At 37.4% G+C, this 135,455-nt stretch overlaps 17 protein-coding genes across 30 annotated transcripts; 6 read left to right on the forward strand and 11 right to left on the reverse strand.

Annotated features, from left to right (window-relative positions):
* Positions 1–7,119: 7,119 nt before the first annotated feature.
* Positions 7,120–9,491, reverse strand: LOC103425950 (amino acid transporter AVT6B-like). Its single transcript, XM_008364047.4, has 5 exons — positions 9,058–9,491; positions 8,778–8,930; positions 8,467–8,670; positions 7,761–8,226; positions 7,120–7,352 (listed from the first exon to the last, which is right to left on the reverse strand). Exons 1-5 carry the CDS (start codon positions 9,458–9,460, stop codon positions 7,235–7,237), a joined length of 1,344 nt encoding a protein of 447 aa, XP_008362269.3. The 5' UTR covers positions 9,461–9,491; the 3' UTR covers positions 7,120–7,234.
* A 347-nt stretch (positions 9,492–9,838) lies between these two features.
* LOC103432092 (WPP domain-interacting tail-anchored protein 1-like) lies at positions 9,839–14,435 on the reverse strand. The gene is made up of 5 exons (XM_008370257.4): positions 14,300–14,435; positions 12,428–13,026; positions 11,070–12,208; positions 10,682–10,855; positions 9,839–10,423 (listed from the first exon to the last, which is right to left on the reverse strand). The coding sequence occupies exons 2-5, from the start codon at positions 12,990–12,992 to the stop codon at positions 10,223–10,225; spliced, it is 2,079 nt and encodes a 692-aa protein (XP_008368479.3). The 5' UTR covers positions 12,993–13,026; positions 14,300–14,435; the 3' UTR covers positions 9,839–10,222.
* A 5,161-nt stretch (positions 14,436–19,596) lies between these two features.
* Positions 19,597–23,328, forward strand: LOC103404664 (amino acid transporter AVT6A-like). Its single transcript, XM_008343599.4, has 6 exons — positions 19,597–19,938; positions 20,110–20,688; positions 20,854–21,006; positions 21,458–21,661; positions 22,131–22,596; positions 22,921–23,328. Exons 2-6 carry the CDS (start codon positions 20,262–20,264, stop codon positions 23,054–23,056), a joined length of 1,386 nt encoding a protein of 461 aa, XP_008341821.3. The 5' UTR covers positions 19,597–19,938; positions 20,110–20,261; the 3' UTR covers positions 23,057–23,328.
* A 1,873-nt stretch (positions 23,329–25,201) lies between these two features.
* On the reverse strand, positions 25,202–37,619 carry LOC103404870 (uncharacterized). Its single transcript, XM_029097438.2, has 17 exons — positions 37,261–37,619; positions 36,578–36,696; positions 36,363–36,408; positions 36,150–36,222; positions 36,002–36,059; positions 35,227–35,322; positions 34,651–34,768; positions 34,314–34,580; positions 33,560–33,661; positions 33,021–33,378; positions 32,827–32,940; positions 31,738–32,366; positions 31,413–31,609; positions 31,055–31,277; positions 30,594–30,713; positions 29,232–30,005; positions 25,202–28,644 (listed from the first exon to the last, which is right to left on the reverse strand). Exons 1-17 carry the CDS (start codon positions 37,354–37,356, stop codon positions 25,576–25,578), a joined length of 6,459 nt encoding a protein of 2,152 aa, XP_028953271.2. The 5' UTR covers positions 37,357–37,619; the 3' UTR covers positions 25,202–25,575.
* A 1,467-nt stretch (positions 37,620–39,086) lies between these two features.
* On the reverse strand, positions 39,087–41,986 carry LOC103404871 (pentatricopeptide repeat-containing protein At3g02330, mitochondrial). The gene has a single exon (XM_008343837.4). It carries the CDS (start codon positions 41,886–41,888, stop codon positions 39,210–39,212), a length of 2,679 nt encoding a protein of 892 aa, XP_008342059.3. The 5' UTR covers positions 41,889–41,986; the 3' UTR covers positions 39,087–39,209.
* Positions 41,987–46,331: 4,345 nt separating this feature from the next.
* On the reverse strand, positions 46,332–50,158 carry LOC114822639 (protein MICRORCHIDIA 4-like). The gene has a single exon (XM_070817090.1). It carries the CDS (start codon positions 50,052–50,054, stop codon positions 47,868–47,870), a length of 2,187 nt encoding a protein of 728 aa, XP_070673191.1. The 5' UTR covers positions 50,055–50,158; the 3' UTR covers positions 46,332–47,867.
* Positions 46,368–47,644, forward strand: LOC103404665 (E3 ubiquitin-protein ligase RING1-like). The gene has a single exon (XM_008343600.4). It carries the CDS (start codon positions 46,368–46,370, stop codon positions 47,466–47,468), a length of 1,101 nt encoding a protein of 366 aa, XP_008341822.3. The 3' UTR covers positions 47,469–47,644.
* An 8,678-nt stretch (positions 50,159–58,836) lies between the features above and the next one.
* Positions 58,837–59,984, forward strand: LOC103404666 (basic leucine zipper 43-like). Its single transcript, XM_017324302.3, has one exon. It carries the CDS (start codon positions 59,215–59,217, stop codon positions 59,821–59,823), a length of 609 nt encoding a protein of 202 aa, XP_017179791.3. The 5' UTR covers positions 58,837–59,214; the 3' UTR covers positions 59,824–59,984.
* A 1,340-nt stretch (positions 59,985–61,324) lies between these two features.
* Positions 61,325–64,034, reverse strand: LOC103404668 (pentatricopeptide repeat-containing protein At3g49170, chloroplastic). The gene has a single exon (XM_008343602.4). It carries the CDS (start codon positions 63,962–63,964, stop codon positions 61,427–61,429), a length of 2,538 nt encoding a protein of 845 aa, XP_008341824.3. The 5' UTR covers positions 63,965–64,034; the 3' UTR covers positions 61,325–61,426.
* An 835-nt stretch (positions 64,035–64,869) lies between these two features.
* On the forward strand, positions 64,870–67,762 carry LOC103404669 (probable galacturonosyltransferase 9). The gene is made up of 3 exons (XM_008343603.4): positions 64,870–65,341; positions 65,661–66,899; positions 67,130–67,762. Exons 1-3 carry the CDS (start codon positions 65,168–65,170, stop codon positions 67,403–67,405), a joined length of 1,689 nt encoding a protein of 562 aa, XP_008341825.3. The 5' UTR covers positions 64,870–65,167; the 3' UTR covers positions 67,406–67,762.
* Positions 67,763–69,570: 1,808 nt separating this feature from the next.
* LOC103404670 (6-phosphogluconate dehydrogenase, decarboxylating 2) lies at positions 69,571–72,878 on the forward strand. Of its 2 annotated transcripts, XM_070817219.1 has the most exons (3): positions 69,571–69,602; positions 69,842–70,128; positions 71,105–72,878. In XM_070817219.1, the coding sequence occupies exon 3, from the start codon at positions 71,113–71,115 to the stop codon at positions 72,577–72,579; it is 1,467 nt and encodes a 488-aa protein (XP_070673320.1). In that variant the 5' UTR covers positions 69,571–69,602; positions 69,842–70,128; positions 71,105–71,112; the 3' UTR covers positions 72,580–72,878. The 2 variants fall into 2 exon arrangements, with proteins under 2 accessions (XP_070673320.1, XP_008341826.1); XM_008343604.4 differs by lacking the exon at positions 69,571–69,602 and having other exon boundaries at positions 69,648–70,128.
* A 1,847-nt stretch (positions 72,879–74,725) lies between these two features.
* Positions 74,726–75,100, reverse strand: LOC103404874 (protein SOB FIVE-LIKE 3-like). Its single transcript, XM_008343840.2, has one exon. It carries the CDS (start codon positions 75,098–75,100, stop codon positions 74,726–74,728), a length of 375 nt encoding a protein of 124 aa, XP_008342062.1.
* A 20,862-nt stretch (positions 75,101–95,962) lies between these two features.
* Positions 95,963–96,295, reverse strand: LOC103417087 (protein GLUTAMINE DUMPER 2-like). Its single transcript, XM_008355292.4, has one exon. It carries the CDS (start codon positions 96,293–96,295, stop codon positions 95,963–95,965), a length of 333 nt encoding a protein of 110 aa, XP_008353514.1.
* Positions 96,296–103,127: 6,832 nt separating this feature from the next.
* Positions 103,128–107,771, reverse strand: LOC103424634 (nardilysin-like). 10 transcript variants are annotated; one of them, XM_070817164.1, is made up of 8 exons: positions 107,727–107,771; positions 107,259–107,583; positions 106,789–106,953; positions 106,492–106,674; positions 106,050–106,141; positions 105,757–105,860; positions 105,586–105,628; positions 104,901–105,198 (listed from the first exon to the last, which is right to left on the reverse strand). In XM_070817164.1, exons 3-6 carry the CDS (start codon positions 106,810–106,812, stop codon positions 105,812–105,814), a joined length of 348 nt encoding a protein of 115 aa, XP_070673265.1. In that variant the 5' UTR covers positions 106,813–106,953; positions 107,259–107,583; positions 107,727–107,771; the 3' UTR covers positions 104,901–105,198; positions 105,586–105,628; positions 105,757–105,811. The 10 variants fall into 10 exon arrangements, 8 of the variants coding, with proteins under 8 accessions (XP_070673262.1, XP_070673265.1, XP_070673263.1 ...); XM_070817161.1 differs by lacking the exon at positions 107,727–107,771 and having other exon boundaries at positions 103,128–105,198; positions 106,889–106,953; XR_011578045.1 differs by lacking the exon at positions 107,727–107,771 and having other exon boundaries at positions 106,492–106,565; positions 106,889–106,953; positions 107,259–107,495.
* Positions 107,772–116,218: 8,447 nt separating this feature from the next.
* LOC103404672 (zinc finger protein CONSTANS-LIKE 2) lies at positions 116,219–118,595 on the reverse strand. Its single transcript, XM_008343606.4, has 2 exons — positions 117,680–118,595; positions 116,219–116,777 (listed from the first exon to the last, which is right to left on the reverse strand). Exons 1-2 carry the CDS (start codon positions 118,499–118,501, stop codon positions 116,418–116,420), a joined length of 1,182 nt encoding a protein of 393 aa, XP_008341828.3. The 5' UTR covers positions 118,502–118,595; the 3' UTR covers positions 116,219–116,417.
* Positions 118,596–123,614: 5,019 nt separating this feature from the next.
* On the forward strand, positions 123,615–126,343 carry LOC103404674 (F-box/FBD/LRR-repeat protein At1g13570-like). 4 transcript variants are annotated; one of them, XM_070817221.1, is made up of 5 exons: positions 123,660–123,797; positions 124,366–124,505; positions 124,578–125,499; positions 125,613–125,771; positions 125,891–126,343. In XM_070817221.1, exons 3-5 carry the CDS (start codon positions 124,615–124,617, stop codon positions 126,161–126,163), a joined length of 1,317 nt encoding a protein of 438 aa, XP_070673322.1. In that variant the 5' UTR covers positions 123,660–123,797; positions 124,366–124,505; positions 124,578–124,614; the 3' UTR covers positions 126,164–126,343. The 4 variants fall into 4 exon arrangements, with proteins under 4 accessions (XP_008341831.3, XP_070673322.1, XP_070673321.1 ...); XM_070817222.1 differs by having other exon boundaries at positions 123,674–123,797; positions 124,492–124,505; XM_008343609.4 differs by lacking the exon at positions 124,366–124,505 and having other exon boundaries at positions 123,615–123,797.
* A 128-nt stretch (positions 126,344–126,471) lies between these two features.
* On the reverse strand, positions 126,472–130,029 carry LOC103404673 (protein NSP-INTERACTING KINASE 1-like). Its single transcript, XM_008343607.4, has 11 exons — positions 129,628–130,029; positions 129,390–129,522; positions 129,199–129,270; positions 128,949–129,092; positions 128,789–128,860; positions 128,581–128,640; positions 128,358–128,455; positions 128,079–128,225; positions 127,650–127,991; positions 127,186–127,565; positions 126,472–126,977 (listed from the first exon to the last, which is right to left on the reverse strand). Exons 1-11 carry the CDS (start codon positions 129,767–129,769, stop codon positions 126,657–126,659), a joined length of 1,911 nt encoding a protein of 636 aa, XP_008341829.1. The 5' UTR covers positions 129,770–130,029; the 3' UTR covers positions 126,472–126,656.
* Between the last annotated feature and the right edge of the window lie 5,426 nt (positions 130,030–135,455).

The raw sequence follows: 135,455 nt of genomic DNA on the forward strand, positions 1-135,455 counted from the left end.
ATAAAACAAAACTTGCTAAATGTAAACGAGGTCTCAGCCATGAGTGTTCACAGCTTCCCAGACCAAGTTATTCGGGACTGGATTCTACAACTTCCCTGACCATTTTGAACAACAATAAAAACCTAACAGCAATTTCACAATAAAATAATGAACGATAAATCACTTTGCTTATCACACACAAATCAAACCAAGAAAATCCCTGTGTCCACGGGTCATGCTTTTCTTTGGGAAAAAAACGAACCCACTAGGGATTGGGATAATTTCGATTTGGGTATTTGGATATATTTTCAAACTCTCTTCTTTTCTATCAGTTTTTATTTTACAGGTATATTAGTATTTTCATATGAACGTTTGGTTATAATTATCATAAACTTAAAATAGTGGCTATAATTTTATATAAAATCCAAATTTTATTTTTCCAAATTTCTCGTTATTTTGATACTTTTCCTTTTTCACATGCTTAATTTTGTAGCCATACAATTTCAGCGGTAAGCTTATCGGGGAAATTTAGAAAATAAATTTTATATATATGGTATTTGAGTACCAATGATTAATTAATTTATATGGTATTTCAAGAAGTGTCAATCTGCATTACTTTGGGTTCGACCTCGTCGATGCTTAGGTCATTCGAGGTGCTCGACAAGGATTGACCTTTGAAATGGTGGTCCAGGGTAGATCAAAGGTTGACAAGGACGTGAACATGAGAGTAGGGGAATTTGGTAAGTGTAGACTGGAAGGGCTTCGAGGAGCTCTTGAACTTTTTTCAAGCATCGTATCATCCTCAAGTGCTTTGCATGTACTCGATGGATGTCTGATTGGTGATCGGCGATGAATCGGAATTGATGGCCATCTTTTTATACTAATATTTCTTTTGCTAGCCTTGAGCTTGCAAGCAGTGCTTCACTCTACCTCGTTGTTTGAGGCATTGAAATCCAAGCGAAAGTGACTGTTGAAGCATAGATCTGTCGGGGTGACCAATACAAGTCTTGCGCATGTCCCTTTATGTTAGAAGATCTATCTACATGCAAGCACCACACGTCATGCGGCCACTGCTTGGTTGAGATTGTCATTTTGGGGTCATTCGATTGGGTGTGCTTTGGCCACATGTTGGCCGACCAGTGTTGTATGAACATTTATTCCAGAAGGGGTGAACTCCGTTATGAAATCTTCCAGGGCTAAGCCTTAATGGCGGTTCGTGGCTGGTATGTGTTAAGCATAGTGAAGAACTCAAGAATATAGAAAACAGAGAGAGAAGAAATTAGAGAGAGAAGAGTTAAAGCTTGAGAGAGAAGATAGAAAGAAGATACACAAAAAATCATTGATATATATTCTTCAGTTTTCAATCTTACACATATATGCTTCTATATCTAGTTACAACAACCTTATCCTTCTATTACAACATTATTCATTACAACTAAGCCTAACAAGTGTAATCTATCCTTCCAATTACTGACACGTGGCCTAATCCTCATCATTCATTCTTCATACTCTAACATCCCCCCTCAAGCTCATGGTGGGATGAACCAAGCATGAGATTGGAGTAGTGAGTCTTGAATAAAGGAGAGCTAAGTCCCTTGGTAAGGATATCAGCGAACTGTTCAGAAGAAGGTACAAATTGAACCAAAAGCTTCTTTACTGCAACTCTCTCTCGGACAAAATGGACATCTACTTCGATATGCTTAGTGCGCTGATGTTGAACCGGATTAAAGGATAGAGCAATAGCAGACATATTATCGCAGAACAAGACTGGAGTATCTTGAAGTTTAATCGTCAAGAAGTGAAGTATTTGTTGAATCCAATCCAACTCAGCAGTTGTAGAGGAAAGGGCCATGTATTCGGCCTCAGTAGAGGACCTGGATACGGTCTGCTGTTTCTTGGATGACCAGGATATTGGATTATTACCCAGAAACACAACCAAACCTGTGGTAGAGCGCCTGTCATTTGGGTCCCCTGCCCAGTCAGCATCACTGAAAGACTTTAAGACCATCTCTCCTTTGGTATAAGTAATCCCAGTAGATAAGGACCCCTTAAGATATCGTAAAATACGCTTAACTGCTGTGAAATGAGACCCCATAGGAGCCTGCATAAATTGAGAAACCTGATGAACAGAAAATGCAATATCCGGCCGTGTAAACACAAGATACTGCAGTGCCCCAACGATACTTCTATACAAAGAAGGATTATTATATGGCTGACCATCATCTTTAAGCAGTCTACTATAAGGAAGACAAGGAGTTGCAGCAGCTTTGGAGTCGAACATTTCTGTTTTCTTCAACAAGTCTTGGATATACTTCTCTTGAGATAAGAATAAACCAGCCTTGGTTTTAGTAATCTGAATTCCCAAGAAAAAGTGCAAAGATCCAAGATCTTTAATATCAAACTCCTTTCTCAAAGCAGAAATAACCTGTTGTATAGCATCAGTGGCACTACCAGTTATTATAATATCATCGACATACAAAAGCAATATCACAATTGAGCTGCCAACATGCTTCACAAACAGAGAATTATCTGAATAGGTATTACTGAACCCCAAGTGTGGTAGAAACTGAGTAAATCTGTCATTCCAAGCTCGGGGAGCTTGTTTTAATCCATAGAGCGATTTGTGTAACTTGCAAACCAATGAAGGGTACTTAACATCTTCAAAACCAGGTGGTTGCGACATATACACCTCTTCTTGTAATATGCCATGCAGAAAAACGTTCTTAACATCTAACTGCCTTAATTCCCAATCAAACTGAGAAGCCAGTGCAAGAACCAACCTTACAGTTGTTGGTTTGACAACAGGACTGAACGTCTCTCCATAATCAAGACCTTGTTCTTGACTAAAGCCATTTGCTACTAAACGAGCCTTGTGTCGTGCTATTGTCCCATCAGCATGTCTTTTAATCTTGAACACCCATTTACAACCCAACAAATTTTTCTGAGAAGGAAGATGAACCAAGGTCCAAGTCTTTTGAGAATGCAATGCCTCAATTTCCTCTTTCATAGCACCAAACCACATAGGAACCTTCAAAGCAGTTTTATAAGTTGTAGGTTCTGTTTGTGTAAAATCAACAGTAGGGTCACTGTGAAGGGGGGCAATAAGAGCTTTCTTCTTAAAAATGCCACTTTTAGACCGAGTTTGCATAGGATGAAGATTCAGAGGTGGTATACTCATAACCACTTGCAAACTATCAGTACTAAATTCAGGGACCACTGCTGCAGGAGAATCTTGGGCAATAATGGACTGAGAGGCAGGTATAGGTGACGGTGGAGGAACATTTGTAATTGGTGAGGAAGATGGTTCAATAGTAGATACCAAAATATTCTGAAGGTTATGGACCAAAGAAGGGGAAGTGACTGGAACATGTGATGTTTGTGAAGGTTGTGATGTTGCAGTAAATGAAGCATAAGCAAAATCTAACTCATCAAATATGACATGCCTTGAGATATAGATTTTCTTATGACTTAGCTCATAACATATGTAACCCTTATAACAAGATGCATATCCCAAGAAGACACATTTCAAAGTCTTAGGTTGTAATTTGGTGGTGTTATACGGTTTTAAAAGAGGATAGCATGCACATCCGAATACTCTAAGGTGCTGGATATCAGGTATGGCAGAATGAAGACTTTCAAAAGGTGAATTATGATCAATAACAGAAGATGGCATTCGATTAATGAGGTAAGTAGCTGTTTGACAAGCATAAGACCAGAACTTGGATGGTAATTTGGCATTTTGCAGAAGTGTAATGGCAGTTTCAACAATATGTTTGTGTTTTCTCTCAGCTAAGCCATTTTGTTCTGGGGTATAAGGACAAGATTTTTGGTGAACAATACCATTTGTGGTGAGAAAAGATTGAAATGTGTGTCCTATGTACTCTCCACCCCCATCACTCTGTAATATTTTGATCTTTGCAGAAAATTGAGTATACACAAACTGATGAAATGTAGCAAAGACATAATGAAGATTTGATTTATTGAGTAAGGTAAACATCCAGCAAAATCTGGTACATTCATCAACAAAAATGGCATAATACCTAAACCCATCAATGGATATACATGGTGCAGGTCCCCACAAATCACTATGGATGACTTCAAAAGGAATTACAGATCTAGTTGACACAGATTGAAAGGGAAGTTTAGCAAACTTTCCTTCCATACAACTTTGAAAAACCATAGGAGATGTATCCTTTACAACCGACACTTTGGACTTATGGAGCATAAGAGAAACAATAGGGTTTGAGGGATGACCTAATCGGTTATGCCACAAGGTAGAAGTGACAAGTTTCCCAAGACAGGTAATGGCTTGATTTGCTGAGAACACTGGAGCAGAAGGAAGTGCAGCTAAAGAAGGAATGGGATAAAGTCCATTATTGCAGAGCCCCTTAAACAAGATTCTCCCGTTGGCCTTGTCCTGAATCCAAAAACAGTGAGCATAAAAAATTAGCCAGCAATTGTTGTCCAAACAAATCTTATGAACTGACAACAAATTATGAGACAGTTTAGGCACATAAAGAACTGAGTTTAATTTGATGGATTGAACTGGAGTTCTTAAGAGAGAATCGCCTATATGTGTAACATGCAAACCTTCCCCATTAGCAGTTTGCACAGTATCATGTTGAGGATATGGCGAAGCAAGAGACAAATTATTCAGATCATGTGTCATATGATTGGTGGCACCAGAATCTGTTAACCAAATTTGTTGAAGAACTCCAGTAGATGTAGAGGCAGAAACGGAAGGCATGGCATATGAAGTAGAGGCTGACATTTGATTAGGCATATGACTAGGGACCATATTCACTAGTGAAGAAGGCATCACAGGGTGAGACATCATTGCAGGAACATTATATGTAGGCTGAGAAGCCATCATAGCAGGATGTTGTACTCCAGAAAATGTAGTTTGCATTGCAACCATGGGGGAAAAATTATTCTTAACCTTATTTCTATAGAAGCATGTCTTAGCAGTGTGATTACTCCTATCACATATCTGACAATTTTCAGAGACATCAATACTTCGATAAGCACAATTAGCAGCAGTATGGCCTTGCTGTGAACACAACTGACATATAATGGTAGAAGAAGATCCACCATCATGAAAATGTGAGGGACTACCAAGAATTCCAGGTGAAAAATCATGTATAACTGGTTTAGAGTATCTCTGACCTTGATTGTTATAGTGCCTTTGACCTTGATTGTTGAAAGCCTTGCCTTTGCCTTTAAACTTGGATCGGTTTCCACCATTGTAAAAATTTGGCTGTCCAGAAAAACCATTATAACCAGAAGACTCATGAACTTTAGAATTTCCATGAAAACCAGAAGATGCAACAACATTATGGTCCATATCTGAATTCTTGACTACCATTGCAGAGAGAAATGGAGTGGTTGATGTATTTTCAATAAGGGTTTCCTCAGCAAGTAACTGAGCACGAAATTCCTTTAGAAAAATGACATTTTCTCGACCACGAATCACACATCGGAATATGTTGTATTCTGCAGGTAACCCATTTAAGGCCAAGATTACGATATCTTCGTTAGCAAACATGACTCCAGCAGCGGCAAGATAGTCTCGTGCTTCTTTGATGCGTTGAAGATATTGAGTAACTGAGTCTGCCCATTTCTTGATTGTTTGCAGATCAGACTTCAACTGAAAGATAGAGGTTTTACTGACTGTAGAAAATTGCTCCTGAAGACGAACCCATAAGTCTCTCGCACTGGAACTACCAATAGCACACGAGATTTCCATTGAAGACAAAGTAGCAGTAATGAGTTGCATCAATGCCCGATCATGCATCTTCCAGACCTTGTATGCATCAGACTCAATTCCTGATTCAGACCCACTAAAAGCAACTCCGGAATCACAAGAAGAATGGGACATGAATTGAGAAAGACAGGGATTGGTGCCATCAACAAAGTCCATAATACCATAGCCTTCGAGCATAAGCTTCATCTGAAAATGCCATTGAAGATAATTTGTATCGTCTAATTTGACTGTCACCGACGTCGAAACCGATGAAGAATACCAAGAAGCTGGTAAGAAATGCCCAGAAAAATCAGAAAGAAACCAGCCAAAGAAACTGTAAATCTTGATGAGAAGCGGAAGCAGACAGATCGCAGGATCGAAGAAGCTTAAATCTAAGCTATACGGGCGAGTGATACCATGTTAAGCATAGTGAAGAACTCAAGAATATAGAAAACAGAGAGAGAAGAAATTAGAGAGAGAAGAGTTAAAGCTTGAGAGAGAAGATAGAAAGAAGATACACAGAAAATCATTGATATATATTCTTCAGTTTTCAATCTTACACATATATGCTTCTATATCTAGTTACAACAACCTTATCCTTCTATTACAACATTATTCATTACAACTAAGCCTAACAACCTTTATAACTGCCTAGTGTAATCTATCCTTCCAATTACTGACACGTGACCTAATCCTCATCATTCATTCTTCATACTCTAACAGTATGTTGGTTTTGGGTTAAAAAAATTTGAAATTTCACAATGATTTTGATCCAAAACAATTGATCTTTAAACTAATACACACATGCAAATCGAACTTCCAAACCAATGGATCTTTAAACTCACTCTTTGGACTAAAAGGAAACGGAAGAGTGATAAGAAAAACTACCTCTTATAGCACTAATTTGATTTTGAAAAATCAAAGTTGATCAACCTTTGTGCAGGACCTTCTTTCCTCCGTGATCTTGTCGCGATCTCCCTCGCACCAAAGTGATGGTGCCTCTACTTTCTGACGCCTCCCAGAAATAAGTCTCATGGATGCTGAACAAGACAGAGGCTAGTACTCTCCTGCTATTATAGGGTTGGTAAGGATGATGGATGTTTTAAAAATAAAAATAAAAAACGTTATTATGTATACTAAGGGGTGAGGGAGCGGACTAAGTCTAACGAAGGGCTAGCAATGATATAGTTCGACAAATTCGACTTTGGCGAGAGTCGAACCTAAGACCTCTCACTTACAAGTGAAGAGAAATATTATTAGACCGTAGTACTAAGGGACAAGAATGATGGATGTTGAACATGTATATATGCATAAGGTTGTTTCTAAAGCAACCCTCACTCACCTCTCTCTCCTACATCCGGCCATAAGGCCTTTCAATCCCTTAATTGGGCTCCATCTAACTTTAAGTCACTTAAATGCTTTAATCCTTGATAAACATTGAATCTTCCACAAAGCAGAAATTAAACTTAATGTCTGTTGCATTATGCAAAGAAACCAAGTTCCTAAACCGTGTTATGACAACAAAGAGCTGAGATTGCTGTAAGTGGCCATCAGGTTTGCAAATACTGCAAGAAGGATCATGGAGACTGACACAATCTTGTCCCTTGTAGTTGCTATACAATGAGGATCCCTGAAACACACCAAAATCATCAAAGAAAATAATATTGAAAATATCAGCGTCTTACAATGTTTGTATCATATACACAAAAGAAATTGGTTACAAACTTTTAATTGAAAATAGAACTGGAGAGACACTAAGTTAATAATAAAGGAGCGCTAAACTGCGGTTTATCTATGAAGGAAATGAATTCTACACTCCCATTTCACCTTTTTCAGTCATTGGATGCATAAATTAAAATTTTAAGGAACATAACTGGCGGGAGAAATGCATAAGGTGAAACATGAGTGCAGAATTCACCTTCCTATCTACGGCTTATGGTGGGTTTAGTGTTTCCTCTGGTTCTGTTTTCAATTAAAAGTTTGTAACGCGTTCTAACTAAAGTGAGTTTACTCTAGTTCAAGAAAGAAAAAGACTCACTTGAGAGTGATGGAAGCAGGGAAAACAAATGCAAGTAATCCTCCCATGGTTGCACCTGTGAACTCAAAAGCTATCCAAATATTTGGTACGAATATTGCACCCACAAGGGCAACGAAGACAAGCCCTAAACTTTCCAACACAAATCTCTTCTTGTCTAAAGCCAGAGGCCTTGCCGAGGGGAAAAGGAGGCCGTCCAAGTTGAGCCGGAGCGGTAAGAAAATGGTTGGGAATACTAATATGACGTGCCCTGCGTAGCTGATTCGAATAATGTCGTTGAACAGCCAACTGTAGGGGATGCCAATGTCGGTGTCAAAGTTGGAGAGCAGGTCAGAATATGTTGATTCGCCAAAGAGAAGGAACCCAAAAATGCCTGTCATTACATAGACAACTGCACATAGGGCAAGTGAACCTCGAACAACTGCTTGCATTAGGGAAGGATCTTCAAGCTCGTTCTGAATTGTGTGTACTGCAAGTAATCAAATTTCGTATTTTCAGAAAGGCAAACCATTTCGCCACACAGAGATTCTCTTTGTGTTTTGAGAAAATCTCATCAGTTAACAATTTTACCCAACTACAATGGATGCAAAAGACCTAAACCTTCGCTTCTTTTTCCCTCGAAAGCACGCAATTGCACACGAAAACAAGTTGTTGAATGTAAAGAAGCAGAGAATGCAATTGAATATAAAGAGATGATCATCTTGAATACCATTGTAGTGACAGATGTATGCGAAAACAACGACAGGGACTGCTGTGAAGAGGTTAAAGAATGATGCAGAATCAGTCACATTTGGAAACCATTTTGGAGTCTCGATGCTTCCATCCATTAGTTTGTAAGCTGTGACTCCAATGACAACAAGAAGAAACACAAGCGCCAATCCAACTGATATGATAGAGATATATCTTGCTGAATCTGCAGCCATAAGCACAAAGACATATCCCTAGCCAACTAAGTCTAAGCTGAAATTTCACAGGAAAACAGGAAATGTAATGTAGAAACAAATAGGACCTATTACCAACCAATACGCTCGAAGAACATCAATGGTAAAAATATGACAACAGTTACTGTGACAAGAACAAAGGTGCGGCTAGTCCACCAGTGAGCTCCAAACCACCCTTCCAAAATGCCGGTGTGGTGAGCCTCTTTTGAGTTTGATCCGGAAAGCACATCCTCTAGTTTTTAAAAGGAAACAAACACTATCAGAGCCGTCAAAGAAGAGAAGAGTTATTAGCGCTCCAAAATAGTCAGCGTGCACAGCTCGCTTTTTAATTTTATAGAAGCACAGGATAATACTCATACCAATTATGATCATGTACACAATAAGAGAGCCAGTGTTGTAGATAACAATGCAGATCTGAAGCACAACCTTCCCTATTCTTCCAAAGGCATCGCCCATGACATTTCCATAGGAACATGCAGACCCTGCCTTGCTGAATCTCAACAGCATCTCGATCGACGCCTGGATAACAAACGCAACCGTAACGATCAACACAATCCCGGGAACGAGCCCCAAGAGTTTCAGGGTTGCGGGCAGGCTCATGATGCCCGAGCCGACGATTGTGCATGACAGGTTGAACACCGAGCCATGAAAGGATGCTCCAGAAACCTTCTCGTGATCTTGTGTGCTTGATAACAAAGGAACTCGCTCATCGGCGCTTTCGATGTTGTGTTTTGACATGTTTTCTTGATCTCCATCAGTCATTTTCTAACGCTTCTGAGGCTAAAGAGCTTCAGGAAATATTTTTGTTACAATAAATACATTTAACTGAAATTATATGATATAACACATCACACTAACCAATCTCCGCTATTTCAGTTAAATGTATTTATATCATATAATTTTTCTTCTTCTTTGTTACGATCTGAAGACTCGGCCTTCGACATATTATAACCATAACGCGTTACGCCACTTTCATATATTATAATCCTAACGCATTACGCCGCCCCTCCCTTGCCACTTGAACTAACCCTAACGGCTTGACGATAAAAACTCATACGTGAATGTCAGAAACAAAGACGTAATCTTAGTTAGATTTGCATCTATTGATCCTTTATTTATTTGTTTGTTTTAACAGCTCAGTAAAAAATTATAAGCGTTCAAAATTCATAAGAAGGGTAAAAAGTAAAAACCATCATCGAAGTTGTTTACTGTGTTTTACATTCATTTATATAAGTAATTACCACCTAATTACCCAACAAGCTACAGAAAATGCTCTGGTCAATAGTGGTAACTTCCATCAACCTCTGGAAATCTCAATGATTTTGAGGATATATCTACTTCAGTAGAGCAAAAACTCGTCCCTTTTGAAGAGTACGACGATTAACGCTACCGGAGATTTTACAACTCAACAGCGGATATCAGCAAGTATCTTGCTATGTATGGATATAGCCGAAGGGCAGTCAGCATGTAACTTCGGTTCAGAATATAAGCCTTTTTACCCTTTTTCTTTCTTCTGCAGCAACATCAAAATGGGCAGTCTTGTTGGAGAAAAAAATAAGCTCCGGTCGAAACCAGTAGAATGAACGTTGCTACGAATAAATGCTTAAAGCTTAGAACTCCGGCATCAATTCTCCTCACGGTCTCGAACTCTGCTGTGGAATCAGTATGTTCCACTTCAGTCTCACAACTCCCACCAACAGATGAATTATTCCGAGTCCTATCCGGCTGAAAAGTACAAATACGAAACCCATTTTACAAATGTAAATCTCAGTAGAAGACGCTACATGCAGAAGATGCGAAGAGAAGTAGTCGATAAAAAATGTGAACACTGAATATGAATTAAATTGCTTATCGAAAAATAAAAGCATTCCTGTAGCATGAGAAATATAACATTGGAAAGAAATTAAGATTAAAAACAAAAACGCTGATTTATTAACAAAGCAAGGTAAACATAAGTCAACCAGGGTTCATCATAGTACCGACCTTAGAATTGCTAGCAGACAACTCATCTTCTTTAGTTTCTCTCGTAACTGTAGCCATTTCATGCTTCGAGTCTTCACAATTTTCTCTATCATCATTTCCCACGACCACAGAACGAGAATTGTTTGTTTGCAACTTCAGTTTTAAAGTTTTATTCTCCGTAGTTAATGAAGAAATCTGCACATTCAATCACCAGCAGCTAAGGAGAACATCTAGAGTTGGAAAAACACACTGTTCACATTTTCAACTAAATACTAAATGTTAAATAATCAAAAGGAAAAAGAAATCAGGTGCCATGTCATTTGAAAGATACAAGAAAAAAGAGACATTTCCCACTTCACAGTCAAAAACCAACCGTGAACTTGAAAATAAATCAAATATAGGTGAATACCTGCTTATGAAGGCGCTCTCTCTCAAAAGCAAGTTGCATCAATAAGTTTGTAAGAACTTTGGACTGAATACCAATATCAGTCGCAGTAGCTATTTTTACTTCCTCGGCTTGATGTAAAGATGCCTCCAAGAATTCCAATCGACCCCTCAGAAAGCTTATTTCCTCATTTAAATCTGCATTGGATTCTGATAAAATTATACACTTGTCCTCCGTACTGTCGGCCCGATTTTCCGCTTTTAAAACCTTCTGCTTTAGATTTTCAATCACATTTTCCATGTCAGTGACTGTAGAATTCAACATGTTCTGTTTCTCCTGGCTAGCTTCAGCAGATGCCACTGCATGCTGTAACCGGATATCTGCTTCCCTTAACTTTCTCTCAAGTGAATCCACCGTCTCCAAGGCACTGCCAGCGCTTTTAAGAAGTCCGATCTCTTCATTAAGTTCCGTATTAGTCTCTGTTAACAATTTACTTTTGGCTTCTGCATTCTCGGCTCTGGCTTCAGCTTTATATATGTTCTCTTTAAGATTAGCAATAACATTTTCCAATTCACTGATTTCAACACTATGCTGCTCTTCAAGTGCGCCCACCTTTTCCCTCAAGGTAAAGGCCTCGGAATCAGCGATAATTAACTTATCTTCAGCTTCCTTCAAGCTGTCTTTTAAGCCGGCTGTCTGTTCTAGAAGGAAGCTATTTAGTTTTGCGTTGCTGCTTTCAAGCTTCCGCAAAGTATTTTCTTTGACTTCAGCCTGACAATCGAGTTTCGATCTTAGCTCAGCTTCTCGCTGAGCTGAACCATTTACATTAAACTGGAGAACCTGGAGTCTACCCAATAGCTCTTTTGAAATACCCCTCAGAACCTCAGATGCATTATCTGCCTGTAACCACCTATCCAAAGCATCTGCCGCTTCCTCCTCCATGCAATATGCTTCTTGCTCCGAAGCATGCACCCTCAATTTCAGATCTTCTTCAATCTGTTTTGATTCGGTCAATTTCTTTTCAAGATCCATCTCTCTTGCCAAAGACTTCTCTAGCATCCTCAGTATATGTCTTTGCTGTTCTACGGATTGCATTTTTATCTTTACATTTGTGCTAGAAACTTTGCCATCCCTTAAATCTACCACTCCTTCGTTATTGTTCCCTGTCAATACGCAAAGCAAAGGAATGCAAAAGAAAATAAACAGTTATACTCTAGAATATTTCACAACTTAAAGGACTTGTGCACTTACAAAAGTGGTTACAGATCTGCCTGGTGTATGCAATAAATTTCGGGCAACTCCATCACTCATAAACAAAGTAAGAATGAGAAAAACGTGTCCTGACAAGAAAATCAAGAACAGAATTAAGGCATGTAGCTTACAGTTTTGTTCTCCGTCAAAACATGGAAATGCCCTCTGGAGATGCAAGGATTCCATCCTAATTTCATACACCTGATCTTGCAACTGCTTCAATGATTGTTCAGAGTCGTGCAGCTTTTCTTCTATTACCACGACAGTTTCTCCCAAGTATGCGTATGAAGATAGTATCCCTTGGGCACTGGTGATCTCTGTTTGAAGTATAGCCATGAGTTTATCCAATTCACTCAACTCTGAGTCTAAAATCCCAGATAAGAGAGTGAGTTCCAGAGCCTTCTCAAGATAATAAGCTGATGTCTGCTCTTTTGCGGAAGCAAAGGCTTCAAATTCGCTCTCCTTGGTTGCCACGTGCATCATAAGAACATTTAGATTAACTAACTTCTCAGATGCACATGCTAGATCTAGTTCCACTCGGGTCAAAACCTCGCCAAGATGTCTTAATTCTCCAATAACCACACCATCAGATGAGACACTTCCGAGATTGCTAACTTTATTTGACTCCACTTCCAGGTCATCAATATTAACATCATTGACAGATACGCTTGCTTCATGACCAGCACCGTAATCCATTTTAAGACCGCACTTGTTAAAGTGGTTCTGAAACCTGGATATCAAACAAAGAAAGAAAAAGACAGCTTCGGACGTAAATATGTAGAATTATCACCCAGAGGGAAGTTCAAATGAAAGATTCTTAACTTGCAAATAAATCAATAATGGCGAACATAAGTTCACTCCTAGAATATAATTAAATTAAACTACTGTTATCTAGGAGCCACTTTTCTCCAGTAACAAGACAACCAACACAATGGAACGTAGAGTATCCAGTCCACGAACATGATCCTCTCAGTAGCAAAAATAGTTAATAACATATGAACCTACAAGGAAAGAAAGTCTTGCGAGGAAAAAAATATTTTGAGGAGCTGCGGTTTAAAAAGTCTGAAACTTCAATTAACCTTACATGGTGGATTGAAAAAGGTAAACCTCCATACTTGGCATTGTTACTACCACATTATATAAGGAAGCTGTATCTTTATAGCGTCCATATTCAACTCCGATGTTTGATATTGATTCTCATTTCCATAAATATGTGCCCACCAACATGGAAGTTTGAATTTCAACTACAAAAGCATATAGTGTACAACATAGGGTCGGCTTTCATAAATTAAACTCTTTTCACCTTTTCATTTATTCATTCACTTCATTTGATTAGTTGAGCATATTTAGCTCATCATTCGACAGAGTAGACAAAAGATCATGCATTTATTCTCACTGAATTTTTTTACCAATAAATAAACACGTAAAAGTTAACAACGGATCCGAAATCTACCCCCGATCAGAAAAGGAACTGTTCTTGAGCTATAATGGAATCTTCAAAATCCCAAATCAAGAATTTAAATACCCATTTGGAAACAATCATCAACAATGCTACACAGGCAAAGTTCAGTGATCATATTCAATCCTAACCACACATCAAATTTCAATCACTGTATTAGTAGGAAAAAAAAAAATTAAAAACTCATAAACTTCTTTGATTTATAATCTATTAAAAAAAAGAAAAAACTCTTGACAATTGCAGCTCTTGAGTTCTTGAAGGCAAACATCAAAACATACAAATACATGAGCAAACAGATCCTCTAGTTTCCAAACACACATTCAGAATCACATATTCTAAAAACCCATCTCATATATTCCACAATATATACCAAATCTAGGCAATGGCAGGAAAAAGAAAAGCGCATTATTGTCAAACCAGTTCCTCAGCAAAGCTATAAAACTAACCTTAAAACCCACAATAAGAACAATAGAAAAGCAGAAAACAGCTGCAGCAGAAGAAGATGGTGACAATTTTTGGTATAGGATCAAAAGCAAGTTCGTACCTTTGGAAAAACTGTTCTGAGATTCTGTCGGACGGAGCTCGCGGAGGCACAACACAAACAGAAAACAATGAAAGAAAGAGAGAGAGAGAAAAAAAAAAAAAAAAAAAAAAACTGTTTCTTTGGGAAAACAGGTGGTGTGATGATGGACCTGGGATCTGCCGTCCATGTCTCCCACGTGGCCATTAGCTTAACACCAAAACCAAATACAGTGATAAAGCAGATTACGAGATTTCTTTAAAATTAAAAACGAGAGGTTTGGGGTTCGAAACTCGATACTAGTGTGGAAGCCAAATTTGTGACCAATGGGAGGCTGAAATGCTTTGTGAGTTTACCCAGCCCTTCGAAGGGATAGATAATGTGTTTAGCCACCAATTGTCATCTTTTTTAAAATAAAATAAAAAGATTAATTTAAAAATAAAAACGTATTTAAATTATTATTTAACACATTTTCTTTATCAAGAAGGTTAAAAGACGGTTTAATTTATATAACAAAATAAAATCATTAGAAATAATGTAATTTTGCACAAACTAAATTTTACTATTTTATTGTTCCCTCACCTACGTATCTTTATGATTAGGTTAAAAGACAATTTAATTTATATAACAAAATAAAATCATTAGAAATAAAGTAATTTTGCGAAAACTAAATTTTACTATTTTATTGTTCCCTCACTTACATGTCTTTATATCAATTTTTTTTTTTTTTAACAAATAGTATTATCTACACTAAAAGAGTGGAGGAATCATCTAAGCCTCACACTGAACTTGGACATAATAATGCGGTTTAAATTCCTTTTTGGAGAGAATTCAATTTTAGACTTCTCACTTAAGGGTTATGATCTACTGTCGTTTATATTTCGTTGCAATTTCTCTCTCACATATATTTAAAAACAAAAACAAAAAGGAAAAACTTCACAAACAAAAATATATGAGCTTAGGATAGTTAATTATAATTTCATGTCAGACTCCAAGTCATGTAATCTCTACTAATTAATGAAATCCTCTTTGTCAACCAAAAGAGAGTGAAAAGACAAATTCGTCTTCTATCACACAAAAAAATGATGGGCAATAATATAATTTCACATGTCTAAATTTTACTATTTTTTATTGAAACCTCACATACAGACGATGTTAAAATACCTCTAAAAAATTAAAAAAAAAACCTCCCACTCCCCCTCACATTCTCTCTCTCTCTCTCTCTCTCTCCCTCTCTCCTTCTCATTTTCTAAAAATATGTGTTCATACACACAAAGTATGTAGGCAAATACTAATATTCTTTAAGAAAACCACAAGAAGAGAAAATAACATGTTGTGGTTTTATTTTTTTTTTAGTTTTACTTTATTTATTTGATGCTATTTAACGTTGACAGCGTTAGTCTTGGAGTCAAGCTAAACAACACGTGTAAAAAAAACATAAAAATAGAGGATAAATTTTTTATTGTGACCAGAATACAAGCCGTACATCACGTGTTTTATATAAGTGGTAGAAAATTGTATTTTTAAATTATTAATGTTTTAACACACATTCTACTATTTGCATAATGACAAGTGATGTATGTTCCGGTCACACTGAAAATTCTCTCAAAAGAGATGGGGCAGCAGCTGTGGCGTGATGATGTTTTTGCCAGATACGCGTTGCGTGCTTGTAATTTTGGGCTCAATTGGGAGTCGGTGCATTTGGACATGTTATAAAATGGGCTTCAACTTATGATCTGAGCCCACAAAAGCCCAAATATTCTCAACAAATGTAATCAGCGTCGGCCCAAAACCTTTTTCCCTTTTATTTTTCTGTCAATTTCGGCCATAAAATAATGTTTCACATGCATAGCTTATTTGTAATGTGCTTAGTCGTAATAAATTAAAAATTTAAAAGTCAGGGGCAAAAATTAAATAAATTTTGTGCACCACTCCTTCATAAAGTGGAGGATAATATTGACCTCAGCCGTTGAGCCACCGCGTCCCACTGAACGGACCTCTTCGATAACGACACGGTGCCAAGCTGGTTGCATTTGGTGAAATGTTGGCCTCAAGGGGCCCACTCGCTTAATATGGTCAGAATTTATTTTGAATATTTTTTATTTAAAATTAAACACAAACAGTACTTGATAAAAATTAACCGCACAATTTACGATAAATGGACACGATTCACGAATTCTCAAGATCCTTACCAAAAGGATCCGGAGAGGATCCTATTGTACATTAAAGCACTTCCACCCCATATGGACAATAATTGCCCAAGCAAATGGTGAATAGACACTTATTGTTTTAGCGAATAATAATTGTTCCAATGTATTTTTATTCAATAAATTTAAAAAGAATTACAAAATTAACATAAAGATATTATTATGTTTAATTTCGAATAAGATTTTTAACTAATCTCATCATGTCAAATATTTATAGGAAATATCCAATGTATTTATAGGAAATATTTAAATATTTAAATATTCAATGGCTCAGATTACCATTTTCGTGATCCAATGTATTTATAGAAAATATTTAAATATTTAATTTCGAATAAATTAACATAAATTTATCAGTCAAAATTACCATTTTCGTGAAAGAATGGTGAAGTATTTATAGGAAATATTTAAATATTTAAATATTTAAATATTCAATGGCTCAGATTTTGCCATGTGTTTGACAACCTATAGCATGGGCCCCACGATGCTATTCATGTCTCCGAACTTGCCACCACATGTGCATGTATTGCACGTGCCTGACGCAAAAAAAAAAAAAAAAAAAAATTGCTCATGGATGACATCAACGTGACATCAGATCACACTCGATTGCTGGGTCAAACACAAATTATCTGACTGCTTCGTTCAGCAAGCGTGGGCTCAAGTTTTGCCCGACTTTTTTGAATGGATGTAGCTCTTTTTTGGATCTGAAAATTGCCCAATTGTTCAGCAAAAAGGGATCGAGTGGAAATGTTCTAAGATAATCATCTAGAAATAAATTAGACCAATGTAAAGTCGAATAACACTAAACTACAAAGAGTACAGTTGTTTTATGATATTAATCAAACATCATACGTAATTAGACAGATTGTTATAAATTATCTTCTAAAGTACAACTCATAATGCAAGTTTGGATATACACAGAAAAACATGTGATCAAGATTGGCGTTAAGAGGCCACTCAACATTATTAAATAGGCAATTGGTTTGTAATCTAGTCCCAAACGAATAGATCTGTAATCTAGCTTTGTCCACGTTCAGATTTAGCTTTTAAACTTCTCACTAATCACGTACTAGCTGATGTAAGAAGAAGAGTTAGGAGGATTTGCTTACTTGATGCACCAGCAATTTTTACACTTGTTGCAACCACAGCTCGTGTTTATATTATATATCTTAATCACCTTATTGGTCTTCTTTTTAATGTAATCTTGGTGTGTTACCACCGTAGTTATTACTTATTACGATGATCATGTTAGGTCAAAATTGACTCAAGGTGGGTAATTTGCAATTTTCGGTAAGACTGTTTGATTGAAACAACTTTTACTCTATATACTACTATTGAAATATAATATTTTTTTTTTATAATTTTGAGAGAAATATCTTACGAATACCATAGTCCGACTATCCATATACAAATTTTTTCTATGCCATGAGAATTTCCGAAAATGGAGTGACGTTCTTGTGGGGAACACAACATGGATAGATGCCAAATTTTCGAGCCATGGACGATGGAAAGGAAAAACATTTGAGAATTCTCTCTTCAACGTTACCAATTTTGTTCTAAAATGAAATGATATTTCAATAGGATTGCTGGGATTACTTGTGCGTGCATGCCCCAACTCTAATTATAGTTAACTATGAATGGTCAGAATAAGTTAGGCAGGCGCTTGCGCTATTAATTTTGACATTTACTCTAACATAAATTTTTAATAACATTAATGAATAAAAAGATATTGCTCAATGTAAAATGATGTTACAAATTTACTTAAATTATGGGCACATATATAGAATTTATAAGTTAAAGAGTTAAACATCTATGCATCATGAAGTGCAGTGACACGTTTACCTTCCTTTAAAGAAGAGATTTTTTAGTATGATTGGAACACGGGATAATATACCACGTGCTACTATACAATTGGTATGATATACGTATTAAAAAATTAATAATTAAAAAAATAAAATTTCTCACCATTTATATAAAAACACGTAATGTACTACTCGTATTCCGGTCACAATAAAAAAATTTCTCCCTTTAAAGCAAACATTCCTCTCTCGCAGAAGTGTAGAACGCCACAGATTAAACTAATGCAATCAATTCGACCATTACAACTTTGATGACATCACCTCTAATCTTTTTATAATTTGTGGCACACATTTGCTGCAATATTTACCAACGAACATCAACCATTAGATAATACTATTCATATACTATTTTTTACTTCTAAATTTTTTACTAATTCTGTTCATTGATCTTTTTCAATTCATTTCATCTGATGATCTAAAAATAAGGTATGTGTAAAAACTAAAAATAGGTATATAGATAAACATTATTAGAATAATAACATATTAGTACTATGCTATCTCATAATAAAGTTAACAAATTTGATTTGTATAATAATATCCTAAATTTGTTAGATTTGTTATTGTGATTTTTTCTTTTTGCATGTCATTCAATATCCTACTAGATAAAGTGTTGAGTTTTTAATCATCGTAATAGTTTCGAATTCTCTCACTCTCCTCTAATAATAGTAAAGAAAAATTAAAAAGATATAACCTTATTTTGTCTTAAAAGGGAAAAAAACGTTTACTTTTTTATAGAAAGATTCAAAGTCATGCAACAACAAAAAATCCCTAAAATCTTATCTAAACATTCTAACGATATTTCATTTAGAATGGGATCCCATCCAAATCTACTTTGTGGGGTCCCTAGCCATTCATCATATATAGTGTTGTTAGAAATTATTTTATATTTTTTATTTCAAATTAAACATAAATAATATATGACGAAAACTGACTACAATTAGGATATAAGGATTATTGGGATTTCCAAGTGGATCCGAAAAGAATCTTCTTCCATTTCATTTGTGCAAACTTTAATATTAGCGAAATGGACTAAAACGACATATTCATCTTCTGCATCAAAGTTTAGCGGACACCTTTGCGTTTACTCTATAAAAGTTCGTAAATTTCACTCCAAAATTCCCCAAATTTACAATTTTGTGGAATTTTTGTGGATTAGGGGTTTCATCATCATCTCACCAATCCACAATAATTCCGCAAAAAAATTAAAAAAAATCCCAAAAAACACTATTAAATTGCAGTCTTTGTCCCCGCCTCCATTATTGGTATTCAATATTTCGATATCAAAAACTTTATAATTTGCGTGTGCCTTTCTTTTTCCTTCATTCTCTTTTCAACTGGGCTATAAAAAATCAAAGCTTGACCCGAAGAATTCAGTCACGTTTCTCTGCTCCATTATTGACTTTGAATTCTGGGTTCTCATTGGTTTTTTAGTTAGCTTATCTTTGAAGGGGGAGCTGGGTTCTCTCAATTTTGCCATTTGGGAAATTGGGTTTGGTTTTTCTCCCCTTGTCCATATCAAAATCCAGCTAAAGATTGTCAAAATCTACCTGTGATATATTGAACAATTACTTGAATTTCAATTAAATTTCGATACTTTAAGGTAAATTTGGATACTTTCTCCTGAGATTTGATTTTCCTTTGAAATTGATAGCATTTGAAAAAGATTAGCCTTTTTGCGCTCAGAAAGATTTGGATATTGTTGAAGTGCTGTTTTGGTCATTTCTGTCTGAAATTCTGATTCTTTAGCTTGTGTTTCCTGAAAAAAAAAAAGGTAGTAATTTGGCCATTTGAAGCTGCAAATTTGGCAATTGAGCAAAAGTTTTATTGAAGAAGATACTGGCTGGGTGTTTGAGCTGCTTTCTAGATTTCCCATAAGCTTCAAACCGTTTGTTTTGGAAGATTGTTTTTGAGATATTAAAAAATATGACAATTGGAAGTCTTGCTCCAAATAAGGAGAAGAAGTCAAGAAAGCACAAAGGAGTGATTGATGAGAATGCTCCCTTGTTGCCCAAAGGGCAAGCGGAAGATGCAGGGTTTGATGAGTTCAATGGAGCTTCCTTTACTGGGGCAGTGTTTAATTTATCCACCACCATTGTTGGTGCTGGGATCATGGCTTTGCCTGCCACCATGAAGGTGTTGGGCCTTGTCCTAGGGATCTCCATGATCATTTTCATGGCGTTCTTGACCGAGGCCTCGATCGAATTGATACTTAGGTTCAGCAGGGCAGGGAAGTCTGCTTCTTATGGAGGTCTCATGGGAGATGCCTTTGGAAAATATGGAAAGATTTTGTTGCAGGTGTCGGTTTTAGTCAACAATCTCGGTGTGCTCATTGTCTACATGATTATCATTGGTATGACTATAACTCTCTATACAGTATCGAATTGTTTTTACGAATTGTTGCAAATTTGTCACTTTGGTATCTCTAGTAAGGATTTTGTTTGGTCTAGTTTGTCATACGGAATGCTATGTTAAAGGTCTTGATTTGTCTAACATTCTTTGTGCTGCCTGTGTGAAGGTGATGTGCTTTCTGGAACGTCTTCGAGTGGGGTTCACCACGCTGGTGTACTTGAAGGATGGTTTGGAGTACACTGGTGGACTTCTCGATTCATTGTTCTTCTTGTCACGACACTTGGCATATTTGCTCCATTGGCATGCTTTAAGCGAATCGGTTAGTCTGAATTTTTAGTACTTTTGTTTGGTGCACTGCTATTAGTTTCATTTCCATGTGATTAGTAGAGTTTGTGATTTGAATTGCAGCCTGATGGCCTCATTTGATTTGTTTACTATTATACAAAGTTGGGAGGATCAGCATACAAATTTGATATGTTAATTAATATTACATTATAGTTAATGAGTTTTTCCACTGATTTGGTAAGGTAAACGTTGCTTGGCATATTTTTAACATGCCTTCCCATACATATTTATGATATTCGTTATCTTAAACCTGTTTAAGAATAATTGTGTAACTTTTCTATCAAACTGTTGGTGTAGCGGTGATTTTATTAATAAGTTTTCCAGCTTTTTGTTGAATTTGAGCCTGTTATTTGTTGAAAAGTTATTCATTTTTCTAACTGGAAAGGAATGTCGCGGTGATGTTAATAGCCCTGTCATGGTTGCAGATTCATTGAGCTTCACATCTGCCCTATCAGTTGGACTAGCAGTTGTATTTCTTGTTATTACCGTTGGAATTACGGTTGTCAAGTTGATCAATGGAAGCATTGCAATGCCCAGATTGCTACCTGATGTTATTGATGTCTCATCATTCTTCAGTCTCTTCACCGTAGTCCCCGTTGTTGTCACTGCATACATCTGTCACTACAATGGTATGAAAAATGTTTGCTTATACAGAGTTCATTTTACTGGAACCTGGACCCTGTTCCTTCTATAAGAATAAGGAATTTTAGGTGGATTAGTATAATTGTGTTCTGCAGTTCCTTTCCTTTTTTTTTTTTTTTTTTGGTGAAGGTTCCTTTCCTTTCCTTTATTTCAGTAAACTGAGTTATCATTTACAAAAATAAAAGTGATTCAAACTTGACATTTTGCAGATTTTACACACTAACAAGTTTACTGAAGAGAACTTTTATTAGCACTCTAAAAATCTCAATTTACACTCTTCATAAGTGTATTTTTCTTTCTAAGTATAGGAAGTTTGGAATGCAAAATGAATATTGGAGTGCCAATAACAATTCCCTTACTGAAAATATGCAAGACTTTGGGAAACTGTAGAAAACGGGGACCAATATTTCATATGGGAGATCTGATATTTGATATACTTTTCACCTTTTTCTGCAGTCCACAGCATCCACAACGAGCTTGAAGACTCTACACAGATAAGAGGGGTTGTGCAAACCTCACTTGCTTTATGTTCATCTGTTTACATAATGACAAGCCTTTTTGGGTTCCTCCTATTTGGGGACGGAACTCTTGACGATGTGCTTGCCAACTTCGACACGAACCTTGGCATTCCTTACAGTTCTGTGCTCAACGATGCTGTGCGTGTCAGCTATGCTGCTCACCTTATGCTTGTATTTCCCATTGTCTTCTTTCCATTGCGGCTCAACTTGGACGGCCTTCTCTTTCCCTCTGCAAGGCCAATGGTTTTGGATAACATGAGATTTGCACTAGTCACCATTGGGCTCATAAGTATTATCTTCTTGGGTGCAAACTTCATACCCAGCATCTGGGATGCTTTCCAGTTCACTGGAGCAACTGCTGCCGTTTGCCTCGGGTTCATTTTCCCTGCTGCAATTACTCTCAAGTGAGTTTCCAACTTGATCACAAGAACTATCTATTAGTTCAGGTTTCTATTTTATTTTTTCCAATTGCTATAGTATGTGGAGAATAGTAGTTTGCAGAGAAAGATAACAGTCATCCTACCACTTAAGGTTGCCACATCTCGCGGATTTGATGCGTGTTCTGCCATTTTATCTAAAAAACATGAAAGAATAGGAATATTAATTACCGAGTTCTGTCCGTGTTATTAGCTTTACAGTGGCTATTTCATTTTTGTGAATAAACTTGGAATCAATACTCGTCTCTTTCTCCTTTGAATAACATTCAGTTTTGTCTTTCGATATTTCAGGGATCGACACAACATAGCAACCAAGAAGGACAAGATCTTGAGCGTTTTCATGATTGTCCTTGCTGTGTTCTCAAACGCGGTGGCCATATACAGTGATGCGTATGCCTTGTTCAAGAACACATCAAAACGCGAATGATACTCAGAGCTCCTCATGATTTTAGTGAAGACATCAACAGGCTGAATCCGAAGTGTGGGAAGACCAGGGTTTTCTGAGAGGGTTCAGTTGAAAATAAGGGAAGATTCTGCACATGTTAGTTTGCTTAGTGCAGGAAGTGGGCAATGCAGTTCATTGCCTTCCACACTTGTGTATTACATTGTTCTTGATATTGAACTCTTTCTTTTGTATTAGAACGAAGTGAGCTGTGAGAAATGCAAATTTGTATTTTCAGTTTGAGTACAACTTAAAAAGTGGTCCTTGAAAATACGTGTAGGATACGTGAAAGGTATATGTATTATTTAGAATTGTATAAAAATCATGTGTTAAACATGAAAAGTACATGCATATGTGTATAATAAGTGTGTGGTACGTTAAAGTTTGAAAAAAAAAAAACATACAATTGAAAGAATCAATGAGACGTTTATGGTAACTACAGTGTTTTAAACATATGTATGTGCAGGTATAATATGTGTATCGTACACGAATTTACTAGCTTGCTTAATTGGTTCACCTGGGGGGTTCAAAAAAATTTAAGCAGGTCAAATGTTAGTGAATTTTCTCTAGTGCATATTTAAATTACACATCTAAATAAGAATCGTTAGGTTCTGTGTAAGTTAAATGATTTAACAGCTCTTATTTAAATGTGTAAAAAACTTGAAATATGACTAAGAAGCAATTAGATTATGACAAGTGAATATATATGAGGAGTTTTTCTCCAATTGAGTTTTGAAAAAAAAAAAAATTTATTCTAAAAAAATTATACTTCTCGAGATGCTTTCTCTAACTTACTATTCTAAAAAAGCTAACCTTCGTGTTCTCATATTTGTCTTCCTATTTTGGACTTAGTAGGGCTGTAAATGAGTTGAGCCAAACCGAATATCATCCTGCTCAAGTTTGGTTTGTTTATTTTTATTTTTTTTGAGCTCGAGCTAAGTTTGGCTTGATTGTTATGCGAGCAAGCTTAAAAAATTCAAACCCGATACCGAACTCGAACTGTTTTAAACTGTTTCTTTTAATAATGAGTTAGGTTCGATTTTGTAAAAACTTGTGCACTATGATGATAGACTTTATGCATAAGAGTTGTAAATTTTTAAAGAAAATCTAATGAAAATAGCTTGAAAACGTTGAGTTTTAACGATAAGGACAAATTAAAGGGTAAAGTGAATAGTATCATGATTGACTTTTTATTGTAAAAATATGATTTTTCGTTAAAGTGAACAGTACTATGAGCTTTTCGTTAAAGTTCCCTATTTTTAATAGTGTTATCTAGCAAAAACTAACATTTTAAATAAATCACCATGTTATAAATAAGAAAAAGTTAGAGAGATAACCTTTACTAGGGACAGGAGAGAAGCGGGTGCAAGATATCACACTTTTTAGTTTCGTAACTATAATACAAAAGATTGCAAGAAAAAGAGGGAGGAAGGGATACTGATATTATTGCTTTCACTTCTTTTCTTTTCTGTGTATTGTAATCACACACGGAGTACTCTTTATATAGAGCCACATCCGTGACAAACCAAAAAAGTGAAATGATTGCTCATTTTGAAAACTTCACATAACAGCAAATTACTATGACATTTTTGAAAACTTCACATAATAACAAATACACTATTGTGAGCATTTATTCCCACAATTTTACAACACCATACAATTTATGGCAATATCTTACTTGTAAAAAGTTGTGAAATAAATATTAGCACTTGGAATAGTGAACAATTTGAAATTTATGGCAATATATTACTTGTAAAAAGTTGTGAAGCAGTTATTAGCACTTGGAATAGTGAACAATTTGACAATTAAATTTTGGTTTAGGTTTTGTATGGTTTTAGGTTTTTTTTAGCGGCAATTTGAAGTCCATTCCCGTTGATTGATTTGAATCCCATAGACATAAGAAACCCTATTAAGCGTCCTTTGCAACTTTTTTTCTTTTTTTTCTTTTCAAAAGTCAATTTAGTTAATTAGATGGACTTGGGGCACTAAATAAGGTGGAGATTCATCTCGTTTATAGGATCATCCCCGAGAGTGTGATCAACATTGTCCAATGTCAAAATCTCAGTTGCTTCTCGATCAATATGCATGTAAATTGTAAGTTAGATTTGCTTGATTTACAGGTGGCCAAGATTAAATTCAAGGGACTTGACATTTGAGATGGAGGGCAGCAACGCAAACAAATAAAATTGGCAAAAGCGTGCATGTAAAATATCCTTGACAGAAAAGGCCTCTACAAGGCGTTTTACTGTGCAAAGTATTACACTATTAGTTTCCCAAACCACTACCCTATTTACAAAATTCCCATGCACCGGCGCATCATCATGTATGCAAAACTTTCTCAAATGCCCCGCGCGCATCATCCACTAATATACATCAAATATATTAACTCCTAAGGGAATCGAATAGACGGTTGAACCTCTACAATGTGGGGAGGGGCTACCCCCTACTGTATAACGATGCCATTGAAAAACAAAAGAAATAGAAGAAAACATACAGCTTGTAAGTTAGGGGTTCCCAATGCTGGTCACAAAAGGTACCAGCCTTCTGTAATCTCTTCTCTTCCCCAGCGCACAGCTGGCAAGAACCCGCCCCAGCATGAGCCTTGTGTTTTGCAAAGCCACTTCTCTAGGTGAGATTCCGGACTCCGTTGCACTCCCGTGCGCTGGCGTTGAACCTGTTGTAAATGGAGATGTCATACCATACTGTAGGGGCCCGCTGCGAGCCTTAAATGAGGTCTGAGGAGCTAGCATTTTGTCATCACCACCACCAATCCCGTTCTCAAACGTCCCAGGTTCGTGAGGATGAGAACCTGGCACTGAGCTGCAGCTTTGCAGAAGAGCTTCTAGGACACTCAGTGCCTCCCAGCACAGTGTGCTCTCTACCAATTGGGACACAATTGCATACATGTGTGGACTTTGGGCAGCATCCATGGGAGTATGCTGGAGCAATGCCTTGAGCATGAGCAGTATCACACGCTGATACTCAACTGGCCCTTTCTCCAGTAATCGTAACAAGTGCCCAAAAGCCAAAGCTGAGTGCTTTGGGAACCACGCATTGCATAAGAGTGGCGAGACACAAGCAAGGAGGTTGTTGATGCTTTTGATCTCACCACGAGAGTAAATCATAAATACAGTAGCCAATTCATCTAATGATTTTGCTCTACACCAAATAGAGATGTTGGCCGCAACAGAGCAAGCTTTCTGGAACTGCTGTTGCAGCGGTGACGCAGGCCCCAACACCGGATCCTTGCTAAGCTGCAAGCAGAGCCAGGGAAGTAGGCCTGTGATGTGCATCAAGAGTCTTGTCTCAGCACCTCCAAATATAGAATCACATGAATGCACCGTGATCCGTGAGAGAACTTCAATTGAAACACCATGACTAACTGTTGACATGAGTCCTTTAAGAACAAGAGGTTGCACACCTTCAAATGTCGGCAGATTTCCACCAGATGGAGGCTGCTCATAGCCACTCCTGGTTTCCATTCGCTGGAAGTCCCTAATGTCATTATTGGTATCCAACTCATCCCGAGGCATGCTCGAAAGGAGCACATTTTCTGTTGTTCTGTCTCGGAACGATAGACGGTCAATCACACGTGAGAATAGTTCAAGCACTTGACAGTAGACGTGAACAAAATCTGTGTGCATCATAGCTACACACCCCCAAAAGAGTTGGGGGTAAAGTATCACCTTTTCTGGTTCCATGTTCTCCACCATCACTTGCAATGTCAACAGGATTTCCATAATGAATCCTAAAACAGGAGGTACTGGATTTCCTAGGCACCTTTGAAGGCACCGAAGGAGCAACACACACATATCGCTTGTGACACTAGGCCGCAATGCACGGTAAATCTGATGTGAGCGGCAGGCTAGGTGTCTCGATGTGCACTCCATGGCCCATTTCAGTGCCTCAGCTCCCCAGGTCTCACGAAGATCTCCTTGGAAGAAGATAGCATCCACCATGCTCTGAACTAGAGCAGACAACAACGCTGCACTTGGAAGCTCAGATCTCACGACCGTGGGGTCCTCATTTTCCCACATCATGCTTCCTCGCTTTGACTGGACATACTTGATCAGGCTCACAACCTGCTGCTTGTTCTCTCCATCACTATTTTCAACCTCATACAGTTCCAAGTGCCGTCCTGCAAGAGAGTATAGAAGATTAACGAGCAGATGTTGGCAGTGTTCCAGCACAATGTCTTCCGAACTATCCATCGAAACAAATGTAACATGAAAGAGAAGGGGCAAGTGCTCGCGAAAATCTTCATCATTTTCATATGCAATTTCTGCGAGTAGGATCAATGCTATATCTGCATGTGTCAGTGAATGTTGTTGATGGCCCTGCAAGGCCGACTGAAGTTCTTTTGCACTAATCCCATGCATGGAAACCCCAGAGTGCAACCCGTCTTCACCCGAGTTTGGAGTATCAATAAGATAGTCTCCACTGTCCCGAGAAACATGGCGACTCCGCAAGCTTCCAGTTGAACTTCTGACCCCCATTAAAGGCCCCGACATATTAACCAGTGCTGGAAGGAGCTGACCTGAACGGCCCGCATTTGCAGGAACAATGTTCAACTCAGGAGGCATTGGACCTATTGGGCCAGAGACACTTCGGCCTGTCACACCTGCTGTTCGCCAGCTGAGGCTCCCACTTGCATTCCTTAATGGACCATCAAAGGAGCCCCGGACAAGTAATGGTGACATGTGTGGCTGGATGTCCACCAGTGACGGAATTTGGGGAACTGCAGGCCCTTGAGAGAATTCTAGCACAAAATTTCCATTAGCATCAATCTTATTTGCAATTGGCCCAATTGGATCTATGCTATCCTCCAGCATGCGCTGAGCTAACTGGTAAACCAGGTGGTCAATTGTTCGCTGAGGACATACCCGTGCTAAGTATAAACTTACTCGCTTTGCAACAGAGAAATATGTAGCAAAAGCACCACTTATTTCTGCAGATGCATTTGAATCACAGTCCTCTATCCCTTTTGTGATCAAGAAATCTAAAACAGGACTAATGTTCCTGGGTTTGCTAGCAATTGTACTCCAAAGTTTCTCAATTTCATCAGGAAAGTGGTCACCATGCCGCCATGTCACGTAGTAAAGACTTTTTAGTAATCTTTCACTCCAACCCGAGTCCTTAAGTTTCCAGAAATTTAAGTTCTCAATCCAAGGAGCCATGCATGTTAAGACCTGATGCTGTGCAATTATATCAACAGCATCAAGTTGCCTCTGCATAATCTCCTCGCATAGAAGCTGACTCAACTCAGGATGATCTTTGGCAAGTTTACATGAGAGCTTGTATTGAAACTGTTGGTAGGAATCAGGAAGGTTACCCACAACAGCAGCCCGATAATTCACTGAGCTCTCAATGCCATCCTCAGCCCACTCACGAACAGAAAGTGTCTCAAGCATCTGAAGGGCATCATCACGGATTTGTCTTGATGGATCTACAACCTTATAGAGAATTAGACTCAAAAGTCTCTGGATTTCACATTTTGGTATCTCTTGGCGCATGTAGACCTCAGCCAGCACACTGAAGTATCCATCAGCTATAGCAGCATCAGAGTAATAGCACTGCAACAAAGTATCAAATATGTTCTAACTTTTAAATAAAAATGAAATCCCTTAATTTTGAGATGTAAGTTCCCAACAAAACAGTGAATATAAAGAATACCAACCTAGCAATATAGTAAAGATGCAACTGAAGACCAGAGAGAATGCATGTGAATTTTTCTAGGAAAAAAAGGAAGAGAATTGACTTTGACATTTTATTCCAACCGACTTGCAAAGCACTAGGTAGATTCTCAGTACTTGAAAATACCAAGTTACTTCTATGGAAGTCAGAATTACCTTGTTGATTGTCAAGGAATCATCTGTAAATATGATGAATTTACTAGTGAATTAACAGTCCATCAATTATCATATGTAGTATGCGGCAAAGTGAATCAAATTACAGGATCCTCAAGTGGCAAGGAGGGCGAAGATTCTAATAGGAGCTATAGCCCCAACAGACTCAATCTAGCATAGGCTAATCAGCCTCAGGGCTGGAATAAATTCTACATAACATATAGTAGGGGCACTGTGCCTCTGGCTCTTTTTATTTAAAAAATAAATAAAATCTAATGATAAAGGAACAGAATAGGCAAAGGAGACATGAGTACCTGATCAATACAAGCAGGAAACAGGTCCAAATTTGTTTGTAATAGATTCTTCAAAGCCAGTTTTGCTAAAGAAACACGATGATGACCACCCCTATGCCTATCACGACCACCAGTCCCACGACCTCCTTCTCCATTGTACTTCGAATATGATGGAGTTCTTGGGTCAGCTGGTGAGTACCCAAATGGAGCCCTTGGTGCTGGCTCAATGAACAAACTGTTGATCCAAGATATAACACGGCCACTCATCTTCCTTGCATTATCATCAAAGCAAGGCCCGTATAAGAGTGAAGCCATAGCATTCATGGAGGCCCACTGGATGGCCTCCACCTGTTCACTAAGTTCTTTATCAAATGATATTTTGTCCACAGAATCTTTTGACCGGGCATTCTGAGAAGACTTATAACGTTCCACCTCACGTCGATAATCACTAACACCTTCTTGGCCCCAGGTACTGCCTGTGTCATCACACCAGGAGAGAAGAAGATCAAACAGTCGCTTTCTAGTTCTGACATCAAATTTCTCTGATTTTGACTCAACAAATTCGGGGGCTAGTGATCTTAGAACAGAAGCAAGTGCAAAGCGGAGAGGCTGCATATCTTGGAAGTTTTCAGCAGGTGCTGTCAATATCTGTCTGGTTGTTTCATCAATGAACTTCAGATAGTGGAGACGGAAAACTGGCTTACGGGCCAGCATGCCAGGCCATACATTCTCAGCAACAGTACGAAATATATTTGCAATATGGATACGAAGCTCCTCCCGGCGAGATTTTTGACTCTGTATATCATGTTTAGTCAGATACACTGATAACCAATATCTAACTAATGAAGCACTTTAACAGTTGAAGCAAAAAATAAAGGATATTCAAATAGTTCTTAAGCCTTTACATATAATCAGTTTAACAAAACATTTTGCTAATATAAAACAACTCAAAACTGAAAGCTATACAAACTAGAAATCAATTTAAAAGTAGGTACAAAGATCAACTGCTGTCAATGTAATTAATACAAATCTCCTTTGTCATAAAGTGCTGCACAAAATTATAACATCATCAATTTGTAGAGAGCATGGGATAGTAAATATTTTCATTTGATGAAATAAAGGGAGTTGGATTAATATTTATAAAAGGGAAATAATCATTTGTTCCTAAAACACCCGAGTAGAATACCAAAACGTATAGACCACACAAATGATGGGCATGCTAGCCACTTTTGATGTTGGCAGCATGAATTTTTCCCCTTATGTAAAGTATAGCAAATCGATACTTTCTAGTACCAAACATATTCAGTACATTGAAAATGTCAAAATGCTGAGTCTTCAAATGATAGCCTTGAATAAAAGAAATTTGAGGAGTTTATACAGCACCTTCCACTTTGGCTTTGCCTCTGTCTCTGAGGAAACCTCATCAATGAAAGATGCAAGCTCAGTAAACATGATTTCACATCCTTCCAAATGCGAGCGGCCAAGAGTCATTGTTGCTGCATGCTAAATTAGAAAGGACGAAATTTAGTCTACCCAGTTGAAGAGAATCAACAAGCATGGAATAATTAATCAATGAAAAGGAATATGTTTTCTAATTAAAGAAACCCTTACAGATGCAAAAGACCTGAAACTAGTAGTAACATAACAATAGGATCCAATTCTACGGGCATTAGAACTGGATCCCCACCACAAATATGTTGTAATCACAAGAAAAAGAAAGTAAGGACAAGGTACACTAGACATGACAATTTGTAACCACAAAAAATCTTCTTGTATCCATGATTCCATATATCCATTTATATAATAAAATACTGAAATTAAACAAACATCTAGCAAGTACTTACTATATGTGCCTCAGATCCAGATTTTAGAGACGGAAAAATTAGATGGTAAAGATCTTTGGTTGCAACTATACTACCAGCTTCTCTATTATTTGGTGGACATGAACATACGAACATTGCATACATGAGCCACTGCTCCAGTTTGCTGTCTGAATCTTGTGACTGATGAGCCTTCCCACCCAACTCAACAGGTGTGACATGAGCCAGACGTTGCATTACCTCTGCCCTGCAAATTTAGATTGTGTTACGACAAGATCATGGAATTTCAATCGTGAAATTCGGGTTGACCAGAAAATCCTGATCATTATAAAGTGTTTCAAAGATGCACAAGATAACTAAACATAAACGGGAATATACTTACTTTGCTTCATGGACAGATCTTGGGCAAAGTTCCGCAGCGTATTTGACAAGCTCACTAAGACAACGAGCCCACCTGTTCTTATCAGGGCTCTCAAATATTATAGACTGAAGTGTCACGTCAGGAGGGATTGCATCAGATTCTCGTCTCAAATCAAATGGACGCCCAGAATCCCAATAGCAGCTCTGGACGATGTCATCCTGAAACATTAGAAAAAGATTCATAAATGAAATTCAATAAGATGTACATTTGCAACATTGCAACTCAAATCGAAAACGGGACAGGGGGAACAAAAGAAGATAAGGTTAAAGATAGGAAGATAACTCACCCCATGCTCTTCCAAGACATCAATTATAAATATTGGTTCAGGTTCATATTTCAGACTATGATCAGGCTGCGCGGATATTGTAAGGTACCGTATATCATTCCTTAAAGCACGTACACACCGCAATAACTCCAGTGCAGTATGTCTAATCTGGCTGTCAACAGAACTAAGGAAGATAAGACCAACTGCATCTATCTCTGATGCACGAAACTCAATCAACTCTCCTGCTATATGGAAAGAAGGTTTCTTAAATCCATCATTTCGCCCTACGCGCTTTGTGTCTTGAGAATCACATTCCAGTCTATCATCAATTAAACATGCTCTCCAAAAACGCATGAGTTCCAACAAACGGCCTAATGATGTTTGAATTAGAAGTGGGAATTCATCAGGAAGTCGTAGGACGAAGTTCGCCATCCCTCTCATCACTGCAAAGCGACGATGGGGAAGGTATCTCACAATCCGGTTCAGTACCTGCACAGCTTCCTCGCGAACACCAGGATCAATGCTTATCCCATGTTGAGGTATTATTTCAGTGATTTTATCACTCCGTCCAACCTCTTCTATTAGATACGGTATGCATTTCAGCACAGAACGGAAGAGATATCCTTGAGACTTTTCCTTGGTTGCAGAATCTGGAAAGCATAAAGTTTATTTAGCGTTGTCATTACAGCAACGTAAGCATAAAGTTAAGCAGCATGCGCAGATAATTGGGTTATACTTTAGCTAATTATTCTGTAACTGCAACAAAAACATTTAGTATCTTAGCAAAATGAGATTGGCGGGCAGGAATTTTCAGAAAAAGCCTGCACAACAATAAAACTACTGGTTGGCCTAGTAAGGTAGAGAACTCAATGGTTTACTGTGTGCAGTGACATGTAGGGAGAGTGAAGGAGTCAACTGCGTATGACAAGCTCACTAAGACAGTGATCCCATCACAACATGGATTATAAACAACATACAGAAACTGACAACATGAAAATTAATTAGCATATCAAAGCAAAAATGAAAAGAGAAACCTACTATATTATATATATATATACAAATTTTGATTCCTTCAATATTGTCTGTGCATAGTATTAGTAAATAAAATACCTATGGTGGTCCTTGAAGACGTCAGAAGAGCCTGACTATAGGTTCTATGGCAAGACCTCAAAATTGACTCAATTGCAGCCTTCACTTTTGGAATATAATGGCCAATATCATGACCTGTTGATGTAAGAAGACTTCAATGAGGATCAGTTGAAAACTTCAGCTACTAGAATATGGTTACAAGTATATGACTGAACCTTTGAATATGTCCAAGCCAACATGCGGACTTGAAGGTGACATTACAATGGCGAGCAAAGCACGGAGACCAATAACCTTTGCTTCACTAGGACTATCTTGTTTCAGCAGTTCCAGTATCATATGGTTCATGGCAAAATCAAGGTTATGTTCTGCTATAGTCACACAGAACTCCACAAGTTTATCATGTTGGACATCCTGAGTAAGCATTCCTTTCTTCAGAACCGTTAACAGTTGTGAGGTAACACTGTCCAAGTAATCCCATGTACGATTATGCGACTGGCCTAATGCATGGACGCTCAAGTAAAACCTCAAAACTCGATGAAGACAGTCCAAGGCCATGAAACGATGGGTCTTGTCCTGAATGAATAAACTACATAATGTCATACAACTTATGCATGAAATGGAAAACTACAAGGATATGGCTCCCACCTTTCAACATATGAACATGCTAAGAAAACATGATTGGACCTGGACAATACAACCAACTAACCAAATATACGCTTTATTGTCCCCTACACCATTTGTTTCTTGAACTTACTCTAAGAAGCTTGTAGAGTTGATCCATGTGAGGGCTTAAGTTGTGGATGAAAAACGTATCATCGCCAAGACAGAGAAGAAGAGTTACCAAAGGGTAACCAACCTGACAAAAATTGTTTACATGAAATTAAAATGAAAACCACAAACATGCAAGGGGAGGATGTAATAGACAGCACTAGCTTGACAGAAAATGCATATTTAACAATAATGGCAAAGGGGAAAAAGAGTAACAATTGACCTGACCCCATAACTGGAAATAAAAACATCAAACACCAGCCACACCATCTAACAGCAATCATTTAAGCCAAACTTCATCAGAAAAACTACAGCTACAAAAAATGGAGGACCCTTTCAGAGGAATACTTGTAATTCGAGAATATAATCAAGTGAAACTCCTAATACCAAAGCATGCCTCTGTAAAAGTGGCACATGAACTTGTCATGCACAAACTGCCCCAGTACGGCGACAAGTACTTCAGCTTAAAAGATGAGATATTCATAATACAATTCCAGGACTACCATGACAGTCTGTATAAAGAAATAAACTTTTAATCGCTGTATAAGGCATCAAATTCTTTTTCTGTTTCATTTTTGGATTGTATCCCGAAATCAAATGGAAGCAACAGTAAAGTGCAAAGGGGTTACCTTCTCCATGATAAGTGAAAGTACTATGTATATTATTTTGCACATTTTCGATATTGGAAAACCCAAATCAGAATCAGATAAGAAATATGTAAAAGAGAGGGGTCAACTTACAGCAATATGTTTGCTTTGTTTTTCCATCCAATGGATAAGTTGTCCTCTTATCCGCCCAACAGCTTCATGCCAGAGTGTAAGTGCAGGATCTACACCTAAAGGTGGCCACTGGCTTTTTCCACCATCTGCCAAAGGTGCTAGGATATTTGAAAGCATATTGCATAGAGCATGATGGAGCTCACTTTTGCGTTTATGTGGTGCACGATTGAGAGGGTTTGCTTTTGCCACAAAGGAAGCAGATGCATTCAGTCCACCCTCAGTTTTTACCTGACAGTTACTTTAGTTATAGAGTCGTCCTAATATCATTTTTCCTATATGAATGTTACTATCCACATACCCCAAGTTTCAAGTAGCGCATTCCATTAATGATACTAAGTGTTTCACTTCGGGCAACACTAGTGTCGATTCGACGAATACTGAGTTCCATGAAAAAGCGCTCAGTGACCGAGCTAAACCTGAACATGATAACCAGTATATAACATTAACTAAACTTGTAGTTAATCATACTGGATAGGTAAATGTAATTAAGATGCCAGATTACCTAAAATTGGTCAGAACAACATATATTATCAAAATAATATACGCAAAATTGGTCAGAACAACATATAGTATCAAATAATACTGAACGAGTTAATATACACCCAACCTCACAAATGACAGATGATAAAATTAAAAAGAACTATATTAAATTTGAAAGAAAATGCTAGTGCATTACCTATGCAGCCTAAATCACAAATACCGCAAAGCAAGAGTATTAAAAGACACAAAATCATCAAAATAACAGATTTCAAAACCAATTTAATAATGAACAATATTTTTAAATCGTTTTGCAATTCTCTTCTTTGTGTTATTTCCTTTCTTTTACGAGTGAGAGGGGGGAAGGGGGTGAGGGAGTTTGGTGATATTCTGTCACCTGATGCGAGACAAGGCACCCAAGAGCTGAGCAACTAAGTCCAGAAGAAGTCCTCGCAGGTCAACCAATGAAGGATATTCAACCTGACTAACAACCCTGCAATAACAGTAAAATGGATTGCAACCCAGATAAGTATATGACCAATGAAAATAAAGCTTCTAATGAGGTTTACTTTTATCAATTTTTCAGATATGTGTTTGAGTCCCTTCATCTCTGGCTCTCTGCACTACATATAACAGCAGGGAATAGGGTTGTAGGGAAGTTCAGCTCTCTGAGTTAGATCTCTAGTAAATAGCTATAGTAGTGTCCTCTCCTAAAATCGTATCATCCCAAAGGCATTATTCTTGATTAAATTTTATGCTAAAACTCCCTCAACTAAAATAAAGAACAACCAGTATTATCCAGTTAATCAGTCATCTTACATTGCTTTCACATTCACACCCAGGACATAAGGTTAAATGCTTAGATCCAAACAACATCCTGGTACTCAAATTTTATTATAAATTTGTGTATCATAAAGTCAGAACCAACATAGAAATCAATATCAAGAACTGAGGCAAAAAACGTAAAAAAGATCCGCACCTTTTCTCTTTCCTGATTAAAAGAAAAAAAAAAGTCCACAACAATTACTCCATGCATATATCAAATTTATGGGAAAGGTATGACAAATACAAGAGAACTGGGAAAAGCATCCGCACGATGAAGCATATAACAGACACCAAAATTAAGCCACAACATATAAACAAGAAGTTCCCACAACCAACTATAGCTTTACCTGTCAGCATTGATCAGCCAGTCAAACACAAAATTTTCAAGCCCAGACCAAAGTTTCTCTACATAAAAACAAAGCCTGTGTTAGTTCACTGAATAATACAACTTTGCAAGCCTCAAGGTAAAATAAAATAGCAATGAAATGAACTAACCTGTAAGTCCCTCTTGTGGACAACACTCAACAAAGCGAATACATGCTGAGCAAAAAATGCACTCCACCGCAAGCTGAGCTTCAGTAAACATAGCATGAAAGTTATAACTAATGAAGCAGACTGCCCAATCACAAATACATGTTGAAAATAATGGAAAAAGTAATAAAATTTGATACTCTAGTTTCTATACTATGCAAACTGCTCCATACAAACCTTTCTTTGGAATGTAGATGCGTCATTTGCGCCTTTTGGGGATTCACTGCAACAAAAGATTTCTATGTTAAATGAAATGGCTAGGCCAAAAACAATGAATAACTCGGATCAACAACAATGCTTTGACATATTGTAGCTCTACCCATGCCATTATAAACAAGAGGTTAGGATAAAGGCATCAAGTCCAGAACAACTAAGGAGAGGAAGAAACCCACCCTTCTCTCCATCTTAGAAGAGCTTCTAAAAGAGGTATCGGTGTATGCCGTGCTACCATAGCTAATGAATCCAGCACTTGCTCATAAGCAGGGTCAGATGGTCGGAGATACTGCCCATCCTATAAGTTCCGCACATAACGAAAAGAGAAAAAAAAATCACTTGTAAGATGAATGCCAACCCATCATAGCAAAACAAACATTCACTAAACAACAAAGGCATTAACTCATATTGTGAAAGTTATAGACAATGTGCAGCAACAAATGACAATGTCGGTACCATTTCTACATAAATAGAGGACCTTGGACAGCATTTGGAACCTAAGATGAATCCCTGCAACTATTTTTAACTTCTTCATCATGGTTAATTACTCTTTCCTCAACTAACGTTTCAAAATCATGCTTACAAAGATTACAAAGGAACAAATGACCACCCCAAGTAACTCTACCAAGTTCCTCGAGCCAACTACGAAATTCACTATAGCTAAAGCATGCTGGAAACCATGGAATCAAAATATGAAGTGAAATGCAAAAACAAGCGGAGCAAAGATCTTTATTGACGACGAAAGATTGCTAATTTCACAGAGAGAGCTACATAGATATGCAGACGGAGGCGAAAAACCTAAATTCAATCAAACATGTGAACATTTGCAGAATTTCGAGTGGATTCAAATCAGAAAACGGACCTGAGCTTGAGCAGTTTCAATACGACGCCGTGCGAGAGGAAGAAACCGCTGGAGCAGGGCGTCGACGATAAGCTTCGCGGCGCTTCCCGCCTTCATTGTTTCACTCTACGATTCGCTTCGTCTACGCTGCCAGCTCAGCTCCGAACCCCCCCCCCCTCCGCTGGCATTCGCTCCGCCGCCCAACCCTAAAAGCAGCGGAATTTGTGAAATTCGCGGTGGAATCTGGGGACTTTTGGTAGCGTGATTTTGGAGCGAAGGAAAATGAGATCGTTAGAGCAGAAAAGCTCTACGAACAAGAACAAAGGGCATAAGAAAGAACAGACTGTCTTTTTTCTTCTTGTTTCAATAATAATTTATCCATCTTCGGAGGGGTGTTTGTGTAATTATGTACTTTCCAATTACCTGACACCTCCTCAATTTATTTCCGACAATTCCGGTTACGAATTATTAAACCTTTCATAAATTTGTTCTTAATGAGAACCATACTATCCCACTCAAAAATTCAAATTTGAATAAGACTTCTATTGGGCTTCTTTTTTTTTTTTCTTTTTTTTTTACAGGTGATAAAACAGGGGATGGATTTGAATCCAAAGTGCAAGTGTCGGGGTGAGTTAGTGTTTTAAAAGACTCGCCTCGGGGTGTGTCTAGGCGGCTTTGGGGGCGGGTGGCACCATTTTCGCTTCTGTTTTAAGGGAGTTGGCGGAATACACGCCTAGGCTTCTTGGGGCACGCCTAGGTGCTTGAGGCATCGATTGGGTGTCCCTTTTTCTTTTTTAAGTTTCAAAAATCTATAAGTTTTTTAGAGTTGCAGAGCTGTTTTGAGTTGCAGGCCATAAACACCAGCGAAGGAGATGAAGAAAACAGCTAAGTTTTTTGGGATGAGTTGGTGTTTTTAATTTTTTTTTCTTTTTTAATACTTAAAAAATGACCCCACTTTATCACATTTATTACCCCCATTATCTTCACTTTTTAAAAACTAATCCCACTTTAATGACATTTATTACCTCACTATCTCTTTTCTCTTCGCTTTTTATTTCTCATATACTAGATATATATTTAGATAAGCACTGTTTTGCTTGATGAGGAAAAGAAAACATATTTTTATGGGAAAATTTGAAATAAGTCCAATTTTTAATGACTTTTGACTTTTGAAATAGGTTCAATTTTTAGGTACTTTAAACCTATATCAAAATACCCCTTTTTTTATTTGGATTATTATTTTCTTAATGTTATATTATTCTTTTTTTTAAAGTTCATTATATTTTTTCCCTTTTTTTTTTTATGACTACCTATCCCACCCAAATATTATCCAAAACTCTCATATAAATAGGCACTTACTTAAGTAGATGTTTGAAATTGATTAATTTGATTGCTTGATTAAACTTGGTTATGTGAGTTAAACTTGTTTGTGACTATTATATTTTTATATGTATAAAATATGTATTAAAAAATTAGGTCTCGTGAGGCTTCGCCTCACACCTTAAGGCTTTCGCCTAGGCAGGGCTATCCATCAAACGCCTCGTTCACACCTTCGCCTTTTAAAACATTGGCGCGAGTATCTTTATTTTTTGTTATTTCTATGAAAAATGATAAACACACACTTCTTTGAGCCTTTCATTCGCTCATGTTAATTATGTTTGCCCATTATTTTCGTTTACTTTATTCAATTCGATTGCCAAAAATGAAAAGTGTGTGTGAAAAGGACCTCCCTTTTTAAACTTCTACATCCTTTCCATAGAGAAATACACTAATCAAAACTGTTCTAAAAAAAATGTATGTACTGATCAAATTTCCCCATTCAAAAATTAAAGAAAATTTCCCACATATTGTTGCTTTCCAATTCATTTGATCCTTATATTTAAAAATAATAATTGTATTCATGAATTAATTTTAAAGCTTACAATTTTCTCACTTCACAAATCAAGGAGGTTTGAATTAAGCTACACAATTTACATGCTAATTTTGAGCTCATCTTCAAGAAACTCCTGCTCTCCCATCTCCTCATCAAGCACAAAATCAATTTCTGGCCTATACCCAACTCTCGTCATCTCGGAAACAAGCAAATCAAGCTTCTCATACACCTCTTTATGTCTCGGATGAGCCTTGTCGCCAACCAAAAACGCATGTACCTCATCTTTTACCTCAATCCAGCTGCAACCCGGCTCCTTCTTCAATTTACCGCGCCGCATTGTCTTCCTCATCTTCGAGACCTCGCCCCACATTCCAGCTTCCGCATATATATTTGATAACAGAACATAGGTAGAAGAATCTTGAGGATCCAGTTGCAAAATGGAGCTGGCTGCTTTTTCTGCCACCTCTACATTTCCATGGAGCTTGCAAATGCTCAGCAGAGTTCTCCATATAACATCGTCGGCTTCGAAAGGCATGTTGTCAATGAGCCTCAAGGCCTCGTGGACTTGGCCTGACCTCCCTATAACATCCACCATACATGAGTAATGCTCCAACTGAGGATGTAAACCATAGTCGCTAAGCATTGCGCGGAAATAGTGTAAACCTTTTTCAGCGTGCCCAATATGTACACAGGCTCGGAGGACTGAAACAAAAGTTGCATGATTTGGCTCCACATTCTCAAGCTGCATGTACTCAAAAATTCTAAGAGCATCTTCTCCAAGGCCGAAGTTTGCGTAGCCAGAGATCATAGCGTTCCATGTGACAGCATCCCGCTTAGGTGCTTTCTTGAACATTAGATGTGAATCTTGCATGTTACCACATTTTGAGTACATATCGACAAGAGTGCTGACTATGTATACATCCGACTGCAATTCATGTTTGATAATCTGAGCATGGATCTGCTTCCCAAGTCCAACAGTAGCCAAATTGGCACAGGTATCAAGAACCGTAGCGTATGTAAAGTTATCAGGTTCTGCACCCATTTCCAACATCAAAGAGAAAAATCTCTGCGCTTCCTCATCTTGCTTATGCAATGAGAAGCCAGATATGATTGCATTCCATGAAACCATGGTTTGTTCTTCAGTTCTATCATGTATCTTTTCTGCCTCTTCCATCATTCCACACTTGCAATACATATCGACAAGGGCACCTCCAATAAATAAGTTCATGCCCATTCCAGATTTAATAATTCTGCTATGAATTTCCATCCCATAGTTTAAAGAGTGCTGACCTGCACAAGCTTTTAGAACACTACCAAAGGTGAACTCATCCGGTTCCATACTTGAGCGGAGCATGGACACGAAAAATGAAAGTGTCTCCTTTTCATTTTCATTTTGTCCATAAGCTGCAATAATCGCATTCCAAGACACAGCATCTCTAACTACCATCTCATCAAACACGCGAGAAGCTCCAAAGAGATCTCCACATTTACCGTACATGTCCAGCATGGCATTTGCTACACATACATTTGATCTCAAACTACTCTTAACCACTAATACTTGTAGTTGAATCCCCTCCAAGAGCCCCTTGATCACAGCACAAGCGCTAAGTGCACCAGATAATGTTATCTCATCAAAACCAACACCAGATTTCTGCAAAAGCTTAAATAGCCGCAGAGCTTCAAAACCTTTCTCATTTCGAGCATATCCTACAATCATTGCATTATATGACTGCAAACTCCGGTTCGCCATCAAATCGAATATCTTTCTAGCATCAGACATCCTGTTACATTTTGAATACATGTCCAATGTGGCAGTTCCAACGATGACATCAAATTGGAAGTCCGTCTTTATAGCATGTCCATGAAACTGAGTGCCTAATCTATATGCAGATAATCCTGCACAGGACCTGAAGACGCTAGCATATGTAGACTGGCTCACCCCGGCTCCCGCTTTCTGCATCTCATTAAACAGTTCTAAACCCTTGACGTACCGATCATTCTGAACAGAACCTGCAATTATTGCGCTCCAAGAAACCCAATTCTTTTCGGGCAATTCATGGAAGGCTTGAAGCGAACAATCTAATCGCTTACACTTCCCATACATATCCACCAAAGCACTTCCGGTGACCACATCAATGTCAAAACCCATCTTCACTGAAACACAATGAATTTGAATCCCCAAACCAATCTCTTCCATAACAGAACACGCCTTCAGAACAACCGCAGTCGTTGTGCAGTCGAATTCCATACCCCCACTCACCATTTCCACATAAACTTCAGTAGACTTCCAATACTCACCACTCTGCAAATACCCCGAAATCAAAGAATTCCATGAAACCACGTCTTTCTCAGGCATAGCATCAAAACAAGACTGCGCAAACCCCATCTTCCCACTCCCAGCATACCCAAAAACCATGGTGTTCCACGACACCATATCCCTCTGCGGCATTCCATCGAACACCTTACCTGCATACTGCAAAACCCCACACTTCACATACATCTGGATCAAACAATTCGTAACGAACACAGTGGGATCGAACCCAGAAACGATCATTCGAGCGTGGGCCTGTTTTCCCGGATTCAGAGCTCGGCCGTGGGAGCATTGCTGGAAAATGTGGGAGAAAGTTTTGAAATTTTTTGCGGGTATTGGTTGGTTGCGACTGTGAATGAGAGTAAAGAGAGAGCAAATGGGTTGCGTTTGGGGGTGAAGAGATTTGGAAGAGAAGGAGACGATTCTGGTTAACCAAATCGGAGAGAGATGGTGAGCAGCAGCCATCCACTGCGCTATTCATTCTTGGCGGGTAAGTTCATATGCAGTGCACTTTTTCTTTTACCGAATTACTGTTTCCTTTATACATTTGTAATTTTTTTTTTTTTCACTCGATTCAAAAGAGAGGCAAACCGGTAAATTGGGCGAAACGCAGCGTTCCGACAAAGCGAATATAATTATCCTTTTTGCATGTATTTTCATACATTACCGTAATTTACTCTATATGCTCGGTTATGTTTGGTTGAAGAAATTTAAGATTACTAAGGAATTTTAAAATAACAAAAATTGAATTGGCGGGATTTTATTATCTAGAATTTGTGAATTTTCTTGTTTGGTTAACTTAAAAGAACAATAGAATTATATATGAAATTTGTCATTTTTAAACTCTCAATCATAGAAATTGGAAAATGACACATATTTACATGAAGTTTAAACTTAGGAATTGGAGATCCCAAATTCTAATTTTTTTTTCACAGCGGAAATTCTATATTCTTATGTTTATGAACAAATGAATTTATGTATGTCAATTTACAAATTCTAACTTTTCTCCAAATTTCAAGTTTATTTCTTTCATCCAAACATTACTGTCGACGCTCATCCATATCAGTCGATTTTCCGAAACAAGAAAAATAGAGAACTAGTCGGAAACCGCTGAATTGAAATCTCCGAACTCGATTGGTAATATCGGAATGCTCTCTCTCTCATTATTTATGTACATCTGTGTGTACGTGTAAGGTTGTAGATGCATATGGAGGTTTAATTCCTTTACATTTTCCGCAGAATCTTCAGAGGAGAACAAGAACACTGCTGGCGTGGATAATGTATGAGTTTCTTCCCTCCCTAGTTTTATTTTTTTTTGAATTTTTGGTTCTTTTTCGGCAATAGCTAGGCCAACAACAACCCTACTTATTTAGCGGTTGTTGCCTATTTTTCTCGTAGTGATCTCCATGGATTGCCATTAATAATGTATGAGTTTTACTGCTTCCCTTTTAATTTTTGTTGAACATTCAAACAAGTATGTCTTGGTAGAGGCTTTCTCATATAGCCTAACCAAGGGTGATTTTTTAAGCCCTGCGACCTTTTTATGATTAGTAAACTTAATTTGATGATCTTAAGTCCCACTCTTTTCTCTCCCCTTGTGAGAGTCTTTCTCTCCACCCCGTGAGAGCCTTTCAGTCTATGTGCTAAGCTTTCTTTCAGATTTCATCTTCTCTACCGCCGCCGGCCCTTGTCATGACCTGGGTTGGTGGCTCTTGGGTTTAGTTCTCTCTGCAACTTTTATGCCGATCGTCCCCAATCTGTGCTTTAATTTTCCAAATCCTATGCCATCAATTCCAATTTCTTTCCCATCCTCCATCTCCTAGGCTTTCCTCTAACCCATTTGATTTTCGATTTTTAGCTCCTTATCTTAAACATGTTTTGTCGCGTTTTTCTCCTAATGTGCGTAGGGCTCCGGTGTAGGTGATCTCACCACCACCTCTCATGGATCGAAAGTGTGTTTTGCTCCGGCTCGGGTGTTTACACCACCACCTCTCATGGATCGGAAGTGTGTTTTGCTTCGACAACTTTGTTGCCTTTGGTGACTATGTTGCTGATGAGTTTTCTCACCAGCTTCCTCTGTTTCGCTACACATCTGTCATCTATGGTGCTTTGTGAAGGTTGTGGGAGTCGTCTTTCCATCATTTTTGCGGAGTTGCTTGGCTGGATTTCTGACATCTGTTGGATGGAAGGTCTCCGACGGTGCATCAGTGGAAGTTGCAAGGAAGATAGGTTTTCTGTTTCTGGGCTCAAACTTTTGGTTTAGGCTTTGTTTTGGGGGTCCATATTTTGTTTTGGGCTTCTTCTTGTAGTTGGACCTCAATCTGTTGTAAAGTTTAGTGTGGTTTGGCAATAAATCTTCCGCTTTTACCGAAAAAGAAAAAAAAAAAACACCAGCTTTCGCCTGTTATGAACTGGGACATCATATTGCTTCGAATTTGGAATTGAAATATTTTGTTTTAATAGAAATTTAGAATTATAATCGAACTGTTGATAATTAAAATGCTAGGAGTTCAATATTTTTTTTTAGTACATCGATATTTTTACACTAGAGAAGGGGGAGTTCAGTTAAGCCACACAATGGGCAACCTAATTTGGTATCGGATTTGCTATCCACAAGATTTGAACCTAAAACCTCTCACTTCTAAGCGAAGAAGAATACCACCAACCGTAGTACTGAGTTCCACATTATTATACCTCATTGTTTAATGCCTAATTAAGCTACTTGTTATTGGGATTACTAAACAAACCTTCTTTGTGTTCTCTTCTCTGTGAGTGAAAGAACTTCTCTCTGGAGCAGAAACAAACCTAGTTTTTCTTTAGCCACCAGACTTAATTTCGATTAAGGTCAGTGGCAGCCCTTTCTTCTTCCGTTTTATCTTTTGTTTCTTCCTTTTGATCCTTTTGCTACCTTTTCCCCCGCTATGCTTCCCGATTGACCCAGTCATTCACACCTCATAGGCATTCATCTTCCCCCACCACTTTCAATTCGTTCTGCAGTGCAGTCAGTTTTCAATGCAATTTGTTGCGATCATTTGAGAGGGTGCGTAGAGTTTCGGTGGTCACACCGACTGAGTGTTACAACACCACCTTCTTCTCTCTCTGCCTATATTGGCAGTGTCACTCATGATAATCCCACAAGATGAATTGTGTCCATTCATCGTACATCGTGCGGTAATAAATCATTTTAAATATTTTTATTTAAAATTAAACACAAATAATATCTAACAAAAATTGACCACACAATATACAATGAACAGACATAAATTACGAATTCCCATAATCCTTGCCAAAATGATCCGGAGAGGATCCTGCTGGGGACAAAGCCTCTATTAGAAAGGGGTGGGGCCGAAACCTGGACAAATTCTCTCTTAAAGTTTAATGCACTGTGTACGCTGGAGCTTGTCTCTAATTAGTATCTTAATTATTTTATTCTTCTTTGATTCTGGCCAAGATTGATGTGAACAAGTATTTGAGTTGGTCAATGACGTATTCTATGAGCTCGAAGAGGCGAGGAAAGCATGCCCTAGTTTTTAAGAATACGTTCTTGACCAACTCAAATACTTGTTCTTGTGTATGAAAATTAATAAGTTATTTGAATTTGATGCTCTCAAATCTCAAGAATTGGGACACTTTATGCATATATAAGCCGTAGTTTTGAATCTAAACCCGCTCCTGTTTGTGAAGCAATGGAAAGTGTTTTTATCTACTCGGAGGCAAATTAAGTGTTAGCATTGTTAACAAAGACTTGCTCTTGACAGACTTAAATCCCTAGTTGACAATTCTGGTGTACTTTTTTTCTTAAAGTTGAAACAGGTTCTATGCTTATAAGTTTATCATGTGTTGATTAAAAAATGTAGTATTATTCACATATCTATCATTACTTCTCACAATTGAATGCTAACAATGGTGTGCAGGATCTAGAATGTAAAATTAGGTATTTGAATAGCCCAATTCAAAAAGAAATATTTCGTTTTCAACAATAGATACTAGAAATTAAGAACTTTTTTTTATACAAAGTTATAAACCCTTCGAAAATGTGTTATATACATTATATATGTACTTTTTAAGTAATATACTATTTTTTTGGCCTATTCTTTTTTTGGATGAATCCAGGGTATCCCGCACGTAGGCGAGAACTAATCCCTCGAGCCGGCTCAAACCCCATTCGGTAGGCAAGCTCTCCCAATTATGACTCCTTCATTCACAAGGCTGGAACTCGAGACCTTACTTAAGGAGAACAAACTCCTTACCACTTGAACCATCAAGCATTGTTGCCTATTCTTCAGTAATACACCATCATCCATATTTTACTAATTAATATAAGTTATCTCAATTCTTAGTGTATGTACAAATAAAATCGAAACTAAATTCATTTCCACGGCAAAACTTCTTACTTGAAATAATGAAGATAAAGAAAATGATACAAAACCCCCTAAATTCATCTCAATTCTTAGTGAGAATCAACATATGTAGACGATAAGCTTTATACCTAATTTATTATCTAGCTTAGTCAAAATTCCCAAATTTCTTTCTCCAATATGTATTTGTATTATATAAAATAAAACAAATATAATTCTCAAAAGTCAACTCAATTTTTATTTTTTGAGTACAACGATACATTTTACATTAAGAAGAAAGGCAATTCGATAAAGCTACACAATGGACAACCTAATTGGGTATCGAATTCACCATCCACGAAAATCAAACCTAAGATCATTCACTTACAAATGAAGAACAATACCACCAGACTGTAGTAATTAGTAACAACTCAAATTTTCTTGATTAAATGTTTGTGCATACTTTTATTTTTGGATAAGATCCCTAAAATAAAAATAAAAATAAAAATAAAATCAAAACGAGGGAAGAAAATCCCAGAGTATATAAACCGAAAGCGCCACCAACAAAAACTTTTCCTCTAATTTCCATTATTAATTTTCGAAAATAATGTCTGAGCTCTCCGCCACCACTCAGCTACCCGACGACCCACGACCAACAAATGAACCCGTTGACCCGCAAACCCACCCAACCCTCGTCATTGATCCCCTCACCCACTGCTGCGCCAACCACAACTGCAACCCCTTCGCCGTCGATGCTCTTGATTCCCGGAGCACGTCCGATCGCAACTGGTTCTCCGATGCCGCCTCCGATTCTGACCATGACGTCAGCTGCTTGGTCACCGATCTTTTCGACCGCAGCAGCTCGGAGCAGCAGCGCAATACTGACTGCGTTGTCGATTCGGGTTCCCGGTCGGATCCGTTTGCGACCGAATTGGAAATTGGGGGTGTTGAGGACGGCGACGAAACGGAGTCGAATTTAGGGTTTGGGTCAAACTCTATGGGATCGGTTTCTGAGCTTCGGATTGTTGGGTTGGAGTTGGAATCGGATTCGGATTCGGGTACAATCGATGACATAGAAAGTGATCGGATCACCGATTCGGGTATCCAGTCAATTTGGGATAACCTTTTCTTGATGGAGCAGAGGAATATGCTTGAAAGTTCTGAATCGACCGAGAGTAATCCAGTCAACGGCGGAGTGGAGGAGCTATCAGTGGTCTCTGGGTTTTTCACCGCGGAAGACGAGGTTCTCCAAGGAGCAGCACGAAGCATGGAGTGGGAAATAGTCAACAATTTTCGGAGGTTCGCGGATGATGACGATCTTGACTTAGAGACTGCAGAGTACATCAACACGATTTTCGGGCAATTCGTGGAGAATGCCAATGCCATGAATGGCCGTCCTCCGGCAGCTTTAAGCGTGGTCGAAGATCTTCCATTGGTAGAGTTTACAGTCGAAGAATTGAAGAAAGAAGAAGCGGTTTGTGCTGTTTGTAAAGACAGCATTTTGGTGGAGGATAAAGTCAGAAGCTTGCCCTGCTGCCATTACTACCATCATGATTGCATTGTGCCGTGGTTGGGCATTCGGAATACATGCCCTGTTTGTAGGTACGAGCTGCCCACCGATGATCCCGATTACGAAAGGAGCAAGCGTGAAAGTGCTGCTCGTGGTGAGCCCGGGGATTTACAAGTCAGGTTTGAACAGTTTGTCTAAGATGCTATACAGATACATATAATCTTGCTTTGCTAGATGTAAAAGTCGTAAATATGCGTTTTTCGGGCATTCCTATATCCCACGATGAAATGAAGCTTGTAATGCTTTTGAACATCTTGTAGCTTTCGTTAATTTGGGGGAGTTTCTCAGTGTTATAAATTTTGCTTTGCCTTTCATGTTACTTGAGTTTTTAGTAGGGTTTATGCACCAACCTTGCAAGAGGGTTAATGAAAATTAGTTTGAAGAAGTATGTTTGTACTGTTGAGATTGAAATTTGTTCAGATTGCGAAAAACGAATACATGAGATCTACGTTAAAGTATTACACTGCATTTCGGATCAAACTATATACATTTCGCTTCCAAGTCATAACGAAAGACGTAGTGAACACGAGGCTAGACTTAGGCGGACTCGATTGCTTTGAGTTGCTTTTCCAGTTGTTGAATGGTATATGTTGCATCCTTGAGCTTCTCTCTCAAACTCTTCTCCTCCTTGTCTCGACGCTCCCTCTCCTCGGAGAATATGCCAATTAGGTTATCTTGTTCATTGTTCATGTCTGTAATTTTTTGTTTTGACGCTAGGAGCTGAGTTTCAAGTGACTTGCACCATTGATCCTTTTTCTCCAAAATTTTCTTGAGTTTGATATATGCTATTTTCAATTGCTGCACCCCTACAACTCGAACATGCTCCAAGCGGGAACGCCCACCATTGACATCATGACCGTCCAGTGAATTGGCTCCCGGGCTACTTGGTGAACAAGATTGTTCAGTATCTTCCGTATGTGAAGATAACGGAGTCGCAACACGTGGGCGGTCTTTCGCAGAGTCTTCTTTAGCAGCAAATCCCTCTTGATGTCTGCCACCCACTTGCTTATCAGACATGGTAACATGCATGCCTGCATCGCTAACATTGGCTGCCGAAGGTGGTGCCGATGGTTCATAAGACCTTGATGATCCTAATGTCCCAGATTGCTTGGGGGTTTGGACTCCATCGTTGGTGATCCTTTCGGAAGCTTTTGAACCAACACTCTGAAATGCGGGTGAATCACGACCCGAAAATGGTCTCTTCTTGCTGCCTGACGTAGTAGCCTCCGCGTTAGATGGAGGATCGGGACTAGTTTCTTTACGATTTGCAGAGTCGTTAATGATCTTCTTATTACGTCGCGGAGCATACCCAATTTCGTGGCAGTTAGTACTCCAGTAATTCTTCTGCATAATTATCAATCGTTTCTCGAGTCTCGAAAGAACTGTTGTACGCTCAAACCCCTGCTTATCATGAGCTGGTTCAACAAAATTAGCTTCTAAAACACCCATAACACCCCTGCCGTCACTTCCTGCAGCATTCCAAAGCCTCCAAAACGGCTTAATCAGTCGATTCTTGTGATAAACATTGAACCCCTGGACGTCGATATGAGATTTTGCATCCTTTACAAACCCGATGGTGACAACAGCAATCGCATTTGCGTTTGTTTGGATCCCGTCAGCACCGGTTGGGCGATACGTGACTTGCTGGGACATCATCATATCATTCACTATGTTGTGGTGCTCAACTTCTTTCCCGCGAAGGATGATCCGAAAGTTAGGAGGAAGCCGCAAATAGAGAATCGATGCATAGCTCCTCAACGAGTGCTGGTAGGTCAAGAAAACCCGCGAGTTGGAATAATCTTGAGCCATTTGTATATTCTTCTCGTCTCGATTGACACCTTTGAGTTGAATATCATGAGGGTCGGTGTCAAAATCAAGCTCCAACTGATCTTCGTCGTCCTCCCAAAGGTTGTATATGATTATTTGGGTGCCATGGTTTTTAATCATTAAGAACTGACGATGCAGCTCTTCTTCGCTAGAAAATGGCGACCACTGAACTATTGTCTCCACATTTTTCTTCCAATCACTTTCAGAACTTTCGGAGGATTGAAACATTTTGCGCCAGGCTCCTCCTCCTCTCTTCTCGTAATCAAGCATGGGAACTACAATGTCTTCCTTTCCCGTGCTCTTCAAGAACGTGTAAGACAGCAACCCGATGCTCCGCGTATCGCTTTTTCCATCTTTGCCTTCGCAGCGCGAAAACACGATCACATCTGCTCCTAGCCTCATAGTACTCGTCTTAAAACCGTTTCCATACTGTCCGATGGTGTTAGCAACTTTGCTTTTCACCGAATACCCCAAGGACATGCAGTGTCGCATCTTTTTCGGATCCATACCACCGCCATCATCTTGGATCAGCAACATTCTGCTTCCATCTTTCTTGCTTTCAAGCACATCGACATTAACGTACGTAGCACCACTGCAAACCTCATCCAATGCATTGTCTAACAGCTCGGCAAAAGCGCCGAGAGCCCACTTGTGACTTGTTGCATTGGAATGCAGAAATCTGGGATGAACCCTTACACGGTCCATCCCACCAGCAGCAGAAGTATGATTATCGCTGCAAGGAGCTCCTTCATAATCCCCAGCCTTCCAAAACTGCTTACAGCTCTGATGGGCTCTCACCTGCCGCAGCGGCTGAGGACTCAGAACCTCGGAAGATCCCACCCCATCCAGCTTCCGCTTCTTCACCGAACCTCCCAAAACTTCACCTTCTTGTGACATGATGGGTGATACAGGATAATCAACTGGTAGGGATGTAGAAAATTGTAGAGGAAAGTGAACCAAGAAAAGGGCTCCAAACAAAATTCTTAAGGCGTGAAAGTATGCTAGAAAATTTGTTCACTCACCTGTGTATATATACACAAGGACTTAACCCATAACAAACAGGAAAATTAGGCCTAATCCTAATAGAAATTTGAAAGAAATCCTAATCCTAGTTGAAATAGGATATTTAGCCAATTATCAACTGACCATGGAGACATCTATGTATAAGGGCTTAATCCTAAAACAAACAGGAAATTAAATTGATCTTTTTATATTTATGAAACATTTAAAGTTTAACAGTTCAAAATGAAAAATTTAACAATAAATTAACGGAATTGACCGTATTGTCTAACATAGTAAACACAAGGATCAAAGTGGCGAAATTGACAAATTGGGAACTAAATTGACCGAACAGGTAAAAAATGAGGACCATTTTGACATTTAAGCCTATTTACAATGCATGAAGTTATGTTTGGGTGGGTAATAACCCTAGACATCGGTTAATTCTTTTCAAAATTCTGCCACCACGAGAGCTGATACTACTACCAAAAGAAGCATCAGATCCCAAGCATATTCATCACTCGAAAAGACAAAAAAGATGACCGTCATTGTCATCATCGAGAACTTGGACCGCTGCCTCACCATGGCGGAGCAGATCACCGAGTGCTTCTGAGTTGTTACAAAGCTCCGCAGAGACGAGCCACATACTGGATGTGATATGTGGTGGGATAATTGGCATATTCATCTGTTGCAAATTTTTCTTCTTTTTTCTTTTTCGTAAGTATTTGTTGATGTAATTTTCATTTTATGAATTCAAATCAAAATTTACTTTCGATATGCTTTCTCTTTTTATCCCTCAGCCATGGATGGATTTTTGTTTTGTTTTTGTACGGGTATTCAGTTCATATATTTGTTGTGGGCTAAACCCTAGTACTTAAATAGTAACATAAATCTCTTAATTAGAAAGGAATACAATTTGTTACGTAATTATATGTCGATCTGGATGTGAAGAACTTGCTGGTCTAATTTATTGTTGGATATATATTATCTACTGTTTTCTGCCGTCGTCCAAATTTGCACCATGAGAGGTGTTACCTCTAATGTATTGTTGGATATATATTATCGTACGACTCCCACAGAAATGCCGATCTCTGATGACCATATTCATCACCCGAAGATATCAAAAACGTCATCGTCACTGTCAACACCATCATCAACATCAACAAAGCAGTATCGATCATCTCCCTGATGACGTTTTGGTTGAAAATTTTCGTTAACTCCCATGCATACCCGCTTTTCAATGCAAGTATGTGTCCAAGCATTGGCTCATTTTATTCGATTCCTTAAAATTGGCTCCGTTGACTATGAAAGAAAGAGAATCTCACATTGCAATCAGAACATTGTTCGCTTGAGCAAATTACTACCGACAGCATAAGCAAAGCAAACAAAACTATATATGGCCTGCATAAGGAAAGACTTGGACTGCACTATTAGTATGTGCCATCGCGCAATCGGAATATTGTACCGCAATGTCTGCAACATCACGCAAACTGCACATAGGGCTAAGGCGCCAGCTATGACAAGGCTTGGTAGAAATCGCCGATGAGGCACCGGACCGGAGTGTGATATGCTAGACTGCTAGTTGGTGAGAATTACAGCTTCTAATTATTTAATATTTTTCCTTTTTAGGTATATATCGTAGCATGGCTTATAAAACTTTACACTGGAATTATTCGTTGCTCTAATCATATTATTTTTTCAATGTGAAATATGGGGTGATAGGTTAACGTTGAATAATGTTGGTTAGTTCATCTTATGAAACCCAAATCAAAATTTTGTTTGGCATGATATCTGATTAGTTCATGTAACATCGAGACCTTCATAGAATCTCAATCTCCTTTTGTAATATAGTTTGCAGGTTTTAATTAATCTTAAACAACAAAAAATTAATCCAATTTGGATCCGGTAAAATGCTTGTCCAAATCAGTTAATGGATCCTTTTAGGAGGCAATGTGAAGCATGTGGTAAATAATTAATTCACCCCACTTCCAAATCTACCTGTTTGAATATTAACTAAGCATGAAATTGCGGTTACATCACCATCAAAACACATAACAAAAAGAGAAATGCAAGAAACAAATAAACCAGTCATTTTCACTAATGGGGATAAAAACCTTATGGCTTTTGTAGTGTCCACAGAGACAAAAACAGCACTGAGTCCCTAAAAAACTCATACAATTTTATGTGGCCTTTGGGAGTGGCCTTGGTTCAAAAATTCTACACAACTTAATTAGAGGCCACCTTCGGATTCAAATCTAGCCGATATTTTTTTTTAACGATCGAGTGGGGACTTTTGGAATTATTACCTCAATCATTTTTGCTTTGAAAAATGATGTAACAAGAAGATAATATTGCAGGTCGCAATATTTGTGCCTGCCTCTTGCTTTTGTATTTTTTTGGGGTTTTTCACTTTTTCGTTATGATTTGCCTACTTGATCATTTTTAGCTACCATTTGCTGTCGTTATCCAACCGACTGAATTACAGGCCACCAAACGATGTCTCTTGTTGGCATTTCCAGAACCTAGCAGCAATATATACAAGCTATTTCCTTTTTTATTTCAAGAACTTACAGGAACAGAAGGCTGGCGTATATATATTTAACCATCTTAATTCTTAAAAACTATAAAAGAAAGAAGACAGATTGATTTGTACAATCCTATCCAAATGGCTTAATTATGAAAGCCTATGCAAGCAGTTTTGGATTTTTCAAACAATACAACCAAAACCAATCTTGCCCTCTCTTTTCTGCTAGATATGCTTGGCCATCATTTTATGTTCCCATAATATTGTATTTGAAATTTAGTAAGAAATTCTGGTCAAGGATCAATGGATTATGAAAATCTTGGTGAGACAACGGCATCAAGGTTATTGATGGTGGTCGAGGATCGATGTGAAGTAACAGAGGCTAGCTGGCTAGTAGCACATTGATTCTTAACTAATATTGGAAACCTTAGGTCTTGTAAGTCGGAGCATTTACCCTGACATTTGAGATCCTCCTTTCCGACAATATTGTTTGTGAAACCCGTTTTCACATGCATCAAGAGACATAACCAAACTCGGAAGCCAACCTGATAAGCTTTGAAACACCAAGTACTTTAGTTCACCTTGTATTCACCCCCCAAGAAAGAGTTAGGCAGGGCATAATTAAAGTAATTAAACCAAAAAAGGGAATGTTTAAGCACCACTCGTGGTATTAAATAAATTTATAATCAGATCGCCACTAAATACCACACAAACAAATAGAGCAGCAGTTGTGTAAGCAATGTTTGGATAATCTAAGACATTTCTACTGCAAAACCACCATATAATTATGAAGGAGGATCCTCGCTAGATTCTCTTTGTGAGGATCCTAGGGATCCTCCAATCACATCCGTTTATCGTACATCGTACAATCAATTTTTGTCAAGTACTGTTTATATTCAATTTTAAATAAAAAAAATTACAATGATTTCTGACCACACGATGTACGATGAACATATGTGATTGGAGGATCCGGCGAGAATCCTCCTGGTATAATTATAACGTCATCAACCAACATATATCAAGGAAACAAACAATATTAATGACGAGGAGGTAATTAAGCACCCAAGTTTAAACTAATCATTTTGCTTAAAATAAACCTGCAACTTTAATTAATACTTTAATATTACAAGTACGTAAGCACGTGTACCTGTTAAGTGTGAGTCCGTGTTACTCAAAATGCACCACCCAGAATTAAAAAATGCATTATGCATACACACGTTGGCACCAGAGATGGCAAATCTTGTTAAAGCATTAAACAAATATTATTTGATGGACTAATTAACTTGTCTGAAAAATGAGATTAATTTAATTGCATAAACAAAAGTGGAACTGAAACAGAAGAAAATAATTAAGAGGGTGTGATCAGCTCACGATGGGCTTATCCTGTATTAACCAATTAATCACTTGAGATTTAATGACCTCATGATAAAGAAACAATAAGATTTAGCTGTGGGAGAGGAGGCATATAATGTGTATGCTCTTGGGATAAGAATGTGACATGTGGTACTAGTTAAACATTTTGTTTCGCACGTAAGATTATTAATATAAGCGATATTTTATATTCGAACTTAGGTGCAAAGAAAAGAGCACATTGTTCTAGTCAACTTGACTAAGTTCCTGTTTGCGTTTTTGTAGTTTCATCCAATGGCGGAGCCAGGATTTTTTTCTTTGGGTGAGCTAGTTGAAATTAGTGACATAAAATCATATGTTTATTTTTTTAATCAATATAAAAGAACAACAATAGAATATAAACAATTCTTTAAATCATAACACTAACCGACAACTTTAAGGACCATATAAATAATTAACCTGCTAAATAAATCAAGAATAAGTAAATAAAGCGATTAAGAACGTATCAAAGGTTGCATTCATTGGGAAATCGCAACGTAAAGTACGGAATTGCGGAGATAGAGATTTAATTGTGAACTAAAAGAAAATTCATTTTCTTTTGTTGAGTAAAAAGTATGGATGCTAAATTGCATATGATAAATGGTCTTTTTCTTTAACAAATAGGATAGAAGAGGGGGAAGGGAAGATAGAACTAATTTATTACTTGTAGCATAAAAAATATTATTTATTACCTATCCTCTACTAAATATACATGAAATAATAGCCTAGATTGGAAATGAGTGGGCTATATAGGTTACATGCATTAACATAAGCCATTAAAGCATGAGTTCAAAAAAAGATAGTGCTATTCACACATCCTTATTAATTTTTTGTCATTGATTTTTATCAATTCATTCAACCTGAAGGTACTAAGAAAGATGTATGAGAAATAAAAATGAGTGTGTAAATATCACTACACTTACAAAAAATCTCCTTGAGCTACAACCCACCTTAGCGTTACGGGTGGCTCCACCCGTGGTTTCATCCAAAACAACAAAACTTGAATTTAAAAACACATATATCACTAGAAAATCATGATTTTGGATTGGAGTAACTGCTAGTGCCTAAACCCTACCAGATTCACAACTGTATTACTAGAAAGAAAGTGCGAGAGAATCATATGAGTTCAAGTAGCCTTCAAATACACAACTTCCTAATATATTCTTGCAACCAACAAACCAAGTCTCAAATGCATAATTTCTTGCAAATTAACCAAGACTCTTGATACTACGTACACTCTATAAAAGTAAACTGTTGAGGAAATAAAACCAACAAAGATATATATATATATATAAAGTTATAACTCGATTAAGGATTATAATGCATACGTACGAATGATATGAGAAGGGCTGAAAAACAAAAGCAACTCCCCCAGCCAACCACCGTCATGAAGGGGCCTTGTTGGATGAAAACCTCCACGCCCTACCCTAGCTAGCCACTTCATCACCCTGCAATCACCATTTCTAACAAAAACAAAAAATGCAATGACAGAGGTTGCCTTAGTGGGGTGCACATAGGGTCATCTGGGCATCTAAGGACAATACCCAAAAACTTGCATACAGCCCTTGATTGGTGGAGGAGCGTGAAAAGACGCTACAGAAACCCTAGAGAGAGAGAGAGAGAGAGAGAGAGAGAGAGAGAGAGAGAGCTTTTTTGTTTTGAGTTTGACAAGCCAAGCAATAGGGCTAGGGGGGTGGTGCACTAAGCACCCACGCGCGCTTGTTAGCCAGGGCCCACGTGTGACATCTATAGTGCGCTCGCGTTTTTCTCGTCTGCCTACTTTGTTCATGTCGTGACTCGTGTCGTTGTCTCATTGTTTGTTGTTAATATTTTAGGTGTTTCCTTTCTATTATTTAAGAATAAAAAAAATAGAATTGGATTTCTTTTGGAGTGTCATTCGGTACGAAAAGGGATGGAGTTAAATCAAGAACCCTTCCGTGCACAACCCAGACCGTCATTGTAGGGCAAATGTCGCAGGTTGAGACATTATTTTCCCAAAATGCCCTTGGAGGCTTGGATTGTAGTGAATGTCCAACAAAGTTCAAGGGTAAAGTGGAAACAAATGAAGAGATATGGGGGAATGATTTTGGGACGTAGATAAGATATGTTAGTTGAGTGAGGGGAAAAATGGAGTTCTATCAACATATCCAATATTACTTTCACTCACGTTTGGTTTGAAGGCAAAGTGCCATGCCAAATTGAGGTTGAAAGTTTCTTTTGGGGTGTATTCCTTTAATTTGAGTGTGTACTTATAGTACACATAGCCAAATATGCGTCAAGAACTTACTAAATATTGACACATGAAGAGAGATATAAAGATAAGAAAACTAGAATCGTGATCGAAAACAGTCTCTCATATTATACTCGTGAAACTTTAGAATTTTGTTAAGAACAATTTGTTCATGCATGTTTTAGTACTTGAAAGCAGAATTCAAACTTGCATGTACCATGCACTACCCAAATTGATGAAACGCATAAATGTAAGCTAGCTGTTGAATTACACATTGCCTGGCATGCTTATAGTTAAAGTTTGCTGCTTTTTTCTGGCCTCCTTGACCGAACAATTGGCCAGCTGAGTAGATAAATAACCAATCATAGATGCATGATCGAAAAAAATGGCTTCGCATGCTGATAGCTAAAGTTAGCTGCGTACATTGAATTGATAACACTCTTTCTTTTCACCAGCAAATTACAAACCAACCTTATACCACCAGAGACACTTGCATACCAGCGTGTATGTTCGGTCCCATTTTCGCGTGACGTCACGTTGACTATGTTCTATAATCAGCGTTACATGGAGAAGGGGGAAATACAACCCAGGGTCAGCGAATTACTTCTCCTTTATCACACACACACACTGACATACTTAAGGAGTTGAAACTAAGTGATGCAGCATTGACCAACCAAATGCAGTTATCTACACTATGTACAAGTACAACTGAGCATAAAGACATACTCCAAATCCTGGGTTTTTTCAACTACTTACTCATCCACCTCTATATACTCCAAATCCTCAAAGAAAATAAAATAGAGAGAAGTAGGGAACACGAGAAGGACAATTGCAAGACAAGAAAAGATAGAGCAGTCTAAACCTGTCTCATGGCATTGTTGACCATTCAGTCCACTCAACTTGACCCAACCCAAACCCTCAGGTGTAGAGAGAGAGAGAGAATTTGCCTGATCGTCAGTAAGAGTAAGATTTTGGTTCCTGTATCCATTCAAAGCTCTTTTAGTTAGTGGAAGACTGCATTTTAAAGTACATCCATGAATCCCATAAGAGTTTTCCACTCAGTAACATCTGCTAATTTGAATGGCTTGAACAAAAACTAATCTTTTTTCCATGTTCCTGCTACAACTGACTTAATTTGACCTAAGTGCACCATTAATTATGCTTAAATATTTAACCAAGGCAGGGAGAGAGATCTACTATTGCAATTAAGATATGGTTTCAATAACGTTACTTTTCTAATAAATATTTGTCACGTGCTTAAAAATTGAATTACGTGTTCAATAAATACTTGTTATGTGGTGAATTAGTGATAAGAAAATATACTTCCAATGAAGGCCAAACTAATTTGGGCTAGGACAATTTGTCCTCAACTGGCAATATGGTAATACAAACTGATTTTTATAATAATTCAGATTGTTAATAATTGAGTTGCATTTCTCTTTCTTGGAGAATGTATGCTTGCACCTTTGTACCTCAGCTTCCAAAAGAAGACAAGAAAGTTGTCCAATCTCTCACTTTAAATGTCCTCTATGTATGTTTCTAGCTTGAGCTTTTGTAGACTTCAATTGCTAAGTGGTGTATGGGATTAGCATATTGCTATACGTATTTCGTATTTAATCGGAGTAGAAGATATTAGTCCAGCAAACTATTTGGATTATCTACATTCTACTCCTTTTGAAAGGATTTCTAGAATTAAAACCAATATAAAAAATTCTAAATCAAGTTCTTGGTGCGCAAAACAAAAAAGAAGCTACTTTTCTGTTATTTTTCCCAGCAGGCTAACAGGATTAGAACCTAAAAATGGCAGAGGGCGGATGTTGCTAACGATTGAACAAATTATTGTTAAGTACGGTTGATTAATTGGTATATTAATAGGGAGTTGAAGAAAGTTGAGATTCTGTCATAAAATCAATTGACATTATAGGAAGTAACCTAATCTCTTATAAGCTTTGCAAGGTTTTCTCCTTTCAAGGATGGGGACTCTTTTACTTTCATATCCTCACATAGCCCTTCATGCGTGACGAATTTTCAAGCCAAACACGTGACCAACACCAATTGGGTGACGTGGAGACGTGTGGCGGTTGGACTTCACATGTGGTTAATTTCACACATGGGCTAACCTGCTTTGATACTATAACGAAAGTTGAAGTTCTATCATAAAATTAATTGGTAATAATGAAAGTCAGCAAACCTCTTACCAGCCCTTGTAAGGTTTATCTTTTCACCGACGTGAGACTTTTTTCCTTTCACATCTCAATTGAGTTTAAGTGTTTGATGAGTCAGTGATCAGCACCTTAATTATTATAACCAGTACGTAAAAGTTCTTGCCTTTCTAAGCCTCTTTAATTTCTTTCCCTGTAGACTTGACAAAGGCACACCAAAATTAAGATAGACTTCTTGATCCCATTTTCTCTTGCACTGCATTATTTTGCCTAAACATTCTTCCATTAAAATAATTGTACTCCGAATTATAACACAAAAACTCTCTCTCTCTCTCTCTCTCTCTCTCTCATGTTAGCGGAGATTTGATCTGAAAAATGATTATCCACAAACACTACTTGTAATCCCCCATGTTACATGTATGTATGTAAAAATATCATTTCATGCATACATGCATGTAGCCATCGAACCATGGATGCATGCCCATAACGAACACATAAATGAGAGACAAACATCTCGCGTACATTCATGTACACATAGATGAATGTGATGATGCTGCATAAAATAGAGACATGATAGCATGATTTTCCAATCAGCTGAGCTTTGAAGGCACTTTCTCACACTTTTCACCCTATAAAGGCCTCCTCTCCTCGAGCCTCTTTCCCCCCTTCTAACACAACCAAAAACTAAGTACTCTCCACTCACCTTCTTCACCACGAAGTCCTTGCATTTATCCGTCGAAAGTTTGAGAAGTCATGCAGCCCGGTGAGGTCACTGGAATCCATTACCTCGTTCCTTCGAGCTCATCATCTCCCTACCCTCCTTTTAGCATGAGCACTCAAAGCAATGCAACCGCTTTTGAATTCAACCGGTTTTCTAGCCCATTGTACAATTTCCAATATCCTACTTCCCAACTTCAAGAAATTAATAACAATCCACAGCAACCATCGTCCTTCAGTAGTAACTCAACCTCTGATGAGGCTGATGAGCAGCAACTCAGTCTCATCAATGAGAGGAAACAAAGACGAATGATATCTAACAGAGAATCTGCACGCAGATCACGTATGCGCAAGCAGAAGCACCTTGATGAACTCTGGTCACAAGTGGTTTGGCTTAGAAAGGAGAATCACCAAATTTTGGAAAAGCTGAACCATGTCTCAGAGTCACATGAGAAGGTTCTGCAAGAGAATGCTCAGCTCAAAGAGGAAACTTCCGAGCTTCGCCAAATGCTCAATGACCTGCAACTGCACAGTCCTTATCATCCTTCCCTTCGAGACCTCGAGGATGTCCCTTGCAACACAGCTTATCTGAGAGCAGAGTCCTCAAACCAGTCCATCACAAGTTCCACGGATTTGCTAGGCTAAGACCGATGGACACTGAGTTCTTATCATTTCTCCATTTTTCCCATTATCCATCTATTTTGATCTTCTGTTTGTGTAGAAGTCAACTAATCCTCAACTCACTTTAAAATCTGTATCAGATCCAAGCAAATAAGCAATAAAATGTTTTGGTCAAATTTTCAGCACCGTCTAGAATCTTATCTATAACAAATAAATTTCCTAAATCATGTAAAATTCTTACTAAATTAGCTGCATGAAGTTTTTTTTGGTCAAGAATTAGCTGCATGAAGTTAAAGATTGCTTGTTCCGAAAAAAATCCTGATCATCAAAAAATTATCGGATCACCAGCTCACTACCGATAGAGCTAGTAATTTATCATCAATACTTCTAGAACTATTCAAAAAAAAAAAGAAAGTACAGCAATAATTTCAGGTGTACAAGAACAAAGGGAGGAGAAAAAAAAATGCAATGGATGGAGCAAGGAATGGCTACCGTGGGGGAAGAGTTGGTCATGACGCAGAAATAAAGGTGGTGAAAATGGGAGTTGGTTCGTGATATTAAAATTACTATAAAACGAAAGGCATTCACAAAAGCTATCCACTAACGTATAAAGTCCAATTGAGCACTGTTTTCAGCTTTTTAGAGGGCTGGCTTGACTGAATGTAACATGGTTTATTTTGTTTTGGTTTTGCAATTTGTTCTCTCATTTGGATACTTTCTCAAAGACTTCATCTCTCTCCCTTTCTTTCCTTTCTGCAATACCTTATTTTCCTACGAAGATCTGCAAACATAAGAACCTTGATATTTTAATTATATATATTTCCAGTGATGATCGTTTACAGGCATTATACGCAATCAAATCAGAGTCGAAATCAAGCCCAAGGCCGCTAAATTTCAACTCGATCTCATCAGAATGAAACCAATAAGGATTTACTGGTTTGAAACATCTCTTGAAATTTAAGTAAGTTCCAAAGTTTTGTTTAGTAGCATAACAGAAATACTGATTTTTAGTAGCTAATTTAATCCTAAATTGTGCTAATATTATATTGCAAAACATTATATATTCCCTCTAATTTTTCTTGAATTTAATTAAATAGAAACTAAAGAAGTGCACTAATAGGAGTTCATAATACAGGACAAAGGAAGAAAAGAGAAAATCAAGGCTCAGTTCCAACAAAAAGTTTTCAGAAGGGGGAATATGGGGAAAGCTCTAGCAAAAGGTTCCGTCGATACTCTTTCCAAAATTATATTTTACATCAAATACATCAAATGTAAAAAAATAAGACGCGAAATCATGCAATTTTATTTAAAGCAATCAGAAAGCAGTATACATCAATAGTAATACAATGTGCAGATATGAACTGTACAGTGTACAATTAGAAAAACAAGGAACTGGGGCCTCAAAAATTTGAATAAGAAACTTACGAATCCGCCTGCTAGTGTAGGCACTATGATGAAACGAAGCTCCTTTTGATCCACCTCTACAGAAAAATCTTAAACATTCTCAAAGACAAAGCAGAGGATGTGAAATGAAAGATTGGAAACCGTAAATTAGATTCATTGGAAAATACATACATCCTGCTAGGAGATTATTCTATCATTTACAGTTTGAATTTATGTAACAATATCACCAGTATTCGTTGCAAGAGCATCTCCCGTCCTTGAAATGATGAAACCGATTTGAATCTCTTACTACTATTTCTCTCCCAGTGGCTTCCGAAATATACTTAATCGCAGTGTGGCAGTCTCCACAAACACGGAGATTCTTAAATACTCTAATAGGTTTTGATTTCGATGTGCTAATAAGACCAAACGCCACTGCTATTTTCTCACTGTGTTGAAACAAGTAAAATCCTTTTTGTTCCTCTTCCACATCATGAAGTACAAAATCTGTATTCGGGACATAGCCCAGTTTCTTTATCTTTGAGCCCAATTGATCCAGTTCATCATAAATCTCCTTTGCCTTCGGGTGTGAAGTATCCCCAACATGAAACTTGTGGATCTTATTTTTCACCTCTATCCAGCTAGAACCTACTTCTTTGATCAAATACTTCTCTTTCATATATTTTCTTACTTTTGCCACTTCTTCCCACCGACCAGTGGAAGCATACAAATTCGATAGTAAACTATATGCTGCCGAATCACGTGGGTTCTGCTCGATAATCATCTTTGCTGCATGTTTACCAAGCTCTATGTTACCATGCACTCGGCAGGCTCCAAGAAATGTCCGCCAGATGAGTTCATCAGCTGTAAAAGGCATTGAGTTGATAAACTCGAGGGCTTCTACAAGGGATCCTGAGCGGCCTAATAAATCAACCATGCATGCGTAATGTTCCATTCTTGGGACAACACCATGTTTTTTCTGCATTTCCTTGAAGTGTTTCCAACCCTCATCAACCAAACCCGCATGGCTGCAAGCTGACAAAACAGCAATATATGTGATCCCATTAGGTTTTATTCCGGCCTCAAGCATTTTGTTGAACATTTCCACCGCTGCAGCTGCATATCCATGTTTTGCAAAACCCGTGATCATTGAAGTCCATGATATAACATTCCAATCTTCCATCTCATTGAAAACTAGAAAAGCAGCATCTATGTTTCCACACCTAGAATACATGGAAACCAAAGCGTTACAAATGATTTGGTTTGACTCAAGTCCTGACTTTATTATCCGGGCATGGATTTGTTCGCCCTTACCAGCAGCACAAATGCTTGCAGCTCCACTCAAGAGACTAGAAAATGTGAAAGCACTAGCCCCATATCCTGTATCCTGAATTTCATGAAAAAGTCCAAAGGCTTCTTCTGCATCTAAATGCTTGGCATATGCATCAACGATTGTGTTATAAGATATCAAATTTTTCTCATACAGAACATCAAAAGATTTGCGGGCATCTTCCACCTGGCCAGACTTTGAGTACATGGTGATAAGCGAATTTCCTACACAGTTAACGGAAGCAAGACCTGATTTCACTGCCAGGGAGTGAATTTGTTCACCCTTACACAGATCCGAAAGATTTGCACAAGCCTTCAGAATGCTAGAAAATGTGAAATGATTTGGTGGAACATGACCTGACATCATTTCAACAAAGAGTTTGATGGCTTCCTCATCACCCTTTCCGCTCTGCACATATCCATTGATAATTGCAGTCCATGACATAACATTATGGTTTGGCATCCGATCAAATACCTTCCTCGCATCATTCATCGATCCATCAGCTGCACACTTGGCATACATGTCCACCAAACAACACCCGACACAATGACCTAAAGCCAATCCAGACCGTATAACCCACGAATGCAATTGCTGCCCCAGTGAAAGTGATTCCAACTTTGTACACGCCGATATAACACCACTTAGTGCAAACTGGTCGGGCATGAACCCACTCAACAACATATCCACATACAAACCAATAGCCTCTCTGGGGAAACCCATCTGTGCAAACCTAGTAATCATCAAAGTCCACGTCACCGCATCCGTCTCAGGCATTTCCTCAAACACCTTATACGCTTCACCCAAATCTCCACCACCCTTCGCAAACATATCGATCAATGAACACCCAACACACACATCAGACCCAAGATACCCACCTTTGATCACCGACCCAAAAATTACCTTCCCAATCCCAATATTCCGGGCATTCGAACACGCCCGAATCACAGATGCAAAGCAATACTCATTCGGGTAAAACCCATGTTCGAGCATATCAAGAAACGTCGAGATCGCTTCGAATCCCATATCATTGTTCGCAAAACAAGACACCATGGCGCTCCAAGAAACCAAATTTCTCTCACTGCCCATGTTTTCGAAGATCGAATTCGCCTTCTTCCAGTCCCCAGATTTCGAATACAAGCTAATCAAGGAGTTCAGAAGTACCTGGTCGGGTTCGAGCTGGGAGTGAGCCAACCGGTCGTGGACGAGCTTGGCCAGGTCGAAGTTCCGGGACCGGATGCAGGACTTGATGAGGAGTGAGTAGGTGGGGAGGTCGGGGTGGATCCCGCGCTGCGCCAGGAGATCAAGGGTGGTGATTGCTTTGCGGAGATGGCCGACATTAATTTGGTTGATCAGACGGTTGTTGAGAAGCTCAAAGTTGGTGGCTTTCGGACTGAGAGGAGGAGGTGGAGGGAGTTTGGCGGGAGCGGGAAGAGAGAGGCTGAGGCCCGGCATATTATCTCTAACGGCCAAGTCTGAATTCCATTTCCAAATTTCAGTTATTCACTGCAAGGTTTGGTGGGAGGTTGATCAATGATAATCCATTTGTTTGGGTTGGGCCCGGACAACATAAACACAAAGCAATATTGGGCTTTTGGACTTGTATTAGAAAATTGATGGGCTTTGTCTTACAATTTTGAAACAATTTGTACTCTACTTTTTATTGACACAATCGATGCTGGAAAGTGGCGTTTCGAATTTTTTTTACTTAGTTTTAAGCATTTTACTTTTGAACCTTATCCTGAATAGGGTTATAGCTCGAACGAATTCGAAGTTGATTTTTACCTACCCCAATTTTCTCAATCTAGATTTCAAAATTGAGTCTATAGTCAACCATGAGATATTTTCTAAACCTCAATTGAGATTTAAATTGTTGGGTTAGGCTTATCCCATAAATCTTTTTAACTTAGTGCTAATTTGCTAAAGTATTAGATTTTCATGGCTTGACAAAAAGTCAAACATTTACTGTCCTCATCTTGTACTCCTTGTAAACAAGTAATTATTCCTTCCACTAAATTTACCAAGATCATAAATTCGAGTATTTAAAATTTAATTTAACGGTTAAAGTTATTTTAACTTTTAAAGTGGACTCCTATTTGTAACTGTTAGATCAAATTTCAAAGATTCAGATTTGTGGTCTTGGTGAATTTGATGAAAGGAATCCAGGGAAGATCTCTTTCCATTATAAACTCTCTTATTACATGGTCTATGGCCCACCCCACATCCAACACCTATTATTATATTAATATTTTTTATTAAAAAATTGTTATTAACATTCTAAAAATCTTATTTAACATTTCAAATTTTCTTTAATTAAAAATAAAAATACAATATAAAATAAGATTTTTGAAGTATTAAATAAAAATGAAAACACCGACACGAAAATTAGATCTCTCCTCACTCGGAAGTTTGATCTCGTCCACGCTCTCACACATGGTCTTCTTCTTCACACCCAGCTGAGATCTCACACACTCACACCTTCCAATCACCCTCTCTCTCTCTCTCTCTCCCTCTCTCTCTCTCTCTCCTCATTCTACTTTCCAATCAGCTGAGAGACAGAACTTGAACTCTTTTGCTGCCGCTGCTATAATCAAAACACCATTCGATCATTCTCTGTTTTGAGGTCGAGAGCGCTCTGATCGGAGCTTGGTTGCTGCAATGGCGGTGGCCGTGCGAGGCAGCCGTGGCGGAGGCGGGTCGGGTTTTGGCGGGTTCAGCCTCCGGAGCTTCTTCTCGTATCGGATCTTTGTCTCGGCTATGTTCTCTCTGCTCTTCATAGCCACGCTCTCTGTTATCCTCACCACAAATCCTTCGACTCCACACCACGACTCTGTATGTATTGCCCTCTCTTCCTCAATCCGTTTTCTATCATTTAATTTTGTAATTAATCGAGATTTAGATTGAAATTTCGAAGCTTTAGCAAAACCCAGATGTCAATTTCACTGATTAATTACAACCCACATTCTAATTTCTAATTTTCACATTTGAACAAATCTCAGATTGGAAAAAAAAAACCCCCCAAATTAAGTAAAAAGTAAAAAAAAAAAAAAAACCCATGTAAAAAACTTTGACTAAAGTAAAACCCAGATGTTAATTTTTTTTTCAATCAGATAGGATTGAAGTTTTAATCTTGAGGTCTAATTGATTGCAGGCACTTCCAACGACTGGAAACGCGTACATGCGTAGGACGTTTTTAGCTTTAAATTCTGATCCTTTGAAAACAAGATTAGATTTGATATATAAGCAAGCCAATGATCATGTTACTCTGGTGAATGCTTACGCGGCTTACGCCAGGAAGCTTAAGCTGGAGATATCTAGGCAAATGAGAATGTTTGATGATTTGGCGTCGAATTTCTCTGATCTTCAAATGAAGCCGGGTTACAGGACCGCGTTGTTTGAATCAGACGGTCCTTTGGATGAGGATGTTTTGAGGCATTTCGAGAAGGAGGTGAAGGATAAGATCAAATTTGCTCGGCTAATGATTGGGGAGTCAAAGGAGAATTATGATAATCAGCTCAAGATTCAGAAGTTGAAGGATACCATTTTTGCTGTTAATGAGTTGCTTATAAAGGCAAAGAAGAATGGGGCATTTGCAAGCTCGATTGCTGCAAAATCGATACCAAAAAGTTTGCATTGTTTGGCCATGAGGCTTGTTGAGGAAAGAATTTCACATCCGGAGAAGTACAAGGAAGAGGAACCAAGCCCCGAATTTGAGGACCCAAGTTTGTACCATTATGCAATTTTTTCAGATAATATCATCGCTGTCTCAGTTGTGGTACGATCTGTGGTGAATAATTCCAATGAACCGTGGAGACATGTCTTCCATGTAGTTACAGATAGGATGAATCTTGCACCGATGAAGGTATGGTTTAAGATGAGGCCTGTGGAACGGGGTGCATATGTTGAGGTGAAGGCAGTAGAAGATTTTACTTTCTTGAACTCTTCATATGTGCCAGTCTTGAGGCAACTTGAGTCAGCAAAGTTGCAGAAGTTCTACTTTGAGAATCGGGCAGAGAATGCTACCAAGGATACACAAAACATGAAATATAGAAACCCCAAGTACTTGTCAATGTTGAATCACCTTCGGTTTTATTTGCCAGAGATGTATCCCAAACTGCACAAAATTCTCTTTTTGGATGATGATGTTGTGGTTCAAAAGGACTTGACAGGATTATGGAAGATCGATTTGGATGGGAAGGTGAATGGAGCTGTTGAGACCTGCTTTGGGTCCTTCCATCGGTACGCACAGTATCTGAATTTTTCACACCCTCTGATCAGGGAAAGGTTCAATCCGAGGGCATGTGCTTGGGCCTACGGGATGAATATATTTGATCTTGATGCTTGGAGGCAGGAGAAAAGCACTGAGCAGTACCATTACTGGCAGAACTTGGTAAGTGTTTTCTTGTTTTTAAATTCCTTGTGTGAGGGAAGATCAAGTGCCATTCGGGTTAGCATTTTCGAAGTTGTAACTTTTATTTACACAACCCAATTTATAATTTTCACTTGGAAATTACTACCCAAATGGCGCCATATATAGTTGAAGCACAATTGTGTTGTTACTAGTTGAGTGTTGAATACAATCATACAATTGTGAATAATTCTTGTCCATGAATTTTGCAGAATGAGGACCGCACTCTGTGGAAACTGGGGACTCTTCCGCCGGGGCTGATTACCTTCTACTCGACAACAAAGTCGTTGGACAAATCATGGCATGTGCTTGGGCTGGGGTACAATCCCAGTATTAGCATGGACGAGATTAGAAAAGCTGCGGTCATTCATTACAACGGAAACATGAAACCTTGGTTGGACGTTGCTATGAACCAATACAAGAAACTCTGGACTTATTATTTGGACAATGATATGGAATTTGTTCAGATGTGCAATTTTGGCTTATAGATAAGAAAAACCATCTTCGCAGCTCCACTCCAAGTTCATCAGCGAGTCACAGCTATCGTCTGTCACTGCTTACTAATTCTCACAAGTGTTGGATTCCTTCATTAATCTCAACCTCAGAGCAAAGCTCGGTGAGAAATTATGTCTTGGTCTTTTTTGTTTCTGGGAAAAGCTGTCTGTTATGCTTGCCTTAATGTTGTATCTGTTATTCATGTGAAGCATGGGTTGTAAACAGCCAGATTGGGAATGTATACGTAGCAATTCTTTTCCACTTTGCATAATATGTAATTCATAGATTCAGACTACTTGAAACCTACAGCATTCGTCAAATGAATCTGATCCTACCCTAAATTCTCTCTATCGAAAGACTTATCTCTCACTTTATATCGACAGGAAGTCGAGTAGAATGCAGTAAAGGTACATAATCTATGCCGTTTGTTGTTTATGAATGTTCTTAGTATTCCTTGCCAATGTTATTACATAATCATTAGGGAAGTGCTATTAGTACTTCAAAAATTGCATGCTATACTCTTCACAAGCGTATTTTTCTTTTTGAATGTAGAAAATTTGGAGAGTAGAGTGAGGAATTTGGAGTGCGAATAACAATTCCCAATCATTATTCATTTATCATATTTGGTTGGAAGGTCTTATTTGTAGGACATAGCTACGATACATATACATTCACCATTTAAAAGTCAGCTTTTTAATCTAAAATGGTCATCATATTGCCATAACATCTCACTTTGATCCTTGAAATTTAAAATCGATATAAGTGATTTCTGAGTTTGTCCACCTTCGATTGTTTTAGTTTTTTTGTGAGAAATCTCTGTTAAATTGAGAGTAATTTTGTTAAATCAATCTGCCCCTTGAACATGTGGTTTCTTCAATTTAACAAAGATTTATCACAAAAGTAACAAAATGATTGATGGTGAACAATTTTAGGGATTACTTCTATTTTAGGGATTACTTCTATTGATTTTAAATTTAAGAGATTAAATTGAAGAGTTATGATAATCCAATAGACAATTTTGCCTAAAAAGCCTTTAATGGTCCATTATGACATGCTTTCTTGGTGAATGTATAAAGTAAAATGGAATGGGAGGCAGATTGTCTGTCCTTCTGTTATGGTGCCATTTCCATCTCTTCCTATTTGTACGGTCACGATTAAGCCACGTCAACATTTTATATTCTTATTGCTTTTTGTCTTATTATCTCTATTAAAAAATTAATATAAAATGTTGATGTGGTTTAACCGTGACCGCACAAATAGAAGGGGATTGGAAGGGCATTATAACAGGAGGGCAGACAATCTGCCTCCAATGGAATGTACCATAGTGAATTCCTGTGATTGTGATTGACTGATAAGAATTCACATTGTTGTGATGCAAACGGATCCGCAATCTCCTTAAATGGTGAATGTATTGGAACAGGATCCTCTGGATCCATCAAAACTGAGCTCACTAATCAATGAATCTGCCCTGTTGAAATTTGATCAAACGGTTATAATTATTATAACTTTTAGGGGTCTCTGTTTGTAATTGTTAGATCAAATTTCAACGGTCCATATTCATTGATTAGTGGGCTTAGTTTTAAAGGATCCGAAGAGGATCCGATTATGAATGTATTAAGTAAATACAACTGGCGGGTTATGCAAAACGGGTATTTGTGGTGATGTGGATGCTTTGCAATTGGTGACATCATGTTGAGATGGCTAATGTGTGTGAAGAATGCGTATATTTGCAATTGGGTTGGTAATTTAATTAGCAAAAGTGCCCATCCAAACAATGTCCATGTCTGCTGTTCAAAAAAAAAAAAAAAAAAAAAAAAACAATGTCCATGTCAGATGCATATGCTTTCCTAGATCCGTTTCAGATTCTTATCATATTTAAAAATTAAATAAGTTAATTGAGTTAAAAATGGAGTTGTCTTTTCCTTTCTTTGTTTTAGTTAATGTTGGAGGGAATTTAACCCTTGAATCTTGACTTAGCCTAATGAGAACACATGTTTCCTACACGCATCATTTTTCTTCTCATACAAACTTTCTGTTATTTCTATCGTCGAATTATATAAATTAAATAAAAACAAAATACAAGATTAAACAAAATAATGTAAATATAAAAAAATATTGTGTGATTATCATTTTTTCAAGAATATGCATGCAATGCTCGCCTCTCGAGACAAGAGTATGAGGAGCATAGAGGTAGGCATTTCTTTACATAAATCTTGTTACGACTTTTTATTAAGAGAATGAAAAATGCATTGTTCGTCGGGAAAAAAAAACACAAATCATAAAGAATTCTTTTAAATCAATGAAAACTTTTATAGGAGCTTATAGCTAAATTGGTTAACTTTATTTGACTGTGCATTCGAAATTTTAAGTTCGACTCTCGTCTCTTGTGTACCGCTTAACAATAGTTGAACGAAGTTATATTAATACAGGTCAGAGTAAATTGAATTGGCGCCTGTCAACTGGTGTTACGCTGGATGGAGTTGCCATATCTCCACACCTAACCCACCTTCAACGACGGCGTGTCCACCTCACCAACCGAGCCAGTGGCCAATCTTGACCCGCTACAATATTCCCTAACTACCATCGAAAATCTTTTCTTAATATAAAAGCTCATCACTTTCCGCCTACCCCAGATCTTTGATTTCTTGGGTTCGCTCGATTTCCTCAGATTTTCAATCCCCCTTCTCTCCTTACAGAAGAACACTTTCAGTTTCAGGTTCGGATCCTTTTGCTTTCTGGGTTTTGATCAAAACGTTCCCTTTCACTGCTGTACTTTACTGAATGCAATTACAGCCATTAAATTATTTGACTGACCGCGGTTAAAAATCGTAGCTTTTTTCTAAAACTTGATTGGTTGCCATGATTTGGGATTTTTGATCTGTGTTTCCTTTGTTAGTGTTATTCGGTTGCTCATAATCTTGACGATGATTTTCGTTTTGCACTGATCTGTGGATTCTTGGAATTTTTCAGATTGATTAGATCATGCTTTTTAGTTCATCCAGTCATTTGGTTGATGGGTTGTGGAGTTTATGATTTTTATATTAATATGATTGAATTTTGTTTTAGATAAGTAAAGAGTAAGTGGGTCTGGTTTAATTTGGTTAGCTTCAGAGAACAATTGGACTGTAAAAGTGAGGGCTTAGTGAGGCAATGAAGGTTTAGTTTCTTTTGTTTGTTTGTTTGTTTGTCCATTGAGTCGATCGGAACAATTGGACTGTAAAAGTGAGGGCATAGTGATTCAAACTGGGCTAACACCTGTGTTCGTTAGATTTGTTAGTTTAGTGTTATTCATCTGAGGATCAGATACTTAATGTTTAATCTCGTCTATGTTCTACAATACGAAATTAGTATGCAGGGCTTACCGGCTTAGTAAGTTCTTATGGGAGTATCATTGTTCATTAGATTTGTTATTTTTGTTTAATACATCTGAGAGTCATATACATAATTTTTAATCTTATCAATGATATACAATGCTGCAATTAGTATGTAGGCATTGGAATATGTGATTAGCTGTGAAATTAATTTATGATCTATTGTTTTGTAATTTGAGCAATTGAAGTTTGTTGGATTTCATCAAAGCATCCTGACATTTTGTTTTTCGTGACTAAGGTCTCTCAGATCTGTACTTCGTATTTTGCCATTATATGGATATAAAATTGACGCTCTCGCTAACAAATCCAAATGTCAAACAGGCAAAAAGATGGCTGCAACACCAAAACCTACAAGAATAGGCCTTGCCGGTTTGGCTGTCATGGGCCAAAATTTGGCTCTCAACATTGCAGAGAAAGGCTTCCCCATTTCGGTATACAATAGAACTACCTCCAAAGTTGATGAGACCGTTGAGCGAGCTAAAAAGGAAGGAAACCTTCCCCTTTATGGATTCCATGATCCCGAATCTTTTGTTAAGTCAATCCAGAAACCCCGTGTCGTGATCATGCTTGTCAAGGCTGGGGCGCCCGTTGACCAGACCATAAAGACCCTCTCCGTCTACCTGGAGAAAGGTGACTGCATCATTGATGGTGGTAATGAGTGGTATGAGAATACTGAGAGGAGGGAGAAAGCCATGGCTGAACTAGGTCTTCTTTACCTTGGAATGGGAGTTTCAGGTGGTGAGGAGGGTGCTCGATACGGGCCTTCTATGATGCCTGGAGGTTCCTTTGAGGCCTATAAGTACATTGAAGACATTCTTCTTAAGGTGTCAGCTCAAGTTCCGGACAGTGGTCCTTGTGTGACTTACATTGGCAAAGGTGGGTCTGGTAACTTTGTCAAGATGATTCATAATGGGATTGAATACGGCGATATGCAGCTGATAGCGGAGGCTTATGATGTACTGAAATCAGTAGGAAAGTTGTCAAATGAGGAACTCCAAAAAGTTTTCTCAGAGTGGAACAAAGGTGAACTTCTCAGTTTCCTGATTGAAATCACTGCTGATATATTTGGAATCAAGGATGACAAGGGAGATGGATATTTGGTCGACAAGGTTTTGGACAAGACTGGCATGAAGGGTACTGGTAAATGGACCGTACAGCAAGCTGCTGAACTATCAGTTGCTGCTCCAACAATTGAATCTTCATTGGATGCAAGGTTCCTCAGTGGGTTAAAGGACGAGAGGGTTAAAGCAGCTAAAGTGTTCAAATCAGCCGGCTTTGAGGATAGCTTGAACACCCCAGAGGTGGATAAGGCAAAGTTGATCGATGATGTGAGGCAAGCACTTTATGCATCAAAGATATGCAGTTATGCACAAGGGATGAATTTGATCCGTGCAAAGAGTATTGAGCAGGGATGGGACTTGAAGTTGGGCGAATTGGCCAGGATCTGGAAGGGAGGTTGCATCATTCGTGCGGTGTTCCTAGACAGAATTAAGAAGGCATATGACAGGAATGCTGATCTTGCAAACCTTCTTGTGGACCCAGAGTTCTCGAAAGAGATCGTTGAGAGGCAGTCTGCCTGGAGAAGGGTGGTATGCCTTGCAATCAACTCAGGCATCAGCACCCCTGGTATGTCAGCTAGTCTTGCTTATTTCGACTCCTACAGAAGGGAAAGCCTGCCCGCTAACTTGGTCCAAGCTCAGCGTGACTACTTCGGTGCTCACACATACGAAAGAACTGACATGGAAGGTGCTTTCCATACTGAATGGTTCAAAATCGCCAAACAGTCAAAGATTTAAGTCCAATTTCTGTGGCACATTCAACTCAAGCAGAGAACACTCCATCTGAATAATTTCTGCTGACGATTTTACGCTGGGCGGAGCTTCTGCCAACTCTTTTTCAGTGAAAAAATTTATCCCAAATAAGTTTTATCAGTTTATTTTTTAAGACTTTGAAGGGTGCTTTGTTATGCTCGTGCTTTTGGCAGATCTGTCCACGCCCACAACCCCTTTCTAACTTTGAAAGATGTAATTCTATTCAATTCAGGGGAACTCAAAATTTTTATATTTATCTCAATTTCAGCAGCTCTAATTAGATATTTTTGTGCTTTTTTCTTGCAATTATTGACTTTTTTGTCTTTGTATGTGCCAAATATTCCTCAAATATTTACTTTGCTTTTGGGGTGTCAAATGTGTCCCATAAATCTGAATAATGTGGTTTCCATGTGCTAAATTCCCTTTAAATAAACCAAATCTGGTGAGGCATCACAGCTGTGAAAATTGGGTCCAGGAAAAGCCTAAATTGGTTGTCAATCATGAACTATTTTTCCTCCCATGCTCTACCTCTGTTGACTCTCAGCTAAAAAAATTGTATTCCACCTGTCAAAACTTGTATTCATATTCACTTTAGTTGTACCAAACCATATTCTCAAGTACCAAAACTTTTAAAGTACATCGATGTATGAATTACATTGTATAACTTAACAGCCGACTGAATGTGAGCTGAAGAATTTCATTATCGAAAATTCTAAAATATATTGATATATGGTTTACATTGTATAATTTAACGATTGACTGAATGTAAGTTGAAGAATTCAAGTACTGAAAATAATAAAGTAAATCGTTGTATAATCAACATTTTGTAACTTAAGGATCGACTGAATGTGAACCGAAGAATTTAGAGAAATTTAACGAGTGGATGATCCACTTACAAGACATTTATATTTTATATTGTTTGTATAGGACTCCCCAAATACTAAAGTAAAACAAGAATCTCTTGGTGAGAGGTGATTTTCTTATCTGATCTTCATGTTGACTTAAAGAATAATAGGACAAAAGGCAAGGCAAAAAGACATGTTCTATGGTTTCTCTATTAAATTCAATTCTCACTTTCCTAAACAAATGTTTGCATGTGTTCTAACTACTGCTGATAACATGCAGATTTCTCCAATGCGGGACAAATATTGATGGATGATTGCAGAATGTGAGTAGCCGGTCGATCTATACAATATAACTAGTTGACAGTTACTCACATCTCGCGATATTTGGGAATTAATGCATATATTATTGATAAAACGTGCAAATTTGATGACAAATTACAGATTTTGCTTTTATAAGTGGCAGAATATTCTTTGGAGTTGGAAGTACAGCCCATATTTGGTACTTGCTTTGCTGTTGCATTTGCACACCTGTTGCAGAAACTACTCGACCAATTTTTATTTTTAAAATTTTTTTTTGTAAAACTCTACCAATTTTTTTTCTGTCACAAAAAGAAAACCTCAGCATTCATAGTTGGCATTTGTCTTTCTATGTTGATCTTTTTCTTTCCAGCACGAATTGTTAACAACACACATTCTGCATAATAATTTCTAAGCTTTTAAAACTAGTGAATCAATATTTTCTTTTTTTTGCAGATAGCCACATGTATGCTTTCTGATCTTTCTTCTTTCCAGCAAATTGCTCACACTGTTTGCTTCATAGCCACATGAGACAGCGGCACAAACACTCCATACACAAAATGCATAATTGTCGAGAAAACTTGAGAGACAAACACACCATAATTTCATGCTTGCATTACAAAATACCGCCTTTTTCCGCCAGAAACTTAATTACTCCGAGATTGAAAGAATATGTTGTGACACAATTTAACCTTTACACTTTCAACGGATGTTTGTCCGAGCTGATGAATGTCCTAAAAGAAATGCAGAAAAAAAATGTCTAATGAGATACAAATTAAAAATCTAAATAAGAACGGTGGAACGAAGAATTTTCGTGGAAGAAAAGAGAAATATATATCCTTCCATTTGTGTATTCTACATATAAAGAAAAAATATACATCTTCTTCTTCATTTGCAAGCTTATAGTTTTAATTAACAACTATAATCTGCAGTACCCCTTGAGCCAGGACTTGACGACACGATCAAAGTTCATTAGCGCTGATTTCTCATTACTTCCTTTTGGTACTCTTTTCGCCAGTTTTCTTCTCTGGTTTGCTTGTGCTCTTGTGCCTAGATTGCTTGTTGTTATCGCGTTTGGAACGAGCGGTGCCTTTACTGTCTTTACTGCGCGAAGGCACGAGATCATGATGATGACTTGGGCCAGAAGAAGCATCAGAAGCCATTGAATCATCACTCTCATTGTCATCTTTGCCAACTTTTTTTCTGGTGAGATATGCGATGTGATGATGGTTTTCGTAACCGACGTCTTCAATATTGCTGCATTCGGGCTCATCTTCTTGCATGGGAGAGGCAATGTATGTTGTCCATCCTGATTCACTGCTGCTGCATCCTTCTGTGCCATAAAAATTTCTGAGGGGCTCCATTGCAAAACGAACGAGAGAGAGAGAGAGAGAGAGAGAGAGAGAGAGAGAATAAAGAGCTGCCTATGAGAATGCTAGAACAAAATGTATCATACTGAAGAAAACTATAACTAGTAATACTCTAAATAAACAAGAAAGAAGACAACTTTCCTGGATTTTAAATTGGATTAAAGTTGAACAAATGGTAGATTTTGAGGACTCAAAAATCTGTGGCATGAAGCTTCCATTTAAGGAGGAAAAATATTATAAAATGAGGTTGGTCTATTGGTCTGTAAAAAAATATTATCTTTATTTTTCACTTTATAATTGTTTCTAATTAAATAAAACTGCCGACTTTTAGTGCAAAATACAGATGATCTCATTTTTTTACAAGCAACGAGAATTAATGTAAAATCTAAAACACTTTTGAGTATCTACATAAATTCTATCTTGTGTAGGGAAAACATTACATTCCAGCGCATATTCCTCAAACTAGAAGAATATATGAGCCTCAGGCATGTTCATGACTCTCTTTTAGAACTGAACCTTTAAATCTGTGACTCAGCTTTCTATGAATGTGGGATAAAATGCAGAGAACCCAACTGGGGATTAGGATTTTAGATCAAGATTTTGAGAAATTTCCAACTTTTTTATGCTTAAGTTCTGTCCTTGCTTTGTTTGATGTTGTCTTTCTTAGAAGAGCTGGACAAGATTTATGCTTGTAAATCTCAGTTTGAATATTAAAAGTCTCAATCATGCATGACTCATGAACAAAAAAAGAAAGTCTAACTACTGCAAAGGGCTTGCAGCTTAGTTAGTTAAGGAGCATTTAACTTTGCGCGGAGGTTCTAAATTTGATTTCTCTCTCTCACGGTGGATTGTACACAAAGGAAAGGTTACAAAGTTGAAAATAGTAACTATAAGTTTCAAGCAAAGTGACAAAAGTGATGATAGATGCATGAATCTATACAATCAGTGATAATAAATTTTCTCTGAACACGAATCATTGGACACAATTTGGATTTTGGGTTGTTTCCCACTAACATTTTTGTGTTTAAAACACATTAACACTTTAATTCACATTTTTTTTTCATTGAAAGTGAAATATTATTAAATTCGGAGAAAAACATTTACATCAGAAGCAAGAGTATTGAACAACCACTCCGGTTCAAAGCTATCTCAGGTATGAAGACTCTCCATTCGATGTGCTGCCCTATTACAAACTTGGAGAGCAAAAATGAACTCGACCAACCTCGGTTGTTATTTTATACGTTAAATATCCAAGAGATTACCTTCAATGACAACGTTGGCTTGTATAATCCCATTTATCATATCCACCAAAGTTTTTTGAATCCATTTGAAGCTGCGCACTACCTGAAAACCTTTCTCTACACAAGCCCCCAAAAGTATTGACAAATAGGATCTATGTAATTATCAAACTTTACACGTTTTCTCAGTGATTGTAGGGCAAATGTCAAACACAAGCAACAAATTCAAGATTTTGCATTAGTAACAAAATCTGAGATGTCATAAATGCCAAAATCTTATGATGTAAACGTCAGGAATGATTTAGGTGAGCAGCAAATTTGGGCTCTTGTTTTGTCAAAGGATAATGCTAGACTAATTAAAAATTTAAACTAAATTTGCAAGCTAAATGATGATGTAATAAGCACGATAATGCATATTTAAGTAATAATTCAATTATCAACAACTACATCATTTAGTTTAAGATGTTTGGGCTAAATATTCATTTCTTTTTGTGGGTTTATTTGGTTTTCTTTAAATCGTCGTTCGTTATTTCTCGAAGGTAGTTGTTATTTGTACAGGTACCCATGGCAAAGGGCAAGAAAAAACAAAGGTAGTAATTATTCACGTTGAATAGTAATTGCTCCAGTAATTTTTTATCCATACAAGAACTATCATGGTAGCATAATGCCAGCCTTGCGTCACATACCTCCAGGCAGCTCTTTGAACTTGCCTGACCTGCTGGAGCTTGAATAGGCCTTTTGCCTTGACAGTTCACCAATCGGTGGAAGTATTCTTAGCACTCTAAAATGTAAGCATGCACTTTTGCTTTAAGAAAACATAAGAGAAAAATTATACATAGAAGAGTGCATGATGATATCTTAGAGTGTCAATAACAACTTTCTTTATTTAATAATTGCTCCTTTTTTTTTTATTTAAAAAACATTTTAGCTTATTAAGGGAATTGAAGCTGTATATTTTGTTTGGTCAAACTGTAAATATATCATCTTCTTCTTAAGAAAAAAAAAACTGTAACCATATGTGCGTGTGTGTGCGCATGTACAAGCACTTTAAGGGAAGGAATCTCCATTTTTTTGAAAGAAAAAAATGGGGATTAGTTGTGGGACCTACTTTAAATCAAACTTTAACGATCCAAATCGTCTATTTTATAAGTCTCTATTCATGGATCATACTAACAAAAATTCAATTCAATCCGAACCATTTATCTATTTAATTATCACAATGAAATTTCATTGTTTCTTATAGAACAAAAGTATTCGTCAATTTCTTTGAACTTAATTAGATGTCTTAAATATTTATGATTTTGGCTAATATTTTGCAAGGATGATCTAAGAGGTGCAACTTAAAAAATAGATGATTCGAATCGTTGAAGTTTGACGTGGGCATGTCTATATGTATGTATATTAATGTAATGACATATTTGTACTAAGTGGTGAATGATTAAGACTAAGCTACACAATAAACTAACTATAAATTGGTATCGAATTTGTCTTCCACATGCGTTGAACCTAAGATCTCTCACTTATAGTTGACTATCAGAGTGCAACAAACAAGATTACAAAATAATAAGATTTTTATTAAGCAAATAAGAATGCCGAAACGGCTACAAAACTCCAAGAGACTACATTATGACTAACTTGTTCTCAATTGAATAACAAGTATGCTATTTATAATAAATAACCCTAACCCTAAAAGGTAAGAAACCGAAACCCTAACGCTAATGAGCTAAGCCCAGAAAACTAAACATTAAAGTAAACTTAAATACTAATATTTCCCAACACGCCCTCCCCCCCCTCCCCGGCGTCAAACTCATGGCGGTATATGACACGAGTTTGCAAACAAGCAGATGTTGATTGGCTCCGTTAGGCGGACTGCGAACTGGACTTGACTTGATTGGCGAATTAATTCATACTGGCGTTGAGAGTATGGAGAGAAAGCATACGAGTGTTCCTTGTCACTAAACTAACGAGATTTCCATATTCCAATTACAACAACAAACCAAGAGTAACAAAAACTATCACTCAAGTGGTCGAGTGCTTGGCAAGCAAACTCCTACAAAACTTAACCGTGTGGGCCTCAAATGGCCTAACAAGCACCACTAATTTTATCTTTTTTTTTTCCCAACAATTCAAACACATTCTCATCAAGGTAAATGGCCTTTACCACAATGGTGGAGACGAGTGTTGTTCTTGCACCACGGTGCGGATTCGAACCCCACTGACTCCCTAATCTAACATCTAATCTAATAAATCTATCGTTTGACAAAAAAAAAAAATGGCCCCATCATTCTGAATACGCTTAAAACACATCACTTGTCAATGTACCAATCTTCTTTAATCGCAGATCACCAACTTCAGAACTTCCTCCGTTAAATCATTCACAACTCTCTCATCAGATACAACGGCATGCACCACTGGGTTGCAGTCTCTAACTTGAAGACAATAACAGTTCAAGCAGAGGAGTCACGCAAGTTCGATCGGGCAGTAAGTAGCAAACAGAATTTGTGTTCGTCAGATTTGAGTTCTCTAGGCTGCGGGTTGGGCTAGCGAGTCCAAATCAGGCAAACGACGATATCAAGGCTCTAGCGTGATGGCGGTGCGAGACAGAGGTGTAGTGGCTCTAGCGGCTAGGCACGGCTCCGACTTCAGACTAGCATATTTATTTTTAAATTTTTTATGAACAACAAACATAGGGTAACCCAAACCAGAAAACGAAGAAAGTTTTACGAAACGAAATTGGACAAAACAAACAACGAAGATAGACAAACTGATACAAACAAAACAAAAGTAGATTAAACCACAAAGGATTAAACTTGCTTCGATGCCAAGTTGAATATCAGAGTGCACGACAAACAAGACTACAAAATAATAAGAATTTTATTTAACAAACAAGAATGCCGAAATGGTTACAAAACTCCAAGAGGTTACATCGTGACTAACTTGTTCTCAATTGAATAACAATCATGCTATTTATAATATACTAACTCTAACCAGTAGACTAATACTAAGTGAATATATACTCACATATATAATTAAAAAAAACTCAAAGAATTAAAAAATGGAAATGATATGAATATATTCATGTACATTTTTTTTTTCGGAAAAAAAATGTATTATTATTAAGGGGAGGGTGGAAGTTCAAAACTATTACAATAATTTAAGGGAGGAGAAGTTTCTAACCTGGGACGCATGAGTAAAAACCTAATACTCTATCCACTAGAAAATTGGACCACATGCAATACATTCATGTACATGTTTGTAGTTTATTTGTTAATGCATCATACATTAGTAACTTTCATAATAATAAAAAAAAAACATGCATTAACAAATAAATTGAAAACATGTACATGAATATTTTAACATCAAAATCAATAAGAGAGAGGATGCAAGACAGAGAATAAAACTCTAAAGCATGGAAGGCTTTGAAGAATGATTATGTTCCAACAATAAACCAAAAAAAAAGTAATGTGAAGTGAAATCATATTTTTATATACCATTTGTGTAAGGGTCCCCTCTGCTATGTCTTGAGATCATTCCAAATGGTGCATTTGACTACCATTGGTTTGTTTCCGAGACCAAAATAATTGACGATATAAATGGAAGGTGATGCAAATATGATCAATGTACATGCCTAGCCGCAAAAGAAGTGGCAAGGTTGTGTTTCCAAAGGTACAAAGTACACCCTGGTTTGATATTGATATGACCATGGAGTTGTCCATGCCAGTGTTTTGAATACAAACTATAGTTTTGACCTGGAATATCCTTAGTATATATCCATATGAATAATGAAGAATTTTTTCCTAGAGAATATTAGGCTATTTTGCCCCCCGTTTAGCCACTACCAAAGTTCATAAACAATTCACAATCACTCGTAGATGCAGAAAATTAGCATATTTTTTTATACAAAAAAAAAGAGTGTAAAATTAAATCTCACACGTCTTTCAAAACCTCATACAACATGCATTGATGGTTCATAATTATTCCTACAATATGCACTTACGATTCACAATCTCTTATGTCTAGTGCAGATTTGTTTACTAAAAGGGATGTTGAAAAATAAGCCTCACATATGTCCCCCATTAGACGAAGTGCCAAGAGACCCTCTTGTCAAAGCCATTAGCCATGCCATCCTTATAGGTGCTATTTGCTTTTACATGCCGCGCGCCGCGTCTACACGCACTAAACATAAATTTAGCAACAAAAAACAACTTTTAGGGCAAAGGAAAGTCATGGTCTGAGACTATGATGGTCTCATAGGCGAGAATATCTGTGGTCTGAAACCCAGAGCACATGTTTCCAACTATCATAGGAGAAATTTTTAGTTGTGACGGAAATACGGATGATACATCACATGTTTTTATGTAAGTGGTGAAAAATTTTAATTTTTAAATTATTAACTTTTTAACACACATATCCCATCATTTATATAGGAACACGTGGTGTACCACCTCATGTAACGATCACACTGAAAAATCTCTCCAGCTATAGACACAAAAATCACCCTATACCCCACCTCCTGATATTGGAGAAACTTTTTAGGGTACCCGGTATCCTAGCTGAGCTGGTGTTCCCAGCAAATAAAGGCGTGAAACATAACAAAAAAATGCCAGCTAACTTATTTTGTCAATACAATTCCTAACTTACCCTAAAAGTCAGAGAGAATTTCGAACAAACCACCCTCCCTTTGCCAAGAACTGACAACACCAATCATCCTACTGCCATGAACTCACGGCCAGACAACAATCCCTCCATTGATGGCGATAACTACACCAGTGACACCCCATTATTTCTCTCACTTCCTATACTTATTGTTTTCCATTCCTACTCTTAATTTTCTCCTCTTCCATTCTTACCTCGTAATGGAGCTTGAGGATGATCAGCTTGAACTCCAACCTTCAAATCTGTTGTCTGCAACCTCCGATCAAAGTGCAGAGGTGGCCGACGATATATTTATAGTGCCCTTCCCCGACCTAAGGGAGGATTAGAACGAAAAATAGGAAGGTAGAAGGAGATAGAAAAAGGAGAAGGGAAGGAAGAGATGGGTGTGGTGGTAGGGATGTGCAACGATTATGGCAGATGACTAACTATTTATGCTCATCCCTAGCACCCCACTCATCTGCCATAACTGTTTATCCATAACCGTTTATGCTCATACTCGCATAATCGTTCACCCGTTGGGTAATTACCTAAATGGTTATACCCATACCCATAACCATTTATAAACGGTTAACCATACCCATAACCACATACCTATTTAACTGTAACCGTTTAATACCCGTTTACCCATTTACCCTTTTAACCTGTTTATCTTTTTTTTTTCTTACCATTACCGCTTTTTCACCCGTCTACATGTTTTTTAACAACTTGAAAATTAAAAAAAAATTGTCATAATTTTCTTCTTTTTTTTGACAATTAAATACCGTTATAGGTACATTCATCATATATTTATGTATTTTAATTTTTTAAGTCTTTGTACCATTCCAATAATTAAAGTAATAGTTTACAGACAATATTTTTAACTGTTACTAGTAAAGGTAATATAATATTTTCTAAGTATTCTTGGGTTATGTAACTCCTTTTGAAATAAATAAATGGGTAATTTAGATTATTTAGATTATTAATTATTGATGATTGTTGATGCATAAAATCACTGAGGACTTTGGTATAATAGAAAGTGTCAAGTTTGTGATCTTTGCTAGACTGCTCTAGTCACTAGTGTGGATAAGTATGTAAATGGACAGAGACAGGGAAGCAAACACAAGATGTACGTGGTTTACCTAGATTGGCTACGTCCACGGAGTAGAGGAGTTCTCATTAATTGTGAAGGGTTTACCCAAGTACATAGGTTCAAAATCTCCTTTAATGAGCTCTAGTAAATGATTTAGTACAAATGACATTAGGAAATATTGTGAAAGAATGATCTTCTTTTATAGAAGATAGTCTCTAGCTTTGTTCTGACTTTGACACGTGTCGTGCTGTGATTGGCCTCTGATGTTGACACATGTCGCGCTATGATTGGCCTCTGATGTCGACATGTGTCGCGCTGTAATTAGCCTCTTGGTTGGAGGGAAACTCTTGTGGATCCTTGACGGTATAATGTTGATCGGTGCTCAGTAGTTTTGAGATTGGTGAAGTATGGTACAAACAGTGCTCCCCTAAGTTCTCGATTGAGGAAAACTCCTTGGTTGGGGACTTGCAAGATCCAAGCCACTGAGTAATCATGAAACTTCTAAGTACCGAAGTGTGGTATCGTTTTCACTTGCCTTATCTGTCTCATAGGTAGATGTGACATCTTCTCTGGAAGTACTTTTCCTCCATCCAGGAGTGGTATCTTTAACCGATGGAGATGCATAAGGTAATGTATCAATTTCACTTGAAGCTTATTTGTAGTTTCGGGCTTGGTCAAGCGCGATACAAACCCTATAGTATGAGTCCCCCAAGTCTCTGAGCGAGGAGTTCTATCGAAAGAGGTGACAAACAAAGTAAGCAATCAAAGTTCTAAGCGGTCAATCTCAGATCAAAAGTTTGATCTCGTGTTTCGGCTGATTGTTCTCATTCTCCTTGTTCTGTAGACATCAACAAGGACAAAGAAAAGGACACGGAGAAGAGATGATATGAGATACTTTTGCTTTTGAAAAAGTAACTTTCCATTAGCTTATTCTTAAACTAGGCTGGAGGGTTTTCTGGTGTCCTCCAGAGTATAAGGTCGACTCAAGAATTTGAGAGTCAAAACAAGTCCATCAAATCAAAAGTTTGTTCGACCTTGATGATATGGGATACTTTTGCTGTTGACAAAGTAATGGATGTGGTATGGCGAGGCTTTGCTCTTTGGCAATGGTGTCAGCGAAAGGTTGTTGAACCTTCTCGAGCTCTTCAGATAGGGCAGCGATGCCGGGCTTGGATTTGACTTAGACTTATCCGTTTGGATTGTGCGGTTCTCTAGGAAGGGCATCGTGTTGTAGTGATCTGTTCCAGGTCATCATTGAACCTTCTGCTTTAATCTTTTGTGTCACAGAAGTGGTGCGCAACATTTCCATTTAAATGGTTCTTCAGATCACTACTCATCAGCGACTCATTCATGCTTGGCAGCTTTAGTGTAAAGAGCCAATATTGTATCAACTGATATGAGGTATTTGCCGAAAGAATTTGCGACCTTGACAACAGTTGATGATGCGTACTCGAGAGCAATGTTAGGCAAGCAACCATGCAAAGATTATGGGCAATCAGTTCCAGATCGGAAGTTTGATTTTAGGTTCCGACTGATTGCGTTCTTTCTCTTTGTCCTGCAGGTAAGAGCAAGGGCAAAGGAAAAGACAGGGAAAAAGCATGATATGGGATACTCGTGCTTTTAACCATGATGATATGAAATACTCTTGCTCTAGTGTGGCTTGTTTGCATAGGTATTATCGGGAGAAAGGAAGCTGAGTATTTCGAGAGACTTCGTTAGGAGTGCCCTCTCGGATGTGAGGAATAGTTAAGCATTTTTTGCAGGTCTGCTTGGCTGTGGAGGATGGAGGTCGACATATATAGGAATTTCCCTAACATCAAGTAGTAATGCTATTCCTTTACCCTTCTCAGTCATAACAATGTAGTGGGAGCTGCAAGCTTCACGTGTTTTAACTTTATCAAAGCATTTTGAAAAAGTGGTATGTGGTATCCGGAAAGTTGATGTTGCGTGTGAAGATTGCAGACAAGTTTTATCCACGGAAATCTGGCTCTTGAAGTTCGGAGAGTGGTGCCTCTTCAAATTTCAAACAAGAAGAAATGTTGAAGATCTAGCTTTCAAAATTCGGAGAGCATTACCTCTTCAATTTTTTAACAAGTAAATCTGTTGAAGGTGTGTTCTTGGATATAAGGAAAAATTAGGCATTCTTGTGAGTATGCTTTGCCACGAAAGATGAAGGTCGACACATCTAGAGATTTGCCAATTAGCCAGTAGTTGTGTTGTTCATTTACCCGTGTGGGTAATAGTAGGGTAGCTGGAACTGCAAAATTCACACACCATAACTTGGTCAGGGATCTTTGAGAAAGCTACCCATGGTACCCGAAAAGCTGATGTTGTATGTGGGTAGTGTTGACAAATTTTATCTAGAAAGATCTGGCTCTCGAGATTCAGAGAGCGATGTTTCTTCAGTTTTTGAACAAGCAGCCTTGTTGCCCTTTCTTTTATAGGGGTGAAGCATTTAGGTTGAAATAATGCTCCCTTGATTTCCCGAGTGAGGAAAACTTCTCGATTGGAGACTTGAAAGATCCAAATCACTGAGTAGTCATGAAACTTCCAAGTACCGAGGTGTAGCAGTATATGGTAAGAGTCTCCCAAGTCTCCGGTCGAGGAAGTTGACGAAGGAAGTGTCTTGCTAGTAGCCAAGTTTCCAAAATAACAAAACTTCATCATTTTATTCTCTAAGTGGTAGCCCAAAACTCCTCATTCATATATATTTGTTATGAAAGTTGTTAGACCTAAAGAAGGGGATGCCTATGCCTTTTTTTTTTTGAATTTTTGAATTTTCGAATTTTAAAAAAGATTTCCCTTTTTTTTTTTAGGTACCATGAATTGATTTTGCTTCATACTATCTCGATTAAGAGTGTGTGAAGCTTTTGGCATTTGTAGTTGCCCTCCATTTGTTGAAGCTTTTGTTGGTGAAGCTTTGTAGGTGAAGCTTTGAGGTTGAAGCTTTGTGGGGTATCATGAATTGATTTTGCTTCACACTATCTTGATCAAGAGTGTGTGAAACTTTTGGCATTTGTAGTTGCCCTCCATTTGTTGAAGCTTTTGTTGGTGAAGTTTTGTGGTGAAGCTTTGTAGGTGAAACTTTAAGATTGAAGCTTTGTTGGGTACCATGAATTGATTTTGCTTCACATTATCTTGATCAAGAGTGTGTAAAGTTTTTGGCATTTGTAATCCATTTGTTGAAGCTTTGTAGGAGAATTTTTGATGTTGAAGTTTTAAGGGTTGAAGCTTTGTAGGTGAAGCTTTGATGTTAAAGCTTTGTAGTGAAACTTGGTACGTGAAACTTTGTAGGTGAAGCTTTGAGGTTGAAGTTTTGTTGGGTACCATGAATTGATTTTGCTTCACACTATCTTGATCAATAGTGTGTGAGGCTTTTGAGAATTGTGGGTTGAACTCCTTTGATGAAGCTTTGTTGGTACCATAAATTGATTTTGCTTCACACTATCTTGATTAAGAGTGTGTGAAGCTTTTGAGAATTATGGTTGCTCTCCATTGATGAAGCTTTGTTTGATGTTGAAGCTTTGTAGGTAAAGCTTTGAGGTTGAAATTTTGTAGGTGAAACTTTGTGGTGAAGTTTTGAGGTTGAAGCTTTATAGGTGAAGATTTGTGGTTGAAGTTTTGTAGGTAAAGCTTTGAAGGTTGAAGCTTTGTTGACACCATAAATTGATTTTGCTTCACACTATCTTAATCAAGAGTGTGTAAGGCTTTTAAGAATTGTGGGTTGAACTCCCTTGATGAAGCTTTGTTGGCACTATAAATTGATTTTGTTTCACACTATCTTGATCAAGAGTGTGTGAAGCTTTTGAGAATTGTAGTTGCCCCCCATTTGTTGAAGTTGTTGAATTTCTCAATTTCCTTTTTTTTTTTGGGAAAACTAGAAATTTGAAAATATGGGAGAGACAACATATACAAATTTTTCTTCCACACTATTGAGCAAGAGATTGTGATGCAAGCCACACCTTGTAGTAGTCAAAGTTTTGGATGAACTATATAAATTGAATTTGCTTTGAACAGTCTTGATCAACAGTGTGTGAAGCTTTCTACGAGTTGTAGTATTTGCATTGTTACAGAGGAAAAATGTCTGAAGCATATGCAAGAGGGCTGAAGAGCTTGATCTTCGTATACCATGCATTGAAGCCATTGTTGGTTTGCAATAAGTCTTTGTTGGTGACTATAACTCTTGTTGAGCATAAGTGCTCCCCTAGTTAAGTTGTAAAGCTTGAGGGTTTTTGATTATTTGTGAATGCTAAGAGTTAACATGTACAAGTTGTACCACTCGTCTTCTAGTTGGTGGAATGAATGGTGAGTTGCTTTCATCACTTGGTTGGTGGTACGAAGGTGAGTTCATTCATCACCTTTCATCACCTGGTTGGTGGCACGAAGATGAGTTCCTTCTTCACCTAGTTGGTGATAAGAATAGCAAGTTGCCAAATAATATTAGAGTACGGGTTGTACATTTCATCATTTGGTTGGTGGCACGAAAATGAGTTCATTCTTCACCTGGTTGGAGATAAGAGTGGCAAGTTGCCAAATAATATTAGAGTACGGGTTGTACATTTCATCACCTGGTTGGTGGCATGAAGATGAGTTCCTTATTCACCTGGTTGGTGATAAGAGTGGCAAGTTGCCAAATAATATTAGAGTACGAATTGAACATTTCATCACCTAGTTAGTGGCATGAAGGTAAGTTATTTCTTCACCTGGTTGGTGATAAGAGTGGCAAGTTGCCAAATATTATTAGAGTACAGGTTGTACATTTCATCAACTGGTTGGTTGGTGATAAGAATGGCAAGTTACCAAATAATATTAGAGTACAGGTTGTACATTTCATCACCTGGTTGGTGGCACGAAGGTAAGTTCCTTCTTCACCTGGTTGGTGATAAGAGTGGCAAGTTGCCAAATATTATTAGAGTACGGGTTGTACATTTCATCACCTGGTTAGTGGCACGATGATGAGTTCCTTCTTCACCTGGTTGGTAATAAGAATGGCAAGTTGCCAAATAATATTAGAGTACGGGTTGTACATTTCATCACTTGGTTGGTGGCATGAAGATGAGTTCTTTCTTCACCTGGTTGGTGATAAGAGTGGCAAGTTGCCAAATAATATTAGAGTACGGGTTGTACATTTCATCACCTGGTTGATGGCACGAAGGTAAGCTCTTTTTTCACCTGGTTGGTGATAAGAGTGGCAAGTTGCCAAATATTATTAGAGTACAGGTTGTACATTTCATCAACTGGTTGGTTGGTGATAAGAATGGCAAGTTACCAAATAATATTAGAGTACAGGTTGTACATTTCATCACCTGGTTGGTGGCACGAAGGTAAGTTCCTTCTTCACCTGGTTGGTGATAAGAGTGGCAAGTTGCCAAATATTATTAGAGTACGGGTTGTACATTTCATCACCTGGTTAGTGGCACGATGATGAGTTCCTTCTTCACCTGGTTGGTAATAAGAATGGCAAGTTGCCAAATAATATTAGAGTACGGGTTGTACATTTCATCACTTGGTTGGTGGCATGAAGATGAGTTCTTTCTTCACCTGGTTGGTGATAAGAGTGGCAAGTTGCCAAATAATATTAGAGTACGGGTTGTACATTTCATCACCTGGTTGATGGCACGAAGGTAAGCTCTTTTTTCACCTGGTTGGTGATAAGAGTGACAATTTTCCAAATATTATTAAAGTATGGGTTGTACATTTCATCACCTGGTTGGTGGCACGATGGTGAGTTCCTTCATCACCTAGTTGGTGAGAATAAGGGCAAGGTGTCGAGGCACATTGTAGCAAGTGTCGAATGACACAAAGTATGTTGAACCCTTTCGAAGCACAGTTGGCTTATGTATGAATGTGTTGGAATGTATGATGTTTATGTTGATTGATATGAGTGATGCTTATGAATGTTTTGCTATGCATAAAGGAATCCATACTTTCGATATGTGAACCATGTTGGTTGTTTCACTTAGTATCACTTACTTTGTGCCAGAGTACACATGTTGGAGCTCTGAGTTGGAGTATAGAGGTAGTCAGTGTAGACCAAGTGTTCCAATGCTAGGAATGCAAAAGACTCAGAAGAAGTTGTCTAAATTCTCTTTTCTTTAAATATTTGTCGAATGGCTTGTGTGACAAAAAATCTTAAGCGGTTGAAGGTCAAAACATTTGTAATGTGTATGCTTTTTTATAATAGCATTTCCTTCAATACCTAGTCCTCCACTTTGAAAGAGTGAGGCTTGGCCTTATAGTCATAATAGTCGACGGTACGTTCACCCCTGGTTGTCTTGATATGAACTTTTATCCCTCTTGTTGTAATAAGCTTGTTGAGAGTAAAAATCCTTCCCCTTACCAAGAGACGAATACATTTGGTCATTTAGCGAGTAGCTAAATGAGGCAGGAGAGGATGCAATGGGTGTCTGAATGGCCAAAATATCCTCACTTGGTATAAACGAGTAGCTAAATGAGGCAGGAGATGATGCAATGGGTGTCTAAATGGCCAAAATCTCCTCACTTGGTAGAACTTGACTTCCACTTCCCACTTGTTGATAAGGGTTAACCATATGGGGGTTCCCTTGGTATGTCCTTACCTTGACAAATGCATGATTGTAAGCTTGCATCATTACCTCAGAGCAAGTATTCCAAGTGTTAGCATTCATCATGTACTTGAAGAAGCATTCATGCATGCCTATCATGAAGGCCTTGAGTGCTATTTTATCATCTGCCTCAGCACAACGAGAGTACTCATAGCAGAAGCGACGGACATATTCATGCAATCACTCATTTGATTTTTGACGAATAGTGTATAGCTCGTCAGCAGAGTGTACGCGATCAACTTGGAAGATGTGTTGAGCCACGAAAAGTCTCCTTAGCTCAGCGAAGGAATCCACAGTATTAGGTCGAAGATGAAAATACCAATTGAAAGCTCCACTAGAGAGAGTTGATGAGAATATGAGACATTGGTCCTCATCATTGTGTCTTTGGTATGCCATGGTAGATTCAAAGAGGTATATATGCTTAATCAGATATTCCCTCATAGTATGAGATTGTAAGCCAAGCTTCTGTTTCGTTTCTTCTTGTAGATGGGTGCCATGGATTCTCTTTGTCAGAGGGCCGAGCCTTGGTTGATCCCAGCCAGGGATTTGGGCATGACACTCGGCCTTTAGCCTGTTTACCTCTTCGAGGAGATGCATGATAAGAGGGTTCTGAGTGGAGTCAGTGACACACCTTGACCCTGATATTCTCCGAATACTAGGATAGACACGTGTTGGCCGACACTCGAGGGTGACGAAAGCCATTAATTGATACAAAAGCTAAGAATAAGAAATAAATAAGGGTTATGAATTTAAAATACCATGAATTACTAATTTAGGAACGTGTTCAGAGCATACAATTAACTAGAGCTCTAAAAGAATTAATCTAAAATTGAATAAATAAGAGGATGTAGGTCCTACACCGAGAGGACTCGAATATGCCAATGCGACAGCGTTGACGTCGGGATCTTATGCCTCAATTCTAAATCCTGAAAGGGGACGCAAACCAAGGGTAAGTAGACCAAGTTCATATATATATATATACATAATACGAAAACAGTTATGAACATACTAACCCCCAGGTTTATATATAATGAAAACTACTAGCATAATAAGTAATAGGTTTTCTAAAACTCTAGCATGCCATAAAACATCTCAACAGGTATAACACGGAAAAACATCATATAAATAATCGTGTGTATCGTCTCGTAGATCATCTCGTAAGCGCAGTGTATTGCTAGTAGATCACTGAATAATAATACTTCTGGCACAATGTCTGTACCTAAGTCTCTGTGCCCGTAGTCAGAGATAACTTCATCCCGGCCCAATGCCTGTCTCTGTGTCCCTCAGCCTTTCGCTATGGATTATTTCTTCCGGCTTAACTGCCAACACCAGATCCTCACCCCAGGCGGCATAGTGTCTACTAGGTACGCACAAATAGTTATGCCTCTAAAAAATAACCACTTCATAGTATAAAGTCATCTATCGTTTATACTATAAATAAGGGTTTCGAAAACATGTTCTAGCATCCTATTGTCATTCATCAGATAGTCTACCAGTTCATGGTTTTTATAGAAAATACTATATATATATATATATATATATATATATATATATATATTAAAATATAGCTCAATATAGGCCAACAATTAATTCCTCACCAAAAACACGAGACGAAAATCAACAATTTCAATAAACATGCTTAACATAAAATCAAATTATAAACTCGTAAGGCATGCTATTCATTTATGCAATTGAACTATAAAATCATGTAATTTTAGAAGGGGTCAACTCACAGTACTTCGCCGTCGAAAAGCCGTGATGCTAGTGAAGACAAAAACGCCACTATAATTGCCCCTAATCACATAAAGGTTACATTTAGTCAAACTCTACTTAAACGATTGAATTTGGGAAAACGGACTTCATAAACGGGTCCAGGACGTCGAAATTAGTCTAGGAGAGATCCTAGACGAAATCCCGAAAAGTCAACCCTAAAAGTCAACGTTGATCATTGACCAGTCAAAGTCAACGTTGATCGTTGACTGAGTCAACGGTCAGAGTCAATTGGGTCTGAGCTTAGGGTTGGACCGGGTTTAGGGCTTAGGTTTTTGGGTTTGATCTTAAGGCCCAAGGGTTTAGGATTTTTAGGTAAACGGGCCAAAGACCCTGATCTTACATGGCCCAAAGGCCTGTCTCTTTTCCTAGGTTGGATTCAAGTTACACGGGCTCAAAGGCCCAACTTCCTTACGGCCTGAAAGCCTGCTTCAAAAGGTTTCACAATTAGGCTGGGCTTTTAAGCCTGGCCCGATTGTATTTGGGTTTTAAGGAAATAAAACAATAAAATTTAAAAAGGGTTTTGGGTTGGGTTTTTAAACGGTTTGGGCTTGGGTAAAGGCCCAAAGCCTTGGGTTCTTCTACACGGCCTGAAAGGCCTGATCTCGTCGGGAATGAACACCGGAGCTTCTACAGCTCCGACCGACTGAAAACGAGGGTCCTAGACTCCGATCTAGGTACCAAACAAAAGCACAAGGTGAGAGGAGAAGTTTACTACCTTTGGTTCACCGTAGAACGGTCGAAGGTGACCGGAATTCCCCTCGACAGCCACAGGCTCATCGGAGATGGGTTTGGCACACCCGAGTTGATTTCCTTAAAAAACCTTGTAAAAATGACGATTTAAAGCTTACTATCTCAACCACGCAACAACCAAGATGAATTTGAGGTAATCCGAAGCTTACCTAACCGGAAAAATCAAGGGAACTTACATGAGAGTTCCTGGGTTCCACAGTCCCAGCTGCACTGAGAGAGAAAGGGAGAGGAAGACGAGGTTGATGGTGATGATGCCTTCCTCACAGGTGATATAGTTATGAGTGTGTGTGTGTGTTCACGGGAAAGAGAAAGAGATAGATGAGAGGGTTTCAAGAGAAAGAGATAGAAGTGCAGAGAAAGAGAGATAAGGAAAGAGAGGTCACGGGGTGGGGGACCGAAAGAGAGAAAATAGAGGTTAGTTAGGGTGCTGCCACATGGCAATTTGGGGTAAAACAACATATCATACGAATAATTGGGGGGTGGTTGTAACAGTCAGGCATCATTAGAACTCTCATTCGCAAGTTTTCCTCATCCCTTGGAAGTATGGAAGTTTGGTCAAAGTCATGTGGCTTTTTCTTAGATTCACCGTACTGGCTTTCAAGACGTGCCGTTTGGAAGTCCCCCGAGTCTCCTTCACTTTCTTGTCCCTCCAAGGCATGTGGTTCATTTCTTGGATTAGGTGTTAGCCTACGTTATGGTAGAGGACTGATGCCTTCGATGACTCTTGGGTCTTTGACCCTTGAGCCTATGTGGATAGAATTTTCTCGACGCTGTCTTAGGAAGTCTCGACAGTCACGGTAAATGGCGTTTGATCTTTCCATTCTGTATGCAAGAATGTGCCTTCCCTCACTTCTCCTACTTTGGGTCGAAACAGCTGGGTTGAGAGAAGTCTCATGTTGATCAATGTTTTGATGATTAGCTTACTCCTCATCAAGGATACCCATGTCGAAGGAAGGTGATCCTTCGTGTTAGGGGGCACCATGATGATGGTTGATGTCCACAGGGGTAACAAGCTCACGTGTTTGAGTATGCTTAGTTTCCTGGAACGTCTCGAATAGCTTCTCATATTGTTCCTGAATGATCTCATTCTTTATTGCTATCTTGTCGTTCTGAGCGTCTAGCTCATCGACTTTGGCTTGAAGAACGAGCTTCTTTCGTTCCTTCTTTCGCAGCCTCATACTAGGCGCGAAGGGGGTGTCGTTCTGTGTGCTATGGCTTCCTTTTGCTCCCCATGTTGGAGAGGGATGCCTGGTCAAAAGAGAGTGTAAGAATGGTGGAAACCAGCTTGACAAAGCTGAACAGAGTAGGAATAAGTGCGTTTCCCACAGACGACGCCAAATGTTAATGCACAAAATCAGTGAGGACTTTGGTACAATAGAAAGTGTCAAGTTTGTGACATTCGCTAGACTGCTCCAGTCACTAGTGTGGATAAGTATGTAAATGGACAGAGACAGGGAATCAAACACAAGATGTACATGGTTCAACCAGATTGGCTACGTCCACGGAGTAGAGGAGTTCTCATTAATTGTGAAGGTTTTACACAAGTACATAGGTTCAAGCTCTCCTTTAATGAGCTCTCTAGCTTTGTTCTGACTTTGACACGTGTCGTGCTGTGATTGGTCTCTGATGTTGAAACGTGTCGCGCTATGATTGGCCTCTGATGTCGACACGTGTCGAGCTGTAATTGGCCTCCTGGTTGGAGGGAAACTCTTGTGGATTTTTTACGGTATAACGTTGACCGGTGCTCAATAGTTTCGGGATTGGTGAATATGGTACAAACAATGGTTAACTGAGCTAACTGTCGTTGGCATAAGAAAAATAATTTTACTAATAGATAATTTAGATTATTAATTATTGATGGTTAACTTTGGGTATCTTATGGGACACATGGCAGCACAGTAGGTAGGGAGTTACGTACACCAAAGTTTAAACCGAGTAGGAAAAATGTTCCCCACACGAGAGCCTTCCCCAATTCCCCTTCCTCACCAAATTTTACATATATAAAATAAATGGGTAAACGGTTACCCGTTTATAATCACAGCTAATACTTATAACAACCCATTTAAATTTCACGGATAAATGGTTATACCCATAACCTTTTATTTATCTAAACGGTTACCCATAACAGTAACTGTGAAGTTTAAATAAGTGTGTAACCTCGCGTATTTTGCCCATCCCTAAGTGGGACGAAGGTCGGAGACTCCGACGGGAATTCGTATTGGTTTTTTAGTTAACTTTTTTTTTATAAATTTATTTTCTGAAATTTAGAATTAAATGGAAAGATTGTTTGCAACGTGTCAAAAAAGATTGCTAGGTGTCTAATATAGGCTACGTGTTAGGTGTTTATATGGTGAGAACATTAACTCAGCTGGGGTACCAGGTACTCCAAAAAATTTCTCCTGCTATTGAGCCTCACCACTTCTCGGATAGTTCCACACTCTCTCTCACTCATTCCACTCCGGCTCCCGTATACAAGAAGCTCTCCTCATAGGCTCATAGCCGGCGGTGCCTGGCTATCGAAATACTGTTTGAAAACAACAAGAAGGGAAAACTCTAATGGCGTTGTTGGATTTTCAATAGGATCATCCCAATTAGATATCTGATTGGCTCTCTCTTTTTGAGTCTTTAGTTCCTTTCGTTTCTCTAATAAAAGAAGAGTAATACTAATGAGACTAAATTTAAAGATTAAAATTGTAAACTAAATGATGTGTCACCAATAGAAATGAGCACGTCTATCAACGCTTAAATAATAAACCATCAACATCCATGTCCTTTAATTTCCAAAAGGGTAAATCGCCAAAATTGTCCATGAGATTTGCATAACTCATCACTTTGGTCCTTGAGATTCCAAATCGATAAAAGTGGTCTCTGAGATTGTACACCATCCATCATTTTGGTCATTCCGTTAAAAACTCCATTAAGTCAGAGCTCTTGGCCGGAAGTTTGGGCAATTTTCAAAGTTTCATAACTCAATCGTTTCTTAACCAAATTCGACCCATAATATATCAAAATGAAGATAGGAAAGTGTAGAATAAGATTATACCTATTTCAAAGCCCAATGGTTGTCAGAGATTGCCAGAAAATAGCCTCAAAGTTGACTGGTCCGAGTGAAAACTTGAAAACTCACCGGAAACTGGGTAAACTTTAAACGTTCATAACTTCTGCAATACTCAACAAAATAAAGTGATTCAAAAATTAAAATCATACTTCTCGATAAGACAAAGAGAATGGTACCTTGTTTGATGGCTAACTCGCCGTGGTTTGGCTGGCAAACGACTTGAAAGTGGCTATCTTGGTCTCGAGTTAGCCACTTTCGAGCCGTTTTCCTACCAAACCACGGTGCTTTAGCTGTGACAAAAAGATACCATTTTCTTCGTCTCTTCGAGAAGTATGATTTTCGTTTTTGAATCACTCGATTTAGTTGAGTATTGAAGAAGTTATGAACGTTTAAAGTTTACACAGTTTCTGGCGAGTTTTCAAGTTTTCACTCGGACCAGTCAACTTTGAGGCTATTTTCCGGCAATCTCCGGCAACCATTGGGCTTTGAAATAGGTATAATCTTATTATACACTTTCCTATCTTCATTTTGATATATTATGGGTCAAATTTGGTTACGAAACGATTGAGTTACGAAGTTTTGAAAATTGCTCAAACTTCCGGTCAAGAGCTCCGAGACACTTAACGGAGTTTTTAACGGAATGACCAAAATGATGGATGGTGGACAATCTCATAAACTACTTTTATCGATTTGAAATCTCAGGGACCAAAGTGATGAGTAATGCAAATCTCAGGAACCATTTGGCGATTTACCGTTTCCAAAATTTAATCTCCAAATTTAATCTCCTTAGCATTATTTATAAAAGAATGCTCAAGTTGATCAATAACTTCTATACTTCATAATTTTACTCCACTTTCCGTCCAAGTACAATGAATTGGGTGTGCCCCTGAAATTTTATAGGGTTCGCCTACTTACATGAAACAGAACTTGAACTTGTTCTGATTTTTGGGTCTTTGAATTTATTAAAACATGATATTAGAGTATTTTAGTTTATGATTTTTCCTATGTAATCATTCTTTTAGTTTGTGATTTATGAGTTTATTTGAGTTTACTGAAACATGAGTATAAAAGTATTTTACCACAAAAAAGTAATTCAGTACCTGAAAAGTTATGAATTAGACGGATAGATGATCAAATATTGATAGGAATTGTGAGTCTAATACACTTATCCCATATCAAATAAGTGACTATATATATCCATTTTTATACTATGTGTTTTTTTAATTTCACCCATCCCTTAGAAAGATAAAATCTACCAATATTTGAATTTCTGAATGATAATTAAGTTGAGAAATAATATTGGCGCAATATAAATTACTCAAAAAGTGGTATCATAGATTCATAATCAATGTTTCAGTTGGAACGCACAAGATGATGTAATTAGGTTTCCACCTGACTAGATAATATTGAACGTGGACGATTGAACCCTCAGTACCATCCATACTAAGACATAATTAGATTTCATTTTTCTCTAATTTCTCCACATTAAAGTTTTGATTTACTTTTAGTTCTTCCAATTATAAATAAAATACACATTAACTAACTAGAATAGAATATAAATTTTAATAAAAGTATACTTCAAAGTTTTAAATATGTAATCTAACACCAGATTTTATTTTAAATTTTTATGTTTTTCAAAGACTAATGTCAAAAAACCCTAATATATATATATATATATTCCCTATTTTCTATCTTAAAAGACGAAAATTATTTCAAAGGATGATCCCCTCAAACTTTCTGATCGGTCTCAGAAGAGCAAGTACAGTAGTGCGTTGTTGGTGTGATCACCTCTGTAGCTAAGTGCGTTGGTTTGTCGTCCCCGGCCATTAAGACGATTGCAATCCTTCTCTCATCGTCAAGAACTGTGCTCGCGGGCTTTGCTTGCTTCTCTTCATCTTCACTCGAAGAGGGTTTGAGGTACGAACACGCGAGGATGATCAATGCAACAGAAATGAGCAGCAGCATTAAGCCTAAGCCGCCGAAGAGGTACGGCAACGGAGACCTCCATAGGTGGTGGGCTTTGGTGGTTGCTGATGTGGCGCTTGCAGTTGCAGGACTCATTTTCTCTCTTCTTATTCTGTAATTGGTTTTTTTGTTTAGGGTGGAGAAATGGGGGGGTGTAGCTCAGCAATTTATAGTGTTAAATTCATGTGGCGTTTGGTAATGGGGTCGTCAATTACTATAATACCCTTATGCGGCCTTTGGTAAGAGGAAGGAAGATATTCCTTGTGTTTTCTCAGATGCCAAAAGTAGTGACTTGGTGTGAGTAATTTGGGTGTTAAAGGTGCATGACACTTGCTAATAGAAATCATCACATTTGCTGTAGTTAATTGGTTTATGCCTAAATTGCTAAAAAGGCCAAAGAGTATATGCTTTGAAGTGTGTTTCTTTTTCTTTGTGGCTCATCAATCATTTGGAAGAAGAAAATCTGTGTGATTGGCATTAGTTTTATTAGGGGTCGGTTTAGCCTTATTTTCAAACACAGAACATAGATACAAGTGGTCTCTCTAGAATTGTTTTTTTAAGTGTTAATTAATTAATATCAAAACTCAAAGTCATTCGCAAGTATCAGTACACTCCTGTATTACTAGAAATGATGTCAACAAATATAAGAAGTAGAGTTAATCTGTTGATTAGTTTTGTCTCCCTTCACCCTTTGCAAGACCCACCAAGGCGTGCCCATATGCAGCATTATTATTTTACGGGGATAATTTTAGAAAGTAGTAATTATTTTTTCTTCAGACTTAAAGGAATTTAATCACTCGACCGAGGAATCTTGAAGGGAGTTAAACTATTGCTCGAGGAGCTCAGAATACTTACCTTCTTCTGCAAATTTATAAATGATAATCATGTTTTTTTTTCTTCTCATTTACTTGCTAAACATCAGAAGTAGCTGAAAACTTTGTAACTGTTTTTCTTGAGCTGGTGTTTGGGAAACCTAGAAAAGTTTCTCCTAGTGTAGATGTGCGGTAGCTTGCTTGTGTAGTAATTCCAATGTCATCGTGAGAAGTCTTGAAGATAAGAGATGGCCCCAATTGTAGCTACTCTGTTCTTGTTTACATGAAGGATATAGATAGGGTAGTGCTACCCTATCTAATAATTTCTGTCATTTGATCCGATGACTGGAAATTGGGAGGATATTTTGTGAAAGATAAAAATGACAAAAATTATTAGATAGTATGTGAAAGGTAAATAACAGTGTGGATATATAACACCATCATATAAATAACATGTTGGGGAATTTTTTACCAAGACTTGTATGATCTCTTTCAGATATATGCATAGGATTAATTACGTAGCACGTATGTATTTCACTCCCAATAGTTGGTCAAAAACATTCGTTAAATCTAAGGTCTAGTCTAGTTTAATATACATTATCATATCGTTTGTAAAATAAAAAAATGAAGTACGTTGATGCATGCGGCTAGATTCTTCTCTCAACTGTAAATTAGCTATATTGGACACATCCAAAGAATTTCCGAGGATTTAACTCAAAATAACTGGGGGTTGAGGTGGTCCAAACTGCCTGCAGTTAATTTGTTTTATGTGGTCCTTGGTGATCCACGTACAAGCTCTTAACTAGCCATCCCAATCTATCTGGGAAAGTGCTAAAATTGATCTTGTATGAAAGTTATTATTTAGTACCTTAATAGTTCAATTTCTAAAGAAGAGTTTAGTAATAACTTAAGGCGTACGTTAACGAATGAAATACCACAGTACTGGTCTTTATTAAGTAATAAGCGAGGTGGGTGAGTGATGCATCGACTCCCACAGTATGAGTTATTTTTGGATTGAGAGGTAATTTAGTTTGAAAAACTTCTTGATGTAGTTGTTGATTTGAGAAACTTATGATGTAGTTATTACTCTCTTTTTAGAGGGAAATATTGATGGTTAATTTTTTGATGTGTGATACTCTCTTTTACTCAACCGGTTGAAATCTCAGCATATCGTACTGTTTTTTTTTTCAACTCCTACAAAAATTGACGTAACAGTTGTTTAGTGATCCCTCCAATATTTGGAATAGAAATAGCTAGCCCACCAAAACATTTCACCCTCGGTTCAACACTGTGGCTAGTGCCACATCCATGTGCTGTCGTCCAACGAACAAAACGAGCAAGAAAAAGAAAATTAGATCCTTAACTCCACGTTCAACCCCAGCATATATGCATAGACTTCAGTCTCACTTTAATAATTCCTTTGTTTGTCAAATGAGATCCTCATGCCACCTTACACCCATAAATTCGATAGTATATTAAAGGTCGTGGTTTATGTCAGAATGTAAAGATAAAATCTCATATCAATGAAGATCAAACCGTACAAGGATTTATAAGAAGTTTGTCTTTACATTCTCACAGTCTAGTCATATTTAATCTCTACTTTGTTGAAGAAGGTCATGAATTCTATTTTTCTTTTTTAATTTTTACTATTATTAGGGAAGGAAAATGAGCTCGAAACTCTTATAATAATTTAGAAGATGGATAATTTCAAAGCCGGAACGTATAACTCATACACCCTATTCGTTGGAATATTGAACATGGTCATGAATTCAAATTTCATACACAATAATGATTAAAAAAAGTTAAGAGATTGATGGCGAAACTTCCTTAAAATTCTTGCAGTGTGCCATTGCGTATAACTATTAAGATAATAATTATATGTATGAACAAAATTGTGTGGACTAGCTTATTACATGTGGTAAGCAGCTTAATCAGGTTGTTGGGGCCATAGAAAAATATGAGGTATAGATAGACATGCCAGCTATAGATGTTTACGTCTTCCCCTAAATTTCTGAGTGCGGTCTTTTTGAAAACTTTTTCAACCTCCCAACAAATTTGTTTCCACATGATTATTAACTGCATACAGATGAGGGTGTGAAGAGAAAATCGCCCATTTTGTTTCAACTTAAGCTATCTATAGTACACTTTTTTATTTGATTCATCTCATTCACATGTATAATATTGTAAAAGAATGACACACAGTATTTGCCTAATCAAATACCGGATGTTAATAATTTTTTTCAACATATTTTCTTTGCCAAGAGTAAAAAAATGAATAGAGAAATCAATAGTTATGAGGGTAGACATAAGATGATAGATAAGAGTATACTAGGTTTATAGTTCCAAACTTTTCAATATAATAAAAGAATATTTAGTAAGTAATAGTTTTATGATATGCTTAAAGTAAAATCATTCATACGTGTATGATTGTAATAAGTAAATGGCTTTTTAGCCAAAATGGTCCATAAGATTTGCATAACTCCTCATTTTGGTTCCTAAGATTTGAAATCAATAGAAGTGGTCCCTGAAATTATCCACCATCGATTATTTTGGTCCTTGGGTGAAAAATTATGTTAAATAAGGATCAAAATAACAAAATTACCCTCAATTTAATAAACAATATGCCAAAATGATTTGACCAAAATTGAGGGTATTTTTGTTATTTTATTTTTATTTTATAGAGATTTTTCACTAAATGACCAAAATGATTGATTATAGACAAACTCAATGACCAATTCTATCTATTTTAAATCTTAGGAACCAAAATGATGAGTTATGCAAATCTCAATAACCATTTTAGCTAAAAAGCCTAAGTAGATAAGGTAGTGCACGTCATGATCATCCAGTATTGATTTACCACGCTTCCAATGCAAAAACTATATAAGAATGTGGTCATCTTCACTGTATATGAATGTGGTCATCTTATTTACTACGCTTGCAATGCAAAAACCATATATAAATGTGGTCATCTTCACTGTATATGAATGTGGACATCTTATAGCAAGTTATTAACTTAAAGCTCCTTGAGAATTTGGAAAAAAAAATGAAAAACATAACAAATACAAAACCTAGCTAGTGGGAATTAGCATTTCGCATGGCCAATGCTTTTCAGTTTCCACTATAGAAGATGTGCAAATGCACTTCCCTTTTGACTAATTAGCCATATCCAAGATTATTAATAAGAAAACCACCACCTTTTTTCTCCATTTACTGTTAATATTGCATGTATCTAAATTTCTGAGTCGTCCATTAATTAGTAACAGTAACTAAAACACATCTCCGAGACGCCACTTCTCTAGGATAAAAACAACGTGATCCATGTGTTCTGCTAAACCTCCACAAGCTCCACCATATTAATTGATTAAGTTATAAACTAATGCTGTAAATAGACTAACATAGTGTAAAATTAGTAATTAATTAGGGCAACCACGGTGGTGGAAAGACTCTAGGGTTTAACCGTACGCCAAGGGATTGAGCTATAGAGAAATTATGGTAGCTTATACCATATTTAGGTGTTTCTCCAATACCAAAACGTTAGTAGTTTTCATGCTTTCATATTTATCCCTCACAATCATGTGTAACCTTGAACTGCTCAAACCTTAAGTGCAATTGTTAACGAAAAATCATAAACACCTTTGGTTCAGCTAACTTTCATTTTTTGATCAAAGTCGGTTGTCTGAATGAGTGTAAATGAACTTCACCTAACCTTTTAAGACAACCGATTTCGATAAAAAAAAATGACATGTACTTGATATGTCTACCCATTGCTGCACCTCAGTGTACATGTATATAGTGCTGATGTTGGTAAAATTTCGGGCTATCAAAAGATTGATATTATATACCCATTGAGCATAGGTTTTTTCTTTAATGCAATCCCTGGTTGAGAGAAAGCGAGATCTGCTAGATTTGGTCAAATTTCTATCAACTTTCACAAGAAACTTCATAAAATTTACAAATATAAAAAACCCAGCGGAACTCATCATTTCCTATGTTCCCCTCTGGAGTTGATGACGTGGAAAAAGGAAATTCTGTTCCTCTTGGACTAATTTGCCATATATCCGAGAAGCCACGTCTCTGTTAATATCAGTTACTCTTTGTCTTTTGCGTTTGTATCAAACTTATTCTTTAACCGCGACCCTACGAGAGAGTTTATTGATATGAAAAAAAAGTTACATTAGGATTAGTTTGGGATTGTTGTGTTTTGAAAAAAAAATTGTTTCAGTTGTGTTTTAAGAATAATCAGTTGTAAAATAGAGCAACTAAGCTTTTGATAAACCATTTTTGTAAAAATGTTGTGATTATGAAAAGTAGTATGAAAGCGTTCAATAAATTTTAATGTAAAAGTGATTAATTGTATATAATAACAAAAATGGACATGGTAGTGAGTGGTGGCGATGACAACTTGGCGAGGATAGTGGTGGTGGTGGCGGCAGCGACCGTGGTGGTGGTGGCGGCAGCGACCGTGGTGATGGAATCGACAAAGGTAGGGGTATGCTAGTGGTGCCAATAAGGGATGTGGTGATTGAGATGCAGAGGTAACAATGGTGGTGAGACAGCGGCAGCGATGACACCAACGGTAGTGGCGATTGTGGTGGCGACTGTGGTTATGGTGGTGATAGTGGTGGTGGTGGTGGTGGTGGTGGTGGTGGTGCCAATGACAGTGATGGTGGTGGTGGTGGTGCCAATGACAGTGGTGGTGGTGGTGGCGCCAATGACAGCAGTGGTGGTGGCAACAATAGTAGTGGCAATGGTAGTGGTGAAGGTTGTGATGGTAACATCGATGGTGGTGGTAGTGGTGTGATTGTAACAATAGTGGTGGTTGTAACAATGTGGTGTAACGTTAGTGTTTGTAGTGGTAGGTGGTACGGTTGCTTTGTTCTCCAAGAAATAAAATGAATATAGAAGGGTAAACAATGTCATTTTCAAAAACTAATAAGGGTATTACAGGAATTAAAATTTTAATTAAAGGCTCAACTCCGCTTTGTAGTTTTTAACAAAGCAGCTTTTAAAAGCAAGCTACATGCTGCTTTTAAAGTTGTTGTCTACATGCCATTTCCTTTTAAAATAAGTAGAATATTTTATTTTTACCAAACAATTTTTTATTGCTTAACTTTGAAAGTAGTTTTTAGTGAAAAAAAAAAAAAAAACCAATATCAAATGGTGCCTTAATCAAGAAAAAATATTCCAAACTCCTCTAAATTAAAATCTAAATGGTTATATCACGTTATTGTGTTTTAGTATCACATGATAATCTACAAAAATTTTGATATTCTTCTTTAGCAATCTACACATATATCAAAATTATAATATTACAGTGTTATCCGTTCTCACAAGAGGAGCACATATAATTGGCCAACGTATATGCTTAAGAATAGTAAACATTAATTAATGTGCAATTTCTTCTCATATTGACCACGTGAATTTTGGAATAGTTGCTAAACCGGTATAATTTGGAGGTAATTTGAGTTGGTTAGCCACCACCTGTATATGGAAGGCTGAACTTTCAAGTTTAATTGCTTCCCAAGATATGCCAAAGTTTTAGTTTGCTTGCCTTTAAGATATCACAACATCATCAGATCATCACTATACCACACTCAACAAATTTGCCAAACCAAGAAAAAGAAAATGAAGAAAAACAGCAGATCAAATTAAAAGTTTAATTTCAAACCTTGGTGCCATGCAAATTGTCCTAAAATTTAGGGAACTTTAACGAAAAGCACCTGGTACTGTTCACTTTAACGAAAAACCACATTTTTACACTAAAAAGTCAATCCTGGTACTATTCACTTTACCCTTTATTTTGTCCTTATCATTAAAACTCAAAGTTTTCAAGCCCTTTTCATTAGTTTTCCATAAAATTTAAGGTCTAATAAATTGAATCGCATTTTCAGATTTATCCTAAAAATAGAAGGAGAAAACATGACACATATATAGCACTCGCAATAAAACAGAAAAAATGGTAGAAAATGGATTGTATAACAAATATAATGCTCTCTTTTTAATTTATAAATGATAGTGTTAGTGAGTTAAATTGTTAGTTGTTAGGGGGGAAGGAAGATCGTGGGGACTGAACCCACACCATGGTACATAGGCATCATTGTTTTCCACCAATACAGTAAAACGTCAACTGCAGTGCTCTCTTCAATTTACATAAATCCGCACAAAATCCGACATGCCTCTAGTAGTAGACTGAAAATAGAATTAAACTACAAAAACCAAACCAAAAGTCGACTATGTTTTGATGATCATATTGGTGCATGAGAGAGACTAGTAGGACATGAGATGGGGTTTGCCAAGCATGTTGGTGTTTTCTCTCCAGCCATTATGACAAGAATTTTGGGTTCATAATCTCCAGCCTCTGTGTCCACTGGTCTAGTTGGTTTCTGATCTTGATCACTACTTCTGCTTCTTGAACTGGTGGAGGGTCTGTGAAAGGAGCAAGCAAGAATCAGCAGCGCTACCGCGACGAGCCCCAACATGACTGCTAGGCCTCCGAAGAGGTATGGAGTCGGAGAATTCCTGTTTCTGAATATGGCGTAGTGGCCAGTAGCTGCAGTGGTGGGGTTTCCAGCTGAAGGCCTCATTGCTGGTTCTATGGTTTTTTCAATGCAAATGTCCACATGAATGAACTATGTTTTGTTTTTATAAGCCTACATAAGCTTTATATATAGTTCTACACGTTGAGCTGATGAGAAGATAGGAAACTTTATGATCTAAGCTATATATTTACAAATATGCCCTTTTTAACAAGAACAAATTTACAGATGTGGCATTTGTTGTACATGAATAGGGATAGTGATTTTTTGTTTCTTTTCTTTTTATTGACTTTGCTTGGCCACCTGGTCATGGATTGTTATAGAAGTTATTTGTTTTTCACATGCAACTCTTTCTCTCTAGATATATTTCGGGAATGAGTAATGATAGGTAGCCTAATTTTTCTAGTAATTTTCAAATCATTATATGTGTCACTAATAAAAAATAAGCATGTTAATCAACATTTAAATAATAAAATAATCATCAACAACTACGTTTGATTTATAAAATATGATTTAAATTGATGATTTCCCTCATATTACTCGTTGAAAATTATTTGAATCCAATATTTGTTTCTTACACTTAACACAAAAGCTAAGGAAAATGATCTTGACGGAGCTAGTTGTTGTGGATGGCAGAACTGGAAAATGAATGTTAGCTGCCTTTTCCACTTGCATTTCTCTACTTATCTTCTCCATTCAGATTTTAACATGTGAACTTTACTAACACATCAAATTTAATAATTAATGTTTTGAAAAAACCAAACCTATCATTCCACCTATACCCTTGGGCATATTTTGTTGTGTCACCATGTGTTAGGTTATAGTTTTATTTGGAAGGTTTTACTGAAACACGTAATTTCCAATCTAGCTATAATTAAATTGGTTATTAATTAAGTCAGAAGAATTAATATCCGAGTAGACTTAATTTCATTAATTAGTTCGGATGGAAAGCTAAATCTAGAAAGGAAGAAAGAAGGATAAGAAGAAGAAGAGAAATCGGCATTTTGATCCAGGTCACTACAAGAAATATGGGTACTGCACACAATAAATTATCTGTGCCCTTTAAGGCCAAAGAGCACCAACAATTGTGTCTATAGACCAATAGCAACAGTGTAGCAACTAAAATATTGTATGTGCCCTTTATGGGCGTCACCATTTGTCAAAGAGCACAATACGGTATGCTGTGCTGAAAAGTGTAGGCACAAATAAAGGTCCTTTTGTGCCCAATTATGACAAAATTTTCAGATGACTGCTGCACCCATGTTAGCACCTTTATTGTTATTGTGCCCAATATGTCAACTATTTAAAACAAAAATTTTTAAACCGAAATCACCTACAAATTGAGATTGAGGCTAAACAAAAAATTATTTTTTTCATAAAATTAAAACAGCCCACAACCACAAGCATCTATAATATTACAATTTACAAAGATATTCACAACCATTATATATAAAAACAACTATAATTTTACATGTTCTATCCCCAACTAAAATAAAACTAAAATTATAAGGGTTTTAAGTGAATATCGGTTCTCTCAAGAATAAGAACATCAAATATTAAGGTTTTAAGTGAACCTGCACATTTCTTTTCTCATCTTCTAGTTCCAAAATTTTCTTTCCAAAATGCTGCTTGAGTGCCACAGTGTCGGACCCTTCAAAATTTACACAGAGCAACAAGAAATGAGTATGTAGTGGCTTCCAAATTTTCAAATTATGATTCTTTATCTGTATCTCATGAGCTGTTGTATATCATTCCTTCCACAGATTAATTGGTGTAATTCTGCCATGTATACATGCACTTGTTTATGATTGAAACATAAAGACTTTTGCCTGACACTTTAGTAACATTCTTATATGGATGGCAAGCAATCCTCACACAAATTAGGACAAAAAAATAGAATCCAAAGTCCCAACAATATAATTCTCACTCTTTCAAATGTAAAGAACTAAATCTAAGAATTTATCCAAACCCTAAATCTAAGAATTTTAACAAATACTTTGGCATCAATTGAGAGAATACCATATACACGGTATGTTACCTGTGGGCCACACTCAACAACATATCCAAGCTGCTCCTTCGTCCTATTTCCAGAAATAGCAGACAATTATATGAACATATATTCAAATATATTTGAAAACATTATTATTAGATCCCAGATTCTTTTGCTAGGCAGTATGTAAGTAAAAGTATCAGCCTCAAATAAATTCACCTTAGTTGATTGAAAGGTGGCTCCACAATTTCATCGAAAAGATCTATCAATGCTTTCAATCGGATTTACTCAATCCCTGTTTCTTGCTCAACTTGACAATACAGCTGCAATATGAAACCACAACCAAGGGAAGAATATCAACGTACAAACAAAGACAGTACACCTTCATAAAGGGAAACCGAAACGAAAATGTTCCATTTTGAGTTGCCTCAGTCACAGAGTTCGTTTCTGACTTATTCTTCACATTGGAATCTCTAATCAAGTTAACACCAGGAGGAAGACAAATAACATACTCTTTATGCCTCAATTCGATTTGAATATATTTGACAGGGTAATTGCTTTGTCCTCTTAACAAATTTCCATGGCAAAGGCATTCAATGTATAGCTGCACATATTAAGGGGAGGGTAAGCTGAAGCAAATGCCTTAATTAAACTTATTCTAAGAGCTTTGACAAAAAATAAACAAATGAATCATTCTAAAATCAAATATAAAAATTTATTTTTAAATAAAAGTCAAAATTAACTATTGGGAAACTCTCCGATTCTCTCACTAGAACATACTACTCTGCTCTTATCAAATTACATGTCAAAGTGAAAGAATATGAGGTCAAGAGGCCTAAACCGCCTGGATTTCTCATGAAAATATACCCAGCTGGAGGATGATGTTAAGAACTTGAGTTTCACAAATTGACAGCAATAACCTATAACAAATATAGGTACATTTGTGTAGTGTACCTGGGAACAAAGCTCGGGAATGAATGACTTCAAATCAGAAATAGACAATTCATCCAAAACATGCAACTTCTCATCTGCATCATAAAAAATTTGACAGATAACTTGTAGTCTTAAGTATGATGAGTGACTCGGAGGCTTCATATTGGTGTTCTTTAACCTTCGCTTCATATCTTCTTTAACGACCTGTTAAAGTGTCAATTAGCAATGGACAAGCCAAAAGAAACAAGCAAGGTATGCAAAATCAAACTTAAACCAGACATAGAGTGGAGTGATGGAAACAAAAGGCAACACATGTACCTTAAAACGATCATCTGTTGGCATGAAACTTTTGGCAGCTGCCAACACTTCTGACAACACTTTTCACAATAACAAATAAGTAAAATTGAGCAAAATTTACCTCCATCAAGCAAAATTTAGCATCTTCCATCTTCACCATAGCAGGTGGACTCATCTAAACCCTAGCTGAACCAAACCAAAATCAAGATTACCAAAGTTAATTCCAAACGTTAATTTCTATAAAATCATACCTCAAAAGGTAAAACAAAACAAAATTGAAGGGTTTTACATGGATTTGTGAATGCAAGAATTTGAATTTCCAAAAACCACTACTGTAAAAACCCCCAAAATCCCGAAATTTATACCCAAAAAAAAAATTCCAAAACATGAAACCCTAAAAACCAAAAACCCACAAATCTGCCCTTCCTGAGGAACCATCCGAGATTCAAATAAGAGAAATCGCACAGAAGAAATTGGAGATTATCACATACCGACTTGGAAGAGGCAACCTTAGGGAGAACAAATCGTGATCTGACGATCGTATCCGCTTCATCTTCCTCGGCTCATGATTTGAATGCTTCGATTTCTTAGCCTCTTCTCCTTCTCTGGTTTTTAAGGTTCCTCTGAAATGGCGTATGAGACCTCTGAGCTTCTTCTTCTATCATCGTGATCCTGCAAGCCGCAAGATCTCTTTCTCCCTCCCTCTCCGCAAGTCGAAGGCTCTCTCTCGTAACCCATCCCCTCACCAAATCCCACACAGCCGTTGATGGACTTGGATTGTCTGCACTTCCATTTCGATGCCCTCGCCGTGCCGTCCTGTTTTGTGTGGTCACGGTTAAGACACGTCAATATTTTATATTAATTTTTTATAAAAATAATAAAACAAAAAGAAATAGTAATATAAAATGTTGACGTGGCTTAACCGTGACCACAAAAACAAAAGAGCATGGAAAGGGCACCAAAATTTGAGGGCAGACAATCCAAGTCCGCCGTTGATACCACCGACTGCAAAAGAGAGAGGGAAATAGAAAAATTTGGGGAAAATGACGGGGAGAGAGAGAGAGCACAAAAAATATACTTTTACTTTAAATATATTAAATTACAGGGTACAATAATATTTATAGAGTCATTGCAAATTAATAAAAAAAATTCATTGCTGATATTAAAGGCACAAAAGTCATGGTTATGTGCCCAATAATGTGTTTGTATCTATTTTTCTTCACATTTGGCACAATACATGGTGCTCATTACGGAATGAATACTGTTCCACCCTATTGATGTTTAAACAAACACAAACACCTCATTTTCATCCTTAATTTTGTGCCCTAAGGCCATTTTTTCTTGCAGTGGGTCCAAAAAGCTCAAGTTGTTTTCGGAATGAGTCTAATTCTATTTTATTTGTATTATGTCCGTCTTGCCCCTGTAATACAAGTAAACGTATGTTTAAATTCCATAAATTTGAATTTTAGAATTTGAATATTACATGCCTTAACCCTCAAGCTACTTACTTTCTAATAAAATAACATTTTAAAATTTTGTATTAAATAAATATGATAAGCTTAACAAAATTTAAACAAAAACATTGTGTAAACTTGTGATGTAGATAGACAATATAATTAATTAATGATAAAGGTAAATCGGGTACAATTAATTTGTGTTATAGGTAGACTATGAACCACAACTTACGATATAGGTAGATAAACAACTACTTGAAATCAATTGTTAAAAACAACGTAATATAGGGAGATAACGTACTATTAATATGTACTAAAGATAGAATAATAATAATAAAATAAATAAATAAATAAATAAACTGACACATCGTGACCCGGAATGTCCATTAGGATTCCGAATCAAGTTGTGCTGGCCGACACCTGGAAGGTGACGAAGCCATAAAGTATAGTGACGTGGAAAATGTGAATAAATTTAAACTTAAAAATGCCTAAATACCAGAGTGCATGGTGAGCGAGTGTGAACCCATTTCACACGCGACGTCAGAGCATAAATAAGGTACAGTAGTGTGGGCAAGAATCATACCCTCAGAGGTAGCCACCTATACTGAGATTTGCCATGAATCCTTGTCGATACGAACTTTCAGCATCTAAAACCTGGAGGGGCGCAAAACCGAAAACGTGAGTGGGCAAAAACAAAGCTTTTTGAAACCATTTCTCTTTCCAAAATAATAATAAACCATCACCGTAAAACTCGTATAATTTTCCAGAAAATAATAATACATACTTATATAAAAATCATGCTCGAGAGTAGTGAAAATCAATTATATGCCATGGCAAGTATCTCAGCAATGATATAAGTAAGCCAGGTGAAATAAATCAATGTAAAATGATATGTCAGCCGGAGTCATCTAATGTGACCTGTACGGCTGAGCCTATAGCTCATCTACCAATTCCTGCACACAAGTCGGAACCACCTAATGTGGTCTGTATGACAGGCTGGATGTAAATAGATACGCTCAAGTGTTATGATCACATGAAGGTTGTGCGAAGTATCGTAAGTCACCTACAAGTCATAACCATCTAATATAGTATGTATGACAGACTGGCACTTGCCTTGGATCCAAGGTGAGTGTGTGGTGCAAGAGGTGAAAGATCACGTGAAGGCTAGGCCCTGGCCTCGGGCGGAGCAGTAACACTGAGGTGCAGGATAATGAGCTATAAATGCATCTACATATAACCATACACAATGCAACCACTATCATCATATTGTACTCACCTGAAGCTTACCTGGGCCTCCGCATCATCATTCAATATTATGCAAAATTATACTAATGCAATACTAAAATATAATGCATCTTTGACATGGCATTTAAACCGTAAATTCATTTAAGAGCATTTTCTGGAAATCGTAAAGCGTATATACATATATATAGAAAACAAAAGCCCGCTCACCTAGAGTTTGCGCTACAACTCTCTAGCACAAATATCGATGCGTCACAAGCGATCGGCGCCTGTGACTAAGGCCAATTTGGCCGGGAAAAGTCCCAATTTCATGAAAACCCACCGGAACCCTAAGTTTGGGTGCTTCTTGATTTGCCATCTCCGGTGCTCCGCCACCCCTACAACTGATTGGGCTATGTTCTAGGCCTCATGGGAGTCTAATCGTGGTAGTAATAGCTTTAGAATTTTGGGATTTCTCACACGGACCCGTTGTCACATCCTAGCCTGGCCCCTCATCACATCCCGGGCTCGACTTCGCCGTAGTACGATATTGTCCGCTTTGGGCCCCAACCACGCCCTCACGGTTTTGTTTATGGGAACTCACACGAGAAATTCACAATGGGTCACCCATCATAGGATTGCTTTCGCGCGAACTCACTTAACTTCCGAGTTCTGATGGAACCCGAAGCCAGCGAGTTCCCAAAAGGCCTCGTGCTAGGTAGAGATGAGAATATACATATAAGGCTTAGAAGATACACTCCCCTGGGCGATGTGGAATCTAACAATCTACGTCCCTTAGGGGCCCGATGTCCTTGTTGACATACTTCCGGCCAGCGATTGGCTCTGATACCAAATTGTCACATCTCGGCCCTGGCCCCCACCACATCCTGGGTTCAATTCCACCGTAGCACGATATTGTCCGCTTTGGACCCCGATCGCGCCCTCACGATTTTGTTTTTGGGAACTCACACAAGAACTTCCCAATGGGTCACCCATCATGGGATTACTCTCGCACCAACTCACTTAACTTTGGAGTTCCGATGGAACTCGAAGCCAGTGAGCTCCCAAAAGGCCTCGTGCTAGGTAGAGATGGGAATATACATATAAGGCTTAGATGATCCACTCCCCTGGGCGATGTGGGGTCTACCACCCGTCACATCCACCAACGGTTCTCCACCCATTTACAGCAATTTTCTTCTAAATCTGGGGTGGAAAAAGAAGAGGGAATGGCTAGATGATGTTTGGGAGTGGTGGTTCGACTCAAATCGTCGGAAAAACAATGGATTTCGCCGTAGAAACCCTTCGACTACAACCGGGTTGTGGGTCGCAAAGGTCAAAGGTTGATTATGTGCTTCTCGTTTCTCTCTTCCCCTCATTTCTTCTGCTCCTTATTCATCCAACCCCATTTTCATTTCTTTCATTTCCTCTTCTTTTCTTTTCATTAAAGCCATCCATCTTTCATTTCTCTTTTCTTTTCTTTCATCTCAACCACACACGTGGCACCATCAAATTTTTGTTCCAAAATCTGGAGCATTCTAGAAAATAATAAATTTACAATTTTACCCTCGACTTTACTCGTTAATAACTCATTCGTTATAACTCCAAATCACGATCCGTTTGCACCCACGCATTCGTAGCGACGAATGCTACGAGGATATGCAAAGAAAACAAGTCTTACGTGACATGACAATGTGGTTAATAAAATCAACGTATTTGCCTCAAAGGGCATTTTCGTAAATTCACATTTAAAAATTATAAAAATCATAATTTTTAGGGACGGGTCATTACAAAAACTATAGAGGTAGATTAATACAAAATATTATGAGAAACTTGTCATAATGAAATATTTTGAGAAAACTTGAGATAACGCAAAATCAAGTTTTCTCAAAATATTTTTGTCAGATGTTTATGTAGACATCGAAATTTCGGTAAATAAATGTTGACCGATAAATCAAAGTTTCAACGCTCATGTATTACATAAATTTTACACGTAGCGTATGTCTAAACAAAAAATCGAAATAAGTTGGAAAAGTCATCAAACAGGACACATGTCAACACCTGGCAGAAACGACTTATTTCATCTGGAATATTATATTCAAAATTAGGCCTTGGAAAATTCTATAAATAGAAGCCAATTTCATTCATTTGAAGGAACCAAAATCATTAGGCAAAATTCTTGAAGCTCTGAAACTCTGAAACTCCGAAGCTCTCAAGCATCCAGGTTCCCGAAGAATCAAGAAAGCGTTCTTCGTTCTTCGTTCATCGTTCTTCCAAGATCAAGCCCCAACGGCCCTTTGGATCAACAATCATCCACCAATTCAAGATCAAGCCCCGACGGCCCTTGAAGAAAGTGTTCTTCGTTCTTCGTTCATCGTTCTTCCAAGATCAAGCCCCAACGGCCCTTTGGATCAACAATCATCCACCAATTCAAGATCAAGCCCCGACGGCCCTTGAAGAAAGTGTTCTTTGTTCCTCGTTCATCGTTCTTCCAAGATCAAGCCTCGACGGCCCTTGGATCAACCATCCACCAATTCAAGATCAAGCCCCAAAGGCCCTTGAAGAACTTCCACCAATTCAAGATCAAGCCCCGATGACCCTTGAAGAAAGCACCATCGTTCATCATCCGTTCATCCAAGATCAAGCCCCAACGGCCCTTTGGATCAACAACGTCGACAAATCCATACATCCAACCGTTCTTCAAGATTAAGCCCAAAAGCCCTTGAAGATCCGCTCATCACCGTTATTCAAGATTAAGCCTCAACGGCCCTTGAAGAAACACTCATCCTCAAAATCAAGCCCCAACGGCTCCTTGAAGATTCGCTCAAATCCACCTTCAAATATCAAGCCCACGGCCCTTGAAGAAACTTCCAACAGTTCATCCAAAATCAAGCCTCGACGGCCCTTGGATCAACGAAACATTCACAAATCAACACCTTACGGAGATCGAATCAGATGATCAAAATAGAGAGAGATTGTAACCCAAAATCATCAAATACAAATATTTGTTTGTGCACGTTGTTCTTGTCTCTTTCATTTCAGGAATTTTCCGTGTTCACAGTTTACTTATTATATTTTCTTGGGTAATTTTATCTCTCATTACTTAACTAGTGTGTTTTACCAAAACATTGGGTTACAAGTGAATGCCACAAAATCTAAAATTGGGCCTTCCCCAAATCGGGGATTTCCTTCCCCATTAAACCCGTGCTTCCATCTTCCTGGTTTTTTCACTTTCTTTTCCTGCTAACAAAAATGAGACACTCATTACCTCTTTGGTTTTTTCACTTTTTTATTCGGGAGGAAGAACAAACAACATTTCGACCTAAATTAATTAGCAAGTAATATTAGATAGACCAATTTTTTAATTTAAATTTGTAAATTATGTGATGTGTGACCGATAAAAAATAAAGCAAATTAATCAATACTTAAGTAATAATCTAATCATCAACAACCACGTCATATGGTTTACAAAATATTATTTAAACAAATGGTATCTCTAGCAAATGGTATCCAAAAGCAAGCATACCACTCCTAGAGAGAGAGTGAGAGTCTAATGGTGTGTTTACAAACCCATAATCAAAATCAAAATGCAGCATTCGATTTCGATTACGAGACAACCTTCGTTTACTAAACTTGGGGAATAAAAAGAAAGGTGGGACCCAAATAAGGAATTCAATTCCTCATTTCGAAAGAATTGGATTCCTTGATTGTAGGTGGTATTTCAATCCCGGGTGTAAGGAGGAATCCGGAATCTGGTTTCTTACCCAGTATGCCCTCAAATATTTATTATAATCTCACTGGCCACCACTGTCCACTGCCTAGCAAAGGACCTTTTTTGCTGGATTATTTTTCTTGAATTTTTTGTTTCTTTAATAAACATACTAGCATTTGCCTAGACACTTTGTGTGTATAAACATGTTTTTTTAGAAAACTAGAAGGGGAGAGAGAGAGAGAGAGAGAGAGAGAGAGAGAGAGAGAGAGAGAGAACGTGGGGGGAGTGGGAGGTTTTTTTTTTTAGTTTTTTTTTTTGTTTTTTTTATATTGAAGGAATTTTAACATCACCTGTAGGTGGGGCTTCGCTAAAAACAGTAAAATTTGGACCTATGAAATTACATTATTACCCATCATTTGTTTTGTGTGATAGAAAACTAATTTGTCTTTTCACCTTCTTTTGGTTGACAAAGAATGTTTCATTAACTAGTAGAAATGAATTTAAAAAAATGAATTGATATTGGCACTCCAAAAATCTTATTTTACACTCCAAACTTCCTTTAATTAGAAAGATAAGTACTTGTGAGAAGTGTAAAATAAGATTTTTTAAGTTTTAATAACAATTCTCTTAAAAATTAATTAATTTTTTTAGGATAAATTACTAATTAATGTTTTATTATGTAAAAAAATGATCAGTAATGATACAATTAATTTGAATAGACAGTTATCCAATTAATTAATACATAAATATGTTATTTAGATTAAAAGCATTTTAGTAATCATATTCACTTCTATTCTGATTCAAGTGAATTAGTAAACAAGTTTCATTCTTACTCTAACTCCAGGTGAATTAGTAAACATGTTTCTTTCTTACTCTAATTCCATAATATTTAAGTAAATTGTTTCAATAGGAATCTTATTATGATTCCTCCTCAATTCCTCTTATTTTAATTACGTTTACATAAACGAGCCATAAGGGTTGTCGACTTTAAGGTTGAGAGTAAGAGTGTTCCACCATAAATTGTGTGAGTGAGATTTAGAGTGTGAGAGAGTCTGTTATACTTTATTATATTTATCAAGCCTTGTCTTTAGCTTCGTAATATTGTTTTTGTTACACCCATTACTTTGATATAATGGAAGATTGATCGATGTCCCATGATGTAAGCACAAATTGCCAAACTACGTAAATTTTTAGTGTCGGTCTATTTTTCTATATTATGTAGTACCGTCAATCCTAACATTTTATTGATGAGAAAAAAGAGAAAAACCTTCTGGGCTATCCAAATCAATCATCCAACACCATCTAGCTTTCATAATAAAAGTTGGCAATGTGGCATTTTGCATATTCATTCATTCCCTAAATTTCTTTTCTTTAGTGCGTATCTTTTTCTACTGCAAAATGCAACTTGAAAAGTGGACTGAAATATTCTCGCACAACATGCAATTTGCTGTGCACTTTTTGCCCTTTTTTTCAATCTTATGACGAGAAAGGAACTTTTCTCGAACAACATGCAATTTGCTGTGCACTTTTTGCCTTTTTTCCTACCTTATGACCTTTCTCGTCATGATCAAATATCCAGATCAAATAAAAAACTCACAAACAAGTAAATATAAACTTGGAGTGTTTTAGGCTTTTAGCATAGTCAAACTATGTAAAGGACTTCACGTATTGTCCATGTGCAATCGATAATATGTCAGTTTTATTATTTCTAACACAATGTAACATGTTACCGATGCATTTTCTAAAAAAAGGTGCACAATGCATGCATCTGGAAATTCGTTTTAGTTGCTATGAGTGTTTGGAGGTGATGATGAAGTTAGAATCTGCCTAAGATCATCTCTAACTAAGGGTTGGCCAGAGGGTTCGTTTTAGTCATTTGGTCATTCAAGATATTAATATTTTAATGAACAATACATGACCATATTTGCCTCCGTCTCAAACCGAGGGTCAAAGGGTCATGGGGCTCGTTTTGGCCCTGTCACAAAAAACTGTCTCCAACCGAGGGCCAAACATAATTTATTATTTAAATTTAAAAACAACAACTTAAATTTAAAAACTACAACTTAGATTAAAAAAAAACAACTTAAATTTAAAAACTACAACTTAAATTTGAAATATAATGAAGTGAGATAGTATGCAATGGTGAAAATTATGTGAGAAATGGTGTAGGAATGACTTAAGTATTTATAGAAAAAAAATAAGTTTTAAATTCATAACAAAAAAAAATGTAAGGCAACGGCTAGTTGCAGTCAGTTAGCCGTTGTATTCAAAATTTTAAAATATTCGTGTCGGTTATAAATGACACGATTCCGCCTAGTCAAATTGATTCCTGCGATGCCATTTATATTCAAATTACTATTCGTGTTGGTTATAACCCACACAATTTCAATAATAAAAATTATTCATGTCCTCGAGCCCTCTGGCCTAGCCCTCGGTTGGAGACGGTTTTTGGACTATTTTTGGCCCTCTAGCCCTCTGGACTCTTCGGTTGTAGATGGCCTAAAGGAGTGAAGAGAAATCAAAGATGTAGATGCTCAACCCATTACATCAAAGATTGTGGTATTTTCTTGACTTTGATTGGACAAAATTCGGAGCAACCAACACGCATCCAGCTTTATCTTCAATAGCTCCATATGTATCAATCCACTTTCAGCTGCTGAACTTTAATTAATTGGTTTCACTTTCACATATCATTGAGCCAATGTGTCTCTTTATCTTAAGTTTCATTTCCACGTATCCTTGAGCCTCCAATAGATGTTAATATGAGTTCCTCCGAAACTTAAAAAATGAGTAGTCAATAGAGTAGTCTAATTGAGGTACGGGGTGGTGGACATTTTTGCAGTATAAGTTGGGTGCAGTGCAAATATTCATCTAGCAAAGTTCTTGAGTGTAGAGAAGTGAGTCAAGTAAGTTGGCACTACTGAAATGGATATCCCGTGTGGAAAGAGCAAGACTTTAAAAGAATCAAGCTCCGAAACAAAAGCAAAGAAAGCTCCTTGTGCTTCAAGAAAACAAGAAACTACTGCAGAGTTTTAAATTCATGTATAATTACTTCGGAACATTGAAGTTGTAATTTCTAAGAACGTTAAATTTCAAGTTAAAAATATGTAAATGTAGTTGCAACACAGAATTTGCAAGGAGATTGAGGACAATAAACTGGAAAAAGATACACTATATATCAGTAGCAGATTTTTAATAATTAATAAGACTAAAAACCAGCACAAGTGTTAAGAGAGAGGGTCATCTTTCATCTTCTGATGTCGTAATTAGAATGATGGAACAATGCCATATCCATTTTCCGCCATCAGCGATGTGGCGAACATCTGGTCGACTTCAACTTCCATTTCAGTTCGCTTTGCAAACCGGCCCTTGATTCGGGGTCTGGTCTCGGCGTAGGCCTTCCTTGAGGCATACCGGATTGTTTTCTCAAACTTCCTCGTCTTTTTCTTCTCTCTGTACCTTAGGACCCTGGCCTCCCTGTCCATTGGACTTAGTTGGGTTGGCATTTGAATGGTAGGTCCACTGAAAAGGTCAATAGTTCCTTTGGGAGTTCTCGGGTGCGAAATTGAGATATCGCTCATTGTTGAATCCGGTACAACTCCAACATCCATGGATGAAACAGAAACCTATTACATGACCAAAGGAAAACAGCAGCATATTTAATTGCTAGTTCAAGTGAAACGTACCTCTTTATAGCCAAACTTTTTTTATGGGGTGATCATTCGTTATATTTAGATCCACAATGACATCAAATTGAGTTTATCACAGCAAAATGAGAGCATAAATCCTCTTAGGTAACATTTATATCTATGGATAAACTTGAAAAGGCAAATTTCTAAGCAAAACATGACAACGTAGTGCAGCATTTTTGGACCCTGATACCATTTTCTGACTTGAGTGAAAAAGGGGAAAGCCATAAAAGGGACTGAAAGCATTCTTGCTGTTCGATTCCGCCCTTTGAAAGAACAAAAGCAAAGAAAAAGATGAGAAAAGAGGGACAAAAGAGCATTAAAAAGTGCTCACAAAATGACAGGTTTTTTGGTAAGTAGCATTGACTGTTTATTTTACATTTGATTGATACGAAAAATGAATGGTTGAGATTAAAAATAAAAAATCTAATACTTGTGGATATCAAATCTAACTGCTAAAACTCATGGCACTCAATGTTACATAGCAAGTCACACACTATAATTGTATTTATCTGAAATTTAATAATTGTAGAAAGAAAAGTTTATGTCGATAGAATTACATATGGCAATCTATCAAGCACAGAAGGTGTTACATTAAACAGAAAAAAGTGGATAGTGGAGTGGAGCACATAAATTAGACTCGATTAGATGATTAGGAGGAGCCCAATTAGGGTTTCCAAGATAAACCACCAGATATGTTAATTAAAACCTGTATTTCAAATTATCCAGGGTTTTGACGTCTGATAACCAAAATTTACCAAATTATTAACATTAAATGGAGTAGTTAGTTAATTAACAGTAACCATGATTACATAGTAGAGTAAAGCTAAAAAGCTTACACTGTGACTTAGCGAACCATTGTAACTGTATGCAGCTTTTGAGGACTCATACTCCAAACCCAACTGATGAAAACTTTGCTTCTGCAGCTGGTGAGCTTTCCCTACTTCTCCATGCTGATGAATTGGCACAACACTATCTCCTCCATAGTTCTTGTATGGGACCCCATATTGTTGTTGCTGCTGCTGGTCATGCTGCTGATGATGATCAGTGAACTGATTATTCTGATCAGCACATGTGTTGTACTCCACAAGATCCAAATACTCATCAACTTCCGCTCCAAAGAAAAACCCATTATTCTGAGTGTTTGTGTTGTTATTGTTGTTGTTGTTTTTCACCGGGTTGAGCAACAACCAAGATGCTGCCTCATCCTCATCTTCCTCATAAATGGTATCATCTCCTTCCTGGCTCAGGAACCCATCTTCTGTCTCCGCCCCAGCAGACACAGCCACTCCCATCTCGCCTTGTTCGGTTGCCTGAGAGCTGTACAAGCAACCGGAGATGGGCAGGATGGGGACGCGCTGGTGACGCCTCGCGAGAGGATTGGCGGAATGGATGTCCGCGTCGCAGGCAGTGCAGAGCGAGGCTGCATCCGCTTTGCACAGGAAAGCGGCCGGAGCACGCTCGCAGGCCTCACAGACCCACACGCGCTCATGGCGCGACGCCACGCGATTGGCAGCATGAATGGTGGCATCGCAGCCCGAGCAGAGGTACGCGGAGTCTGCACGACAGTACACCGTGCATGCTGCTGCCTGGCACGTATCACAAACACGAGCCCAGTTGTTGGCGGTAGCAGTGCCATTGCTCTGATCTTCCTTCAACATCTCTCTCGTGATTTCTCAGACTCGAAAATTTTGAGTAATAATTGAGTTGTGACTTGTGAGTGTGGAGCAAGAAGTTAGTTTGGGGGGTCTAACTGTAGGCAGAGCGCCAAAGGGCAAGTGGGGCGGGAAGGAATCCAGGAAGCGACACGTGGAAAATATAAGTGGCCTCGAAAGACCCAGATCCTCTGGATGCTTTTGACAAGGATTTTGAAGATTCGTGAATTGTGTGCATTCATTATACATGATTAGTTTTTATAAAGTATTATTTATGTTTATTTTTAAATAAAAGTATTTAAAATAATTTCTGATCGTACAATGTATAATGATAGACACGATTCACGGATATCTAAGATCTGAGCCAAAAAAATCCGACGAGTATCCGGACTCGCCTAGAAAAGTTGTTACGTTATCTTGTGGTTGGCTATGCTTTGTGGGATGTGGGTCCCCCTGTCGAGTCAGAGGTTTTTGTAGGGCCCATGGCTTGCCACTAGAGTCTAGAGCTTTGGCGCTGGCCCACCCTGAGCATCTAAGATTCAGGGAGTACATGTGGCCATGCAATCGAAGATGTGGTGGAGAAGGCTCGGTGGGTTTATCCCCTGTTGGATCGAACAGTAGTTCGATCTGACTACCAAGACGAAGGAAAAACTCGTGTTTTTCGTGTTTTTCCGCTTGCTTGGATAATGTAACAAAGAAATGACACCACATACGGTTGGGATTCATTAGACCACAACGGGGCAAAATGGAGAAAGGGAAAAACTTGTATTCTTGTAGCAAACAGTTCACCTACATTGTGATCATTTGGATATGCTGTGGACACGAAAACATTTCGTTGATATGAAGAACCACTTACGTAAAATATGGATGTTAAGATGGTAATGTCTGAAATATGTTTAACGCATAATAAATTTGAAATACTATTAGCATTGACATTTCTAATTTATTTAAGTCTCTCTCGTCGATATGGTCTATATCGATAACAAGTACTCTCGTATAATATTAATGTTGCATAAATAAATAACATATCAATGTATTTTTTATAATTTAAATATTGATGTGTTACATGAGTAAAGTTATATGAGAATTATAATGTTACTTAAGAAAAAAAAACCTCAACGGTTTGAGGTGATAATTAATAGTAGTTTGATATATGATTAGTAAAGTAAGAATGATGTAGACAAGCATCTATATAATGCGAATTTGCTTGGTTGGTCTGTAGTTGTTAAGCCTGTCATATACAACCATATCACAGATCACATAAAAAGATCAATCACAGGGTAGAGATGAATCCCCAAAAAAGCACCAAAGCCCTAAAACAAACTTTAAAGCAAATTTCCAGTAGTTGTCACATTACGAAAGAAAAAAGTTCACTACAATTTGCCGGCCACAAGGAATGAATATGGTGAGTTTTCCCTTACTATTTGGCATTTGACAAGCTTCAAATTGCATGATTTCTCCTTTTAACATTGACTGCTTTATAGGATTAATTAATTCCAAGTTATGTTAAAAAGAAGGATTTTCTTTGATATAAAACCCACTAATGTTTTAAGTTCATGAACTTTAATCATTTGGATATATGTTTTTTTATCAGCTGAATGGGATAATTTGAACTTAGGTCAAACATAAATGTTGATTGATTAAACCCTAATTTCAACCTTTTTTTTTTATATCCTCAACGGTATGTGGGCAATTTAATAATATAGAAAACAGTTACACGTACATAGTGGAAACATAAACATTATCCCCTCATGAAACAAGAAAAATAAAATACAGGAAAAGGGGAGGGACTTACACTTTACCCCTAACTTGACCTTAATACTAAGTGACTACATGATATTATAACAGAAACTTATATTCTAATTCATGAAAAATATTACTTTTTTAATAAAACATTGTCTAAGATGAAAAATTAACTATAGTCTTAGGCACATTTAGTAAATTAGGTTGTAATATTTTTGTGTTTTTTGCGTGTAGGTTATATATTACCATTTACTTTTCATTGTACGTGAATGTTCTGAAACTTATGTACCAGTACATTCATACTAATACTCATGTATACATTCGTACCAAAACTTATGTTTACATTCGTTCCTAAACTTACGTACCAATACTTTTGTACCTATCAGTTTTTTTAAATATAAATTGTTTTTGTTTTGTTGTTGACTTTTTTTTAATATAAGAATTTGAATTTTGAATAAATTTCAGATGGTAAGTAATTTATAAAAAAGAAATGTGCTATAATTACTTAAATATATGGTAAGTTTTTAAAATAAGAAATTAAATTAAATTTATTAAAACCCTAAAATCTAAAAGGCCCTAGTTCATAACTAATGAAAGGTAGTGCTTGATCACTTTGTATTGGTGAAATATATAAACACTTGAAACCACATATGATTAAAGTACTCCACCTTGCAAAAAAAGGAAACACAGACCAGCATATCGAATATATTGCTAAATTGAGAGCATGCATGGGACTCGCTACAGGCACAAATATACAGTGCGTGGGTTTACAGTCTGTGTATTATTTCACAAGTAATGAAGAAGTGTCTGAAGAGATGAGAGTCTCTGGAACGATTTATCTACTACTTACTATAAGTGCGTTATTGATTTGTGATACTACAATTAATCGTTGAGTCGTGGAGATATTAAGTATATATCAAGAGGGAGAGAGAGAGTCGGCAGTTCTGGATCGAAGACGTGTAATACTGAGTTGGATGCTGAGTTGTATAACTTCATCAGCAGCACTCTCGCTCCCCGGCTAGAATTCAGTGGTGACGTGGAACCAATTGAGAACTTCAGTACCATACATCTATAACAGCGCAGATGCTGATTCAGACCATCCATATGGGGAATTTTCCTGCAGTCAATAGGATACTGCCAGTTAAGAGACTAGGTTAGTATGCACCTCTACCACAAGTTGTGTGTGTGTGTGTGTGTGTGTATGTATCTATCACTTTCAGCTGGACATGTATATTGATTTGCCCAGCCGGTTCTTTTTTCTAACCATTCCATGATTATTGTTTAAGTAGTGTTTGCATTCAAATTGCTCATCGACACCTTCTTGTCTTGATCATCTACATGTTATTAAAGCTCAAAATCAGTACTTTTGTTTCAAAAGTTTTCTTAATATATAATAGCGTATTGCGATAAAGGTAATGCTTGGTAGGTCAAATTTTTAAACAAAATTTACAAACTAAATGATGTGTCACCAATAAGAAATAAACGCATTAAGCAATAATTAAGTAATAATCCAATCATTAACAACCACATCATTTGATTTACAAAATTTGGTCTAAAAATTTGATCTACCTAGCATTACACTTGGGAAAATGCAGAACCCAACACAAGATCAAGATAAAGTTGTCAACTAGCTAAACTGCAAACTTGTTATTTTTGTATCCATTCTTGTTTCTACAAGGCGACAATCTAAACTACTCTACTTTGTGTGAGAAGAACTCCGAACTCACACGCAACAAGTTGGACACACTCTTAACTCACATGTGCTTGTTTCCAATCGACTTAATTAATGGTCCTTAAATAAGAATGGATATCGTGAAGCCCAGCTGCCCTTTTTATAAGGTTAGGCCCAAGGGCCTTGAAAAATTAGAAAAATGTCTAGATAATCATCATTTGACCTTCAGTCCTGACCATGGGCCTTGATAATAACATGTAGGTTCTCATTTCAGTTTAAGAGAAACTTCATTTCTAGCATATTAGGTAAGTTGTGTTTCCATGAGTTAAAAGAGAGCTTTAATGAAAAACTCTCAGTATTGTTCACTTTAACGAAAAATTACATTTTTATACTAAAATGTCAATGATGGTACTATATATTTTACCCTTTGTTTTGTCTTTATCGTTAAAACTCAAAGTTTTCAAGTCATTCTCATTAGTTTTCCTAAGTTATAAAAAGGAGCAGTAAACAAACAATGAAGCATGTTTCAATACATATAATGAGGTGTATTCAATTGGAATTTTAAGGGATTTTAATTCTTTTTATAAATTCAGGAGTATTTAATTAAGATTTTAAGTGATTCTCTAAAAATTTAGACGTATTCAATAAGTATTTTAAAAGAGTTTATAACATTTAAGATGTATTCAATTAGAAATTGATTTTAATTTTTTTTTAAATGTTGAGGAATTTGAGGGGATTAGAGAAATTTCGTAATATATTTTAAGCATTCTCAAATTTCATATCTTCTCGTGAGAATTTGGGGGAATTCACTCAAAATTTTATATAAGATCTCTAGAAATCAATTGAACTCCATCAAAGCTCATTAAAATCCCTCAAAATTTCAATCGAATATTGAGTGTCCCTTAAGGGAAAATAGCCTAGCGTTCATTGAAGATTTGTCAAAGGTTCCAGTGGTGTATATTTTCCCAAGTAATTGCATATATGATGTGAAATTGACACTGATAGTTGTATAATCTCAATTGTTATGCGTTATGTTACGTGTCAACTATAATTTGTTGAAACATAGAATACAAGACACTTTAACTTAAAGGTTATGTCTAATGAACTCCCATCCCGCTAAAAAACACAAGACAAGAAAAACAATATCGAGTCTTGATGAACATCTTTGTGTGTTATACTAGTCCCTTTTTTAGAAGAAAATGAGGCTGCCAACAAGTAGCCAATTCAAGACTGCTCTCGTCTTTCTCTATTTGACATGCAGCTCCACCTTTGGACACTCTCCATTCTCTGAATACAAATTTTTGATATCTCAGCCTACATATTTTGTCTTTTCTTTTTGGTAATCTTTATTTTTTGCAAAATTTTCTTGTTTTTGTTTGTAAACTGATCAAATTTATGTCTTTTTACCTGCACACTTCCATCTATTTTTTGCTCTCAAATCAAATAAATCGAAAGAAAAAATAAAAGACAAGAATAAACGAAGTAAAAAAGCGAAAAAGCTAAAAAAAAAACTAATGAAAAGAGTTTGAAAACTTTGAATTTTAACGATAAGGACATTAACTTTTTTTAATGTAAAAATGTAATTTTTCGTTAAATGAAGAATCTTTTCGGTAAAGTTTCAAAAAAAAAAAAATTAAGGCGTAAAGGATTTCTTGGTTACTACGATTCAGTTGTCAAAATAAAATGGACGGTAAAGTCAACTATTGGGTAGCGTGGAGTAAAACGGCTACTTTAGGAGAAAAGACCCGATGCCAGTGCAGTGCAGCGATCAGAATCTTCAGTTTCATAGGAGTTCGAATTCACATAAGAGTCGATCATTTCGTAACCCAAACTGCTTTCAAAATCTCTTACTTTTTTGCCGCCACAGCCGATCACTCTGTTTCTCCGGTAATCTTCTTCCACCTTTATCTATGTATATTTGTTTGTATGTTTGTTTGAACAAACAAGAAATACCTGTGTGTTGGGTTTTTTTGTATTGAATACCAAGATTGATATGGAAGTTTGAGAATTTTTATACTGTTGGGTTTTTCCTTAGTATGCTTTTGGATTTGATCATCTTCATTTGCTTAGTTGGTAAGTTAAAGTTTGGTAATTTGGCTAAAATTATCAGAAATCAAGTTTCAATTGCTGAAGTGATCGACGACATAACGATGAATCGCTCAAATATCGATGATATACTGAAAATCGTCCCTTAAAGTTTCTATCTTTTTTGTCTGGTCAGAATTGATGACAAAGAAATGGATTTTTTTTTTCTTCCCATTTTTAGGACGATATGTTTGAGAAGTGAGACCCATGTGTTTAATTTTCAAATTTTCCTTGATTTTTTTTAATTTTCAAAATTACGGTATCTGGGTTTTGGCTATGATTGCATTAACTCTGGAAATTTTACAAATTTATTGTTTCGATATGAGCTAGGTTTGTGTACATTTTACAAATGTATTTGATTGTTTTTCAGTAAAAAGCTGTCTGCTTTGTGGTGTCATTGGAAACACTTCCTTTTTTGCTTGGGGATGTTTTCAAGCACTAAATTGTATGCAGTTGTGTTTATACACCTTATATTGCTTATTCATCACGGCTGCAGATCACGATACCTTGGTGAGAATCTTTAGTTTTAATTGCATAACGGATGGTTTCAATTTTCGGGATTTACATGAAATGATGTCACAGATTGGATTCGGATAAATGCCAACTTCCAACTGCACTTATGGTTGTGAAAGTGTTGAAGAGGAATACGAAAAGAATTGATCAGTCTTCTGGTGATGAGATTAGTGAGATGGCAAGTGTTACGAAAGAGGATAGAATTAGCAGTCTGCCTTGGGATGTATTGGACGGGATCCTTGTTCGCTTGCCTTTGAAAGAAGTTGTGAGGACTAGTATCTTATCCAGCAGGTGGAGGCATAAATGGACTGGCATTTCACAGTTTGTTATTGATGACAAATGCATTCCAAGCCGGATATCAGACAAAGTTGCAAGATGGGAATCGATCATGGAAATTCTTTGTCAAGTTCAATTGCATCATACCGGTCCTATAGAAAAGTTTAAGCTTGCTGCTTATTGCCGGCCTGACCATTCTGATTTAGACCAGTGGATTCATTTTTTAGCTGACAAAGGTCTCAAGGAGTTCATCCTACAGGAGTTTGACACTATAAAACGTTTTAACTTGCCTTTTTGTCTATTCTCGTGTCCACTTTTGAATCGCTTGGAGCTTTTCGGTTGTAGAATCAAGCCATCTTCTGAAGCCATCGGATTCAAGAGCGTCGTGAACCTCCATCTCAATGAAGTTTGTGTAACTGGTGGCACGCTAGAATGTTTGGTTATAAATTCTCCGGTTCTTGAAAGATTGACACTGTTGAACATTGATCGTCAAATTGTTTTTAGAATTGGCAACACGAATCTCAAGTATCTGAAAGTAGATTCCAACTTTGACGATATTTATCTTGAAAACAGTCCATCTCTTGCTTGTGTTGACATTGGCTTGAGGGCGAGGGTCGTACCGCGACTTTTTGGGTCCGAAGGAGGGAAGCTAATCAGGGTTATAGGCTGTCTACATGCTATCAAGAAACTGAGCCTATCTAGTGCCATCCTGGCGGTAATTTTTCTCTCTTTTTTTCGAAGTTTCGTATTGGCCTCTATTGCTATTTGGTTGGCTTCACAAAAAAAATTCTGATATGATTGTTGCTTGCATTTGTTTTTACTTTCTAGTTTCTGGGCAATAATGGCGTACCGGACAAACTTCCTACTCTGCTTCCACATCTGTCAGTTCTCGAACTCAGGGACGTACAGTTGGATTCTTTGACAGAAGTGTTGGTTTGCGTCTGCATTTTTCGAAGTGCTCCTAATTTAGAGGAACTACACCTTTCAGTAAGTTTAGTTCCTCCGAACAACTAGCAATTTAGTTCAAGCATTTTTCATCTGCTCTAGGACTTTGAATTACAAGACGACCTTGGTTTTCGCTTTGTTTTCGTTTTTGGACTTAACAGGTTGCTAGTACAACTGAGTATTACAAACCTGCTGCTGACTTCCTCATCACTAAGTTGTCAAACCACTACTTCGAACAACTTAAAGTAGCGAAGATAAGAGCGGTACAAAATGTTCAAACTGAGACAATATTCATCCAGCTTTTACTCGCTCATTCGCCCGTGCTGAAAAGAATGACCATTGTACATTATGGAAGCAGAATTCTTCCAACAGAAGTGCTGGAGCAATCCGTGCCAGCTTCTAAAGATGTCGAAATTTTCAACTTATGCGTATAAATCTCATCTCCTCGAGGCATTTCTGTGTTTTTTTTTTTCTGTTTGTACAGATGTAGATCAGGGTTAGAACTTGAAACTTGCACTTGTATTTTTTTTTTTTTAAGAAAACCTCAACGGTACGAGGGACATATAACAACCTCTTTAATCTTTTGTTTATTGAATAATGAATTTCTTGCACAAGATTTTCTTCATACCGAAAAAGAAAGAGAACAATCAAAGAGCGGGTACCGGCTGAAATGGTCTCCCGAACCTGGTCATATTACATTGTTTTTGCAACTTCAGGAATCAAGATTTCGAAGACCTATGAATCTAAGAACGTCAATTTATTGAAGAAGAATCTGTACAATTGGACAGAAAACATCAAAATTTTCGGAACTCTGGCAGACTGCTAATATACAACATAAACGTTTAATCTTAACGTAACCTAATAGCTTCAACTAACTTCTTGCTATGAAATGCTTTCTTTTGAAGCAGAAAAAATTCAAGTCGGAAATCACCGTGGACCAGAGAGTTCCATTGCTTGTACTAGTAGCGAAGAGTCGTCAGTGAGATCGGAGTATCGGTCTGAGGATGAGAACTCGGGGGCTTTGGACTTTGTTGATTCTACTTTCTGAGAGGCTTCCCATCTTTCCACAAGTCCATCACCTTCAAGCATCCTTACCACTTCTGACATTTTCGGTCTGTGGCCGGGAAGGTACTGTGTGCACAAGAGTGCCACTTGAACCATTTCCTCCAGCTCAATCCTGTCATAGTTGGTTTTCAGATCCTTGTCCACAAGCATCTCAAGCGTCTTTTCCTGATGAATCTTTTTAACCTGTGATCAAATAAACGTCAGATAAATCAAACAAAATCCCGGGACTGGACTTATGAAATTAGACAACAGTCCAACATATTGCGTCTTCCAAGTCCGATGTAGAGCGGTACAACTCTATAGTACTAGCATGGAATCAAATAATTTCCAGTCCCAGCCACCAAATGGGCGTTATGGAATAGTAAGAACTAGATGGGAGTTGTGTACTCACCCAATCAAGTATAGCTCCTTTCTGGTTAGCTGCCTTACCAAATTCCAGTGCTCTCTGGCCTGTAATTAGTTCAAGTAGAAGGATTCCAAATCCGAAAACATCAGTTTTCTCAGAGGACTGGCCGGTGGAGAGGTACTCAGGGGCTATATGACCCACAGTACCCCTAACAGCTGTGGTGACATGCGAGTCTTGGTGATCCAGAAGCTTTGCCAACCCGAAATCTCCCACCACAGCTTCACAGTAGTCATCAAGAAGTATATTTGCAGCCTTCACATCCCTGTGGATTATTTTCGGATCACATTGCTCGTGAAGGTACAACAATCCTCTTCCGGCTCCTAAGGCAATCCGCTTCCTAGTGCCCCAATCCAAGACCGGTTTCCCTGTTAAAAGATTGATTCAAATTTAGACACACATGATAGGAATTCTAAATGGACAATTACAGTTTGAGATTTTGATATTTTTACCTTTGAGACGGGAAGCAACGCTGCCATTGGACATGTATGGATAAACTAGAAGTCTTTCGGCTGGTGTGATGCAAAAGCCGTATAGCCTGAGAAGGTTGCGGTGAACTGCTAGGCTGATCATTTCAACTTCAGTCTGGAATTGAATCTCTCCACCAAGTGCACTGCCATCTTTAAGCCGCTTAACTGCTACGAAAGTGCCATCTTGGAGAGTTCCTTTGTACACATGTCCAAAGCCGCCTTTTCCTAGTATGTTCTTGCTGCTGAAATTGTGCGTTGCAATCTGAAGTTCTCTGAAGTGGAATCTTTTCAGGTTACCAAGGGAAATTTCCTCATGATGCCGGTCTGAGATTTCAAAATATACGACATTAAGTAGACAGTTGGTTATCCAATTACTTTTTCAGAACACAAATTTTTTCTTTCAGAAAGTACCTTTAACATCGAAGAATGCCTGTTGGTTGCGCCTTTGCCGCCACCATATAACTGCTCCAAATCCAAGAACAATCAGGCAGAGGCATCCGAGGCTTAGACCAAATGCGAGTGCTACTTTGTGATTTTTAGATCTCCCGGGAAGAGCAGCTTGAGAAGACAAAATGAAATTGAAGTTAGGATCAAAGCATCACACGATCAGTTGAATTTGTGATCTTTGTGGAAGTTGGAACTAGTTTGTGCAAGAAATCTCAGAACAATGAATTGATTCAAAGTCCATACCTTGTGTAGTAGTCAAATTCATCAACATTGGCATCAGTGTCGTCCCATTGCACTGAGCTTCAGATCCCGTTGCGCAGATCAGAGGATTTCCAACTATGCTGAAACAACAAAAAAGAGAGGGGGTGGAGAGGATTTAGTAATCAAGTCTACATTGTATGTGTGTGTGTGTGAGAGAGAGAGAGAGAGAGAGAGAGAGAGAGAGAGGGAGGGAGAGGAAGATTACTTGAATGTTTTAGCAGCAAATCTAGGTACAGGGCCACTCAGGTTATTGTAGGACAAGTCTCTGGCTTGCACAAGATCATAGAATAACAAAAATTTTACTTCAGAAACACAATTTAGAAAGATTCACACACACACACACATATATACACACACATACACACACGCACACACACATATAACAGTAAGATAAAAAGGGGGGAGAGATTTACAGAAAGGAAAGCTGGCTCATGTTAGCCAACGAAACCGGAAATGCTCCAATAAGACTGTTATTGTTGAGCCTCCTAAACCCAGTTGAAATAATCTACATTAGCCTTAAAAACAAGTACAAAATATACTTCAATTCATGTGCATGGATCACAAAATGCTTACAAGTATTGGAGACTTCTCAGGTGGCCTAAAGAGGAGGGAATTGCCCCAGTGAAGAAGTTATTGGAAATATCAAGTGTACGAAGCTTTGAGAGCCTCTCAATCTCCCGAGGAATAGGTCCGGTTATATTGTTGTTCTGTAATAACCTGTAAAAGAAGTAGAAAACTAGAAATTCAAAAAACAAAACACCATAACTCATTAAATTCAATGAGAACAAAAAAGCATTGAAATCTGCCCTTTTTGGGAACTTACACAATCTGAAGATTTGTTAAGTTGCCTATGCTTGGAGAAAGAGTGCCTGATAAACTTTGGCTTGGAGTACCCCTGCAAAAACACCATTTCAAATTTCAATTACTTAACACATTCATTAAACTTATAATTTTCTACTAATTAATCTTGTAGCTCTCAGTAAATTAAAATTTTCGTAAAAAAAAAGTACTCACAGGCCAATAACTAAGCTTTCAGGAGAGCAAGTGACCATAGTCCAACTACATGGATCAACAGAATCATCATCCCAATTATCCAAAACTCCATGAGGATCCACAAGAGAATTCTTAAGGCCCATTAAAGCTTGCACTGAGATGAAAAAAAAAAACAGATGAGGATTCTGCAAGTTACTTTCAAAGTTTAGAGCTTCTGAGGAAAGCAATTCATTTTTTTGCAGAAAATTTTTGAACTTACCTTCAAAGTTTACTCCTTTAGGAGAAAGCAACCCATTCCCACATGTCCAAGACCACAGAAATGCCATAAAACAGAGAGCAGCTTTTGCTCCTCTCATTCCCATTCCAATCCCAATTCCCATTGATTCAAACGTCACAAGCATAAACCGGAAGCTGAAACTGAAGCCAGAAGCTGAAAGCTGCTTATGGTGACCGAGAGTGCTATTGGGATGACGAAATCTCAAGTGGGTTTGGTTTGTTTAAGTTGTTTGATCTTCAAATTGCAACCACTTTTCTTGTTGCTCTCTTCTCTCTCCATGCGGTAATCCCGTTCACCGAAAATCTGTGTCAGGACTCAGGAGGACCCAAGAAAAAGCCACTTCTTTTGGGGGTATAAAAAGGAAACTAGCATGCCTGTCATTGAGTCCTGAGGCTGTGGGGGAAATTATATATAAATGGCTCTAATCCTGAAGGAAAAGAACAATTTGAAAGGCAAGGAGATAATTGGAAATCCAATTTGTTAATACTTGTTAAGCTAGTGAACAATGCTTTGAATTGTACCCGCCATACAAAAGACGAGCAATAAGTTTGAAGTTCAAGTAGTCATTTAAAGGATTTAATCTTTTGTAAGTTCGCAAGATCTTGAATGTAACAGCTAATTTCACTTGCTTTTTATCTATTTTTTCATTATGTGATTATGTTTGTTTCCTCTTAAAAAAAATGAGTTAGGAGCTTGTAATTCAAGTGATGAGTAAGAGCGTTCAGTCCATTATAAAAGGTAAAATATTTTGTGTAACTATTTAATTATCCTCATCTCTTTCTGTGATGAGAACGATAGATAAAAAAATGATAGTAGAATAGTAACATGGCATAATATCTGCATAGTAAAGATATATCCATTAAGCGAAAATCGTTATCTAACGAAATAGAAATAAACCAATCAAATTTTATTTTCAATAATTAAGAACGTTTAATCATGTAGTCTAGAAAATAGAAGATCAAACGCTGAATAATCTGGTACATTTTCCGACTAATGGAACCAAAGTTCTTTCTTATTAGCCAGTAATAAGTCATATATATATCATTTACCTAGAGATGGGTGTTATTTTCATATTTTATCCTTGATTATATTTATTGATTTTTTCTCAAATTTAGGACACAAAATGGTCAGTGTGTATGTGGAACTGGGAAATGCCTTGCTTTAGACCATGAGGAGTCCTACATTCCCGGAGCTTGGCCATTCAATAAAGTTACAAAAACATGGTCTTCTTTTTTCAAGAAATTTGAGAATGTGAGAATCTCGAGCAGGACATGAAACTAATGGCGGATTTGGTCACCTACCACAGTGAGCACCATGAGATGATCTTTGCTAGAATTTTTGTTTAAATTTTTTTTACATCATGCAGAATATTATATTATATGTTGTTAATATTATATATTTTTACCAAGGAATTTTTTTAATCATAATTCTGGTTGCTTTTGTGCTGGAAATGTTGGAAGTGCTTTTTAAGATTCCACACAGCACTATCTGCTAACAATCTCACACATGCTCGCACTCTTCTCACCTTCAGGCTTCAGCAGACAGTCATTCCCCAAAACTTGTTCAAAAAGAGAAACTTTGAAAAGCAAAAGCTGCCATCCAAAATCGCTTTTCTCCAGGACACTTCCCTCTAAATTATTTTAAGACCAAATCATACTATTTCGTTCTCATGCTTCAAGCTGCAAGCAATTGTTGTTCTCGTACCCATGGATTATCCATTACACCAGAATATATATATGATGCCATGCTTGCAATACACATGCAACTCTTGAAGAAGAACTTAATACAAATATACAAACTAAGTTTAATATCATATAAGCTAAGCAAAATAACTATTCAAGGAAAAATTTTCCTTGTTTCCAATTGTATACAACTAGACATTTTGTGGTTCTGAATGATGTCATTTTTGCATCATGCATGCAACTCTCATAGTTATGTAGTAATTCTGTTACGAGAGAAAATGGTATAACAAAATCTAAACTAAATAAGCTATAAGTCAAACGACTCCTTCGTATTGAAACAAAAATTTCCTCCAACAATATACAACCGATTATACCTGAGATTTTCTCTAACCTTTTATTTAGAGTTTTTATTTGTAGTGTCATTTTTCTAATATAGGTTTTGATGTGTTAAGTGCTTCATGCATCAAATAGCCAAATATTGTGACCAACAAGAAAATGCAAATTGACCAAACAGAAGAAGAGAACAGAGAAAATAAATAATATGGGGTGGGGGGCTCAGGCATTGTTGTCCCTTTCTTCACATCACCTCAATCCTCCTAAAAAGGGCATTCCCTATAGTAGATTCTCACTACTCAGAACCATACACTTAGATTTTGAATCCGATAAGCCCCAAAGATAAAGTTTTAACCCACCCTTTGTCTCCACTGCATGCCCCTTTCACCTTTATCTTTCAAGAAGATTGACAACGAGGCAAAAGATACAATGTGGGTGCTGCATGATGCTGAAGAAAGTAATGCCTATGGGAAGATGACAGTGCACAGAGTAGGTGATTGGGATGTTAGTTTTACAGTGCCATTTTCTGGTTGGCTTGCATGAAACGGAGCTGCATGCACTTCCATAAAGAGGAAAGCACATATTCACGAGGATCACAGACGTAGTTCGAATAAATTTGGGCATGCTGTAAGCAAGCATTTAGGTCTGTGATGCTGATTGAACGAGATGTATGTACAAAGATAATTAGCTGGTACATCTTTTTGTTTGTGATTTAATTAGGTTTTTAACAATCGAATCGTGTTTGTCGTATCTATGTAATATCAAATTATCCTCCATGCAATTGGAAATCATGAACTTCTCCAATAAAAGTGAGACTGAATGGTACCATACCTAAATCTTTGTAATTTATGATTTATGAATAAGAATTGTTATTAGCACTCCAAAATTTTCATTTGGCACTCCAAAGTGTCTATAATTAGAAAGAAAAATACACTCGTGAGGAGTGTAGAATGAGATTTTTAAAGTACTAATACCAATTTTCTTTACGAATTTGTATTAGGTAAAATGATTGATTTAGCAAGATTCTTTTAATTAAAAAATTATCAGATGATCAGTAGAATCCTTTTAAATAGTGGGCAAGTTGTCTTATTGCGACAAACTGTGGAGTTGTTTGCTTAGGCTCTCCGCAAAGGGTTTGTTTATAAATTATACTTGGATTAAGCAAAGAACAATTATCAGCGGCACCATTTTTCTCAAAACCATCAATTTAAAGCAGTAAAGCACAATGAATTATAACATGATGTATTCATTGTTTCTCTAACCAAAAACAAAACACTTCTTTCATCGTTTACTGTTTCTAAACTTTCATTTTCTATGGGAAAAGAAAGTAATAACACCAGGTTTTCAATTTTTTTTATGTCTCTGGATAATTCCTTTTCATAAACTCACTTAGGAAAGTTTTTACAGAAGATTTTTAACCGAGCAAGGTAGTTTACTTTCTTAGTACTTGCTTACGATAAGGTGAACACTTATATCAAGAGTAGATCGAAAGAACTTGAACAAGTTAGTGGACTTGCTAATCTACTTAATTGGCACGTTATATTTGAAGAGTCATTTATACTTACCTTTAAATCAAAGTTTGACGTGCATGCAAAAATAACTCATTAAAGTTACGATATAAAAAGGGAAGTGTTATTGGCATTCCAAAAATCTCATTCTACACTCCTCACAAGTGTTTTTTTCTTTCATAATATAGAAGCTTGAAGTGTAGAATGAGATTTTGGAGTACTAATAACAATTAAAAAGGTCGTACCCAGTGCACAAGGCTCCCGCTTTACGCAGGGTCTGGGAGAGGTGAATGTCGGCTAGCCTTACCCCCATTTTTGGAGTACTAATAACAATTACTTATAAAAAATTGTTGCACTTACCATATTTGTAGTATATCACACATTTGACCACCTCTCTTTAGATATTAATGTTTTTTTTCTAAACACATTAAACTGTGGTTTTTCCGCAAAAAGTTCTTACTCATAATTTTTTTTTCTAACCACTTGGATGGTAATGTTTAAATAATTTACTTCTTGTTTTTATGTGCTTTGGTGGATTGAAACAAGAGAAAGTGAAACAAGGGCATCATCCAAATGAGTAGGAAATAATTGTCCCTAAACCCTAACCCTTGGTGAAGTTTGAATATATTCAAAATCAATGGAAGAAAAGAATCCTTTAGGCCTCTCCACTCCTGCAACTTTCCACCTCTTTGAAAAAACCAAGTAACCCACATGCTTCTTGCTTCGGTGCTTTGCCTAAGCCATTGAGTATTTTTGACATTACAGAACAACAAAGCAAAAATGTTGAGAAATTTTAGACCCCATATGTCACAAAAATTTGTACTTATCACAGTAAAAATCTGATGCCCACTACCATTGGTCACAAAGTAAGTAGATCCATAATTCCATTTTTATTGTCCAAGGCATGGAATCCAAAGGGAAACTTAATCATGGCAATTGTTCTTTGACAGTATTCTATTTATGAGCCCTAAATGTATAATTAATGGTTAATATATATCAGAGGTGTATTACAAACATCTTAATTAATTGTGTTGGATATCGATATTCTGTAAAAGATTAGTAGTAATTATGTTGTTAAGGTATCAAAAGTGTTGTTTTAAGGGACATTGGGCATCTTTTGTGTGGCCCTAAGAGTGATCTTCTGGCACTCCTTATTGCCATAATGATTCCCATTAGAATGAACATCATTTGGTTTCATATGGTGATAAGCTATTCTTTTTTCTTTTCACCTAGATTGAACGCCTGATAACATAATATATTATATTACAACAAAGAAAATATTATTCTTAATTATCATGTATGAACACTTTTTTGCATAATATATAGTATAAAATATATAGAAGTGTAACATCCACAACATTTATCATCTACATTTCTCAACGTTATTCTGTAAAAAAAAAAATTAAAAAAAAATAAAAAAAATAAAATCGCACTCGTTTTTTCTCTTTATGCACATTCAAGTTTTTTTTCCTTGTGATTTTTCTTCAATTTATTCAATTCAAATACTATAAATATAGAGGGATGTATAAGGACGACAATGTTCTTCTTTTCCGACTTACAGAAAGACGACGACGTTCTTGTATTCCGACACTAAGGCTCTAGAAGGTGACCATTTCCTGAAGTTATGTGAGGTGGGGTCTCATTCACATGAAATCTAAAGTGATGAACATGTTCACAAGACGAAAGACATTGATAGTACCAGAGATAGACAGCTTAGATGAAGCTAAGTTTGAGGGAACACGATGCCCCATCTTTTCCACTTGGTGTTTTTCTGATGGATCGTGTTTTTTAACATCTTTAAACCAATAGATTCATCACTCATCAAACATCTCACTTTATTTCTTCTTTTTACCAAAATTATTCGGCCGATTTGCTCACGCGTCTCTCTTTAACTTTTTCTCTCTGTAACAAAACTGTTGCACAATAATGTTTCATCCCCACCTTGGCTTCTTTTTTCCTTTTGGGTGGGAAAATTTGCCTCCCAAAGAGTTGCTCGTCACTTTAGTTTAAGCCGTGGGATACGATTTTCGCGCATTGACGCTAGGTCTAAAGTAAAACTTTGTTGCGAGCGTACGGGGTTAGCTCAAATGATGAGAGGAGGGTTATGGTAACGGATTAGGATTAGGACAAGTACAAGGTTTGATTCCTTCACATGTAACTGAGAAAGTAAAAAGCCGTTACGGGATTAGAAGGTTTTTAAGATGTTCGGACATCACCTTATGTTGCCTCCGGAGTTTCAGCTCTCTCACATGGAGTAAAATTCAAATTTGAGTGTAAGTTAACGAAC

Source organism: Malus domestica, chromosome 17 (genome assembly GCF_042453785.1).
Source record: "Malus domestica chromosome 17, GDT2T_hap1".
Classification (NCBI taxonomy): Eukaryota; Viridiplantae; Streptophyta; class Magnoliopsida; order Rosales; family Rosaceae; genus Malus; species Malus domestica.

Bases quoted from the DNA above. Each gene is read 5' to 3' on its own strand.
- LOC114822639 (XM_070817090.1), bottom strand. From the start codon at position 50,054: ATGTCACAAGAAGGTGAAGTTTTGGGAGGTTCGGTGAAGAAGCGGAAG.
- LOC103404664 (XM_008343599.4), top strand. From the start codon at position 20,262: ATGACAATTGGAAGTCTTGCTCCAAATAAGGAGAAGAAGTCAAGAAAG. The intron at 21,007-21,457 runs GTTAGTCTGAAT...TCATGGTTGCAG, and splicing joins GGCATGCTTTAAGCGAATCG to ATTCATTGAGCTTCACATCT. The intron at 22,597-22,920 runs GTGAGTTTCCAA...TCGATATTTCAG, and splicing joins CCTGCTGCAATTACTCTCAA to GGATCGACACAACATAGCAA.
- LOC103404666 (XM_017324302.3), top strand. From the start codon at position 59,215: ATGCAGCCCGGTGAGGTCACTGGAATCCATTACCTCGTTCCTTCGAGC.
- LOC103404670 (XM_070817219.1), top strand. From the start codon at position 71,113: ATGGCTGCAACACCAAAACCTACAAGAATAGGCCTTGCCGGTTTGGCT.
- LOC103425950 (XM_008364047.4), bottom strand. From the start codon at position 9,460: ATGACTGATGGAGATCAAGAAAACATGTCAAAACACAACATCGAAAGC. The intron at 8,931-9,057 runs GTATGAGTATTA...TTTAAAAACTAG, and splicing joins TGTGTACATGATCATAATTG to AGGATGTGCTTTCCGGATCA. The intron at 8,671-8,777 runs GTTGGTAATAGG...TTATGGCTGCAG, and splicing joins GATGTTCTTCGAGCGTATTG to ATTCAGCAAGATATATCTCT.
- LOC103424634 (XM_070817161.1), bottom strand. From the start codon at position 106,942: ATGAGTCCACCTGCTATGGTGAAGATGGAAGATGCTAAATTTTGCTTG. The intron at 106,142-106,491 runs GTACACTACACA...TAATATGTGCAG, and splicing joins TTCCCGAGCTTTGTTCCCAG to CTATACATTGAATGCCTTTG. The intron at 105,861-106,049 runs GTATGTTATTTG...TTCATATTGCAG, and splicing joins ATCGAATTGAGGCATAAAGA to CTGTATTGTCAAGTTGAGCA.
- LOC103404874 (XM_008343840.2), bottom strand. From the start codon at position 75,100: ATGGAGCCCCTCAGAAATTTTTATGGCACAGAAGGATGCAGCAGCAGT.
- LOC103404672 (XM_008343606.4), bottom strand. From the start codon at position 118,501: ATGTTGAAGGAAGATCAGAGCAATGGCACTGCTACCGCCAACAACTGG. The intron at 116,778-117,679 runs GTAAGCTTTTTA...GTCATGTAATAG, and splicing joins ATGGTTCGCTAAGTCACAGT to GTTTCTGTTTCATCCATGGA.
- LOC103404871 (XM_008343837.4), bottom strand. From the start codon at position 41,888: ATGGCTGCTGCTCACCATCTCTCTCCGATTTGGTTAACCAGAATCGTC.
- LOC103404673 (XM_008343607.4), bottom strand. From the start codon at position 129,769: ATGCTTGTGACGTTTGAATCAATGGGAATTGGGATTGGAATGGGAATG. The intron at 129,523-129,627 runs GTAAGTTCAAAA...TTTTCATCTCAG, and splicing joins TAAAGGAGTAAACTTTGAAG to TGCAAGCTTTAATGGGCCTT. The intron at 127,566-127,649 runs GTAAAAATATCA...ATCTTTTAACAG, and splicing joins CGTTGCTTCCCGTCTCAAAG to GGAAACCGGTCTTGGATTGG.
- LOC103404668 (XM_008343602.4), bottom strand. From the start codon at position 63,964: ATGCCGGGCCTCAGCCTCTCTCTTCCCGCTCCCGCCAAACTCCCTCCA.
- LOC103404669 (XM_008343603.4), top strand. From the start codon at position 65,168: ATGGCGGTGGCCGTGCGAGGCAGCCGTGGCGGAGGCGGGTCGGGTTTT. The intron at 65,342-65,660 runs GTATGTATTGCC...AATTGATTGCAG, and splicing joins CGACTCCACACCACGACTCT to GCACTTCCAACGACTGGAAA. The intron at 66,900-67,129 runs GTAAGTGTTTTC...TGAATTTTGCAG, and splicing joins ACCATTACTGGCAGAACTTG to AATGAGGACCGCACTCTGTG.
- LOC103404674 (XM_008343609.4), top strand. From the start codon at position 124,615: ATGGTTGTGAAAGTGTTGAAGAGGAATACGAAAAGAATTGATCAGTCT. The intron at 125,500-125,612 runs GTAATTTTTCTC...TTTACTTTCTAG, and splicing joins TATCTAGTGCCATCCTGGCG to TTTCTGGGCAATAATGGCGT. The intron at 125,772-125,890 runs GTAAGTTTAGTT...TGGACTTAACAG, and splicing joins TAGAGGAACTACACCTTTCA to GTTGCTAGTACAACTGAGTA.
- LOC103404665 (XM_008343600.4), top strand. From the start codon at position 46,368: ATGTCTGAGCTCTCCGCCACCACTCAGCTACCCGACGACCCACGACCA.
- LOC103432092 (XM_008370257.4), bottom strand. From the start codon at position 12,992: ATGGATTACGGTGCTGGTCATGAAGCAAGCGTATCTGTCAATGATGTT. The intron at 12,209-12,427 runs GTAAGCTACATG...GCGTATTGACAG, and splicing joins TTTTGACGGAGAACAAAACT to GGAACAATAACGAAGGAGTG. The intron at 10,424-10,681 runs GTCGGTACTATG...TGTACTTTTCAG, and splicing joins TGTCTGCTAGCAATTCTAAG to CCGGATAGGACTCGGAATAA.
- LOC103404870 (XM_029097438.2), bottom strand. From the start codon at position 37,356: ATGAAGGCGGGAAGCGCCGCGAAGCTTATCGTCGACGCCCTGCTCCAG. The intron at 36,409-36,577 runs GTGGGTTTCTTC...CTTTTGTTGCAG, and splicing joins CTTCTAAGATGGAGAGAAGG to TGAATCCCCAAAAGGCGCAA. The intron at 36,223-36,362 runs GTTTGTATGGAG...ACTGAAGCTCAG, and splicing joins CATCTACATTCCAAAGAAAG to CTTGCGGTGGAGTGCATTTT.
- LOC103417087 (XM_008355292.4), bottom strand. From the start codon at position 96,295: ATGAGTCCTGCAACTGCAAGCGCCACATCAGCAACCACCAAAGCCCAC.